General features: G+C 33.7%; 10 protein-coding genes and 1 pseudogene across 13 annotated transcripts; 7 read left to right on the top strand and 4 right to left on the bottom strand.

The window, feature by feature from the left end:
* Positions 1–589: 589 nt before the first annotated feature.
* LOC122583467 lies at positions 590–3,443 on the bottom strand. Its single transcript, XM_043755868.1, has 2 exons — positions 3,121–3,443; positions 590–2,105 (listed from the first exon to the last, which is right to left on the bottom strand). Exons 1-2 carry the CDS (start codon positions 3,441–3,443, stop codon positions 590–592), a joined length of 1,839 nt encoding a protein of 612 aa, XP_043611803.1.
* Positions 3,444–11,529: 8,086 nt separating this feature from the next.
* On the top strand, positions 11,530–13,142 carry LOC122583466 (annotated as a pseudogene).
* Positions 13,143–14,596: 1,454 nt separating this feature from the next.
* LOC122582024 (ion channel CASTOR-like) lies at positions 14,597–23,804 on the top strand (the record flags this gene model as incomplete). The annotated part of the gene is made up of 12 exons (XM_043754369.1): positions 14,597–14,836; positions 14,947–15,018; positions 15,655–16,263; positions 16,699–16,881; positions 17,641–17,700; positions 17,786–17,989; positions 18,391–18,639; positions 19,314–19,412; positions 20,092–20,286; positions 20,933–21,025; positions 21,530–21,796; positions 23,294–23,804. Coding segments are annotated over 12 exons (2,490 nt in total), but the record flags the coding sequence as incomplete, so codon positions are not given.
* A 91-nt stretch (positions 23,805–23,895) lies between these two features.
* On the top strand, positions 23,896–26,422 carry LOC122583465. Its single transcript, XM_043755867.1, has 3 exons — positions 23,896–23,956; positions 24,726–24,979; positions 25,022–26,422. The coding sequence occupies exons 1-3, from the start codon at positions 23,896–23,898 to the stop codon at positions 26,420–26,422; spliced, it is 1,716 nt and encodes a 571-aa protein (XP_043611802.1).
* A 7,065-nt stretch (positions 26,423–33,487) lies between these two features.
* Positions 33,488–47,256, top strand: LOC122581781 (probable phosphoinositide phosphatase SAC9). The gene is made up of 15 exons (XM_043754060.1): positions 33,488–33,650; positions 34,230–34,342; positions 34,434–34,514; positions 35,036–35,640; positions 36,424–36,556; positions 37,084–38,258; positions 38,605–38,712; positions 38,914–39,084; positions 40,015–40,248; positions 40,920–41,327; positions 41,603–42,334; positions 43,280–43,477; positions 43,999–44,460; positions 45,172–45,402; positions 46,740–47,256. Exons 3-15 carry the CDS (start codon positions 34,502–34,504, stop codon positions 47,010–47,012), a joined length of 4,743 nt encoding a protein of 1,580 aa, XP_043609995.1. The 5' UTR covers positions 33,488–33,650; positions 34,230–34,342; positions 34,434–34,501; the 3' UTR covers positions 47,013–47,256.
* Positions 47,257–50,977: 3,721 nt separating this feature from the next.
* On the top strand, positions 50,978–58,606 carry LOC122581142 (sphingoid long-chain bases kinase 1). Its single transcript, XM_043753306.1, has 9 exons — positions 50,978–51,095; positions 53,152–53,630; positions 53,710–54,066; positions 54,363–54,456; positions 54,552–54,589; positions 55,337–55,483; positions 55,823–55,922; positions 56,698–57,629; positions 58,163–58,606. The coding sequence occupies exons 2-9, from the start codon at positions 53,214–53,216 to the stop codon at positions 58,313–58,315; spliced, it is 2,238 nt and encodes a 745-aa protein (XP_043609241.1). The 5' UTR covers positions 50,978–51,095; positions 53,152–53,213; the 3' UTR covers positions 58,316–58,606.
* A 7,208-nt stretch (positions 58,607–65,814) lies between these two features.
* LOC122583062 (mitogen-activated protein kinase homolog NTF4) lies at positions 65,815–72,756 on the top strand. Its single transcript, XM_043755504.1, has 6 exons — positions 65,815–66,203; positions 66,302–66,431; positions 67,855–67,992; positions 71,249–71,581; positions 71,728–71,908; positions 72,345–72,756. The coding sequence occupies exons 1-6, from the start codon at positions 65,983–65,985 to the stop codon at positions 72,521–72,523; spliced, it is 1,182 nt and encodes a 393-aa protein (XP_043611439.1). The 5' UTR covers positions 65,815–65,982; the 3' UTR covers positions 72,524–72,756.
* An 877-nt stretch (positions 72,757–73,633) lies between these two features.
* LOC122583063 (APO protein 4, mitochondrial) lies at positions 73,634–76,576 on the bottom strand. The gene is made up of 2 exons (XM_043755505.1): positions 76,269–76,576; positions 73,634–74,651 (listed from the first exon to the last, which is right to left on the bottom strand). The coding sequence occupies exons 1-2, from the start codon at positions 76,514–76,516 to the stop codon at positions 73,937–73,939; spliced, it is 963 nt and encodes a 320-aa protein (XP_043611440.1). The 5' UTR covers positions 76,517–76,576; the 3' UTR covers positions 73,634–73,936.
* Positions 76,577–86,282: 9,706 nt separating this feature from the next.
* LOC122584041 (formin-like protein 15) lies at positions 86,283–90,405 on the top strand. The gene is made up of 5 exons (XM_043756398.1): positions 86,283–87,076; positions 87,959–88,150; positions 88,232–88,422; positions 88,830–89,074; positions 89,418–90,405. The coding sequence occupies exons 1-5, from the start codon at positions 86,313–86,315 to the stop codon at positions 90,186–90,188; spliced, it is 2,163 nt and encodes a 720-aa protein (XP_043612333.1). The 5' UTR covers positions 86,283–86,312; the 3' UTR covers positions 90,189–90,405.
* A 643-nt stretch (positions 90,406–91,048) lies between these two features.
* Positions 91,049–98,821, bottom strand: LOC122581804 (mitochondrial proton/calcium exchanger protein-like). Its single transcript, XM_043754087.1, has 16 exons — positions 98,637–98,821; positions 98,392–98,421; positions 96,873–97,490; positions 96,476–96,788; positions 96,105–96,251; positions 95,936–96,024; positions 95,720–95,812; positions 95,513–95,642; positions 94,416–94,480; positions 94,158–94,332; positions 93,268–93,456; positions 93,126–93,173; positions 92,540–92,677; positions 92,375–92,457; positions 92,036–92,151; positions 91,049–91,425 (listed from the first exon to the last, which is right to left on the bottom strand). The coding sequence occupies exons 3-16, from the start codon at positions 97,460–97,462 to the stop codon at positions 91,358–91,360; spliced, it is 2,244 nt and encodes a 747-aa protein (XP_043610022.1). The 5' UTR covers positions 97,463–97,490; positions 98,392–98,421; positions 98,637–98,821; the 3' UTR covers positions 91,049–91,357.
* Positions 98,822–101,565: 2,744 nt separating this feature from the next.
* On the bottom strand, positions 101,566–106,735 carry LOC122581736 (integrin-linked protein kinase 1-like). 4 transcript variants are annotated; one of them, XM_043754004.1, is made up of 12 exons: positions 106,151–106,729; positions 105,428–105,502; positions 105,220–105,345; positions 104,560–104,645; positions 103,809–103,929; positions 103,410–103,489; positions 103,054–103,116; positions 102,837–102,955; positions 102,602–102,687; positions 102,341–102,465; positions 102,027–102,158; positions 101,566–101,856 (listed from the first exon to the last, which is right to left on the bottom strand). In XM_043754004.1, exons 1-12 carry the CDS (start codon positions 106,568–106,570, stop codon positions 101,850–101,852), a joined length of 1,440 nt encoding a protein of 479 aa, XP_043609939.1. In that variant the 5' UTR covers positions 106,571–106,729; the 3' UTR covers positions 101,566–101,849. The 4 variants fall into 4 exon arrangements, with proteins under 4 accessions (XP_043609939.1, XP_043609941.1, XP_043609940.1 ...); XM_043754006.1 differs by having other exon boundaries at positions 105,241–105,345; XM_043754005.1 differs by lacking the exon at positions 101,566–101,856 and having other exon boundaries at positions 102,023–102,158; positions 106,151–106,735.
* Positions 106,736–110,304: the final 3,569 nt, after the last annotated feature.

The raw sequence follows: 110,304 nt of genomic DNA, 5'->3' as shown, positions 1-110,304 counted from the left end.
AACTTTAAAAAATTAAATACAAATACTTTTTGTAATTTTTTAACAAAAATTTTAAAGAAATCTCCTCAAGTTGATACCTAAAAATAAATATAAATTAAATATCCAGGGCTAAAAAGTGTATATTATTGATGGAAAACAAAAAAGTGTAAATTAATGAGACTTTTTCTATAAAATTAATATAAATAGTAATATAATACTCCCTCCGTCCCAATTTAAATGTCCATCTTTCCTTTTTTGGTTGTCCCAATTTAAATGTCCACTTCTAAAAATAGACTTGTACTTTCCAATTTTGCCCCTAATTATTTGCCACTATAATTATAGTGGAATACTCGTAAAACACAAAACAAAATTCCCAGTGATAAACATAACAGATTTTTCATTTCCAAATTAAGTGTACATCACTCCAAAACACACAATCTTACATAAGACAAAAGATTACAAAAGTTTCAAAAGACTACATACGCGTTTTTGGAGTACATGCTTACAATGAGTACAAAAGCTTCTTTACTTTCTTCTACCATAAAACCATGAAGCTCTGTTTTTCTTTCTAGTACTCTTTGCCACCAAAAAACAAAAACACAAGGAAGTTCTACTCCGTTTGCGGACCCAAATATGAAAGGACATCATTTATCAAGTTACCGTCACACTCGATTGTTAATGGTAACTTTCCTTGTCGTTCTAACTTACCTTTGCCAATATGTGGTGTTTGGTAATTATTGCCACCTCGAACTTTCATGATCTCTTTCATGCATGTTTGTAAAGTTAAAAACACATTGTTAAGCTCATTTGATGGCATTCTTTCAAAAGATGTTTTAACAGCGCTAACCAATTCATCGTTTGATCCTAAAACCTCTTGTTCTTGAAGAGACTGAATCACCCGAAAAAACCCGAGGTCCAACACGTTCAAATCTGGACTGTTTGGAGGTTGAAAACAAAGTCGGATATCAAACCCATCTTTTGAAGCCTCTTCATTAAACTCCGCATCATTGACATCGATATGGGGTTTTGCATTGTCTTGTTGAATAAAAATTGGACCAGTGTGATCTCGTGGCCATTTAGATCTAATAGCCGGTAGTACTTTTTCGTTTAACCAAGACCTTGTTACTTCTTTAGTAACTGATAAAATTGGTTTTGTTATTAACGTTCCAGCAACACGATTCTTACTCGACCGTTTTGCAGGTTCCAAAGTTGTGAATGGGAATATACCGATTTTTCCCGAAAAGACTTCATTACCCGATGCATCAAATCTTGGTCGTGCAACGGCGGCTAGGAACATTACTTTTGTGATAAACTTTTTTGATTTACATGTTCTTAATGGCTCAATTTCGTTGGGAACAAGATAGTAACGCTTTGATGGTTTTGACATATAAAACCATTTTTCATCTATGTGAATCACATTAAACATGTCATGAAATGTCAAAGATCGAGTAACGGTTGATAGACAGAACTCTAACCTTGCTTTCTTATTGTCGTCGGTTAAATCCGGCTTGATCGCATTTGTATGTGGTCTTAAAGCTCCTTCTTTGATTCTTCTATGCATTGTTGATTTTGAAACGTCTATTGCTTTTGCTATAGACCGAATATTTGTTCGACGACGTAATGGGATTTGTGAGACTTGAGCATAATCGATTTGTATTCTTTTTCTTCCAACTACATTAGCCATCTTCGAAGATACATCGACAAGTGATCCATGTTGAAGTTGAAGTTTAGCGTCATGCCAAATGCGACTTATAGTCCACTTAGATACAGAGAAGAGTGTCGCCACATGTTTAAGGGTTCCATGTTGCAACTTTCCATCAACGATTTGTTGCATTAACATTTTGTAGATGATTTGTCTTTGGTTATTGGTTAAGTTTTTTTTTCCCTGTGAATTTGTTAAATTGTCCATATTTATGGTAGATGAAATAGAGAAAGCTAACCGTAGTGAAAATGTGGAAGTTAAGAATTCTTTATTGTTGGTGTTGCAGTAGGCGGCAAATTTAAACAACTCCAAATATGCCCATAAAAGAATAGCGGGCAAAAAGTTAGCGGTAATCTTAAAAAGTTTAATTTTTGGTGTTTCATGTGAGTAAAAGACAAAGTAGTTGTAAGTTACAATTGGTACTCTACATCAAGATTGACAGGGAAAGTAAACGGAAGTGGAATTTCATCAGTAGTCAGTGAAGACAAATTGGTTTTCAAAGGAATTTTAATTTAAGGGTATGAATGTCTTTTTATGGCTAAAAAAAGCATATTAATCAAACATTTCTTAATCTTTGAACTTTGGGTCCCATGACAATTATTTAGGGACGAAGGGAGTAATATATTTGGATAATCATTATTATGATTTTTAATTTATAGTTAATCTAAATGATGACATAAGCGAGGGTCAATTAGATGAAATTGAGTGATTTGATTTGATTGGTTAAGAAGTCATTAGTTCAACTGTATTATAATATAGAGATAAAGGCATGAGAATGTACCCAACTATGACAAAAAAGGTATGTAATGTACCCTATTACTCGACTTGTTATTCAGTGTAACCAACTACGTTTTTTAGGTTATCCAACGCATGCAACCGGATACACAAGGTAATTCATCCGGTTAAAACTTTGTTTTGCCACGTGGAATTCCATTAAACCAAAAATCATTATTTATGGTATTTTGCCCCCATTTCTTTCTTTCCCTCTTTTTTTTCTTCCCCCTCCCGCTCGTTCCTCTTTCTCCCCATGGATTCAATTTCATCAAATTCAACAAATTCACGTTATATAAATTGTAACTGTGGAGCCAAAATGTACATTCTCATGTCATGGACAGCTAAAAATCATGGACGTCGATTTGTGAAGTGCCCTAATGTAAGTGATTTTCAATTTTGACCTAATCTTGCAGGAATTGGTTTAGGGGTCAAATTGGGTTAGGGTTTATGTGTTATTTGGCAATAAGTCTAAGTATTTAACTTTGATTTAGGTGAAAAGTGGTTATTGCACAAAATTCAGTTTCCTTGATGACCCACTCCCAAGTGATTATTACAAAAACCTTGTATATGAGCTTCATTCACAAACAAAGAAGAAGGAAATGGAGGAAGAAGTTGATTCACAAGGAAAGATGAAAGAAAAAACTGATTCACAATAAAAAAATGACCTGTCTTTCTTGATAAGTTCTAATTTGTTCCTAATTGCAGGACACACATCATGCTCCCAATTTTCACTTATTTCCCTCATGAACTCCAACCTAATCATGACAATAACCCTTAATGCTTCTAACAAAGTTATTATAGGCTTGTTCCTAATTTTCAACAACACACTGTTCCAACACTCACTAAAGCCATTTTCAACTACCTCATATCCTCTATGTATCTCAAAAAATGCCCTACACCAAGATTTGGGATTCCTTTCAATCAAATATTTATAGGCAGAAGGATTAGCCACCTGGATTTCTTGCATAACAGCCTCATACTGTGCCATATATGTGAACTTGACAGCTTTCTAAAAGAGGTTTCTGAACTCCACACCACTGTAAAGCTTCCTGAAATTTTCATAAATGTGCCTAGCACATTTCCTGTGTTCTGCTCTAGGCATAATATCCTTCACAGCCTCAATTAAGCCTTGCATTGTTAATTAAGTCATTTGCAATATATACAAATGTAAGTGGGCAATCAAAAATGTAACTGCAGAAACAAATTATACATTACCTTGTGTTGGTCTGATATTAGAGTTTAGCATGCCATAATGCTCCTCTAAGGTTTTCTCATATTCTATCAAGGAATATGTTCTGGCCCTTCTAGCCTGGTGATTTGAAATAGTACATTTATACTTCTGCATAACCAAGTTTTGAATCTCACACAACCTGGTTTCTGATTGTGATCTAATCCTTTCAGCAAAATGTTTTCTTATCTACTTGTAGTTAACCAAAGAACCATACTTGAAGTTTCTGGCACAGGTGTGTTCGTCAACCAAGGACATTATTTGGAATGACTTCTCATTATTCAATCTGGCAAAACATCTAAACTTGCACTTTTGTTGCTTAGCAGGGAACCTTATATGCTTTCTCTGTTTTACCTTTAGATGGGTCAGAGATGTTAGGGGGTCTAGTTCCACACTTAGCAATTAAATTGGTTTTACAAGATCTCTCAAACCATAAGGTGTATCCATTAGCAAGTGCATAATAGGATAAACATTCTCTCAATTGGTTATGGTCTGTATATAATTCACCTACCTGAGGTCTTCTCAATTTCCAATGTGTAGATGGATCATGAGTTGGGAATTTGGGCAATTCTGGTTCTAGTGGTTGCAATGGGTCATTGGGAGTCTCCCCATCCTTTGATTTAAGGGCAGCAATTAGTTCATTTAAGAAATTCTCATGCTCACTATGAACTGCTGTCTTAACACCTTCTTCATCTTCATGACCTTGGCTATTACCACCAAGCTCAGGAAGTTGTCTAGGGGTTGGGATCTTGGCAATAGGGTTTCCTTTCCTAACTTCCCTCATTTCATCTTCCCATTCCCTTAAATGGTCTAATGAGGCTACAGAATCCACATCAGAATCACTACTCTCATATGGTTCATCATCACTATCAAAAGGCTCCTCATTTGGTCTTTTACTACACTCACCATTCTCTGTTTTAGACACAAAATCATCCCCACCCTCATTCTTATCATCAATCTCACCCTCATTCTCATCAACAGTTCTCTTTTCAACATACTTAGATAAGTCTAATGAATAATAATCAACAAATACATGAACATCATACTCTGAAGCAATAATATCATAAAATGCAGTCAAATCACCTTCATCCCCCAAGCTTAACAACCCATGATTCAGCTCACTACTACCAGAATAATAAAGAGCACAAGACTGAGTACATGTTTCTTGCTCTATATGGTGCACAAACTCTTCATAATCTATTTTTTGGAGTCATAAGGCTGATGACTTTACCATCATCATAGCGTAGAGGATCAAACATGAATGCTCCGTCATAACAAACCTTAAATTTGTAAAAATATGTCATTTCTACAAAAAAAAAGACAAGAAGAAAATACAACATCGATCAGTAATTTAAAAGATTAAAAAATATAATAATAAAATTATAAAAATTCAACAAAACCCTAGAAATTTGGGGTTAATGTAATAGACTGAAATATAGAGAAATAGACAATGAATACCTTTATAAATTACAAAGCAGAATGCAAGTCGTATGTTTTTTGGCGGGAATTTGAATAGAAATTGATGGTGAAGGAGAAGAAGAAGAAAAACGGGCGGGTGATTTTGGGAAAGAAAAAGATGAAATGAAAATGAAAAGAAAGATATACAGATTGTGGGTATATATATACATTTATATTTAATACTCGTATATTAAATCTGTAACACGTGTCCCATTTTTTAATAAAAAATGCAGTGGTTACCTGCTATTTGTTGGGTATCCGGTTGCATGCGTTGGATAACCCAAAAAACATAGTTGGTCCCGTTTTTTAATAAAAAATGCAGTGGTTACCTGCTACTTGTTGGGTATCCGGTTGCATGCGTTGGATAACCCAAAAAACATAGTTGGTTACACTGAATAGCAAGTCGAGTAATAGGGTACATTACATAGTCTTTTTGCCATAGTTGGGTACATTCTCATGCCTTTATCCCTATAATATATTAAGATAATGTGTGATCCTCCTGTGTCATTCTCCATAACAATATATTTATATTTATCTATCTGCACAAGTATTTTTCTCCTCGGGAAGGGATTCCCTCAAGTTATCCAACTTGACACGTTGGGTAAATCTAAACCATTGATTTAAAATCAAGGGTTAAGATTAAAAAATGGTACCTTTAATCTTAACCCTTGGTTTTAAATCAAGGGTCAATATTGCTTTAACTTGACCAATCAAGTTATTTGTAACTTGAGGAATCCCTTTCCATTTTTCTCCTATGATAAAAAAAGGGAAAGAATTCCCTAAAGTTATCCCAACTTGACGAAGATGTTGACCCTTGAATAAAAATCAAGGGTCAATATTTAATGATAAGTTTTAAATCTTGACCCTTAATTTTCCTCCAATGGTTAAGATATTCTTAACTTGACTACTCAAGTTAGGATAACTTTACGGTAACAATACACTGATCTTAGCATATATTGGAAGTCAATGTTTTAATTCAACTCTGGTAAATCAATGTTTTAATTCAGTTACCACTTAATTCTGAGAAATAAATGCAACATTTACGGTAACCATTTTACTTTTGTTAGTCAATGTTTTAATTTTACAAAAGATTTACTTTTGTTAATTGGTTGATGTTTTGATTTTAGAAAAAACTAGATTTTAGACCCGTGTCCAACACTGGACATGGGGTTTATGATATTATCAATATTAGATCTTTATACATTTAAGTCATAAAAGTTTATAATTTTGAAGTTAAATGGTTCCAAGTGTTATATTTTGCAAGTTGTAGTACAATAATCACACGTTAGTCACTGTCATTGTTATCTGAGACATATTGATGGAATTGTTTGCCATAGTCATTCCACATGGCACATTCCATAATAATTTCTCATTTATACAATTTTTTTAAACCAGTTGTACTCATAATGTGATATTATCATGAAAGATAATTAATAATTAAAATATAAATATACTTGTGATAATGTACTTGACATTCAAGTATATGTATTTAATCATGAAGCGGACTCATAATACGAATAAGTTTGTTTTCAATCATCCGTCCTATGATAATTAGATAACAATTATGATTGTTTTTCATATTCTTTGATAACAATTAGGACTCTTGATTTGAGTGACAATTGTAACTTAAAACTAATATATAAAAAAAGAAAATTATATACTTTTTTTATTAAGATATAGAATAAATCTTGAATGAAGTTCATATTAATTTGGATTTAATATTCAGATAACCCTATGTTGTAGTTGAAATTATTTTAATTAATTAAATGATTATAAATTTTAAAAAATCTCTCAAGTTGATGGCTAAAAAATATATAAATTAAGTATTCAGAGCTAAAATTTGTAAATTATTGATGGAAAACAAAAAAGTATAAATTAATGAGAATTTTTCTACAAATTATTATAAATACTAATATAATAATATATTTAGATAATGATTATTAGGATTTTTAATTTATAGTTAATCTAAATGATAACATAAGCGAAAGTCAATTTGATTTAGACCCGTGTCCAGTGTCAATATTAGGTTTTCATATATTTAAGTCGTAAAAGCTTATAATTTTGAAAATATACGGTTTCAAGTGTTATATTTTGCATGTTGTAGTACCATTATCACAGGTTCGTCACTTTCATTATTAGCTAAGACATATTGATGTAATTGTTTGTCGTAGTTATTCCACAAGGCACATGCTATAATTATTTCTCTCTCATCGAATTTTTCGAAACCCGTTTTGCTCATAATATGATATTATTATGAAAGATAATTAAAAATTAAAATATAAACATACTTGTGATCCTGTAGTTGACATTTAAGTATATGTATTTGATCATGATGCGGGTCTATAACACGAATAGGTTTATTTCCAATCATCTGTTCTATGATAATTAGATTACAATTATGATTGTTTTCATATTCTTTGATAACAATTAGGACTCTTGATTTGAGTAACAATTGTAACTTTAATTAAACATTAATACACAAAGCTAATATATAAAAAAAGGATAAAATTATGAGCCTTCTTTTATTGAGAGATTATGTTTAAATTTTTTTAAATAATTATTAATTAAATGATTATAAATTTTAAATAATTCTCTTAAGTTGATGGCTAAAAGTAAATATAAATTAAGTATTCATGGATAAAAGTGTAAATTATTGATGGAAAACAAAAAAGTGTAAATAAATGAGACTTTTTTTTACAAATTAATATAAATAATAATATAATAATATATTTGGATAATGATTATTAGAATTTTTAATTTATAGTTTATCTACATAATGACATAAGCAAGAGTCAATTTGATAAAATCGAACGATTTGATTGGTTAATAATTCATTAGTTCAACTTTCTTATATATATTAATTAAGATTAAGATTTTGAAACCAATTTATATTTACAAAAACCATTTTAGTTTTGATACTCAATGTTTTATATTTACAAAAGATTTACTTTTGTTAGTCGATATTTTGATTTTAAGAAAAAAAATTTGAAACCAATTTATGTCTACAAAAACCATTTTGTGAATCGGTACAATATATATCTTCTTTGGGTAGAATCTTGCATATTGATACTTCAATTCAATATGTGTTCAATACAACATTTTTAATGATCGGAACAATTTTTATTTTGAAAAGTATACAATCATTACATTATAACATTATCAAAATAAGACTTTGCTCGAAAGACTATGACAATTACTATTTTAAAAACCATTAAACATTATCAACAATTTTTTTTAAAATATGCATATATTTTTTATAAGATAAGAAGTACTCTTGAACCTTGATATCAATCAATACATTACGGGTATGTTTGGCAAAAGTAGCTGTAACTTTTAGTTCGAGCTGTAAGCTGTAGCTTTTAGTTAGAGATGTAAGTTGTAACTTTTATTTTCTAAAAGTGTTTGGTATGATAGCTGTAACTGCAACTTCAAGAGGTATTTATGTAGTTTTAAAGAGTAAAAGCTCATTTGAAAAGCTAAAGCTCCTGAAACGCTACTTCAGGTAGCGTTTCATTTTGGAGCTTTTTCTTTCAAATAAAAGCTAAAGCTAGTTGCATCCAAACAAAGCTTTTAATATTTTAGGAGTTTTTAGTTGAAAATAAAAAGCTAAAGTTCCTAAAAAGCTCTCGAAAAGCTTGTGCCAAACATAGCCTACATATTGCGCGCACCGTAAAGTTACTTGATAAGTAATTATATATTCCGAAAATATAGTAACCACATATATAAAGTAATAGTAACAAGTCGTATATTGAAATAAAAAAAAAACCGTGAAATTGGTTAGCACAAGTCAATCTTTTATTCTCAAAAATCCCTTTGATATCGTGTAATCTCTAACTATATAAATGATACATTGCCAATGTATGTATATCACAACTCCATTTTTTTCTTCAAAAGCAACTTAATTAAAAAGTGTATTATATTCGAAAGAACACAGTTGGTTAATTAGGCTATAGTGGATTGGCGTGTAAACAATACCAAGAGGTTCGCAAATGGTACGTACGTAGCAAGACTGTTGAGGTAAACCTTAAATCAACAACTCTTGTAAATATATATATTTTGCCATTACGTTTTACATATATTAACAACTTTTTAAATTTTTACATATATAATACCTGGTGAAGGACTTGTGATTTGGCGTGAGTATGCATACAATTTCGAGGGATTCTACTTTGGATCTTCGTTTCAGATTCAACCTTCCACGTACAATGGCGTGGTGAAAGGTCGATCTCTTACTTATAATTTAGTAGTTTTCGTATTGAATCCATGGCGATTTAATTAAAGTTTTGTATTAAGATAGTTTTGGTTCTTATTACGTACACTTATTCGAATTATATGATATGATGATGAACATATTTTGCAATAAATGTTTTGTCAAATAAACCTCAACGACACAAAGGAAAACTATTTTTGTATTCGTGTTTCGGGAGTTCATTAATTAATTTAGGCTTAATCACTCATATGACCGGATACAATTATTATCTATACTATCTATATAAACAAACTACCCCCTAAAATTTAACACTCTACCTTTAAAATCTCTAATTTACCCTTTTAATTTATACTACCATCATTTCTTTATCCTTGAAATTCCAAAATATCCTTATAAAAAAACCTTACGCGTGTCCCTTCCCTTCCCTGAAGACTGAAGTTGCTCACATAGTATAACAAAAAAAACACACGTGTTACTGAATTTAATAATTGATCAACATAATTACGCTCACTCTAAAACAAATAATGGCGGTTTACACTTTCTACCGGACTAAGAAACACTTGAGTTGAATCGTACATTCATGTAATAACATGGTATCGCTACTTAACTGGTGCTTTATTCTTATCCCCCGCCGTATCGCGCGGGTACAAGGCTAGTATACTCATATCTATAACATATATCGCGCAATTGTTAAAACATTAATCACAAATTAATAGATATTGTACGTATATATTTGATTGCTTGTTTAATAACATTTACTCGTACTTGATAGCATAAACTTTTTTTATCCATTATTTAATTTTCTTCTCCCATTTAAATGATTAAATGGACGTTGGTCTAGACCCAGACGTAAATGTTGCGATTTGGGACAATGTGTATCACTTTCTGAAAATAATATACTCCGTAGTTAATAGGTAAAATCAAGCTAGACGATTTGAAAAGGTAATGATATAAAATTAATTGTATAAAAATATGAGGAAGATGCGAGGATTAGTGATTTGTTGATGTAACTAGATTAAACTTGTGTATTGTACCACTAAATAAAATAATAGTTGCGATAAAATTGTGACACTAAATTAACTTACAATTTGGATCATTACCACCATGTATCAAAATACGAAATCATGGAATTAATCTTAGGATACATTAACTGGAAATTTAATTTGATTACAGAAAATATGAACAAATGCATATAAAATCTAATAAATTTAACACGAAATATCGACTTGCTCATTAGGTAAATTAATTTCATGAATTTTTTTTTTATTGCAGAAAATATGAACAAATGCACATAAAACCTAATAAAACCAAACAAAACCGAAAACCGAACAAGAAAACCGAAAAACCGAACCGAACAAAAACCGAATCCAATAGTTTTTGGTTTTCAAAAACTGAAAGTTTCAGTTCGGGTTTCGGTTTTAGGTCAAAACCGACCCAATCTATCTCAACCCTATTACAAACCACAAATTCATGTATTTTTTTTATCTTTATCGATTTTTAAACAATTCGTTTTCATACTTGATCTAATTTCCAAACCATCTAACTAGATTTTCACATTAGCTACATTATTTAGCAAAAGTCTATCATTACCCTATAAGATTGCTAACTTTTTTCCAATTCTTTTCTATTAAAATGCAACGGCGATATGATGACGTCAATGAATGGTGATGGTGGTGGCGACATTAATTGTTGTAGATAATTGATGTAAAGGTCTTTGATTAAAGAGGATAATAGAGATATTTTATAATATAAGAGAGTGATTGTGTAATTTAATATTAAATGTTAGTGGTGATTTAACTCATTAAGGGTAATTTGGTCAATTTGCGTGTCTCATTTTTCTTAACTTTCAACATGGGGTTATAATTTTTATACTAGATTGGTGCTCGCACAATGCAGCGGCGGTGGCGGTGTGGTTATTAACGTAAAGGTAATTTCATTGCGGTCGGAGATGTGATGAATTTGCGGTGGGATGTGAAAGGGGGGGATAAGGGGGACGAATTGTGAGTTAGGGTTTTCGTTTTGTGTTTTAGAGAGATAGAGACTGAAATTTATTAAGGCATTTATAGAAATAAAGATGTATTAAGATGAAGTGTAAATTAGACCTATCAAGTTCTTAAATTTAAAGAGGGTTAAGTTTCTTTTATAAGGAATTATAGATAGTATTATAGAAGTATAGATATGATATTCTGGTACGAAATTACCTTTAATAAACACCTCGTATATAAAGACTTATTAGTCTCTAATGAACTAATTTATACCTTATATCATAATACAAACAATATACACTCTAAACCCTTATTTTCTAAGAATATTTTCACTATCACTTTTATATCAACATACACCACTCAATACCATCACAAAAAATTGTTTAGTGTATAAATACCCACTCCACAGCCAAACTTGTAACCTTCTGTCACATTTTAATACTCCGTAATTAACAACTTTTTTGTCATGTATATTCTCTCTCAAGCTAACATCGATACACACATAACAACTTTTTACATACTAACCTTAATTGGCTCAATTTAGGTCTTATCAGATAGTTACATTAGGATTCTATAATCATTGGTTATGTGGAATTGATTACATTGGGTGTGGTAAACAAGAGGAGTATCTTTAGTATCAACTACCAATTATAGTGGCCATAGTTTAGTTAGTGATGTATATATGAAGATGATTATGGTAATTCTGAGGATGTATTGCACACAGTTCAAGATGGTAATGATTTACTCGGCAAAAATGCAATATAAATGATCTAGTGATGACATTTGGTGATCTTGGGTTAAGAATTTCAAAGAGCAAAAAGTGCGAGTTAGAGTTATCAGAGGGTATCAATCTTAATCAAGTTATGTTGGTAAAGTGTATACATACGATAAACTATACAAGGTAGTCAATTGTTGGGTAAAATAACGGTTGTCTGGATACACTATTTACAAGTTTAAACTCAAGCGGATAGTGGGGCAGTCACCCCTTCCAACTTAACAGGTTTACTTTACTCGAAGGCGAATTCCAAATGAAGTTTCTGAATTACAAGAGCTGGTATCAAAGAATATTTGTGGAGGCCTTGAGAATATTTCGATTACATCAACCACTGTGGTCGACGATCTACCTGTTTTTTCCACTGTCTATACCTATATCAAATCAATGAAAGTTTCAAAAAATGTCACACTTCATCCAATTTCTACATGACGCAGGTGCAAGGTTAGTTGCACTAACCCAAAAAGTTGTGTATGTGTTAGGCTTAATGGGTTTATTTTCATTATGTACATCGTGGTGGTGGCAGACATATCAAGCTGAAGGTTGTCGTTTTTGAATGTGCCCACACTGTAGTTCTCGGTAAGGCTGTCAAAACCAAACATTCCATAGAGGGTTGAAGTATCAATTGGAGGTTTACAAGAACCAAAAAAAGGATTACACAACTCGGTCATGGAATTTTAATCTATATAGTGCTCCTGTCTGTTGTTAGCACATAGGTGTGCTAAAGAAAACTGAAGATGTAGAACTAAATCCAGAAAATAAGTATGTCTTTTATATTTATTCCCTTCAAACAATGGAACGTCTTAGAGAAAGAGACACTCGAGTTGGGGAAGTAGTTTTGCCATTGTTGTTGGGTAAAAGAGAAAAATATAAAAATAAAATTCTGCATTGATGCACAAACCACTAGAAACGTGGAACGTTACAGCAACCACAACTACCAACCAAATCTGTTTGTGCAATGTGTGTTTGCACAAACAAATTTGGTTGGCAGATATGATATGGTTGATGTAACGTTCCACGTTTCTGGTGGTTAATGCATCAATGGAGAATTCCGCTGTTATATTTTTCTCTTTACCCAACAACGATGGCAAGGCTACTTCCCTAACTCGAGTATCTCTTTATCTAAGACCTTCCATTGTTTCAAGGCAATAAATATAAAAAACATACTTATTTTCTGGATTTATCTCGACATCCTCAGTTTACTTTAGTACACATATGTACTAACAAACAAGAGCACTATAGGGATTAAAATCCTTGACTGAACTGTCCAGACCTTTTTTGACGTTTTGTAAACCTCCAATTGGTACTTCAACCCTCTTTGAGATGTTTGGTTTTGAAGGTCTGGCCCACAACCATAGTTTGAGATTTATTCAAAAACAATAGCGTTTGGTTGAGTATGCCTCCTTCCATCACGATGTACCTACCGAAAATCAAAGCCATTAAGATTAGCACATGCACAACTTCTTGGGTTAGTGCAACTGACCTTGCCCATCTGCATCCCGTACAATTGGATGAAGTGTGACATTTTTTAAAACTTTCATTGATTTGATATAGGTTTAGACAATAGGAAAATACAGTTGGATCATCAACCATAGTGGTTGATGGAATTGGAATATTCTCAAACCGTCTACAAATATTCTTGAATACCAGCTCTTGTAATTCAGAAACTTCATTTGGAATATGCCCTTGAGTAAAGTAAACCTATTTAGTTGGAAGGGGTGGTTGCCCCTCTATCAGCCTGAGTTTAAACTTGTAAATAATGTATTCAGACAATCTTTTCTCTACCCAATAATCAGCTACCTTGTACAGTCTATCATATGTGTACATTTTACCAACATAACTAGACTGATATTGATGCCCTCAGATGACTCTACGTCGCAATTTTTGCTTTATGGAGTTCTATAACCTAAAATGACCGCAATTCAATACTTGATCATTTATATAGCATTTGTTGTCGAGTAACTCTTTATCACCTTGACCCGTGTACACACCATCCTAAGAATTATCAACATCTTTTTCATAATTATATCTATATTATAAACAACTGAGCAATATTTTATTCCATAAAGTTTTTAAGAACTTTTAACAAATAAAAACTATCTTGATAAACTTTTTGTTTTTAAACATTTTATGGGAACTGACCAGTACCAGCTTTTGGATATAAATCACCAAATATGATTTATATATATAAAAAAAAAAAAAGTCCCCATCATGGACCGTTGACTTAAAAAAGAAGTATTGAGGAGTAATATATATAGCCGGCAATGAAACTGAAACCAAGTTGAGCTTTTTTACATCCATGGAGTCACCGGAACCATCACCGAGCCGTGACTGGTTCTTTCCGGCACCGTCTCCGTCCTTCATCCCACCACCTCACCGCCACCACCACCACAAACCACCCACCCGAAAATTCTCCACTTTTCCTCCTAGACCACCTTCCACCACTTCTTCTTCTTCCTCTTCTTTTCATAACAACAACAACAACAACAATAATAATAATAATAATAATAATAATAATAATAATAATGAAACAGACTTAGCTATCAAATATCCAATACGACGTCGTCGCACCAGTTTCTCTAGACAATACCAACGATCCTCTTCTCTAACACCTCAACAATCAACACCTGTTTCTTCAAATAATGATCAAATTCCAGATGATAAAAACCCCGATACGTTTACCGGTTTTCGGTTGAAGTTCCGCTGGCAATTGGCATTTTTACTCGCTGTAAGTTTCTTTTCCATATATATTTTTTTATATTTATGAGATGAAAATGAGCTGGATTGAAGTTAATTTTGAAAATGTAGTTATCTTTTTAAATTGTGAAATGTTTGTAGGTATTGATAACGACGTTTTCTTCGTTGTTGCATAAGAATATTTCATTGCATAATCAAGCTAATGATCTGCAGGTAAATTCACTTTTTTAATCTCAAATGTATATAATACTGTTTTTTATAAAATGACCATTTACCTTGAATTACAAGTATTATTTGATTACTCCGTTATAAATGGCCATTATATAATCTGATACAATAGCAAGGAACTGAAAGTTGGATACATAAAAGTAACAAAATGTGACGTTGTGTGCGTTTTTGGTGCGGTTATCACTTATATGGATACTCCCTCCGTCCCAAATTACTACTCTAACAGAGAGAAACGCATAGCTTAAGAAAACCATAATTGTTGTTGCTTTACTTTACCATGGTTGTAATAACTATTAGTTTGTCGAGTTCTTATTATTTTAACTATTAGATATAAATGCCTAAAAAGGGGCATGCTTGTGAGAAGGAGGTGAAATATTTTGGATTAAAAGGTGTAAACTGTAAACAACTGGTTTTACTTTATTGTCGGATAATTAATTTTATTGCAGGTCGTATGAAACTGATAACCCAAAACTGATTATATGATTCATATTATAATAAATAGTAAATTGAAACAATATATGTATATATGTAACACGTATAGAATGAGTTTCAAACTGTAATAGCTACAAGTTGTGTTCCTTTTATGGTCATACGGTGGACAATTCTTTCTACTATCTGTAGGCCCAGATTACAAAGCTCAATGGTAGATTACAAGTCTGCAATTTACTGGAACCCACGGACTTAAATGATCAAGATTCACAAGAAAGCGTAAATTTTTCCAATAACAAATTGAAAAATGTAGCATTGGTTCTCTCGATAATACTTCTTTCAATTCCCTTTATTTTTCTCAAGTATGTGGAATATATCTCAAACTCTAGATCACCAGACAATTTGAAGGAAGAGGCGTCCTTAAATAAGCAGCTCGCTTATAAAGTTGACGTGTTTTTATCAACACGCCCATATTCAAAGCCATTGGCGTTGTTGGTTGCAACTCTTTTACTTATTGGTGTTGGTGGTTTGGCACTTTTTGGTGTTACTGATGATGGCTTGGCTGATTGCCTTTGGTTATCGTGGACTTATGTTGCTGATTCCGGAAACCATGCCAACTCTGAGGGAGTTGGTCCACGGTTAGTTTCAGTTTCTATAAGTTTTGGTGGGATGCTTATATTTGCAATGATGCTTGGACTCGTTACTGATGCCATATCTGAAAAGTTTGACTCGCTGAGGAAAGGAAGAAGCGAGGTGGTTAAGAAAGACCACACACTAATTCTTGGATGGAGTGATAAATTGGTGAGTAATTTGCGTATTGGATTATCATGTTTACAGATCTTACTTGATTCTTTTTAGACATCAATGCTCAGTAGAAGTGGTAAGATGGGTGATTCTTGTGGGTTGGGTCATAGGGCAAAATGTATTTGCGGTGAAACGGGTCATCATTAAGTAACAGTGAAAATAAGCAGGGGATCTACAACCACTTTTTTTTCTTTCAGTTTTTAATAATTAGTTAATTGGTAAGTATGATTAAAAACAATATAATTACAATTAATTTGTGAACACAATCGATTTAAGAGATTGCAGGGATTAAAAATAATTTTTGGGTGATTTTAGCCTGTTTGACCCATTGCCTTATGTTGTGGGATTATATTTTTCTTTTTCCTTGCGTTTTAAAATTAAGCTAATTACAAATCTCAAATGGTTCTAACACCTAATGTTGGTATGACTCAGGGTTCGCTATTAAATCAACTTGCTATAGCTAATGAGAGTTTGGGTGGAGGGATTGTGGTAGTTATGGCTGAACGAGACAAAGAAGAGATGGAACTTGACATTGCTAATATGGAATTTGAGTTTAGACAAACATCTGTAATATGCAGAAGTGGAAGCCCATTAATATTGGCTGACCTAAAAAAGGTACAAAGATTAGTGTAGATTTTGTTTTTATTTGTACAACATTTAACAAGCTTTATAGTACATCATTTAGAAGAGAAAACAAAGGTTGCTTTTGCTTGCTAAACTATTTGCCAGAAGTTATTTGTATTCACCCTTTCTTGGAAAACAAGATGGGAAGTTCAGGATTCCAAGGAAATATATTTACATAAGAGTGATAAAATACTACAGCCTATGTAGTTGTATTCTTGTAGACCACTTGTAGCGTTCTTTTCACATGCTGGCAATTTGCTTCCTTTTTTTTTTGGTTTTAGTTGTAGAGTGCAAGCAAGAGATTTGTAGAAGTTCTTACCTGGGTTGGTATGTTCTGGCATTTCACTATGTTTCAAGTGTGCTGTTAGATAAGTTAATATTAGTCTCACACAGTGTTTCTTCCAAAATAATTTTATGAACAGTTACTGTTTCGAATAGGGTTGCAACTTTATATAAAGTGGTTATAATCATCTTAATTATTGATGAAAATGATACAGGAGGTTTTGATCGACTTTAACCCAGTTGACCTGTTTTGCGTGCTCTTCTCTTTTTGTTTTACCCGTTTGACCTGTTATAAATAGATGTTAAGCAATATCAACCCATTTATGAGTAGATGGGTCGAAGCGCTCTCCTCTGCTATCTTCCTTTCTCCCAGAAGTTACATTTTTGATTATTGATAAATTGATAATTGTTTCACATTATGCATTCTTTTGCACAATTTACTTGTTTAATGGTGGATGAACTGCATAGGTTTCTGTATCCAAGGCTCGTGCAATCATTGTCCTTGCGGAAGATGGAAATGCTGACCAGGTTATTAGTTGTCGACATATAGCATGTAGTTTCTACTTGTAAAGATTAATGCAAGCATAAAACCCAGAATGATGATCTAATGCAGAGTGATGCAAGAGCTTTGAGAACGGTTTTAAGCCTAACAGGTGTAAAGGAAGGACTTGGTGGACACATTGTGGTGGAACTTGGCGATCTTGACAATGAGGTGCTTGTTAAACTTGTAGGCGGGGATCTTGTTGAAACCGTTGTGGCTCATGATGTTATTGGTCGTTTGATGATTCAGTGTGCCAGACAACCTGGCCTTGCACAGGTAAACACTTCACGTTTCTTGTATATCTTTTATTTTATTAGTTTTATGATTTTATCAGCTAAAACTACGTTCATGAGAATGAAAATACCAGATGTTGCTTATGGAAGTTGCAGTTTCAACCCAATTTCTTTAACTAGGTTGGCCTTATGTTTAACTGGACATATGAATCTAGTTTGAAAACTTAAATGGGTTGAAAGTCGTCCAAATTGTTTTGGAACATTCTTCTAAATCTGTTTATTTGGAGCCACCCATTCTGCTATCTTTATCTCATACCAGTAGCATTATTTGTTGCTTGCAAAGTATTTTGAGCTCAATGAACAACAAATTATGTTGACATAATCTTATCGTGCTATCCATGTCATATCTGTAATACTTTTTCAACATCTGGATCAACATTGCAGGTGTGGGAAGATATTCTTGGATTTGAAAATTGTGAGTTTTACATTAAAAGATGGCCACAACTGGATGGTATGCAGTTTGAAGATGTCTTAATTAGCTTTCCGGATGCCATCCCTTGTGGAGTAAAATCAGTTTCCCGAGGGGGAAAAATCATCCTTAATCCTGATGAATCGTATGTTCTACAAGAAGGTGATGAGGTGCTTGTTATAGCAGAGGATGATGATACATATGCGCCAGTAACATTACCAACGGTGATTTTCTTTCTTTTAGAACAAGCTCATTTGCTTTCATTTTGTTTTATATTAACCCAGTTTTGAATGTGTTTGAATGCCCTCTCACTGATGGGAAGTCTAAAGGAAAATGATAATGTGGTTTTTGGATGCTTTGTGCAGCATATGCCCATAAGTCTGTCTTAGAATTCACTAACCTAAAAGAGAATTCATTTGCCTGACTTATAAGTTTGATCATTAAAGAGAAAATGCTATCCCAATAGACTAGTTCATAAGTAAAATAGGTCAAATTAAAACTCTGTTTGAGCTACCATTTTCTGGTTTATTAAGTAACCCCCCTCCCTTCACTTCTATGACTATGACTTGGTTTGGATCACCAGTCTTCCCTTATTTTATCCCTTTTCTTCTTGTTGTTAATAATTATATTAGAGAGTCGCTATATTATCTCAGTCGATTTACAATTCTATGAGATCATATTATCTCTGTGCGTCTCTTTTATATTAATGAAATATTTGACCGTTAAAAAGGAAATTTACCAACTTACAAATGGTCAAAAATGAATGCATCTACGGACAGATGATTTTTCAAAAGACTGTTATTACTTTATGAACGTTGAGGTGACTCGTACCATGGAATTTAAGGAGTGGGACATAACATAATAAAACTTACAAAACTATAATAAATTTGGTCATCAGGTGAAAGAAGCACCATTCATACACATTTCCCGACCAGCAAGAAAGCCCCAGAAGATTCTTCTTTGTGGATGGAGGCGGGACATTGATGATATGATTGTGGTGAGTTCTGTCAATCAAAGCCCTAATTTCTTCTTTTCTGCACCTTAATGCTGCAGGTGTGGAGAGGAAATCTACCTAAGGCATTATTTGTTCCAAATTCACTGGAAAAGATACTTCTGTGTGGTTGGCGGAGAGACATTGAAGATATGATTACGGTAAAGTCACAAGGAATATGACGTGTCCTTCCTATGTTGACCCATTAATTTATGAATGGGTTAATTTGGGTTATGGCTTAACCCGAAAGGATCAAATGAAAAAGCTGTATTGTGTAGGGAAACTAGTCGCAGGTTACCTGAAGGGTATTTTGATGGTTAAAACCTTGTAAATTCTTTCTATTAACAAGTTAAATTGTTATGGGAACAACATAGTTTTGGTGCTCATATCTAACTAATTAAATGTTCATAGATTATGGACAAAACATGTTTTCAGGTCAACCCATTTTGAGCTGTACTAAGCAACCTGTTTTTAACCATATTCGTGCAACATTTCAATCCAAAGCTATTTTGACCCATCACTAACCTGCCTTATCTACTTAGTCACATATGTCAGGATATCTCCTTGACCTTCACCAATGCCTACCTCTAAGCACTATTTTTTAGTCTTAATTTTCTGTATGCACCATTGATCATGTTTCTTATAAGTTTGCTTTGAATTCTTTTTCACACTGTATATATGATAGGTACTGGATGCCTTTTTAGCACCAGGTTCGGAGTTATGGATGTTTAATGAAGTTTTTGAAGGCGTGAGGGAACAGAAGCTCATTGAGGGTGGCTTAGACATTGAGCGGTTAATGAATATAACTCTGGTTCATCGTGAAGGGAATGCTGTCATACGTCGTCACTTGGAAAGCCTTCCCTTGGAATCTTTTGATTCAGTGAGTAAAAGTAGACTTGGAGATCAACATATCTAAAATGTAGAGGGGGCAATGTCAATTAATTCACATATAAATAGGTTGATCTGGCGTTATAAAATGTAGAGGGGGCAATGTCTAGTTCATCTAGCAATTTCAATTAGACATTGATCTGGCAATTTCAACGAATGATGATCATTTGAGTAAATTGAAATTTCAAATGCAGCGTAGTTTTCCATATCCATAAGTTTTAAGAAATGGTTAAAAAGTGTCTGTGAATCACCCAATCTGTGTCAGTAGATTAATATTAGTAATCCACTCAGATAATATACTCAATAACATTAATTATTTATTGTAAGTTAAGATCTTGTGGACAAAAAGTCTAGCAGTCAACCTGACCTGACCAAACCCAACTGTTACTAAACTACCGATACCTAACCCACTGTAACTTTTGCCACCTGTTTTAATGGATGATCCTTTCAGATCAATGAATTTTATTTATTGTAATGTTCTCAAACAATCGTCAAGTGTTCTCCATTTTTAATAAATTTGAGCCTAGGCATAGAATCTGCCATTTTGGGCAAAGGGATGCCTGATTTGAGCCTCATGTGGTAACCTATTGGTTGATTTTTTTTGCTTGAACTCTGATGTTTGATCATGATTCTCACAGATCTTGATTCTAGCTGACGAGTCGGTAGAAGATTCAGCAATACAGGCTGATTCCAGATCTCTTGCTACACTTCTATTAATACGTGATATCCAGGTACTTGGGTTTATGCAGTTACTTAATTGCGATTTGCAGTGTCAAGGTTATAGTAAAACATCACAAATGGTGAGGTATTAATAGTTATTAATGCCCCTTTCTATTTATTTACATAAGTCTTTGTTGATTATGAATTGGTTTATCTCTAATGGGTAGAATTTAAAGATAGCTAAAAAAGAAGTGCGAAGAAAGCCGCCCACAATGTACTTTTTTGATCAAACCCATATTTGTTTAATTTTAGACTTTAACTTTCTAATCTAAAATTAAGGAAAAAACAATATATTTTTGTATATCATATTTGGCAAAACGTATTGTTTATACATGTGTAAAGAAAAACTGGGCTAAAGGACAAAGATTGCTTCAGATCAACTTGACCATTATAACACCTGCAAAAAAAAGCCCCCAGTTTTGACTTGTTACCCAACCAGCCGGATATGACCATATTAAGTTGCCATGTTGTAAGCCACTAGACCTTAATTTTACCTGAATTTGTATACTTTGCAGGCTAAGCGTCTTCCATATAGAGAAGCCATGGCTTCACAAGGTCGCAAAGGTAGCTTTTCACAAGGTTCCTGGATAGGGGAAATGCAGCAGGCTTCAGATAAATCAGTTATCATTAGTGAAATCCTTGACCCTCGAACTAAAAATCTACTATCCATGTCAAGGATCAGCGATTATGTTCTATCAAATGAGCTTGTTAGCATGGCATTAGCAATGGTTGCAGAAGACCGCCAAATAAATGATGTACTTGAGGAACTTTTTGCTGAAGAGGTAATCCTAAGACTAGAATTTCCAATATAATCATGTTTTAGGAATGAGTAGAGAGCACTTCTAAATACCACTGATGCATTCAAATAAATAATCGAACAATATTATTTGAGTTCTAGTAGTCCTCATATCTAGAGCTTAGATGTACGTATACTTTTCTCATATTAGTTGAATAGGTAACCAAAGTAGTCAATTCTTTTACCTTCAGTAATTCTGTGTAAATCTTAGAGGGGACATAATGGGTGGGCTGGCGGTTAATACTTCAAAACAGGTTATTTTTGTAGCATGGGTCAGAAGAGTTGGGTTTAAGTTTACTCGGTTTCTTATTACATTTGGTCAGCTTTTGACTCTTTTCTTTTTAGGGAAATGATAATATTGTAGCCCCTGGGGCTATGGATACCAAATTATTACCAATTATTTTTAAAAAATTATAATTCAAAAACTAATTTTATCTCTCACTTTGCACATTATACGGAAAAAATAACGCTAATCTATCTCTCTCCAAATCTTTATCATATTCATCTTTTTCCATAAACCCTTTTAAAAAATGGCTACAATAATCTAAAAAATAAATCACTCTGCCACTTTCGTATCACTCCCAAAACACATAAAGGTATATAATTTCATTGTTATCAGTTTAAAATCACTGAGTTATGGCTTAAAAAGATGATGCAGCAATATCGCAAACGAAGGTCACCATTGGAAATTTGATTTTGTTAAAAAGATGTCCATTACTACTTAGTATATACTCCGTATTTTCTTTGTAGGCGTATTTTTTTCTTTTACTTTTTTCGTGAGATCATGTACAATTGTGCATTGTTAATATCGTTCGGTTTGAGTGCCCATGCATTGTCCTTTAAGCATCTTTTAATTTGATGAACCTGAAACTTATTATTATCGTATAGATTTTATACAGAGAGATAAATATAATATTGATATGGAAAGAGATGAATAACATTATTTGTTCCACATAATGTGGAAAGTGAAAATAGAATTTGACTCAGTTAAGAAATATGTGTTTTGCATAAATAAAAATTAGTTTTTGAATAATATTTTTTAAAAGATAATTAACTTGATATCCATAGCCCCAGGGGCTACAATTATCATTTCCCTTCTTTTTAAACTAAATATTTTATTTTAACCTTTCGTGATAAAACTTATCCCAAGTCAACCCATTTCCAATGTGATGGATCAAAGTTGCCACCTCTAGCAAATATGGAGCAAGCAAGGCAATGGAAACCACATTTTTCAGTCTGAAACCCTATTTTGAATTGAAGGACCAATAGTACATATCCATACAAAACACAAGATTTTCTGTAAGATGAGATTTCTGTTTTTATTATCTAAAATTAAAGTACTTTACTGGAAGGAGATATTATTTCTTTTGGGTCAAAATTTGACCTTATGCATTACTTACCGGGCTAAAAGCCTTTTACTCAAAAAAAAATTGAGCTTATGTAAAAAGGTTCATTGGATACTAAGCATGTCCTGGTGAAGCAGGGGAACGAGATGCACATAAGGCAAGCAGAACTGTATATTCAGGAAGGTGAAGAACTTAGTTTTTATGAAATTCTTCTGCGTGCTAGACAAAGGAGAGAAATTGTGATCGGGTACCGTTTAGGCAATGTAGAGAAAGCTGTGATCAACCCCCCTGGGAAGATGGAGAAACGGAGGTGGTCGCTTAAGGATGTTTTTGTAGTAATAGCTGAGAAGGAATGACAAGCTGTTAAAGAAAATGCGTCTTTCGTCTAGGCATCCAAGTCTGGTATTGTACAGTTGTCTAAGGGAAATAGAAATTGCTGAACACAAGCATCCCTGGATGCAACATGTTGTACAGTTTCATGTTACGGAAATAATTGTACATAGAAACAAAAAAGAAAATAGATAGCAGATCGGTTAGCATTTTGGGATTTTGGATAGATAGTCAAATGCCAAAATTCATTTTGTAATTGATTACTATTTACTTGATACTTAATTACTTGATACTTGATTATGCAAAGCATTTTATAAACTTATGCGGACCCTGTTTGTAATGTATGTATTGATTGACGTGAAGTCTTGTACATTTTAACTAATGTCGAGTAAATTTAATACTTAAGGAAATGGATGGGTTGACATCAATGTCGAGTAAAATGAAAGACTTAGAGGGAGGGAAATTGATAGGCAAGCAGACCACCTCAACTATCCACAACCAAAACCAAATAAGCAACACACATGGGTCACCAAATGAGCAACACACATGGGTCACTTTGATATAGCTGGAGAAATAATCATGTGAAAATATGGGGCTTTTCAACTTCACTCACATAGCTGCTTTTAGTTTGTTTGTTTTTATTTAATTATCACATGTTTTTTATGTTATTAATTAGTCTAGGCAGTTATTTCCATTTCCAAAAAAGTGTACTGCAAACGTGTGAAAGCAGTTGGTCTTTTTTCTCTTTTATGTAACATGCTCATATGAATGAAAAGGAGATTGGAAGTTAAACTTTAGTTTTATTCTCTGATTTAATTTCCGAGAATAAATTAATCAATGCTATCCTAATTGTGGCGAATTAGGAGGTGATCTTTGATAGCTAATTTGTTAAACGTGGTGAGTCTGTATCGTTTTATAAGTTAGTGATTTAGCCAAGCAAATATCTCAAGTGGTGAGGCTGTAACTTGAGATTAGAGTTTTCTGTTCGGGTTTCTTGCTGTCATTTGAAGGTCCTGGTTATTATCTGGTATCAGAGCGTGGGAACGGATACCTGAAGTAGTACTGAATTGAAGAAACTTTTGGAAACACTTGAAACAGATAAACGAGAGATGGCACAACAAATTAAGGCAATGCAGGATCAAATTTAGGAGTTGATTCTTTCTCAAAACCGTCGTACCGGTGATGATCAATACTCTGATAAGAGTGACGGGGCTTCCCATTTCAATATCAATCAATCAGGCACCAGGAACTGGCATCCAAATGATATAAAAGTCGACATACCCGAGTATGATGGAAAGTTGGATCTCGATGAGTTCGTGGAGTGGCTTCGAACAGTAGAGCGCGTTTTTGATTACAAGCAGGTCACAGATGAAAATAAAGTCAAAATTGTTGCTCTCAAACTTCGTAATTATGCATCCATATGGTGGGCTAATACATGTGCAAAGCGTGAAAAAGCCGGAAAAGAAAAGATTAGAGCATGGTCAAAAATGAAAGCAAAGTTGAAGTAGAAGTTCTTACCCTCTTATTATATTCAGGAAGGTTTTTCTCAATTGCAGTTTCTACAACAGGGTTCAGGAATCGCTGAGGAATATTCTCGAGAGTTCGAGTATCTTTTGATGAAATGTGACATTCCAGAAGATGATCCACAGACCCTAGTTCGCTACTTGGGTGGTTTGGAACCCAAAATTGCTAACGTAGTTGAATTACATACCTATCAAACCCTAGCAGAGCTAACTTTATTAGCCCACAAAGTTGACTCTCAATTTCACTCCAAGTCCAAACAGGATCCTAACCGATCTTTTAAAACTACAAATTACCAAAAATCCCCAATCAACCAAAAGACCAATCCATCGAAGCCATATAAACCTTCTACCAATTCCAATCCCAACCCAGAACCATCTAAGGCCCCTTGCCGTTGTTTTCGCTGTCAAGGGCTAGGTCATATTGCATCAGAATGCCCAAATAAGTGTATCATCTCATTAGCGGACTTTGAACTTGCAAATGGTTACGATTTTGAAACCGATTCTGGTTCCTCTAATGCAATTTCGGTTGAACAGGAAGAAGAAATCATTGGCCCCGATGAAGGTGAATGTCTAGTGATACGCCGTGCTTTAAATGTTATTCCAGTTCAGGAGGAGAACGGGCAACGAGAAGCCATTTTCCATACACGATGCACAATTGCCCAGAAAGTTTGCACACTAATTATTGATGGTGGAAGTTGTAAAAACGTTGCTTCTCAAACCTTAGTCACCAAATTGAACTTACCCACTGAAAACCACCCTTCACCCTACATGATTCATTGGCTCAATCAAGGAAAGGGTATTCGTGTATCCCAACGGGTTTTGCTATCTTTCAGTATTGGCAAAACTTATCGGGATGAGTTATGGTGTGATGTTATTCCAATGGATACCTGCCATGTGTTGTTGGGTCGACCCTGGCAGTTCGATTGCCGAGCAATACATGATGGATATCACAACACTTATTCGTTCACTCACAACAAACATAAGATTGTCCTCACACCTACCTCACCAACCAAACAATCTCCTCACCCCTCTCCTGTCCTTGCTACTTTACTACAATCCGAGCATCATGAGTTCCATCTTTTCAAGGAATTCATTCTGTTGGGATTTGATGAACATGGAGAACCTCACCAAGTCAGCCAGCATCCATATCTCCAAACACTCCTAAACTCTTACAGTCAGGTTTTCCCATCTGAGATACCCAAGGGTTTACCACCTGCTAGATCCATTCAACACAAAATTGACTTGATACCTGGATCCATCCTACCAAATAAGCCTGCCTATCGAACTAACCCTCATGAAACTAATGAGATACGCAAACAAGTTGATGTCTTATTAGACAAGGGGCTTATACGAGAATCTCTTAGTCCATGTGCAATTCCAACGTTACTTGTACCCAAAAAGATCGGTGAATAGCGTATGTGTATGGATAGTTGATCGATAAATAAGATTACCATAAAATATCGATTCCCTATCCCTCGTCTAAATGACCTGTTAGACGAGCTCCATGGTGCATCCGTGTTTTCCAAAGTTGATTTAAGGAGCGGATATCATTAGATACGGATATATGAAGGAGATGAATGGAAAACAACATTTAAAACGAAGGAAGGTTTGTATGAGTGGCTTGTTATGCCTTTTGGGTTGTCCAATGCTCCTAGCACATTTATGCGATTAATGAATCAGGTCCTAAAGCCATTTCTGAGCAGATTCATAGTTGTTTATTTTGACGACATCCTAGTGTACAGTAAGGATGAACAAGCACATCAGTCTCACTTACAGCAATTATTTGAAGTCCTGGCACATGAGAAATTATATGGTAATTTAGAGAAGTGTGAATTTTTTACTAAACAAGTCACATTTCTTGGTTATCTTATATCAGCACAGGGTATTCAAGTAGACAAAAAAAAGATTAAGGCCATCAAGGATTGGCCTACACCCCAAACAATTCAACAGGTTAGGACTTTTCATGGCCTCGCCTCTTTCTATCGCCGTTTTATCAAAGGTTTCAGCACCATTGTAACTCCAATGATTGAAGTCACAAAGTCCAAAAAATTTGAGTGGAATCCACAGGCTCAATTTGCCTTCGACGAGCTCAAACGACAGTTGTCATCGACTCCAGTTTTGGCCTTACCAAATTTTGATGATATTTTTGAGGTTGAGTGTGATGCATCTGGTGTTAGGATCGGAGCAGTTTTGTCTCAGCTGGGTCGACCAATCGCGTATTTCAGTGAGAAACTCAATGATGCCAAGCGGCGATATTCCACATATGACAAAGAGTTTTATGCCATCATCCGTGCCTTGGATCACTGGCAGCACTACCTCATATCTAAGGAGTTTATTTTGCATTCAGATCATGAGGCCCTGAAGTACATCCAAGGACAACATAAGTTTCAACCGAGACATGCCAAATGGGTGGAGTTTTTACAAGTTTTCAATTTTACCATCAAACACAAGTCGGGCAAATGTAATAAGAGTGCAGATGCTTTTTCCCGCAGGTACTCTCTTATCACTTATCTCCGACCAAAATTCATAGGTTTTGACCTTCTGAAGGATGAGTATCCCCATGACCCTGATTTTGGTGACATCTATCTCAAATGTCAAACACATGCTACTGGTGAATTTCATATTTTCCAAGGCTATCTTTTTAAACACCAGCAAATGTGTATTCCACGTCATGGCACCCGCATTGCATTAATCCAGGAGACCCACCAGGGGGGGTTAGCGGGTCACCTTGGGGTGGATAAAACTGTCCACCTTTTACGGACCCAGTTCTTTTGGCCCAAGCTGGCGCGAGACGTTGAACATTTTATACGTCGTTGTGTGCAATGCCATCGAGCAAAGAGCCATTCTTTTCCTCATGGCTTGTATATGCCATTGCCTGTACCAGTAAAACCTTGGGAGGATGTGAGTCTTGATTTTGTTACTGGGTTACCTCGCACTCAACGCCACAAAGACTCAGTAATGGTTGTCGTTGACCAACTCTCCAAAATGGCTCACTTTGTCGCATGTCATACCACTTTCGATGTTGTCCAAGTTGCTAACCTCTATTTTCAGGAAATCGTTCATCTTCATGGTGTGCCTAAAACGATGGTTAGTGATCGGGATGTTAAATTCCTCAGTCATTTTTTGTTGACCCTGTGGCGAAAACTAGGCACAAAACTCAAATTCAGTACCTCACACCACCCCCAAACCGATGGTCAAACGGAAGTCACCAACAGGACCCTTGGATCATTACTCCGGTCGCTCATTACTACTAATCTGAAACAGTGGGAAGATTTATTACCGCAAGCAGAATTTGCATATAACAGAGCTCCTAATAAAACCACAGGGCTCAGTCCTTTTATGGTTGTTTATGGTATGAACCCTCACACACCACTCGAACTTGCTGTTCTAGACACAAGTTCCAAATTCAACCAGCAAGCAAGTGACTTAGCCACTGATATTAAAGCCATTCATCAACAGGTGCATGACCGAATCACCAAAAATAATGAGCTTATCAAATATCGTCGAGACAAAGGAAGGAAACATATTCTCTTCCACCCCGGTGATCTCGTCTGGATTCACTTGAAAAAGGAGCGTTTTGCCACTAAACGGCGTTCCAAACTCAGTCCTTGCTAAGGTAAATGACAATGCATACAAGATTGAGTTACCTGGTTCATATGGGGTTGCAGCAACTTTCAATGTTGCAGACCTCCAGCCATATTTTGATCCAGAAGAACCCCTTCCAAGTTTGAGGACAAACTTTTCTGAAAAAGGGGAAGATGATAGGCAAGCAGACCACCTCAACGATCCACAACCAAAACCAAATGAGCAGCACACATGGGTCACTTTGATACAGCTGGAGAAATAATCATGTGAAAATATGGGGCTTTTCAACTTCACTCACATAGCTGCTTTTAGTTTGTTTGTTTTTATTTAATTATCACATGTTTTTATGTTATTAATTAGTTTAGGCAGTTATTTCCATTTCCAAAAAAGTGTACTGCAAACGTGTGAAAGCAGTTGGCCTTTTTTCTCTTTTATGTAACATGCTCATATGAATGAAATGGAGATTGGAAGTTAAACTTTAGTTTTATTCTCTGATTTAATTTCTGAGAATAAATTAATCAATGCTATCCTAATTGTGGCGAATTAGGAGGTGATCTTTGATAGCTAATTTGTTAAACGTGGTGAGTCTGTATCGTTTTATAAGTTAGTGATTTAGCCAAGCAAATATCTCAAGTGGTGAGGCTGTAACTTGAGATTAGAGTTTTCTGTTTGGGTTTCTTGCTGTCATTTGAAGGTCCTGGTTATTAGAAATATTTGAAATTTGTATTGAAAGTGGTTTTACTGGTAATTGTAAAAGTAGTGGTCTTGATAATTTTAAGAAATGAATGGGTTGAAATCAATTCTCAACTTAAATTTCAAGAATTAGTTTGTGTGAATAAGTTGTATCTATTTTATCCCTCCCAAAATCCCAATACTTAGAAGAGGCATGGATCCACGATGTAGGGTCATCTAGAATGTCACCTCAACGTTCATGATTTCATCAATTTTAAGTAGTTATGAATGCAGAACGCCTAGAAAGCATTAACACCATATCTTTCTTTTTTTATTTAAAATGTCTCATACATTAAATTTTTAACTATTAATAAAAAGGTATTAGTAATAAAAATTACAAGTCATTAGTAATAAAAAGTAGAATACATTAATAAGAAACTAAAAATATATGAACAATAATCCTAAAGATACATTGTTTCATGTATATATCTCATTGAGAGCATGCATCAAAGAAATAAAAGATCATATCCTTTCATTGAGAGCTTATTTTCAGAAAGTTTACTACAATGAGTCAAATAATAAATATAAATATAAGATTTAAAATTCATGTATATTTAATGTATGTAAAACAATCTGATCATCAAAATAATTGTAAAAATTCCATACGCAAGACTCAGTTTCTACTTTGGATATATTGGGGTTGTTGAAATTGATAGATATGATATATTAAACTTTGGGTTTATCAAAAAGAGTAAACAGAAAATCACTTTGATTAATAAGAAACAAAAGAAACAATCAAATAACTGGTATTACTTTGATTTCTACTAGATTAAAATAATCAATAACAAACAAAAAGTGTGCATGCCGAGCAACGAAAGGAATATCAAAAATGTTGATGAAGGCACAAAAATAGGTGGGGTGGGAAATGGAAGAGTGTCGGGTGCCACATAATCCATCGGGATCAGGGGTCATACTCTATACCATATGCTTTTAGGGTGGAAGGTGTCATGATACACCAAATCATATCAACCCATGTCATTCACCAATAGGATGTTGCAAATTAATTTTAACTCATTAACCTAACAACTCATCATTTTTACAAGGTGTCATGATAAATAGCTATCATTTATTTTTATTTATTTAGTCATAGTTATAATAAAAAATTATCTAAAACATAAAATTCTATTAATAATTAAAAAGTAGCTCATTGCATAACAACCAGGGAAAAAAGGAAAAGAAAGAAAGACAATTGATAATACAATTGTGGATAATACAGGGGGACTTGGATAAGAGGAACGAGTTGAGATTGAACGGGTCATCCACTACCTACTGATTGACTTGAAACTCCCTTTTATTTCCTTGGAAACATGATTGTTTTCTTGTTTAAAAAATGAATGAAAGAAATGTATATAATGTAAATTTGGAAGATGACCGAGCTAGGTGGTAATATATATATATATATATATAGTTAAAGATTAGAAGGATTATGTTATTAATGCTTGCAACGGTTCAATCCATTTATTCCTAGGCAAAGCAACAGTCAATTCATGTATTATCAAGCTTATTTTCTCAAACCGACTTCATCTAAACCAAATGGAAACCAAAAAGGCGGGGGGGGGGGGGGGGGAATTTTGATTTGGTTTCAAGCAAACCGTGTGAAAACCAAAGCCCACACTCCCCCCTTATCCAAAGTCTTGAAAAAAATTAAGATCAGAATTAGATATTTATATCAAACTAGAACCTCTAACCGATATATCTCTTTGTTAAGGGTCTTGCCCTCTTGGTCATTAAAAGAGACACGACCCTATCTTATCAACTATGAGAGTATCATCATTAAATATGTCATTGACTTAATAAATATACAAGTTGTTATTTAGACAAATTAATTGACTTAAAATGTTGATTATGTAGTGTTTGGACTAAGGATGCAAGTTTTTGATGATATGGAAGGGCTAAAAGAAGGCAATTGGATCATGTTTAAGGCTTTGGACCGAAGATGAAGACTTTCTGTGAAGATGGACGTTTTATGCTCAAGATAGAAGCTCAAGGGTGTAATGTGTAATTATTTTTTATATAAATACAAAGAGATGGTCACTGTTCCGACCACCACTTCTTGCAGCCATTTTGTTATCGTTTGAAACCCTAATCTTTTCCGATGTAATCTTCATCTATTTTCTGTTATGTTCTGTAAATTAAACTTATAATCAATCATATGGCTAGTTCTCTCAAGTATGCTGCTAAGATGTGTGTCTATTTCGTTCATATATCTCTACTTTTTTACACAAGCATAATACTCGCGCGTTGCGGCGGATTTTATAACCACCTTTTTGGATGAATACACGAATTTTAGAAGTGACAATTTGTTATAAGGGTATATATGGTATTTTAGTATTAGTGCAGTGTGTGCAGGGGCATTTTGAGAACCATAAATATAATAGTAATGGATTAAAGAAAGATAAAGATAAAGATATTTGTAATAATTATTGATTAATGTATTTTATTTTATTTATTTTGTAATTAAAATCAATAAATCAATTAGTAGAATTGGAATGTTTCAGAATTAGAAGGTAGAATAGTGCTTGGTCATGTATTTTGTCATTATATTTGCTTGTAAATATTTTTGTAGATAATACAAATTCACCTTTAAAATTATTTATCCCTACATTATATAAATCTCACTTCAAAATTTGTTAGTTATTACCTATGTGACATGCTTAAAAATGCAAGAAAGCCCAAAAATCATTACAATATTGCTCCTTGGAAGGTCTACGGATTAGTTATTTTTATAAGAAGTTCAAATTTTCGAAAACAGATTAGTTATGCTTTCAAGAAATTCAAACTTTCAAAAATTTGAATATGTAACCGTTCGTGTATTGCTTGTGGCGGTTACTTCCTTGCATGTATATGTCTATATAAGGTCACTTTCATTCAGTTTTAAGGCATTTCAAAACGTAAACACATAACAGATCAATTTTAGCATGACTTCACTAAACCATGTTTCAATCAGAAATTTGCGTCTAAATAATAAGGCCTGTATGATAACGGTTAGAATTTGCGGCTATAGAAGCAACCTCTATATGGAGATGTTAATAACATAGGTAGTATTGAGATGATCCTGATGGACGAACATGTAAGTATTCATTGTTTGTAAATTTTTCTTTTTTGATTAGATTACTTTTTAACATAACTTTCTTTCGAATTTATAACTAGCTTTTTAACATTCTAATGTATAAACATTTTCATTTTGACAGTTTGATAAAGTGGTTGTTGTTGCAACAATCGGTTTATTCCAACCGACCAGTTATGGTATTCAATGGAATGTGTGAACTGTTCTCAAGAAGTTAAGTTGACCGATCTCCACATGGATGCAGTCGACATTATTGATGCTTTAAGGGACAACAAAATGTGGATTTGTTGTTCATGTAACAAGGAAGGAGTTCTCATCAATCCTAGGTATATATTTATATTTCATATTAAAACTCTATAATCATTAAGTTGTGTGATAAAATTGTATCTCTGTTTTTTTTTTTTTGTAGGTTTAATGTGCAAGTTAGGATTGTAAATGCCACTGGTGCTATTGGAGTTAAAATGAATGATCAACAAATTTCAAATCTTATACAAAGAACAGCCATCAAATTTGTGATGAAAATTATGAGGTATATTTGGTTTATTTTAGTGCTAAATTAGACTTTTCTATGCATTTTAAGTCATTAATTTTTTTTTAAAATGGTCATTAGTTGTAATAGGAGTACATTTACTTCGCTACATGCATGCTTGAACTGGTGTTAAAGAAATTATTTAAGGTTATAGCGCATCCACATGGGTCTATATATCAAAGTGGGGGAAAATTCATAATACCTATCCCATCTAGGTAACCAACATAATCCTTCTTATATGCGTCTACTATGGGCAATTCATTTTATAATTTCTCTCCAGCGTGCAATGTACGCGTTTTAAGCTCTCGTGTATCATTAATAAATCCTAAGATATATCTAGCATTCTTCTTCTTTAAATTAATCATCTCATAAGAATATTTTTATTATGTCCAACTCTGTTATATTTATTCATTGATACAATCTTAAAATAAAGTTTAAGAAAAATTATTTAGGGTTGTCCGTGCATCGCACTGGGTCTAAGCACTAGTTTATTAATAAATCAATACATAGAAAACAGAAAAACAGGAAAACCTACCCCCTAAACAGACGCTGATCTGTGTTATCAGTTATTCTGGTTTCGTTAACATCATTTTTTCCCGTAAATTTATTATTGATATTTATAAATAAATAAGTAATTAAATAAAAACGCCCCCACTTAAATTAATTGTATATAATTACATATCATTCATCCAACAGCATCAATTAACCGTTGTTTTGATCGTTACATGGTAATTTTCCGGCACCTTTAATTAGGTCTTAATTCTTTATTAATTTTCTGTTATATATAGATATATGTATGTGTATATACATGTTTCAGATCAATTTATAATCAGTCTGATCTTATTCACTTATTATTTGTGTCTTTTTAAGGTATGCGAAATTAATATATAATGTAGTTGTACTAATGATGCATAACTTTTTGGAAATGTAGTCATATGATTGCATCACACTTGGGGATCAATCAAGAGTGTTCGTTAAGTTGAACCCGCGAAAAATTTTACGTCTTTAGAGTTATAGTGCGTAGTAAAGTATTGGTTATAATGTTAAGTTCGACCGTTGATTATGTACCAAAATCTTACTATATTTTGATATGAACCGGTTGGAACATTTTCTAACTCCGTCCTTGGTGACACTCGTTTTGAATTCATAGTTTATTAGATTATGATTTATAATTGTATATTGTATATATATAGGTATTCGTTTTGGTAGGAAGGGTTTTCAACGTAGAAAGTGTAGGAAGAACGATCACCTACTTTATCGTTTTTGTTTACCTGACTTTATTCTTGATGCGTCTGGAGTGTTATCAGGTGCGTTAAAGGGATTAAAGAGGAAATTGAGGTGCTTTAAAGTGTAAACAATACGCTCGTCGTCCTTCCTGCACTGTCTACATTCAGAACCTTTCGTACTGAAAACCTCACCTGTATGTGTGTTTGTATTTATATGTAAATTTTGATGAGTAGTTTTTAGATACTTTAGCTAACTTCTGTACTTGATGTTGTTTTATACTCCAGAATCTTACCTTTAGGAGTATGAACCGTAGTGATGTCATCAACAATTAGAGAAGCTTCATTACGACACAATGGATTCAACTGGTTAGGCCCTCCAACCCTTTATCATGTTTTAATATAACCTTTTTTAGCCTCATTAATCTTATTTCTTGTTCCCTCTTACTTTTAGCATGGGTATATTTTAAACCATTGAGTTCTGAGTGGGCCGGTTTTGGTTTATATCTAATAGGTTAAACGGGTAAAATCAAAATAGTTAGCTATATGGAAAAGGGTTTAATGTTGTCAGATTGTATATCTAATGTACAAAACCTCCTAAATTATGTATTAAAGAGAGAGAGAGAGAGAGAGAGAGAGAGAGATAACTATTGAGATAATACGTAGTTATTAAATAGACAATAAGGTTGACTCTGGCCAGTTTCACCCTGTACTACATGTAGCTGTTTTGATGCACTACAACTTACCCATTTTTTTTCACCTATAGGATATCTGTATTAACATATAGTGTATTTGAATTTATGGTAATTAAATAGACAATCAAGTCATGTGTACTTTGTTGTAATTTTTTGGTTCTCATACTTGGTTCCTTTTGTGCAAACCTACTCCAGGTACAGTCGAAGGATTGAGGAACACGTCTGTAGTTATCCTTACCCTTGAAACCAATGAGGTGTATATTGTTGTTAGCTTGTCTTCTAGGACAGATACTCAAGTCATTTTTATTGATCCAACAACTGGGTCCCTTCAGCATGACCGAAAGCCGGGTTATGACATATTTAACTCCCAAGATGAAGCACTAAACTACATAACAGATGGTTCAAAGTTGATTTGCAAGAGTACAACTTACGCCAAAGCTATATTGGGTTATGCAGTACTTGGGAGTTTTGCCTTGCTGCTTGTTGCTACAAAGTTGACTGCTAGCATTCCATATTTGCCAGGTGGCGGGTGTGTATACACCATTAATGAGAGCAAATGGATCAAGTTATTCCTTCATAACCCTCAACCGCAGGGTAAAGGAGAAGTAAAAAATATTCAAGAACTTACTGAACTTGAGATTGATGGAAAACACTACTTTTGTGAAACAAGAGACATCACCCGGCCATTTCCTAGTCGTGTTTCCCAAAAAAATCCTGATGATGAATTTGTTTGGAATGGGTGGTTCTCAATGGCTTTCAGAAGAATTGGGTTGCAGCAGCACTGTGTCATTTTGCTGCAGGTACGGTGCTTTATAGTTTGTGCGATTTTGAAATATTCATGTGCTATCTGACTGGCAAAACCCATATGTAATGTAGTTGCTTTTTTGGATCCCTGAATATTTGTAGAATTATGTATAACGAATAAATAATCATTCCACAAGGTAAATATGGACAAACGCCAATTAAGTACAGTCTACTGTCTAAGTTTGATAAATGTACTGTACTGTAACTTTAACCAACTACATTACCACATACTACCATATGTCATCGAAGTATACTATTTGTATATGAATTTTACTAAGAGTACATGTTAACATGGCACTAATTTTGAATGCATTTTGCCATGTCAGCCATCACCTTCACATCGAGAATGATGATGCGGATCATATAGTGGTTAAGCTTTTTCAAATAAAAACAATCCTAGATTGTTTGATGGGACGTAATATATGTGTAATCAATAAGCGTCCATTCTACAATTGTAAACAACCCAAACAACCCAAGATTATTATCGGAAATATTTTATTGTATATACATAACAAATAAGGACACCATTAAAACTCAACCCTAGATTGTTATTTTATTTTTCGTCGTCTAATCTCAAAGTTTATGCAACAAAGAAGTTGATACATGTCTAAATCTGTTAACTATTGTATTCTTGTGGTGTGTATATTGTTATCCATAAGAATCATTTTTTTCCAGAATCACAACCAACATGCTTGAACCGTCATCTGACCATGTAATATCCAAATGGCATCTGGGATCTAATAGGATTGCATGCTCAAGTAATCCATGTAAACTTACAGGGATTTGTAGAATATCGAACATTTGGAAGCTTAGGCCAGCAAGAAGGCATTGTTGCACTCATAGCTCGTCGCAGTAGGCTGCATCCAGGCACTCGATACATAGCAAGGGGGATGAACTCTTGTTACAGCACAGGTAGCTTGACATCTTAAAAATGGTACATTCATTTTTCTTTTCTGTAATGCTTGTTATTGTTTATAACTTGATGGGAATATTACATTTGTTGATAAAACCTCTTTTTTAATGGTTCAAGAGGCTCTTGATGGGAACATTGATGCTATACTCTTATAGCATCAATGTTCTGCATGATCAACTTCAGTGCTCCATTTTTTACTTCGACATCCGATCTTACAGTAACATCTCAAAACTATTTGTGTAATGGTAGCAAGAGAAGTCTAATCTACATTGGATTTCTTATACTAGTTAAATAGCTAAAACAAAAGCGGTTTACTTTCTGTCTATATATCTCTTAATCATATAGAAATGCATACCCTACATTAACCATTAGTTCATTGGTAATTGATGGAAAACATGTAAAAAAGTTCAATGTCTTTTGTAAATGTAAATGCTGTACGGATACTATGTTTCTGGTGTATGTCTTTTTTCTTTTGAATTTTTCTTATTGTTTCTTTATGATTCTAATTAGCATCTATTGGCCACAGGAAATGAAATTGAGTGTGAGCAGCTTGTATGGGTTCCAAAACGGGCTGGTCAAAGCGTGCCTTTCAATACTTACGTTTGGAGACGAGGCACTATTCCTATCTGGTGGGGTGCGGAACTAAAGATGACTGCTGCAGAAGCATCAATTTATGTTTCTGATCGTGATCCTTATAAAGGAAGTGAACGGTATTACCAGAGATTAAGCAAGAGATACGATACTCAGAATTTAGATGTTGGCGCAAATCAAAATAAAAATGGATCTGTTCCTATTGTGTGTGTCAATTTGCTTAGAAATGGAGAAGGGAAATCAGAATCCATTTTAGTTCAACATTTTGAGGAATCGTTGAATTTTATCCGCTCAACCAATAAACTTCCTAGTACCAGATTTCATTTGATACATTATGATTGGCATACAAGTGTCAGATTAAAAGGTGAACACCAGACCATTGAAGGACTTTGGTACCATTTGAAAGCACCCACGATATCCATAGGCATATCTGAAGGTGATTATCTACTTTCTCGTGAGCAATTGGAGGAGTGTGAAGGTGAAAAAATCTGTAATGATGACATCATTGGCTTCTTCTGCTTACGAGTACATCAAAATGGAGTAATTCGCTACAATTGTGCTGATTCTTTGGATCGCACAAACGCTGCTAGTTTTTTTGGTGCCCTTCAAGTTTTCACAGAGCAATGTAGGAGGCTTGGGATATTTCTTGACAATGAATTGGCAAATGGTCAGCAATCACCTCATAATCACAGTGGATTGGAAAAGCATTCTGACATGTTAACCGGAAACTCAAATGATATTAATAACAAGACTAGGACCACAAGCCGGAAAGATAAGCCATGGAAGCGATTTGACATGACATTTGAGGAGTTCAAACGGTCAACCCTTTTATCACCAGTATTTTTGTTAGCTGACCTTTTCTTGATTGCTGGTGATGTTCATGCAACACTGTACACGGGTTCTAAAGCAATGCACAGTCATATTCTCAACATATTTAGTGAGGATGCTGCAAAATCCAAACAATTTTCTGTGGCACAAAATGTGAAAATAACCCTTCAGAGAAGATATAATAACGCAGTTGTAGATAGCTATCGTCAGAAGCAGTTAGAGATGTTCCTTGGATTAAGGCTTTTCAAGCATCTCCCGTCAGTATCAATCCAGCCTTTGCATGTATGAAATTTTAAACCTTGTTAATTATTTTCTTATTTAAGTCACATGATCACGCATAGATCTGCGTGGATCAGCTTGACCCTGGAGTCGGAAACATCTAACCCGGATCTGATCCGATCAACTCAATGCTTAAGCTGTACTATGCAGATCTATGCTTGATCAGCACACATACATATTTCATCTAAGCACATTGTTCTGACTTCTTAATGCCAAATAAGAACAAATTGTCATACCTTCTATCTTGATTGCCTTGTCATACCATCTATCTCACTGATATAACTCTGTATATGTGTTGTGTTGAGATCTTCTATTAAAAATTACTTGATATTTCCTCTTTTCTTGGTAGGTCGTTACTAGACGATCTGGCTTCCTTCTTAAACCGGTTGCCAGCATTGACCAAAGATCTGACGATGGAAACTGTCTTCTCAATTTTAAGCAAAAAGATCTCCTCTGGGTAACAATAGTCTGTTTTCTTTATAGCTTTGTAAGAAACTGCTGTTACATATTACACGATCCTGAAAAAAGTTCAGTTCACGAACTAATTCTTCCCCATATTCTTCCTATATAAATATAAACTGTGATTCTCTATATAAACATTTTTTGTTTCTACATCAATTCTGAGTATATACTATAACGTGGCTTATTTATTGTACAGGTTTCGCAACAGGCAGCTGACATAATACAACTTTTTATTTACCTTGGAAAGCCTTGTCATGTTTGCCAACTTCTTCTCACAATTTCACATGGTGCAGATGATTCAACATACCCATCTACAGTTGATGTGAGAACAGGACGTGATCTAGATGTGCTTAAACTAGTTGTGGAGGTTTGACTTATCTCTTCACACGCTAGGCATGTTGAATTCGAAACCACACTTCCTATTCCTAATTTATTCGTACACATATGGCACATACAAGTATATTAAATAGTATCAAAATGAATTATTCACAAGGTTTCTTTGGAGATATCATTAATAATTTGACAGTACATCTGCAGTTACTAATAAAGACATATGATTTGGAATTGAGTCATACCTTCTAAAAAGATTTAACAAGTGCCACTAACTGGCTATGTTATGAGTAACCTATTCCTTTCCACGAAACAAAAGACCAATTACACAAATCCAAATCTCACGATTTGGATAGAATATCTGAAAGTAAGCCCGTGAATTGTAATAGCATGATTTTTTTGTTGAAGTGCCTGAACTAGACATATTGAGTCTGATTAAAAAACCATGTCAGTGCCTAACTGGCAAGTTTTTGTTGTAATACAACTTATACGCTATTTCAAAAAATAAGAAATGATTGAATTATCTATTGGTGAGTATTTTTGCCTTTCTGATAATGTATAGACAAAGAGGGCAGAAAAGGGATGTTAATTGTGTGAACCAAATCTTGAGTACATTAGGAGATTTGACCAACTATTTTTATAGCACTGATGGTTGACCATTAAAGAGACATTACGTACATAATATGGGTTTTGATCAATTATATTGAGGGGGGTAATAAATGATGTAAGAACTAACAATAATGAAAAAGTGGTTATACAATTTTGGATAAAACAGTGGAAATTTTTTTAGAATTGAGACTGTAAGGACTAAGGAGTTAGGGTTAATCATTATGGGTCATCTCAGTTAGCCCCGTCCTTTCTTTTTCCACCTTATATTCTATGTTTTAGTTGCTAAAAGTTGATAATTTGAGGGTATTATAATCATCTTGGTACAAATTTGTTATAAGCTATACCAATATGTTTACAGGGAGTCCCCATTCCCAGGTGTCCTAATGGTACAAATATGGTGATACCCTTACCAGGACCTATTAGTGACAAGGATATGGCTTTGAATGGAACAAGCCTACATGCCCCTAAAACCAACCTTCCATTTCTGTACGATTTCAGAGGACTGGAAGGCAAATTGGACTTTCTTACTCGTGTGGTGGTACTCACATTCTATCCGTCTGAATCAACCAATTCCCCCGTCACTCTTGGTGAGGTAGGTTGAACATTAAATATATGTATTTTCGCTTTCTATTGTTTCTTGTACTTCATCTAACTGTAATACTTCTCTTAAGTTCGGGTAATAATCTTATTCTGCTTCCTTGTCCATAAGATCTAGCTCTTAAGCTTCATACATTCAGTGTAAACTATATGGGACTATGGGAGTGAGATTATGTCAGCATTTATTAAATCATTAAATTTTCTGGCAAAAATCTCTTTTGATATGTTGAAAGTGGAGGAAAATTTGACAAGTTAGGCCTAAGAACAGATATTCATATAGATAATACTAACTGAAAGATGGCCATGTAAACTGATGATTGCATGTGATGTGGCTACAAATGAATGCATTTTGATAGTAGATGAAAGATTCTATTTTACATGTGAATTTATCTGTATATGTGTAAATGGTGTGTGTTTAATGTTCACATGTGACCAGATCAAATCACGTATAAATCAAAAGGTGAATTTGTGGCATTCAACTTTTTTAGTTCTCATTTGAACCTCCGCCAACATTCACATGTAGATGGACTTATGCCCATGTGAAATTAACACATAATTTGTTGGTTCTTGAATTTTATGTGTTTTTATTTGAAGCTGCCTCAATTAAGATAGTGGATGTGACTCCTGTTTCAATGTTTCATACATATTAACTAGAAATTGTTACAGGTAGAAATACTTGGAATTTCTCTTCCTTGGAGAGACATCTTTCATGCTGAAGGCCCTGGTGCTAAGTTATGGGAAGGTGTTGCTAATGTTAAAGATAAATTTAACTATCTCCCGTTTAAATCAGACAGCAAGCCTGATGTCGCTTCGATCAATACTGAATTCTCTCCTGGAAAATCTGATACACCCACTAGCCCTCAGGTAGACCTCTTGACGGGTGATGACATGATTTCAGGATTCGATTCGCATCCAATGACAGAGATTAGTCTGCAAGATCCATGTCTCAATCTAGATGATGTTCACAATGAAGAGAATGAATCTCGAAGAGTTTCAGTGCAAGATAACACACCAACTAAAACGTGTCCGCAGCAGTACCTAAACTCCTTTGAAATGTTGACTGCCTCACGTTGGGTATGCTAAGCTATTTTTATGTGGCATTGTTTTTGTTACTGGTATTGGTAGTAGTGTTATTCTAACCTATGTAAGCTAGCATAGGAGTTTTATGCCTCTTTAATATGCTTTGGGTTGACCCATTTGCTATTGAGTTTGTGTTTTGGTGATCAATCATAATATCCTTTTTTGGTAATTTTCTGTAGTCGTGCATGCCACAGTTGGTCCTTCCTTACTCTGCAGATTCTTTCATGCACCAATTAGATGAAACAATAACTGAATATGAGGTTTTGCAGGATAACAAATTAAGCTTTGTAGAAGCGATGAAACTTGAAATTGAACGTCTTCGTTTTGGTCTTTCTGCGGCTGAAAGGGATAGGGCTTTATCATCTATTGGCATAGATCCAGCTACTATAGATCCCAATGCACTGATAGAAGAATCTTACATAGGTTCATTATGCAAGGCGGCAGATGCCCTTGCAGTTCTTGGTCAAGCTTCTCTAGAGGACCGGATTACTGGTGCTATTGGTCTTGATCCTATAGATAATTATAATGATATTGATTTCTGGAATATTAGTAAAGTTGGTGAAGGTTGTTGTGGAGAACCATGCCAAGTTCGTGCGGAAACTTCAACTTTGGCTTCTTCTTCAGAATCAACATATTTGTGTTCTGTGTGTCAACAGAAGGTTTGCAGAGTTTGTTCTGCTGGTAAAGGAGCCATCCTTCTTCGAAACAATACTAGTAGATCAAGTTATAGCAACATGGATGGGGTTATTTGTAAGATGTGCTGTGATGATAGTGTTCTTGATGCATTAAGTTTGGACTATATTAGGGTTTTAATCAGTCACCGAAGAAGTAGTCATGCTGAAACTGCTACTTATAAAGCTTTGGGTAAAGTGGTAGGGAGTAACGATATCCCTGGAAAAAAGGAGTCAAGTGAAATGTATGGAGCTTTCACAGCCATTCAACAATTGCTCAATGGAGAGGAATCGTTAGCTGAATTCCCATTTGCAAGTTTTTTGCACTCGGTATTTTTCTTTCATTTAATTTACAAATGCTGAAAGTTAGATATGGCAATATCGTACCATTGACATAGAAGTGTGTATATTCTGATTACATTTCAAGGGTGAAAAGGAGTAGAGTTTAGAAAGGGAAAAAAGAGGCATGGGTCAACATTTCTATTCAGTGTATTTTTAATGCATAAAATTTTAAATAAAATTCAGTTTATAAGAACTTTTTGGACAAAAAATGTTTCCAGTCTCCTTGAACGATAGATGATTACCCATTTTGACCTGTTACCTAACGCGTTTGATCCACTCGTTTTGCCACCTATATCAAAATTATTAATGCTTACTAATGTTGGTTGATAAACTGAATATGGCTATTCACTGCTAACCATTTGAATTTTAGTTACTATAAGAAATTCCTTTGTAAACTGGATCACATCTCTAGACTATTTAGTGGAACAACATTACAAGGTTTTTTCCTGCTTAAACGTAATTCTGTCAGTGTATGGGGGCATGGATGTTCAGCTCTTCTACGAGAACATGACGCAAAATGGCCGGGTTAAGTGATAATTCAAAACGGGTAATTTATGATTGGCCTAAAAAAACTTGTTGTCTCGAATCTTTAAGTTTGTTGAATTTAATTAGTGTATCACATATGATATAAGTAAAGTTGTATTACTTCTATAAGAATGTGATTTTGCAATTTAAATTATTGCATTAAAATATATTTTAGGCGACTTTGAATCCCTTCAATCCATCTGAATTGTTTTTTAAGTTACAGATAACACATAACCTGTATCCACAAAATCACCACCTTTAAATGTCACCTGAAGTAAAATTAATCATTAGTTTTCACTGTTCATTGCTGTTATATGCACTTCTAGAAAGCTTATTGGATTTTGCTAGGAAAACTTGTCAAAGCTGTATAGTGTGATTCTAAAATAGTATTTCTTTTTGGTTACATAGATTGAATCAGCTTCGGGTTCAGCACCACCCTTGTCATTGCTTGCACCTTTAAATGCTGGATTACGCCAGTCATACTGGAAAGCTCCATCGACTACCTCGTCTGCTGAGCTTATTATTGTCCTTGGCAATCTTTCTGATGTATCCGGGGTCGTTCTTCTTGTTAGTCCTTGTGGCTATTCTATGTCTGATTCCCCAACAGTAAGTACAAAGACTAGCATGAACAAGATTTTTGCAATAAGTTATTTCCTGATTAATACTTCTAGTTTGGACTATTGAAAGCCAATGTCGGGTTAGCCTACTTGGTAGTGGCTCTTGCCGCTTGGGGTGAGGTCTAGGGTTCAATCCCTGGCATGTGGTAATTGAGGTAGTTTAGGAGTAGAGTAGATATGTCTTTCAAAAAATAAAAAGGTTTCGACGCTTCAAAATTTTCACAATCTTAATGAGCTATATGATTACCGAATAGAGGTGGAAAATTGGGTGGTTCAGACTGGTTAGGCAATGGGAGATTGGGATCAGCTAATAGGTAATATTAAATTACGTGTAAATATGGGTCGGTTTCCATAATACTTTACCCTGAAAATTATTTTCTTATATAGATTAGGTGTCAAATCTTATTGTAAAATAAAAGTTTTGATTGGAACACGTTCTCATAAAATTTTAACTATTGGTTTTTATAATGTATGAAATATGTGTTTCATGATATGTCCCATGTTATGTAGGTGCAAATCTGGGCTAGTAATAACCTACACAAGGAAGAAAGATCATGTGTTGGAAAATGGGATGTTAGATCACTTATCACATCTTCCCCAGAGCTTTGTGGTCCAGAAAAATCTGGTAAGGAGGGTCAAACTCCTCGCCACATCAGATTTGACTTTCGAAATCCCATCCTTTGCCGCATGATTTGGATCACACTAAGTATCCAAAAAGTTGTTTCTAGTTCTGTTAGTTTTGGGAAGAATTTCAATCTTTTATCCTTGGATGATGATTCTTCCTCTGGGCTCGGCAGGCGTGCCTCTATAGCAGGGACCTCTGAAAGCAATCCATGTATTCATGCAAAAAGAATTCTAGTAGTCGGATATCCGGTGAAAACAGATATAGGGCGGTTATCCTCCAGAAGTTCTGATCATGTTAGCAGCATAAGAAACTGGTTGGACAAAGCTCCATTATTAAATAGATACAAGGTATGGTCACAATAAAACCCCTTCCAATAACATAAATTTAGTAAACTGGACCAGGTTGGGTAACTAGTCAAAATGGATTCAGGTACAACTATGTATTCTAAACGCGGGTTTAAAGGGTTAGGTTCTGGCTAACCCTAAATAAGCTGTAAAGTATATTATTACAATGATTATCTGATTTGGAAGAAAATCAAATAACTTAGGTAACCAACTTAATTTGACCAGAAAAAATCAGCATTTTTTACACTCTTGGGAGGGGGCTTGAGACTTGGATGTCTTGGGTTCAAATCCTAGGATGAGCAAAATGCTCCTTGGACTGGAGACATGGGTTTTTCTATAATGGGTTTTCCCTTTATGAAGAGGCAATGCTGCTGAGGCTAAAATTTACTTTGTAAAAAATAAATGAAAAAAAATAAACTGGTTCTTGGGCACCATGTCATCTTTAATAAAAATAAAATCATTATTGGTAATTTAACCATTAAAAAAAAATTGACCAAATTTGGTTACTGTTTATGCAAATAGCCTCTTTGGATATGCTTTGGGTGACTTTCAACCCCTTTTGACCCACTTCACCAGTGCAACTCCTTTTTGTTTTAGCTATTTTAGAAAATAATCACCCTGTTAACCTTCAGTAGATCCGAACTTAACCCTTTCTCATCGAGATGCCACCTCTAATCTTATACAAGTATGGAACCATTTTTCTCTTTGTTGCAGGTTCCAATAGAGTCTGAGAAATTGATTGACAATGATCTGGTCTTGGAACAAAACATTTCTCCAGCTTCACCGCTGGTTGCAGGATTCCGCCTTGATGGTTTTAGTGCTATGAAACCTGAACTAACCCATTCACCCTCTTCAAATGTAAATGCATTGGACGTATCATCTATTGTCTTTCAACATAAATTCTTATATCCAGCGGTACTACATATTCAAGTATCGGCATCACAGGTACAGTGAGAACCAAAAGTCTCTTTATATGTAAGGTGTTGTGAGTGGTGATTGTGACAATATGTTACCAAATTTCATATCTCTTGAGGATAATTTAATTTAGGGTATGTAGGGGTTTTTGTGTCTAAGAATTCAAGTGGGTATGTAGGGGTTTTTGGCTTGCGGATGATGTCTAAGAAAGTAAGAATACAAGTGGTGTAATGTGATATCTTGTTACACATCACTTGTGCATCAATAACTTCCCATTAGAGGTGAAACATGGGCAGGCTGTGCATATTACAGAGGAGTCGAATTGTCGAAACATTCCGGGTTACAAGGGAAATTTTGTCCAATATCTACACTTTTTGTTAACAGTTAGTGTGTCAAATATGATTGCAGAAACTACATTTCAGTTAAGTACATGTTAATTTAGTGGGTTTTTTTTTCCTAAACGAAATATGCTTTAAACCTGTTTGTCCCGTTTCTTTTCTAGATAACTTCTATATTTACCCATCAGAGATAAGACATAGCTTGTATCAGCCCATTGGTAAATAATTCGCTATATGTGTACTTCACTACTTTGCAGTTCCCACCATGATTTTTTGTTGTTTAGGAATAGTTGGTACGGAAGTCATTCTTACTCGAATTCATCTTGTAGTTAATGTTTTGACCTGTTCCTTTATGCTGGGGTGTTGTGTTACAATATATTTATCCCCATTGTTTATGATAATAATAACTTCCCACCATAGTTTCAATTTATCTTAAAACTAGTGGACTAGTATGTTTTTATGAATGGTATCAAGACTACGCCCTTAAGGTGTAATGAGTTGGATGTATGCTTTAAGATAGCCCGTATGTTTATCATTCCACATTGCTGATGTGACAGATGCTCTGTTACTTACCTTTTAAAATAATGACTTTCTTGACTTGATTTTGACATGGCGCTGTTGTGGTTAATAACGTGTATATATATATATCATATCTAATGTGTGTGTGTGTGTGTGTGCTAACATTTCATTAAAGGTCTAAGGAATGTGTGAAACAGTTGGTAGCAACCGTTCGTGGCTAACTGTTCACGCAAAAGTACAATACCAAAAACATTATTTTATGCTTAGGCAAGCTTGAACAATACAATGGTGACTAATACAGATGTAAAGGGGTTGGGTGGGTTATTGGGCCTCTGCCAGTACTTGTGGATTCTTGGGCATTTAAGAAGTTACTATCATGCAATTCTTAAGTTAGATGTTATTCAGTCAGGCCGCTTCTTTAAATGTCGGGATATCCAAGAAACTCTCGTTATTCTTATCCAACACAATGTGAGTTTGTATGAGGACTAATGTTATGATATATGCTCACAGGGGTCAGCGGAGGAAGAGGTGGTGGTTGCAGAATTCCGGATTCCTGAGGTGAAGGACGGCACTGCCATGTATTTTGACTTCCCAAAAGTAATGAGAAGTCGAAGGATATGGTTTCGACTGGTCGGAGATGTTACCAGTTTCGCAAATGACCCTGAAGATGGTGATGCAGGGCGGGCATTGGCCGCAGGCTTAATTTTATTAAACCGGGTCAAGTTATATTACTATGCCCACCCTTCTGATCTTGGAAGATGGGCTAGCCTCTCTGTTATATGATTTTATCACGTCTATAGTAATTTTGTTATTATTATTCTTATTCTTTATATCATTTATTATTTGTATTTGTAGTTCAAAATAATCATTTCGCCTTATTTCAGGGTTGTTTGCTGATTTTGACAAATTGTGATAGTATTATAAAGGTCAAAATAATAAGCAAGGAAAAGCATGTAAATTGTAAAGCGTTGTTGAAACAAAACTAATTTTGAGGGAAATGTAAACCTGTTAATCATTGTGTTAGCAATGACATGTGTATTCCTAGGTGCCCCATTAATCACATTGCATTATAACTAGTCATAGGCCGCATGATACGGCGGTGTAGTGGCGGCGGGGTGGTGACGGCGACGAGTAATGTATGTTATTGATGTAAAAGAGGTAGTGTAGTTACCGTTTACGTAATAGGGTCTTACATTTGTTGAAGGGTCTTACATTTGTCGAATCGATCTGAAAAACATGAGGTAGCAAGAGGTTAACAAAGCTAATGTTTGCTTTAGTGGTTCAAGTGCATACATTTTTAACGGAGGTCTTGGTTTCAAGACTACCCACCAACACCATATTTAGTTTTTTCTTTTACACTTCTATTTTTGGCTTGTAATTTTAGTTTATAGTAATATTTTTTTTTTAAGTTTCCACTACATCAATAAATAGAGCATGACTTATATTTATATTTGTTAGCAAATATAACCCTTTACTAATTCTTTTTTATCATAGTTTACAATAAAATATATTATAGGTGTTAGTGTATTTAGATGCTAAATTACATGTTTATGTTTTTTGTGAGTACATGATTTATTATGAATTTGATTAACCAAAACGTTTTGTATTTATTTTTATTAGCATTACTAAGGTATTAAGATTAGTAATTTATATTAGTATGTATGTATGTATTATTATTTATTATTTTGTTATATTTTCACAAACTTTGATTATTATTATTATTGTAGTTGTGAATATATTATTAACTTTAATTAACGTTGTTGCTGTTTTAATTTGAATTATCTTAGGCGTTTAAATTTGTCGTCATTTTTTATTGAAAATTATTTTAGACAATACAATAAAATTAGAAAGTAATTTTTTATTATAACTTATTAATTTTAGTCAATGATCGGGTATAAAACTAGTTATTAATTTTAATGGGAACAATCCCCATGAAACTCAGCCCAGCTTTGTGTCCCAAATTGTGGGTATGTACTCGTATGACTCAACACTAGTCTCTAGGCAATTGCTATTGATTTAAGCTAAAAGTGATTGAAAAAACTAAACATATAAAAAAAAATACCATCCTTCATTAACCATAGTATCCACATAGTTCACGGTGGTGACAGGTTTTTCAAGTGATGGTGGTTAAGGCTTATGCTAATTCAGATTATGCATGCGGCAACGGATGACAATCGATATATCCAACCGTCTGTTTTGGATTTTTCTAAACACGCATGCATATAAAAATTGTGCTAGTTATCTGTGGACGAAATATATGTAGTAATGTAGATGGTACTCAACAAGTGAGGATAGATAAAATTTTGTTTCACAAATAATAGGTTTTTTTACGTATACATTAATGTCAGATATCTATACTATATTATAAATCAAATTCATTTTTATTTTCAACATTAAACTTAAAATTTCAATATTGATTTTTAAGTTTTAACAATGTACACATTCTATTGCATGATGTACCATACATCATCGGCACATTACATCAAGAATTTTCACTACTCACCGGCGCCATCACCACCACCACCACCAATCTCCGCCGTCACCTCTATCACCGCCGCAACGTGCGGGTACCGTTCTCATAAGGTTATATTGAGTCATGGAGATATTAGTTATACTTAAAAGTTTATATTGTAAGATCCATCTCAAATGCTGATGGAAGCTAATATTACATGATACATACTACAAGATAATCAAGAAATGCATTGAAAAATAAATACGATAAGTTAAACAAAAGCACCGCCATTTTAACTAGACAACTAGCAACTCAATCGTTATTAAATTCATCTATATATCCTGGCATTTCATATTTTCATCCTCTACGTTTTCTCCTAACCATGTTAATTTAAGTTTCTAATAAATATATTTTAGATTTATTTTAGTAAATAAGCATACATTATATATAACCAACTAATATCCGAAAATTATCAGATATATTATTTTTTTGTAACACATTTCTAAAAATCTTTTGTTTTTTCATCAAAATTGATACAAGTTTATCAAAATAGATACAACTTTTACTAATCAAGTAATTGACCATAATCCAATATGGTAGTTGACATTGGCCAACTCATAATTAATAACTAACTTAATAAAGGTTGAGCACCAACCGGAAGGTGGAATTATCTTTAACAACTCTAACCACAAAAGTCACCTTAATTATTTATATTATACATACATAATTATTCAATTCCCTTATCTCTAGTATTTTTTTTACATGCATACTTTATAATGACACTTAGCTAAAAATATTTATATCTTTCTAATTATGTTAGCGAGTGAGCCAAGGAATTTATTTCGATCCATGTTTATCATGTTGTTATGAATAAGTATGTAACTTAACATAGTTGTATAGTTGTTTACATGATCAAAAGAAATACTTTTTTGAGCATCTTTAGTCCTTTAAATAAGATAACATGTTATTCATTATAAATTTACTAAATTCTACATATATAATCTAAATTATAATTACTTTGTCTAGCATTTTCAAAAGTTTTACTACAAAAAAGTTATAAAAATATATTGATAAATATGTAAGTATTCAACACATAAATTTCACTAATTCTTTATTTTATATATTTATTTTTCAAAAGTTACTAGTGTTTTCATGTTTTTAGTATGACGTTGATTGTTAGAAAAATGTATTAAAAATAATCATCTAAAGCCAGTTTCATTAGATTGTGATTATCTATTGTATCAAGATATTAGAAAGTAAGAATAAGATGGAATATTTTTCTTCCCCAAATTTTATGAAACGACAAATCTTTGACGGATAAATTCGATTTTATAATCATTTTTATTTTTTTTTCCTCTATACAAAATCCTTTTAAAAACAACAACAACAACGGTACTAAATCCAAGTGAATACTCAGGTATGAGGGAGGTATGACGTAGACACTCTTACCCTTACAAAATCTTTTTAAAAGGGAAGTGATATTACTACAACAAAGTTTAACCATCTACAACAATTTCTGTTTAATACAGTTGTATGCTGCGAAATAAATGTTATACTTTTAATGTAGATGGTTAAAACTTGTTGTATGAATATCATACCCCTTTTAAAAATACATTAATATACTTGACCACTAGACCCTTTTACTTTAGTTTTATAAATTTTGACTAGCAAAATCCATCTTGAAAACATATGTCTGAAAGAACTTTTAAAAAAAACTTAATAGTTAAGAATCAAAAAGCAAACTTCTTTTTTCACTTTCCAAATCTTTATAATCACAATAAATGAAGAAAGGTAAAAGAAAGATACACCAATGAATGAATGAATGAAAATATAAATATAAATATAAATATAAATAAATAAACAAGTAGTATATCTTAAAGAAAAAAATTCCTTTCCCTTTTTAAAAGGAAGTGGTTTACGACACTGATAACAAAAAGACACACATAACGGAAATATAAAATTTACGGAAAAAGATATATAAAAAAAACTCTGAGTGGAAATATTTTCTGGATCATATATTTATATTATTATATCATTATTATTTTTAAATTATTATTATACACACTCATCACTATTCAATCCTTTCTTCTTCTTTATCATCATCATCATAACATAACAATAATAATTTCACTACTATTTCTTTTTTTCTCCGACGCCGTTTACCTACCGCCACCGCCGCCGCCGCCGTGTTTGTTGACAATCTCCGCCGACAATTCTAAACTTACTTTACTTACTTTTTTTATATAAAAAAATATTTAGTTTAACTTTATTAAACTATATACACTTTATATATACTCACACTGTATATATATATAACATATTTTGTATCTGTATATTGATTGGTGGCCACTGAGTGTTAATTCTGTATCTATACATCTATTTGAACAATTCAACTGGCGATCGCATCATTTTTGGTACTTTTTTTGACCTAATATATATGTTTTTTTATTTTATTTTATTTTCTGCTTGATCTGCTGCTTATATTGTTGTTATTAAATTGTTGCTTAATTATATGTTTTTTTAAATAAATAATTTAAATTTTTTGATTTGATGTTTATGTTTAGTAATTTTATTCAAAGTTTGTAGTGTTTGACTTATAGCTGATTGAATATTTGAACTCATTTCTGTTTCATATATATATATATATATATATAGGGGTTGGGTATCGTAAAACAAGTATTAAGGTAAAACAAATAAGACAAAATCTTGACCCTTAGATCATGGTTATATTGATGCACGACGATTCACAAAGCAATTGATGCACAATGATTTTCATGATGCACAGTGACTTTTAGTGAAAAGAAACCTATTGTTTTATTTGTTTTACTTTAATAGTTGTTTTATTTTACCTAAAACCTATATATAAAATATTGTGGATGATGATTTATATAATAGCTGTATGTATAAAGTTTCGAGTTATACGATGGAGCGGAATTAGTGTTGTTGGAGATAGTGAGTGTTATTAGTTCGATTAGTGTTATGTGAGTTTATTTGGATCTGTTTAGTTTTTGGAAGATGATTTTTAAGTGGTAATTAGGCTGTCGAATTTACGCTACGCCTTGTTAGTTTTTGTGAGAAATGCGATTGTATGTAGAGGGACTATGTAAAGAACGGGGGGTTGAACGTCGAGAGGAAAGCATGAGTTACGTTAAGTTGTATATGTAAGTGTGCGTGAAAACTTAGTAGAGATAGAGAAGAAACTATTTTAGTGTTAGTATCAAGTGTGGCTGTTAATGTCTTGCTGATCTTGTAAGTGATGCTAGACATTGGGACATGGTTTGTTGATCTTGAAGATAATATAAGCATATCACTTTGGAATTTTTCTTCTTGAACGTTTTAGAAGCAAGGCATGCATCAAGTTGGCTTCAACTATGGTATCAACAAGCCTTGAAAGCATCTAGTTATTCTCGTGATAATCATGCATAGTTGTATGTAATGGTTGTATGATCAGATGGAGGATAGTTTAAGTTTCTCAAAGAACAACTTTTGTCTTTTGGTTTGTGTTAGTGCCTTTTTCAGTTCATTTATTGGCCTATTGAAGTGCATATAGGAATATGTCCTGTCAGAAAACACCTAATATGAAAGGCATTTCATTTTAAGTTCAACCTAGAGGTCAGAAAGCTCCCACAAGTTGTATTTCGGTGTATACTTTTAATGACATTATGCAGCTGTTGTTGAGGCCGAAAAAGATACTGGCTGTTATTGTGGTTTTATCTCAGCTTTAAGTGAGTAATAATTATTTGGGAACCTATGCTAGTTTAACCAAATTTGATATCAATTGCTTTAGTCTTCTATTATCTTATTGTTCTGTTTCTTGTTCTTAAGTTCGGATTTAAAAATAAAATGAAATACCCCAGAGAGCGGAGGCATTGACTGGACGCACATTGAGTCGAGAGGCTTTCAATATGATTTTTTTGAAACACTCGACTTTAGACTAGATGTAAAAGGTCATCTTGCGCAATGCTTATAATATGTGTAAACCTTATATCCTGTAGTTCCTTTTAATTACTGCATCCAGTATTTCAGTAAATGTGCAAAGTAACATGTACTTAAAGGAAATTTTTGATTAACTATTTTTCAAATGCCCTTAAATAACGACAAATTTGTGGAATATTGTGGATTTAAACCAATGCCATCAATTTTGTGCAAATATGATGGTAAACTAAAAAAATTTTGGATCAAAAAGTTTACTGTTTAATAATCTTGAAAGAATAATGATTTGCAGTTTCAATGGGACCAACTACAGAGAAAGTAGCTGCTTTGTCTTAAAATTTATCTATTGATTTGTTGCTGTGCACTATCTTGAGATTTTTTGCCTTCTCTATATGAATTCCCATCTATCAACCATTGCACATTGCCACATTGGCTCTTTTTTGATCTTTGTATATGGTGATTGAGTCATATGCAGCTGCTTATATAATGCTAATTCTTAACTTCTCACACTTTGAGAACTTTTTTTTTACACTACAGCTAAGGCTACATATCGATTGCCACTGTCCTTTGCATTCCGTTCTTTTTGCGTTGTAAGCGGCATGCAGAACAGTGGCAGTCTTCCCAAGAGCAATTCTCTAAGAACCCCTCAACAGTCACTTCTCCGTCTCAACTTTTGCTCTCAGATAGCAACGGGTCAGCAAACATCCCCAGTTGTGTTTCCAGAAAAACGTACCAAGGGAAAGCTTTCAAAACGAACTGATGTCACTGCCAGCAGTGATGATTCCAAGAAATCAAAGAGGGAGGACCACAGGATTGATATTGGAGATGAGGAATCCGACTTGCTTGGATATGAAGTCATTTCTGGAAAGCTAGTTTTGGATAAGAGAAAGACCATAAAAGCTACTGATACACAAAGCTCAACAGAAACTGCACACTTGGATACCGTTGATGCTAAACTAACTAGCAGGGCATTGGTTTGGGGCTCTCATGTGTTAAGTCTTGATGATGTTATTTCAGTAAGTTTTTTCTAATCAAAAGTAGAAGATTCATAATATCATCTTCTGTATTGACGGTTATACTTCCCTGGCTTTGCAGGTGTCCTACAATTATGGTATGAGGCGTTTTATAGTGCATGCTTACCCTATAAAAAAGCCCACGTATTGCTTCTCGAAATCCAGCAGAAGCAGGAAGGATTTTTGCTTCTTGGCATCTACTCCAGAGGAAGCTACCCAATGGGTTACAGGGTTTGCAGATCAGCATTGTTTTGTGAATTGCTCTCCTCATCCTTTGCTCTCTTCAAAGAAGCAGGATTCTGAAATTCTTGCTCTTGATTTTTCATATACACACATTAAAAGCAAAAGTCCACCTCGAATGCTTGTCATCCTAAATCCCCGCTCTGGACGTGGTCGTTCAAGCAAGGTTTTCCATAATTTGGTTGAACCTATATTTAAGGTATTCTGTAACCTTTGATCTTTCGAAATAGCAACTCTAACAGGCACTTAGCTATTTGATATTCTAGATTTTAGGTGTTCCTGTTTCTATTTTTATTGGTGATACTTGTACTTTGAAATGGTCAATGAATGAGTAGATAATGATACAAAACTTTTGTTCTCTTATTGGTGTTTCTTTTTCTAATGTTATTGGTGATACTTGTGCTTTTTAGATGGTCAATGAATGAGTAGATAATTATACAAATTTTTTTGTCTCCAACCACAAGGATTATATTCTATATTTCTTTGTACTTTCAGCTTGCTGGGTTTAAGCTGGAGGTAGTTAAGACAACTTCTGCTGGCCATGCTAGAAAACTGGCTTTGAGTGTTGATTTTAGCACGTGTCCAGATGGTAGCTGTTCTGTATCTTTTGTTTTTACTTTTTGAATGTTTATCTATATGACAGTTTGTGAATCCTCTAGTAATTTCTTTTTGTGTATTGTATAGGGATTATATGTGTCGGAGGCGATGGAATTGTCAACGAGGTTGGTGTTTATTTTTGTTCACATAGTTATTATTGCCAGTACGATTATGTGATTTTAGTGATTATCATTTTCATATGTGTAGCACTTGTCAACATCTTTTCCTGAACCTCTTAACCTGTCATCGGAGCAAAGAGGTGACAGCTATATACATGTGTGAGATTTGAATGCATGAGCTCTAAGTTATCATAACAAATTTAACCATAAGCTAAGCTGTTTATCTTCTATGATCATTTTACACTGCTTACCATAATAACTGAATCTAGATTTTCTTAATTAATCTACAACTGAAACATGTTTTACTTGTTAAAGCTAAAAGTATCTCGTTTGATCCTAAAAACTAAAAAGTCAAATGTGGATTCATGTTTGAATCAAATGAGTTAAATTGGAAAAAGCAATGCCTAAGTTCAGGAATAGTTCAAAGAAGTAGAAGTGATCTTTAGTTTTCTATTCTATGCTTTCCTTCCGAAGTTGACCCTGGAGTCATATTAAGAATACTTGTAAGAAAGAAATTGATAAGCTACCAGTATTTATTCTTCCGATTTACTAGAGCTATAGTGGTAAAATGCAATAGGTGGGTTTCAGTTTTTTTAGGTTGAATTACTTGCAAGTGAAATGCTTTATGTTATAAATGGAGACACTAATATCATATTATTAATTTGAATTATTGTGAGTGTTGGGTTGGAAATATTTTATATTTAGACTGTGTTATTACATTTATTTCATTTAATGATGAAATTCACTGTGTAGGTTCTGAACGGTCTTCTTTGCAGAGACAACCAGAAAGAAGCAATTTCAGTCCCAATTGGTATTATACCTGCTGGCTCCGACAATTCTTTAGTCTGGACTGTTCTTGGGGTTAAGGATCCAGTTTCTGCTGCACTAGCTATAGTGAAGGTAATTGATGGTATTAGTACTGGTTTCAGATAAAAATAGAGTTAAAGTTTAAAAATGACCATAAAGTTGGTAGAACAATGATATAAGTGATTAACTCCAGTGTCTAGATTGGTTGTCAATGTAAATTTTGTTAATCTACCCACTCTGTTTTATCACCTTTAGTAGTAGAGTTTGATAAAGAAGACTTCTTATGTGGTCTAGTAAAGTAAACTGTGGTAATGGAGTAAATGATGTACATAGATGGTCAACAAGACGCTCGCTAAAACGAAAAATGAAAAATCCAAACAAAAGATAATGACTCCCGTTGAAGCTAATATGTCTTGTACCTCTATTTTCCAGGGAGGTCTGACAGCTACAGATGTATTTGCCGTTGAATGGATTCAAACAGGTGTTATTCATTTTGGAATGACAGTTTCATATTTCGGTTTTGTTAGTGACGGTAAGCTTTTGCTCTCTTACAATTGAGTTTAGGTATATCATTGGTGTTTATGGAGGCACACAGATTAGATTTCATTTTCTTTTATAAGAATATTTGGTAATTAATACTAGACCCTTGTTTCCATATGTGCTATGTTGTTAGTAATTATCAATTATCGTCATTCTGTTTGGCTCCGCTTCATGTTTTTGCTGGAGTAGTCAAGTTATAGTTTGTTTGGAACAAATACAACATCGACCATAATAATAGTTATTGGTATCTTCTTCAGTTCCTTCTCTCTATGTTTGTATTTATCAAATGTTTTGAGCCCATATGTTTTTAGATCCCGCATCATAAATATTTAGTAATTTAAATGAGGTTACTCTAACAAATTTCTTCAAGTGCTGAAATTAAAGGCAAGATATTTTATGAACTGAATTGCTCCCCCTTCTCCAATGTCTCTAGCCACAGAGATAAAAGGTGGCATAATGGGCAGGTTAGGTAATAGGTAGAAAAGGGTTTGGGCTAAGTTAGATTACATAATCTATATTGAGCAATTCTGGAGGTTTACACATTTGAATACACTGTTGATGAACTTTGACCCATTTGAGCATGTTGATGGTGTGGGCCTCTGTTGCACGTATAGCATGTTTCATTTGTGAGCCAAACATAATTTAACCCAAGACATCCTAGATTATGCAACATACACATCGTCTGTCTACTTTGATTTTATCATAGACTCGTAAATTACTGGGTATAAACTGGTAAATCAATAATTTTGTATTCATCTTTGTCACAGTGTTGGAACTTTCTGATAGATATCAGAAAAGGTTTGGTCCTCTTCGTTATTTTGTTGCCGGTGTCCTCAAATTCTTATGCTTACCAAAATATAGCTATGAACTCGAATATCTACCAGCATCCAAAGAAAAAAATGATCTAGAAAGACAAGCCTTGGCTGACAAAGATGTAGTCGATATGTCAGACTTGTATACAGATGTCATGAGGAGATCGGATGGCATTCCGAGAGCCTCTAGTTTATCAAGCATCGACTCTATAATGACTCCGGGCCGGTCTGCAGCTGAGATGGATAATACAACCTGTAGTAGCACCGAGCCATCAGATTACGTGCGGGCCATAGATCCAAAATCAAAACGTCTTTCGAGTGGAAGAAGCAATGTGACATCAGAACCAGAAGTTATCCATCCTCAACCACTTTCATCAACTTTAAATTGGCCAAGGACACGGTCCAAATCACGGACAGATAAAGGGTGGAGTGGCTTGACATCTTCACAGGATCCCACTAGATCTTCGTGGGGAAACTTGGGAGCAAATGATAAAGAGGATATATCATCAACAATGTCGGATCCGGGTCCAATCTGGGATGCAGAACCAAAGTGGGATTCAGAACCTAATTGGGAAATGGAAAATCCAATCGAGTTACCAGGCCCACCTGATGATGTTGAAAGTGGAGAGATGAAGGAAATCGGGGTTAGATTGGAAGAAAATTGGGTGGTTAAGAAAGGGAAGTTTCTTGGTATTTTGGTTTGTAACCATTCTTGTAAAACTGTTCAAAGTTTGAGTTCTCAAGTGGTGGCACCAAAAGCAGAACATGATGACAACACTATGGATTTGTTGTTGGTTCATGGAAGTGGAAGGCTAAGGCTGTTAAGATTCTTCTTGCTTCTACAGATGGGCCGACACCTTTCTCTTCCTTATGTTGAATATGTGAAGGTATATGACTTGCCTAATGTTATGAGTTAGGTATTATAGTTGCATTATACATAGCATATGGTATTGTTAGCTAATGCTAAAACTGAGGTTGTCATATTGCCCACTAATTACTTATGCATGGTGTGCTTTATCTTGAACTGGTGGGAAAGTTTAGCTAAAGGGGAAACGGGTCGAATGGAACGAAAATTTCTAGAGTCTTTTTTTAATATATTAACATTAGTCATTTTTTAAGTTACGATTAACACGAAATAATTTCTAGAAAAGAAAAAAAAAAGTTCAAAAAGGTATTTGTAGGTCAACTAACCCTTACCCAGTCTGTTTTGATTCATATTGATAATATGACCTGTTATAACCCACTAATCCGTCACCCAACTTTCCTAATTTGACCATCTTTTTACCCCTGTCCAAAACTTTGCAACCATATGAGCTTGGTAAACAAGTTTGTGTACCATTCCTTGTGATCAAGGTCAAAGCAGCAAAATTGATCAAGGTCAGCTGTCCTAAGCTGGTTTCAACCACATCTTGGTTTGCAGGTCAAATCAGTGAAGTTGAAGCCAGGAAAAAGCACACACAACGGATGTGGAATCGATGGTGAACTTTTTCGAGTATCTGGTCAAGTGGTCTCATCTTTACTTCCAGAACAATGCAGGCTCATTGGCCGCCCTCCAGGCAACAATGTGAAATAACCATCTAGCCCTCCATATCTGGATCTGGACGATTACCGTAATCACACCATATTACTGTTACATATCTGAGGACTGAGGTCATTGTATTATTTGATCCTTTTTCCCTGTCTCCGGCTTGATTTCTTGCTTTTTCTCGTTAATAGCGTTTCCGATCTTATATATATGCATATACTTTGTATCTATTAGAGCTTAGAGTGCAATCTTTTTATGGATGGAAACAGTATTTTGGAGTTGATTTGAATTAGTAGATGTGTATTGTGTAAAGTATACATTTCTGACTTCTTGTCTTCACTTGTTGGTTGCTCTTAAACTTTAATGGTTAATGGATTGTGGAGGAATGCCTTTTGATGTATTGTTTAGTAATAATAATAAATTATGTAAATAGGTACCTAATAATATGAGCCACATTGGTCACAGAAATGTCTACATAGGAGAATCAGCTTAGTAGGAGTAAACGCTAAAATGCGACGGTTCAAGCTGCAGTTGTGGGCTCGTCGTGTTCTGATTAACATTTGATCTACATAGTCTTTATTGTTAAAAGTGCTTTATGTCGTCGATATGATTTGAATGAGTGCAATCTTTAGAATACCCACTTAATACCATAATAGACTTTTACGCCTCTCCTTAAGGAGCTACTTCTAACTCATTTCTAACATTATTCATCACTTCTAAACACATCAAAAACACTCAATCCTTCTAACTCCTACTTCTAACGCTATTCATCCATTATTATATTATTTCATTTTTATTTTTCACAAAATTAAACAAACACAATCTATTATAAATAAAATACATTTTATTATTAGAAAAACAAATTACAACACTTAAAAATAACATAAAACACATTACATTTATTCAAAAACCTAAACATTAAACTAGAAAACATAAATTATGAAAAAACACATTACATTTATTCAAAAACCTAAACATTAAACTAAAAAACACATTACATTCATCAACGTTGGCGGCCGCGTTCCGGGAGGTTCCAAACATGTTCAACCAGAGCATTGCGGAGTTCATGGTAAGTCCTTCTATCGCGCAACTCCCCGTACATACGAAGCTGTGTTGAACACCTTTCAGACCACGTGCGAGTTGGGAGGACAGTATTAGCTATCAACTCTTCTTCAAACTCTGTAATTGCACGCCCGTTATCTTCAACGATCATGTTGTGCAGAATCACACAACATAACATGATACGTTTTATCTTGTTCACACTGTAGGCCCATGCTTGTTGCTCAACAATCTGCCAACGACCTTGAAGAACCCTGAATGCTCGCTCGACATCCTTCCTTGCAGCTTCTTAGTATCTCTTAAACTTGGTGGTTTTCGGCTCCATCGGGCACTTGAAAGACTTGACAAGAGTGACCCATTCAAGATAAATACCATATTCTAGATAATATCCCTTTCCAAACCGGTGGCCATTTACCGAAAACTCTACTTTAGGAGCCCTGTCCTGAAGCAAATCGTCGAACAAATCTGATTCGTTGAGGACATTGATGTCGTTGTTCGAACCAGCAGGGCCAAAGTAAGCATGCCAGATCCACAAATCATAGGAAGCAACCACTTCAAGCATGATTGTGGGATGCCCCTTGTCGCCTCGCGTGTACTGCCCTTGCCATGCCACCGGACAGTATGCATGCAATCTATGCTACCAAGCATACCCGAAAAACCATGAACCTCCTCATGTTTAGCAGTTATACGCTGGATATCTGCTTCTGTTGGCCTTCTCAAGTACTCGTGTTGATATAGGTGTATCACACATTTGCAGAAAGCATCTAAACATTGGTACCCCGTATCTTACGTTATTTGCAAGTACTCGTCCAAAGCATCAGCCTTATAGCTATAAGCTAACTGACGAATTGTAGAAGTGTATTTCTGGAAATTGTTAAAGTCGGGACGACCAGCAGCATCCGTCGGTGCTTTGTGGAAAAACTGAAAGTGCTTCGGTAGCGGTTGAACGCTGTTAAAGGAGTGTATATCCCAGGCTATGCGGAGGAACATTTCCTTTCGCATTCTAAACCTTCTACGAAACATGTCGGGTGGGTAGGTGCAGTTAGGCGCAAAGTAATGATCGTATAAAAGTTTTGCAGCACCAAGGTGATCTCGATGGATCACCCTTCTAGTCAGCTTGGGTGCTGAAGAACTTGAAGTTGCTTGGCTCTAGTTTTCTTCTTCGTCAAAGATAACGTTAAGACAAACGCTTATGGCCTCGGGATTGAAAACTGCATTCATCTGGGAAACAGCCCGATTGATGGATTCATATTCGGTTGATTCATAATCAGAGCTAGAAGAGGAGGATGCTGATGAATCAGACATTTTTTTGGGGTGGTATGTGCTTGAGAAAAAGATAGAAGTATGTATATGATAGTGTGAAATAAAATGGTAGTGTGATATAGTGGTATATATAGGAGAAGGAAAAGAAAAGAAAAAAAAAAAGTACAAGACTAACCGTTACCTTTTGAAAAAAATTGAAATCTTTTTTTTTTTAATGTTTGCAACGGAAACACTCATTTTGAGACCCACGACCACCACTAGATGTTGCGTTCGATTTTGGAAGCAATCACCAGACGCGCCCTTCAGACGCCTTGGTGCTAGTAACGTCTTCCGCTTTTTGCGCGTCGGACGCAAGGCAGACGCGGGCTAGAAGCCTTATAAGGTATAAGGAGAGGACTTATAAGAGCGTTTGTAATCGTATTTCAAACAACACCAAGATTGTCACATGTCTTGGCTCTACGTATGTTAAGCTCCTCCACGGCCAACCATGCCAGTTCTATAGTGGACTACCTTGAGATCCGGTGGAGAAACCAACATGTTGCTCAATCATGTTTGCTCTAAATATTGTCAAAGTATTTTCGAAAGGATATGACATTATATGACGCTGTGAACTTGTTATTGTCTAATTAAGTTGCGGTCTATTTTTTTTCTTTCTTTTCCCTTTTCTCAATCTTTGTTTTGAGTTGTTTTTTTTTTTTTTTTTTATTTCGGTTATATATTTCTTCTTTTGAAGTTTGTTTTTAGAAAAATCGCTTCATTTTTATATGTTATACTCTGTATAGATACAGAAATCCCTAAATACTTTCTCTATTATTCGAGGATTTTATGTTTGGGTTGCTAGAAGCCTGGAATGGTTGCCTTTGAAATCCCACTACTTCTATTGTTATTTATTTACACTGACCTTCACCATCCATTCTTTAGTTTTTATTACAATTATATCTAGATACAAAAATATGATTATAGTTCTTCTCTAAACTGTGGGTGAAAGGTTAATGAAAAAGTAAGAAGTAAGTAACTGCTCAGTGCCGCCTTCCGCGGGTTTTGAGCCCTAATATCTCGACGGTGTATGGGGGAGGTTAAGATGTAAGCAGACCTTACCTCTACCTAAGTAGAGAGGCTGCTTCCAGTTTCTACCTAAATAGTAGAAAAGACCCTTCAACCTTTACATGGGATGAGATCGAACCCATGACCTCTGTCTCCAGAGGCAAGGGTGTTTACCACTGATCCAAACATGCTGCTTTAGTGAAGGTTAATGAAGAAACACTCAAATCTGGTGGATTTTGTTGTATCCAATGTAGATGAAGATGTTATTGTATGTGTAGCTTGATTGTTATTGTTGCAAATGATTTTGGGTGTATAAGATATGGCTTTTGAATATTTCTCCTTTTTTTATGTGTAATTTTTAAAATTTGATGAAGATCATGTTGATAATGTGGTATCACCTCCAAACCTTCCATTTTTTAATTTTAAATACAACTCGTTTATACACAAATGTTGAAAACATATGTAAAGATATATCTTTAAAATGCTACTCTTACTCTAGTTTTTAACATTAAAAAAACACAATTTTTGTACTTTTTACAAATCCATAGCACGAACAATTTCTATGCTCTCAAATTCATAGATATATATTTTGACAATTTTTCTGACGACGCGAAATTAAATGATGTAATGTTTAGAGAATGGTTTAGGATGAGTAAACAATTATTGTGAAATTACATTTCATCTTTGTAACGAAAGAAATACTTAGTATAAATCTGACCAATAGTAGAATAGTAAACTTTAAAAAAATTGTTCCAAACTCAATAAATGAAGATGTACTAATTGGCCTAAAAAAGTTATTAAAAAAAAAAAAGATGTACTAAGCGACTAAAGGCAGAACCCGTTAGGTAGATCACCCATCACTAATCACCCCCTATGACCTATCACATTATGACCTATCACCTCTACCAGCTACCCTTTATGAATATCCTTAAGGGCGAAACTCGTTCTGAATCACAATTTCGTTCAACTTACACATTTGTAAGTATCAAAAAGAAAACAAAAATTAAAAAGTCGTCAAAAGTATATCAAATTGCATTTCTAATGAAAGACAACGAAATTTTAAAGACTACCCATAATTTTTGTTTCATCTAACGATTTACGGTTTGTGAGATAAAACATTTTGAATGATTTGGATAAATATTCTTATTTAATTGAAGAGAGAAAAGTGGGGAAATATGTACCCCAGAATTGTTCTCGCATTCTTTTTTATTTATGAGTTCTCAAAATAAATCGCCCCAACTAAATATTAATTATATATTTAGCTAGGCATTTAAGTTGATTTACTATTTAAGATTCATGCTGACATTTATCCCATTTAATAAGAAACAATGAATAAAACAAACAGATATAACCAGATGATTTGATAAACAAAATCTTTTGTCATCTTCTCCATTTACCATGTATAAAACAAGTAGCTTAAAGACAAACATGAAATTTTAGAATAAATGATGGAATGAGACAAGTAACGAATGCGATTGTTAGGATTTAGGATAGTAAAATTAATTATCCCGTTTAACATCTATAATTTACATTTTTTTAGTACTTTAAAAAAAATTAGTTTCATCTTACCTGAACTTCCTAAAATGCACATCACAAAGATCTTCTTTAACGACCCTATTAACCTTTTGTCAAATAAACCTCATACACACAACCTCATAATAAACTAAAAATTGAAAAGTATAGGAATATAACTTGGAGCGAATGGTGTAATTTCCCTTTCTTGTAAATACTTGTATATATTGGCCGCCGGCGATTTGCCAGGATGAATGTTAATAAAGGTTTACTTTTCAAAAAAATAAAAGTTATTTCCATACCATATTTTGTCAAGGAAATGAAATTTACACCAAACAATGTAAATTTAGTATGTGTCAAAATATATATTTTGGTGTGTTGTACAATCTGTTTTTTAAAAATTGGCATATTTGATCTAAGTAATAATTATAACTAAATACTTAAATAAATAAAGCTTTCTAAAATTCAAGTTATTTATGAAGAATAAATGTTGTACTCATTTTCATGTAACCTAATTAGAGTACCTTGTTTCAGTCTTAGAACTTTTATTCTTTCAACACTTTTAAGATATTCACTTAAAAAAATTGTACTAAATTTTATTAGATATCTTAACAATTCTGGCCTATTAAACGATTATAAGAAGCAAATTCTTTGACATAAATATAAAAATACCCTAAAAATTTGAAGTAATTTGCATACGCAATTAATTTATGAAAAAACATAATAGGCATGCCTTGAGGTTAAATTGTATTATGTACATATAGTTACGGTAGGATTGGGACGGTTACGATCATGTAACGATCCAGGTTGTAACATTTACCAAAAAACAAAAAAACATAGCACCGATCATGGTCCCGTATGGACCGGTATGATACCAGTATATTTGGTAATTTCCTTATTAGTCTTTACCATCATTATAGATCTTAGCATGTTTAGTAGTTTCCGTTTTGTAACCTTAGAGTTTTAAAGTAAAAAGTTATTGCACTCATACATTATCTGACACAAGTCATTCGTTTCTAGATTCAAGTATCTTCTACGCTTTTGGAACTGGATAGAGGCTGTGTTAGTGTCTTTGGTATTGTAATGGTAAAACATATGAGCTTCTAAAAAATAATAGTGATCATATTCGGTATATTTGGAACTTGAAGATGATACGGAGCTTGTTGAGAGAACTTTAAAAGGCATTACAAAATCGATCTAGTTATTCAAAAAGCAAGAAAGAAACAAGGTTTTAATTTTATAGAGCTTTTAGAGGAGTTTAGCGGTTTTGAAAGAATTAAAAATTAAGAAAATGATATTTCTACAAAATAATTTGATAATCTACAACAATATCTGCATTATGCAGTTGTACTATGTGCAATAAAATTTGTATCTTTGTTGTAGATAGCAAATTTATGTTGTAAAAATATCACTCCCCTAAAAATTATGACAATTATGGTCATGCCACATCTTTTCATGTCTTAGTCATGTTTTCTTGATCATTAAACCTCATAAAATTTTGGAATATGTTTTCATAAGAACACCTCGATCACATTTCAAGCTTTGTGAGACTTCACTTGTATGAAGTACAATGCAGGTTCGATTCATATTTTGTAGTTATCATTGTGTGAGAGTCTATTGATCCTTATGTGTTTTTTCATTTATATGAATACAAATGTGGAGTTTCAAAGGTTGCAATTCATAGATATATTGCAACATATTTGAACAAGCCTCATATTAATTAGGGGTTTGCTAAATACAACCCTTAGGACTGTGTTTAAGGGAATAAATTGTTTGTACATTTACCATAAAAATCAGGGGTAGACTTTTAATATGGAAGGTACAAATTTTTTTATACACGTTAAATACAACCCTATATTTAGCATTTCCCTATTAATAAATTGTTAGAGTACAGACATACTATTTGATATCCACAACAACAAAAATCCGAAAACGTAAATAATAAAAGTCCATACTCCACTTGGAGTATTCTGATCAAACATGCTTAATTTTTTTTGGAGTTTGTTAAATACAGCTCTTAGGGTTGTGCTTAAGATGCATAAATTGTTTGTACATTTACCATGAAAATCAGGAGTGGACTTTTAATATGGAAGATACAAATTTTTTTATGCACGTTAAATACAACCCTTAAGGCTGTATTTAGCATTTCCCATTTTATTTTGTTTTATCTCTCTCTGAATATAGAGTAAAATATCTATGTATACAAATCATCTTAAAAAGGAAAAGAAAATCTAAAATGAAACATAAGGATAGCCTTCGAAAGCTTCCAGCTAACGGTCAAACATCATCCATATAACTTGGCTAATAAGTAATTTTGTAACTCAAAAGCTTCCATCTTTGTTAAACGCTAAAGATAGTAGCGTTGAGAAAACTAGCTTTTTCATTGAATTTAAAAGCTTGAAACTCCTTTAAGCAATAGAGACTTTTTATTAACATAGAGCATTTTTCTAAAAGCTTAAAACTTGAAGTCCCTAAAAACTCCTAAAAGCTCCTTGTCAAACACCCGTAATGATAAATACAAACATGGAGTCATGGACCACTTGGTTAGGGGAAGTTAAATTTTAGGAGTTTGGCAAAAAGCAAAAAAAAAAAATAATAATAACAAAAAGAAAAGAAAAAACACACTCGAAGAAGCTGAAAACAGGAACAAAGAAATCTCTCTCTCTCTCTCTCTCTCTCTCTCTCTCTCCACTAAACTGTTTTCTCTTTTGATTTCTATTTCCATTCCATCATTTTTAGGGCTTGTAATATCATCGTCATATCTATATCTATCTATCTATCTATCTCTCTCTATAAATATTATATTATATTCCCTCATAAACAACAAATTATTTATTATGGATCCATCAACTCATCCATCCGACACCGAAATGTCCGACGCCACAGCCGCCGCACCTCCGCCGCCCTCGATGACCGGAATCGATAACAACATCCCGGCGACACTCAGCCACGGCGGCAGGTTCATTCAGTATAATATTTTTGGTAATATCTTTGAAGTTACTGCCAAGTATAAGCCTCCTATTATGCCTATCGGTAAAGGCGCTTACGGAATCGTCTGGTATATATATTTCTGTATCTATAGGTTGATTTTTTATTTTATCTTTTTTTATAAACTTTGAAAAAAATTTACAATTTTAATGATTTGTGTGGAATTAGTTCGGCGTTGAATTCGGAGACGAATGAGCATGTAGCGATTAAGAAGATTGCGAATGCTTTCGATAATAAAATCGATGCCAAGAGGACTTTACGAGAAATAAAGCTGCTTCGTCATATGGATCATGAAAATGTGAGTTTCTGAGTGAGTAGAGTGGCATTCATTATGTTATGTTTATTTTCCGTTGTGATTTTCGAATTGTGATTATTAGTTGTAGTTAAAATTTGGACCGTGAGCTTCAGTTAGTTACTCGAAGCTAAGTACGAATACCGAAAACCAATTATGTGACCCATATGTTAGTTTGCAGTTTAACTTTCTTTTAGTTGATGATGTAGAATATTTTAGTTGTGCTATGTTTGAAGCTGAATATATGTGGGTCAGTATCTTACTTTCTGCCGTCCAAGTTGGTTACTTTTACGGTTATTATTAGTTGGAAGGGTAGAAACTAGAAATGAGCACGTTCTTAACTTTGGTGATAAAATACTTTTTATGGTGATGTAAAAGCAAGATTGGTTCTTAAATCTTGATTACTGCTTGATTATATGAGCTGTAAAAGTTATGCAATTTATAGGTATTTTACGGTTATTATTAGTTGGAAGGGTAGAAACTAGAAATGAGTGTGTCCTCAACTTTGATGATAAGATACTTTTTATGGTGATGTACAAGCAAGAGTGGTTCTTGAATGTTGATTACTGCTTGATTATATGAGCTGTAAAAGTTATGCAATTTATCGGTATTGGTATTTATTTTTTCTTGACAATGATTAGAGGACTTTGTTAGCTGCCATATGATTAGCATACTTTATTGTCTGCACCTTTTTTTATTATTATAGTTAACTTCATGTACTTTCCTTATTTAAACACTTATCTGGTGAGTGTGGAGTTTCTGATTAGATGAGTGAAACAGGAAGTAGGGACTTCTTTAGATGTCCCGGTGAGGTATTGTGAAAACAATGGGCATCAGATAAATATGAAAACAAAGTAGACATATGATTTGCTGTTTGGATACATGATCGAATATGTTTGGTCCAATTTTTTAAGTTGGGGGATTTGAGTTTACTTGAACCTATGATGGGATTGAAATCCAGAGGGAGTTTAGTTATGTTTGGGACCTTAAGACTCGTTGAGAACACATATCGGTCTCTAAATTTAACTATGGAGATTGGCGTGGCGTTTATGGTAGATAATGACGTATAATGTCTAGCATAAATTTCTGCTTCCTTCCATTTTATTATGCTCTAAAGGACTTCTTGCCATTGGAGTTTTAGGTTGATCACGAAGCTTTGAGTGTTTGGGTGGATGGGTTTTTGACTGAACTTGTACTTAAATTCTTGCAATAGTCTTCTTATTCTTTATATCTTTTTTCTCGCTGATATACAATTATATGTACATTTTAATCTATACATACAATTATATTTTTCTATTATTCCATTACACCTACTTCTATTGTTTTTTGTTTGCCTACTTTTGTAAAATATTTTGAACAACTAAGCAGTTTTTAGTTCAAGTGTTGGTGTGAATATCTGTGACTGATTTCTATGTCTTCTTTCATGTAGGTTGTTGCAATTAGAGATATAATTCCACCTCCTGACAGGATGGCATTTAATGATGTCTACATTGCTTATGAGCTCATGGATACCGATCTTCATCAAATAATTCGTTCTAATCAATCATTGTCGGAAGAGCATTGCCAGGTATACTTTTTCTGATGTACTTCCTCTGTTGTTTTATCTTGATGTCTATTCTGTCTACAGATGCCCATGTTCTGAACTGTTTAGCATGCTTCCTGCAGACACGCATCTCTTCTGTTTTGATTAAACTGCTTATTGCACCTTGTTGAACCATACATTTATTTGCCCAATTCGTGTGTTTTTTCAGTTTAATCTTTATTTTTGATTCATAAATCTAGGTAAAACGTTGTTTGGGAATTTCATGCTTAATTGGTATTTCTGCTGTTTAGTAGTTGTGTATAGCGCTAGAGCTTATTCTGTTAGAACTTTCTTCTGGTTCTGTATTTTTTTAATCTGGCTTGGACCATTTATTGTGCTTTTGAACATCTTAACTTTTACTGATGCAATCCTTAAGTCTGTTACAGTCAAAGGGTGCTTGAAGTTATAATTGATGTTTTTTTGTAGGTTTCTAATAGTTACTCTTGAATCTTGATATATGTTTCCCTTGATATATGATGGCTGACACCCTAGGGATTTGGTTAGTCTCAATCACTTAATAGTTTAAACTGATGTTCTCTTAGGTGATTGCATTTGCATGTATGCTACCCCACAACTATGTTCTGAATAAATTCTTTAGAGATAATCAACGTGCTTTATGAAATTTGTTATCTCTCAATACTATTTACCATCCTTACAGCATATGAAGAGGGAACATGACATATATCCGTAAGTTTTAAGACCATATATGTTACAAATTTAAACAAAGGAACAAATAATTTCTTTTCATTTGTGATATTGATTCATTACAAGTTTCTGCGGTTTTTCTGTTAAGGTCACTTCAGGGATTGTGTTGCAATGATACATTACTAATTATATACTGGTAATTAGCATAACGCTAGTGTCATCAATAATCAATCTTGATATTCACATTAATAACAAGTTGCTGTCGTCTTTCCATTAAGGTTGCTCTAGGGATTGTGCTGCAATGCTTCGTTACCAATTACGAGTATATACCAGTAATTAGCATAACCCTAGTGCCACTAATAATCATTTTTGATATTTACATATAAGAGCAAAAGCATATGTGTTTTCGTTACAAAGACATGGTAGATCTGTCCTACAAGCTAAAAAGATAAGAGAAGGAATTCTCTTATCTTGTACTTTAACATTAACACTTAACATAAATCAAGCTTTGTGAAGAGAGAAGAGTGATATATTCCGCATTTTCTCATTCTTGCTGCATTATTTTAGTTGGATGTTATTTTTCCAGCTTCATGATAATTGCACAACATAGTGGTTTAGAGCTGTTTGAAAAAAAGCATAGGAAGTGCTTGGAGAAGATACTGAACAATGGCCCTTGGTAATGCTAGAATATAAATAGCAAGTTCTTTGGATATGTGAGTCTTTGAAGGTTGTTGATACCATTCTCTGTGATGTTATGCTTATTTAATATAGGAAGGTCATTTAAGACTAAATCTAAAACATCTGTTTTCTTCAATTGATGGAAGTCACTCTGTAGTTTCCTGACACGAGATTGGCATAGATATTGATGACTATGAGGTTCAGCTTCTGTATTCAATGCTCTAGCTCAAAAATTTGATGTTTTGCTATTAAGAATTCCTCTTTACTAACAAGTTGGCTTGAAGGATGGATAGAACAAAATAAGGATTTGAATGCTCTGGTAGTTCACATCCCCAGTTTTTGGATTGTACAATTCGATTGTAGAAGCAAACAATGTATTAAGCAAATTGCCAATCCAATTTTCAGTTGGTCTCCCTGTTTTACTTGTGGATGCTTGTTATCAATCTCAAGCTTCTTTCCATAAAGAGAATGATAAAAGTAGTGCCAGAGATATGGACAAATTACTATGACTCCCTGATAGAGTGATAGGGGAAAGACTATGGAGGATGCGAGAAACAAAACCAATAAAAGAATATATACACTCTAGATAGCATAGTTATATGACTATAGGAGATCCAGTTTTCTTGTACTTGAGATTTGTATGATTTTGCATTCTTTAAAGTACATTCTAACCTAATGATCCCGTAGTAGTAAAAATCAGGTCAAATAGACATCATCTTTTCTAGGATACAAGATGAATAGACATGTATCAGTTGTAAATTGACTACCTAGGTGTGTATCGTTGTCTGAGTTTAGGAGTTAAACTAATCACTAAACTGTAACCAAAAGAACAGCTTATGTTTTTTTTTTTTCCGGAAAAGGCAAACATTTGATCTCTGATCACAAAATCTAGGTGTGTGTGGCGACATAACATATGTGTGAAGAAGTGGAAAGGGGAGATGATGTAAGTCTTAAGGACCAATTGGTTGAAGATGATATAGAAGGAAGCTGTTGGTTTGAAATTTTACTGCACACACGAGAGACTTATATGCTAGCCGGGAATAACGGCCCCACTGGACTTCACCTGACCCATTCCCCGGTCTCTCGCAAGGCACACCATTATGATGTGGAGTGAGACAACGACATGCATATGAACTATGAAGTGCAATAATGTAGAGAACTTTGAAAGAAAATTGATTGCATAAAGCTTTTGACTGTATAGCTTACCCTTATACTTTAGCATTATATCAAACGTCAACCTTCATAACATTAGTAGCCCAAATTCTTCACCGTGTTTTATGTTATGGTTGAAGCCATGAGGTTTCATAATTGTTTACTAGAACTGCATGTTTGACTGAAGTCCCTTGTTAGAAACGAATCTGCCAAAAATGTGCCTTCTAAATAAGATCTGTCATAGACTGTCCCAAGCCTGCTTCATTCTCATTGGATAACTAAGATATTATATCATGGTTTTGGAATGATGCAAAAGTTTGCAAGAGGTTGATTGTCTACATTGTGTTGGAATTATGGAATCTGGAGAGTTTAGGTTAGGCTAAAGTAAAATGATGTGAAGAGTAACAGTTTCAACAGCATTGAGAGGGAAGTAAAAGGAGTGATCTTGATAACTAGACAAGAACTACTGAACTACCGATTAAGCATTTTCTTAATTAATTTTATACCAACCAGAGAGAGAGAAATCTTGTTGCACGATAATAAGGGGGTTGAACTGGTAAGAAGCACGATTAATAAGGTACACATAGGATACAGATCCAATCACTAACAAAGAATGCCCAACCATGTAACAATTTACACCTGTTAACACATTAGGAGCTCAACAATGTGAATAATTATGTCTATTGAATAGCTTGTGTTGACGTGCATACGCATAGTTGTCAATTAACGAGTTATTAGTCCATAACCATTCCTTTCTTTCTTGCAGTATTTTCTGTATCAGATCCTGCGTGGGCTAAAATATATACATTCTGCAAATGTGCTGCACAGGGATTTGAAGCCAAGCAATCTTCTTTTGAACGCCAATTGTGATCTGAAAATTTGTGATTTTGGATTAGCTCGTGTTACATCCGAAAATGATTTCATGACAGAGTATGTGGTTACAAGATGGTACCGTGCACCAGAGTTGCTGTTAAACTCATCTGATTATACTGCTGCAATTGACGTATGGTCCGTGGGTTGCATCTTCATGGAATTGATGGACCGCAAGCCCTTGTTTCCTGGTAGAGATCATGTACACCAGCTAAGATTGCTTATGGAGGTATATCTGATATGTGATTTTTTAGTTTTGTATACATGTAAAACAAAATGGGTGTTTCAACTTTGAGCTTTGGCCTTAACAAGGAAAGATTAATCAGTAGACAGTGGTAGTATTTATTAAACTTTAAAATTATTGTAACCCTGCAGCTAATCGGAACTCCATCAGAAGCTGAATTAGGGTTTTTGAATGAAAACGCCAAAAGATACATACGGCAATTGCAACATTATCAACGACAATCATTCAATGAAAAGTTTCCTCAAGTTCATCCTGCTGCTATTGATCTTATAGAAAAGATGTTGACGTTTGACCCCAGACAGAGAATTACAGGTGAGGGATTCACTTGGCTCCATTGACCATTGTTTGTTAGCATTCAAAGATTTTGATTTAGAATGGGCCATTTTTGTATCAGTGGATTGGGTTGACCTGAAACACTACCCCCAAAGTTATACTCCGTAACTGTTACATAAATAAATACTTTGACAGAGATCGTTTACACACACATTATTTAGGGAGTTTAAGTACTAAGGTTCCAGTTTGGGCTACTTTTGCACAAATGACTGTTTCTTCTAAACATAACCCTAATCCACTCATTCAGAAGTAAATGGGTCAAAGTTGCCATCTCTACTTCAAGAATTATTCTACTTAATTCTTCTTTTTTTTCTTGAACGGCACTTAAGAATTCTTTTCACATTATCTGAAGTTTCATTTATAAAATCCATCTATATCTATTATACAAACTAACTTGTTTACATGATGTTTTCAGTTGAAGATGCACTTGCACACCCATACCTAACATCACTGCACGACATCAGCGATGAGCCTGTGTGCATGACCCCTTTTAACTTCGACTTTGAGCATCATGCCCCTACTGAGGAGCAGATGAAGGAGATGATTTATAGGGAGGCTCTTGCTTTCAATCCCGAGTACCAGCAGCATCTGTGAGGAAGGAATACTATTCAGTGTTTGTTTGTTTGTTGTGTGGTTTTTTGTTTATTAGCGTGGTAATTGAAATTTGATGATTCTATGTGTTTGTTGTATATAAACATTCTCAGCTATAACCCGAAGTTGAATTGTTTGGTTAGGGCCTAACTTGGCAACCAATACAAATTAGATATTTGTGTCGTATGTTGTTCTATGATCATTTTTATTGAAACAGTTGACATTTCCTTTCCCCACTTCATTTCTAGCGTATGTTTTGCTTCAGCTTAAAATATCAGTGTGATTCATTCATAATATTGAAGCTAATGGTTTGTGTAGTCATGTATATCATCACGCATAATAACATTGTGATCACCGCCAGATTTTTCTCATATTCTGCTTAAATTTGAATAATTAGTATCAATTTTTACTCTATGGACTCTGATTATTACTTGTTCTTCAAGACCCCAAAAGTTGCTTATTCGATTTAATAAAACTTTACATAACTACCCGTTTTGTTACACCAGAGTATAGTTTAATAATAAGAATTGCATAATGCATAATTATTTCAAAACTTCAAGACATACCACTGGACCCAATGTTCCAACTTCCAACACATCAATATCCACAGCAACAGGTTTACACAAATTGAACTTTACTTTCACCATGATATAAGCCACACGAGCTCGTGTGCAAATGTTAAGACTCAAGACTATCCAAATGAGTTGTAAAGTGCCTTATGTGCAGCACACAACATCAAATTGTTTGCATCAAATTAGCCATGGTAAAATGGTAATTATATTCAAGCCGGGGCCTGATTGGTGTTAAGATGCCAAAATGCTCATAAAAGATTGTTATTGTTACTCGACGTCCTTCCAAAATCTGCTTCTAGTTATTATTCTTTCCAACAAACATAATGAATATCTATCTTATTGCTATGTCTAACAAGAATCGGAATCGTGGTTTCATACAGTATCTCAATCTAAAAAGCGAGGGACAAAATGTTAATGTCGAATAGCATAATCTTGAAGCCCTGTGCAACCTTTTTCTTACAAAAACAGCCAATCCATCACCAATTGGATTATCTAAACACCTGGCATCCATTGATCGCTATGCTTAAGCAGAAGGTTTGGAATGTACAAAGCCCGCCAGCATAACTATTCTCTATACTCGTGCTTCTGCTTCTATAAACATTTAACTTTTAAATTTGTGCATACTAATCTTTGGGAAGGTGCAATGCTCCATAAAACTAGTAGAAAACTGCAACTTAGAAAACGGGTCTTGTGTGCATACCATGAACTCAATGCTTCAATGAAGTTTACTCTAAGAAGTAATAGCACAAGCATGTTGTGACCCAATCCTGAAGCAACATCAATTAGCCACCAAATAACACCCAGAGCATGGAAAGAACGCTAAACTAGACCCCACAAATCAAGCTCAAGGCCTGAATGGAAGATCCGCCGGTAACCCCTGCAGTTTCATCATGCAATGGTACTTAGGTGGTGCTATAGCACCAGCCTTCGTGCACAAATCAATCACTGCAGGTGCATGTCCATAAAAAGACCGCCACTTGTCATCAAGAACCTTAGGATCTTGAGGCCTTCGGAACCACACAACCTTTGGAGGTATCAAATCATCAACTTGAGCTTTCTTCCAAAGATGGGCCCCACGCCAGCTCTCATACTTAAAAACGCCACATAAACGAGCTTTATGCCCTGATGGCCCAACATGAACCTCTGAACAATATTTACAAACTTTAGCTGAATAAACCATTAATAACTTCTGGACACCCGATCTAACCCCCTCCCATGACTTCAAAGTTCTGGCAGCTACAAATCTCAGATTATCAGGCGACAAAGATTCCGCAACTGGATATTCCAACTTGTCTGTCGATATATCTTTTTCATCAAGAGTTGCACCTGCTTGTAAACAGAGTTCTACAACTGCAGGCACACGGTTGTAATCAAATCGCTGATCGTGTTTTATTACCTCCTGAAACATGTTTTTTAAATGAAATGTATCCACTGGGACAATTATATCATTTATTCCCCCTACGACCCATTCATGAAGCTTATTCTTGGCATGTCGTTTGTAACCATGACAAGTCTTAATTGCATGACCCTTTTCCCCTATATATACTTCTGGACAGAATCTGCACACGAAAATATTACATGTCATGTAAATAGTGTCCATTCACAAATTGGATTGACAATGAAAGTCAGAGGAATAAACACCATGTTGTAAGATTTCAGCATAAATTTAACACATGTAGTCAATTTTGGTGGTATACCAGTGGTATACCGGTGGTATTTCGGTTTTCGGTCCTCCACTGGTATACCAGTAAAGATTTTTGTCTAAAATTTCGGTACCGAGATTTTCGGTGAAATTTACCGAAATCTCACCGAAATCGGTCAAATTTCGGTGGTATTTCGGTGGTATACCAGTTTTTCAGATTTTTTTTTATTTTTTATTAAATTATTTTTGTCTAAACTGACAAACAACATAAAAAACACTAAATTTTTCAAGCATTAACACTAATCTATCAAAAATTGACACTTTTAAGCTTGACTTTGATATTTAGATTGAGTATTAACTTAATATAATTGCTATTTGTGTGTATAATTGCAATCTTTTTGGTATATATATAATTATATATAATATTTTTCATAATATTATGATTACCGAAATACCACTGAAATAATCGATATTTCAAATACCAGTCCTTGACCGAAACACCGAAATTTTGGTCCTTAACTACTATTTTCATGATACTTGAAAAAATAAGTCAAATTTCAGAGAGGCTTGGCATTACAACATGCAAGTGTAATAAGCTGTAACAAAAACGGGCTGCAGAAGAAGTACTTTGGATGTGCTTTCTGTTGTTTGGAGTTGTAATAACTAAATAACTGGTTTGGTTTAACACAAAAAATAAAAAAATGAAAAAAACCCTAGAAAACTGGTAGCTTCGTGTTCGGCAGATTTTGATATGATAATTAAACAGTCCATTTGTCCCAAAATGACAGTCCACAAGACAAAAACACTAAGTTGAAGAAAAGTGAAATTATTGTCGCTTACTTTTTAATACACGATGGTTATACCATTATCATATATTTAATGCTTCTTTGATATTTTTGATACTAATTTCAAATGGGTGTAACATCCAAAACCTGATCATTTATACGTTACACCAAGGGTTAAGTGTTTGAAAATATATACAGCTATAGCCCGAACTCTTTAGTACATCCCAACTTTGAATCAATCCAATGTAGTGCACCTTGGGGTATTTTTGACGACACGACAACTTATATGGACGTCATGTCAACAGAAATACCATCCGACACATCAATCATACAATAGGAATATCTGAAAGTTGATTACACACAATACAAAGTTCCACGTTGACTACGTACATTCCAAACATCGTGAGTTAGATGCATATCGGGACTAAAGGTGAACACATTCTCAAACACTTATTTGTGAACCTATCATATAACTAGCCAGTAATTGTTTTGGGGCATTCTAAGAAACTAAAAAAGCGAATTATACTAATTACCCGACCCCTAAAAATCGAATCTTTTGCACATGGAAAACAAATTAACAAGGCACTAACATTTCCCAAAACACTCCTAAACTTACAAAACTAAGTCCAATATATAAATACGAAACAAAATTACCAAAAAAAAAAACAAGAAAACCATTTGGTGATTGATATATATACATATATAATATACATATATATATATATAGAGAGAGAGAGAGAGGGAATTACTTGCATGACCAAATGGGAATAACTTGAAGAAGGGTGGAAACATCTTGTAACAAACGTGTTCTAAGTTTTAAAACATCATAAGCAACAGGAACCATGGCTTTAATCGGGTAATCTTTGGCCCTGTTTTCGATCCGTTTAAGAATCATGGGTCTTAATTTTCTTAAATCTATTTTTGGTGGGTTTGATTTATAGTGTCTGATTATCATGTTGTGGTTGTATAATAATAACAGTCTTGTAAGGTTCTTCATAAATCTTGAATCAAGAATGAATGATTGAACTCACTTTGCAAAATGCAATGAGGGTTTTTTATTTTTATTTCTATTTTTTTATTGAAGAAAAGTTTGTTGAGATCAACATTCAGCAGAAGAAAGCAAAAGAAACGAGGGAAGAGAGATGGGCTTACTGTCATGGGCTTTGCCATTTGGACTTCAGATCTTCATACCTCAAATTTTTTTGACATTTGGGCTTTAACCTAGGCCATCATCAATTCATCACATGGCCCATGGTCATGTCTAAATCTTTTTGAATACGCACTACTAAATGTGTTTTATACTCTACGAGAGTAAGTACCCGCATGTTGTAGCGGTGAGATGGTAAGATTGATAGGTCATAGAGTGTAATAGCCAAATGTCTTAACTGTACGGGTTCTACCCTCGGATTTAAAAATACGTCGAAAGTATATAGAATGACATCTCTTATGAAAAAACATGAAATTTTAAGAACACCCATATAATTTTTATAATTTATCGATATATGATTTTTGAGATAAAAGATTTTGAATGAATTGGAGGAATAAATGATTTATGGAGGAGAGAGAAAAAAAATAATTGGTTGAGATTTGATGAGAGAGAAAGAGTAATATAGTTATTTTAAGTAAATATAAAATTGATAGGAGGATATTTTGAAAACATAAATGTTAAAACTTAAAAATTAGACATAGCATTTTTGCTTTATAATATAGTATAGATAGTGTTGGATTGTAAAGCATGTTTGGTTATATTATCAAAAACTAGCAGTGTACAAATCACTACTTTTTTTTAATGTGATTTAGTTGTCAATGCTATTAATATGGTAATAAAAACTGTTAATGAGTTTGGCTTTGTTTTTCTAAAAATCATGTGTTTAAATATGAATATTGACATTTAGTTATTGATTTGAAGATAACTAGCTACTAGGCTACTAGCTAGTTAATAATAACTGACACATTTGTGGTTAAAATATAGCATTCCATACATTCCAAGTCGATATTTTACATGGAGTCATAAACTCATAAATATTACCACACATTAAACAAAAGCATAAAAAGTAAAAAGGTGTAGGTAGTGGGCTGTGAGGATCGCACCCAATCAAGAATTGTTTGATTTGTAATGACCATTCTTGTCATTGTTATATATAGTGATTTATTTATATCATACATCACGTGAGTCTGGGGCTTAGTCATAGGACGAAGTAGACTAGTAGGTTGAGGTCCGATATTTTAAAGGGCCCAATTTTTTATTTTTTATGTATATATAATATGTTGTTAACTAAGCTCGTTACAAATTTTATCAATTATCCAAAAATTAAACAATAGTACTTAACAAAAAAAAACCACGTACCAATTTGCTATAACATTTATCATCGTTTTTATATCTTACTTTATATAATTATAAGGGTAATAATTGTTGAACTATCATCTGGACCCTTTTTTTTCGGTCGAGGTCAATAAATCCACAAAGATGGCACTGACGTGAGTATACAAACTTTTTAACAATGGCCCCCATTGCCAGGTTACATGAAACATTAGATTCTTTATGTTTACTACATTATAAAAATTATACCATGTTAGGCAAAAAGTTGGAAAGAAAAGAGTTTGAAAATGACTAATTTGCCCATAATGAACCCTTATTTATTAGTTATAAAAAATTACTTAATTGTCCTTAATGAACTAATTTTACACCTTAAACTTTCATCATCTAAAAGATTTTCACTACCACCTTTACATTAATTACATTTGCATCAATCTACACCATTTAACACACCCACCACCGTCACAGCCACCATCAGACCACCGTCGCTGCCACCGCCGCCGCATTCATGGACGAAGACAGTATGGGGAAAGTGGGGTCAACTGTCCCCACTTTAATTTTAGTACAGTGTAATTTTTTAAAATTTAAATGGTATATTTGTAACTTTTTCTAACAGTTTGAAAAAATAAGTAGGAAATAAGTACAAATGTCACATTCGTTGTCATAAGCTTATTGTTTAGAAGTCATTGGTAATCGAAATATTAAATTTGACATAGATCTCTCCATTGGAAGAATAAAAAACTTGAGCTATTTTGATTTTTAATAGAAATAATGAAAAAAGTTTAAAGAAATAAGTATTTCTGTTTGGGTATGTAAATGTATAGTATAACTGTTTGTGAAAAAATTTTCTTTCTAATTATTATATATGTTTATCTCAAACTATCTATAATAATTATAATAGTTATGTATGAAAGATATATACACAAACTAAATATTTTCTAAAAGTATATTTTTTGGATTTCATGCATCGTGATTGAATACGTTTTCATTTAATAAAACCTTATCCGACATGTGTGGTCTTTAATCTTTATTCATTAAAAGAAAGAACTGATATATTTAAATATGAGTGTTACCTCTGGTGTGAAGAATAAAATTCTTTTGAGGGTCCATTTTCTAGTATCGAGCCAAGGCCCTTTTTTTTATATTATTGGATACGACTCTTGTAAGTATGACAAACAACATTTAAAACTATCCTTTGCTAAAAAAATTTTGGCTCCGTCTCTGGCCGTATTGTATGGGTATTGTGCTGGTAAGTATGTATGAGTATATATAAAATAAAAAAAAAAGGTACTACTGCTATGAAACGAATTGACTTCAAATCATTTTCTAAGTAACCTGGCCATTATTTTGTTCTCTCGTAATTTATTGATGAGAAACATGCAAAATAAAATCGTGAGAAATTCAAATATCAATCCCATATTCATTTTAATCATTAACTCATTATTATATTATGTGGTGTACCTTTTTCATGTTAGTCATAAAACGGATCTTAATAATGAATCAATTATCTATGTTTTGTTCGTATATGCTTTTTTTATACTATTGACCCATTGTTACTACGTAAATAATGAGCAGGAAAATAATTTTTGACATATTTTTGTGTGGGTAAAAACCAATTAAGTAAAGTTACAACAAAATATGTGAAAACCAAAAGTTGTACTAATTTTCTAAAAAATAAAAAAAATGTACTAATTTAAAAGACAGTAGAGCATTATTTGGAAAAAGATGACAAAGAGTTGAATATCCCGTGCTGTTACTATTCACTGTCTCATGTCAGATTCTTTCTTCAATTATTTACTTTTTGGTTCATCTCCATACTGTAAAATCTAGTAGTATCTACTCGTATTATTTGTTTGAAAATAAGTTGCCACTACTAAAAAGAATATATACATACTCGTATTCTATACTTTTTCTGTTTTTCATAATATATAAAAAATTGGTCCATTTCATTTGTCATATTGTAATATATATATATAAATATATATATATAATATCATTAATGGTGCAAGTTATGAATAGTAGTCTTTTGTCTTTATCTGATCTTTTAATATAAATACTTTGAAACAACAAATACATAACCAAATTGTGAGATGGCTTAGTGGTTGAGGCTTTAGTCTTTGGGAGAGAGGTGTAACATCCTAGTATTTTAAGGTAATAGAAAAATCTTTACTTTAATATTTTTTTTGAGTGGTCTTTAACCCACCCTTTTGTCTCGTTTAAAATCTATTTTGATTCATTATTCGCAAGTTATGAACAGTAGCCTTTTGTCTTTATCTCATCTTTTAATATAAATACTTGAAACAGCAAATACATAACTAAATTGTGAGATGGCTTAGTGGTTGAGGCTTTAGTCTTTGGGAGAGAGGTGTAACATCCTAGTATATTAAGGTAATAGAAAATTAATTTTTTTTGTAGTTTTGACATTTAATTAATTTTCTAGTGTTTTGTTTTGAGTTAAGGGGTTAATTTAGTTGAAACTTTAGTGGCTAGCAGGTATTTTACCACAAAAATGGAGATAAGACGTGGCTAGCAGGGAGAAGAGCCAGCCACTTAGTTTTGTGACTCATGTTCTTCCACGCACTCTAATTCAACCACTTCTCATTATCTCATCTCAAATCCTTCAAAATTCATGCAATTGAAGCTTCAAAACTCAAAGTAAAGAATTGTAATTCTGAAACAATAACAATAATCATCTCCAATTGAATTAGAAATTTAAATGTGGGGCTTTTTTGAAGTGGTGGTGACCGAAATTTTTAAGGAAGAAAAGGGGGAAGATTTTCAATTTGAAAACCCTAATTCTTTGTCTCTCATTCTTGAGGTATTGATTTTCATAACCCTAGTTTTATTTGTTATTAAAATTTAGGGTTCTTAGCCTTAGAATTGAGGGTTTTTGCTATTGGAGATTTTCAAGTAAAACCCTAACTAAATTTGAATGATAAATGGATAATTGATTGAAAGAATTGTTGCTAATGAAAATCCCCCTTGGTAAGAATCTCATGGTGTTTGGCTAGTGATTATGAAATAAAGCTTTATTTTGAGAATTTAAAGTTTGTTGGAAAAGTGTTTAGTAGCCAAACACCATAATCTTAGAGTTGTTGAATGCAAGTAGATGTTTGTAAGTAGTTGAGTCATGAAACTCATAGATGATATGTGATTATTCTTGTATAGGTGTTGAAGAATAAATTGTTGAACTTGTAGCCTTATTGTGTCAAGTAGCCAAGTTTGAGTATGCATATAATCATGTTCTTGTTATTAGAGGTCATAGGTGGGTAAATTCATATGACCCATTTGTTGAATTATTTTGAGAACTAGTAGGTGGGTAAATTCCTACTAGTCATATTGTATGCAAGAGCTAGTAAGTGGGTAAATTCCTACTAGCCAAATTGTCCATGGCCATGTTGAAAATTGAATGTATGTTGTTTGATTTGTATGAAAAGGCTAGCTTGCTAGGCTTATATGGTGCTTGATGCACAAAGTGGAAATGAAATGATTATGATTATATGTGTATGCATTTACTAAGCGTAGCTCACGTTTTAGTTGTTTAACTCTTTTTATAGGAGTTGGTAGTAACAAGGGTAAAGAAGCGATCGAGTGAAGTTAGAATTGGAAGCTCTTGCCATTTGGAAGGTTGGCATTATGGATAATTTGGGTAGATGATCCCTTTGGTACATAATGGCTCTTGATACAAATCCCTTTTGGTTAACTCATTTTGGAAATTCTAGAAAACTGTACTTAAATGGGTAATGCAAGTCTTGAAAGATTTGATGAATTTTCCAAGTTGGGCATCCGACCCACTTGTTGAACAATGTGTTTGTAAAGTTTGTATATATGTCAAGTCTTTTGAAATGGTGTTTTATATGTCATGAACAAGTTTGGCTTAGTCCATGAAAGGTTTTGAAGGAAAATGACATTTTTGGTTGAAGCCATTTTTTGTTTTGGTGCATGAAAGTTGATTTTAAATGAAAGGGTTTTCTGCAGGTCGTCCCACTGCGCCGCAGTGGGAGTCATTCCCTGCTCACTGCGCCGCAGTGGGCATTTGAACATTTTATGCTGAGGTTTTTCACTGCGCCGGAGTGGAAGTGTTTTACCTCACTGCGCCGCAGTAGGTACTGACAAAAAAATAAATAAATAAATTTAAAAAATATAATTTAATCGATTTCTATTAAAAGGTTTGGGTTCTTACAAGAGGGCTCAGGTTTGAGCCTCCCCACCCCCAATAATTTTTTTTAGGTTTAAATGTATTATATTAAGATTTGCAATTTGTCCCCTCTACTTTTAATTATCCCTTTTTTTTGCCCTTTTTGTTTTCCTTTTGATTTTTTCTACCTCTAAATTTATATAGTATATGTTTTTTTTAACAATTTTTAATGCGAGTACTATATATCTTATTCAAATGTTATATATTTTGGTTTTTATCCTTTTTTTTTAATAGATATTCCTTTGTATTTTTCTATACGTTTGTTTTTTAAATCTTTTTTACATGTAACATTTGATCCTTTTATAACTTTTTCATTTCGTTTGTGTATTCCCTTTTGTTTTCTTTTGTGTTTTTTTTTATTATACTTTTTGGTTTTCTTTTTTGGTTTCAGTATATATACTTTTTATATATTTTTTTTCTTTATTATTTGGTTTTGAAAAACTATTTTAATTACTTTTATATTTTGAATTTTTGGTTTGAACCGGAAGTTGTAGAATATTATAAAAATGGTAATATGCAATTAAATACACACTTAGACAATGAACCAATTTTCTTAAACGCTAAAGACATGTATCTAAATAACACAAACACTTCAAACGCTATTGCCACCCGTTGCTAATGCCACCCAACAGGTGGCAACCGAACTTACTAGTAAGTTTGTAAAATTGTATTTGTAGATGATAGCATTTCTTGTATACATAGAAGTTTCAATTGTTTTGGAGTTCTAAAACCAATTTATAAAATGGTTTCTCTCGTCAATTCGAAGTCTTACTAATTCTTGGCCATACTAAAACTTAAATTAACTACGTTTTGGCTTAGTTTATACCATGTCTCAAAAGGAAAATAAGTAAACCTCAAAAATAGACTCATATTTGCCTTAGAAAATGAAAATCTATATATACATATACACACGAAAATAACAAATTGAGAATACATCAAATGGTACTCACAAGTCACAACCATCAAAACACGTTGGTCTTTTAGAAGGACTTTTTTGAGATAAGAAAGTCTCGGATTTAAAGTTTCAAACTCTTGACTCCAACGTGTCCCCTATGTTAGGAAAGTTATTCGAAGTTATTTTTTACAGAATGGACAATGACCGGTGTGTTAAAAAGAAACTTGAGGTCAAATGTATCCCTGTCAATCTACATTTGATTAAGAATTTACGCATAAAAAATCAGAAGGCATAAAACCATAGTTTTGGTAGTGTTACACTTGACCCATTATAACTATATAAGGGGTGACATATCTTTAACCTTCGTCTTTTTATGGGTTAGTCGTTTAGATTTAAGCCTTACGGTCAACATATAAAGTCAAATGTTTCAACTATCAAAGGTTAATCTTCAAATTTTTAATAACATACAATTGTTCACAAATACGAAAAAACCTAGAGATCAAAGTGACGGCTTTATCAATATAGTTTTAGATATGTGCATTTTACTTTGATTTTGACTCACAACGATGTATTTTTCATCAATTTCTCATTTCCAACAACATTTTTTTACTGTTTATACTACTTTATACACTACATAGGATACGTGCAACCTTACTTTATAAAAAGCTTACAAAGGTTACCCACTACTACTAGTCTACTAATCTATGTTCAAGTCATATATTGATTAGAATACAAGTGTCTTTTCAAAGTGACTTTTAATCACATCGTTTGTGTACACAAAAAAGGGTCAAGTTCTATCCGGATTCTGGTCTAAAAACATCTTCAGAACCAAGTCTTTTCGAAAAACGTTGTTCACTTGTTCTTAAAATCTTACATATCAAACGATTCTTCAGATATTATACTTGACTTTATGTTTGATCAAATAACTTTAAATCTTTAATATTTAGAAATAAATAAAGTCATTGGTAGTTAGCTAATTTATGACCTATGTAATGGTAAGAATTCCATCTTAAAATTTTTGGATGGAAATTTTTTTTTTTTAACTGCATATTATTCTTTACTTAAATTACATGAATACTTAAAATGAAACTCAAGGTTTATGTAAAAACCCTTATTTATCCACCCCAATAAATATGGTAAATGAGACTCAAACTTAGATGAGTCTTACCAAAATCAAAATCAAAGACCTTATCAGTAGGCAACTAATCTTATTGCCAATTTGGATGCAAACTATGCCAGGATTATTAAATTTACGATTGATGATGACTAGTCATAATTTACGGCCAATATATATTTCTTTTCTATCTTAACTTTAGTTTAAGCCCTTAATTTAACAGCCTTACAAATTGTATATACATTGAATATGAATATGTATTTGTATAGTAGAGGGTTCAAAACAGTATAATTTAGAATTTTACTTAGTTTTACAATCAGAATATAACCCTTTAGATGAAATAAAAAATACAATACTTAATTTGGACAACATTCGGATTCCAATGACAGATACAGATACAATAGCCAGTTAGCCACCGATTCATAATTACACAAATGATACAGGTGAGGTGGTGTTTTCATTCATTAAAAAAAAACCCAGCTACCCCAATCCCAACAAGTGACAAAATCCCCTTCCCTTCTTTCAAGCAGATATTATGCTCCTTTTGATCATTCCATCTAATTTAATTTAAGGATAAATATCTTGAAATATGATAAATTTTGAATAAATGTTTATTGTGTATTCATTGTATGTAATTATCTTTTAATTATGTTTATTGTATATAGAAAAATGTACTTGATTAATAAAAAACTAACAAATGACAATTATACATGGTTGTCATGTATGCTTTTTTACATACAATAAACATAATTTAAAAATGATTACTTACAACAAACAAAACTTTAGTTATTTCACACTATATATTTCAGAATATTTATACATGGTTGTCGTGCAAAGTTTATTATATTTCAGAATATTTATCGCTTTAATTAATTATTTAAGTCTTACTACTGTAGTGTTCAAGATATCATAAACTCATAATCATTTTTATCTATCAATAACAATTTTTAAATTATATAATTATATTATATTTTAGATACAGATATGATTATAGATGGATAAAAAAAATTGGTAAATTTCTCATTATTCTAACCATTGTTAGAGTATAGGGCATTTTGTATTTGATGTGTTGCACGTTAGTGCATGTACTTTGTAACCAAAATCAAACTACATATAGCCGATCGATCTTTATTTGTATCCTCTTAGGACCAAAATCAAGCTAGCGTTTTTCAACTTTGTTAATAATGGTAACATATGTCCATATGTAAATTGAGAATCATCATGGTTATAAATTAACTTAGTTATATACAATCTACTAGTGTAATGCGGCGGTGAATTGGCGGCCTTAGTGGTAACGGTGACGGTTGGAGACGGCGGTAGCAACGATAGCCGTGTGATTATTAATAAAAAGTATATGATGAGACTCTTTTAAAGCAACAAAACGATATATGGAAATGGATAGGAAGCAAAGACATCGAGTTCTCTGTCAAAAGAGTTAAAGAGTTTCTTAGAAGTGAGACGGGTCAAGGTAATAGTTATTGGCATTGAAAGTGAGACGGGTCAAGGTAGAGTTAAATAGTTTATTTTCAAATGGTCTTTAAGTGAAAAAGTGCAGCGTCTTCATGTGAAGAGTCTCTATGGATAAGGTACCGACATTATTGGCATTGAAAGCTATAATTTGCTACTTTGAAAGCCTGGTTTGTGGTTTGTGTCACGAAGAGGATGAATCCATCCAACTTATTTTATGTTCATGTGAGGTGGTTGTGGATGTGTGATATAGAATTAGTGTTTGGTGTAAAGTCAACCCCATTTTTATTTTCTTGGTTAAAGACTTATTCGACCGTTATAAACATATGGGGATAGGAAAGAAAACAAGAAAGGTGTTTAAAGGCTACGAGTGATTTTCGTTACTTGTTGGTGTATATGAAAGATGAGAAACGAGAAGAAATTCAAAGGCAATTATATCATTGTTGAAAAGATTATACACGAGACTAAAACCATGAGTTATTTATGATTCAATAAACGGTATCGTCTTTGCTGACTTAATTAGTAAAATTGGACTTCTTTTAATGTAAATTTGTAAGTAGTTGCTGTATACTTGTATGTATGATGGCCACTCCACATTTTGTATGAGTTTTGGCGAGTTTTGAACAAAAAGAAAACTTATTCAATTGTATTCTGAAGTCGTAATATAAAACTATCCAAGTAGTTTGCCATTTTTACTCTCATAGTAAATAAACCCCACACTTTTATTACAACAACCTAAACAGACCTACACTTATTACAAAACACACACACACTCAAATCAAAAACTATCTCTTCATTTCAAATGACTCCAATCATTTTCATCCTACTACTATTACTATTCATCCCCCATACCACTTGCCACCAACCCTTTTTTCCGGTCACCGACTCTCCACCACCACCCATAACCACCACACAACCACCCTCACCCTCACCATCTCCACAACCTCAACCCCAACCAAAACACCCTTTTTCTTCCTTACCACCACCATTCACCACCATTCACCACCACCATTTCTTCCCATTTTTCACCTCACCACCCTCTCCCACCACCACCCCATCAACCTCCCTCCCAACTTTTCCGGCCAACCTCTCCTCCATCACCATCCCACCACCTTCCACTAAATCACACACTTCCAAAAAACTCTTTTTCTTGTCACTCTCTCTTTCACTTCTTTCCATTATATTCATTACCACCATCATTGTCACCTTGTTATACAACCGTACACACCATCACAAACCACCACCACCACCACCACCTTCTTCCTCCGACGGCCACCGTCTTTTTCCGGCCAACCACCCTGTTTCCGACAAACCACCACCATCTTTGTCACCCAACTACTCAACTACTCATAGCTCTGAGTATCTTTATCTTGGTACTCTTATTAGTCCTTTACATGATTATGACCAACATAATAAAACATCCAATAATAATAATAATAATGTGATCAGTGGTGCATCCACTAGTAGTAGTCTTGGTTTTGACACAATGGGTTCACCGGAGCTCCACCCTCTTCCGCCGTTACCCCGCCATCATCATCAACACCACGACATTCTTCACAAAGATTTGTATGCAATTCTCTCTTTTTATAATACATTCTATTGTTGTGTGAAGAAATTGGGTATTTTTTCATGTTTAGGTTGACTTATCGCTTAATTAAATCTAGTCAATGGCTTCTTTAAAAAGACAAAACTTATTGTTTTTAATTAATTAATTAACAAGCCAAAAATAGAAGGTCTTTTTGCCTAGTGGTTTTAAATTTTGGTTTCACAACTAATTAAGAATGGCATAAGTTCTAATGATTAGCATCTACAAATAGGGTAGTTAAAAGTTAACCATTTTAACCATTGAATTAAAATCAATGTTTAAGATTCAAAGATTAAGTTTGAATCGTGATTCTTGATTTTAATCTAAATGTTAAAAAATTAGTTCAACTTTACCTATAAAGTTAATATCTTTATAGGACCTTCATCCTATAAATAATTGTTTGGTATCTAAGAACTTGTCTTGAAAAGCAAAACACAAATCTTGAAATAAGCCCAAGTCAAATACCCCATCTTTGACACACTTTTGGAAGAACTATTTTATTATTGTGAGGTTAGGACCACTATTTGTATTTGGTGTACAATACTAAAACAAGCTATATATATCTAAAAAAATGCAAGTATTTTGTTTTCTATTTGGTGTCAAGCTCTTTTCTTTCTTTCTTTTTGACTTGTTACATGAGCATGTTTTGCATGTGAAATGATACATATATCTAATATCTTTATACACATTAGTTTAAAGTTATAGTCACACTTTTTAAACATAAACCACACATTTAGAAGTGTGAAGATTTAATACTCGTATATAATTTGTTATAGTCATATCTATCATTTTTCTATGATTTTTGATGCACTTACCTGATCATTGACAAAATAAACAAGTGTGTTATTTTTTTGTTGTTGTAGCCACAAGACAGTGGTTCTGCCTACTCGACCGCCACCCCCCCCACCACCAATGCAGGCGGCACCTGGATTGTTTGATTCACGAACAAAAGAAGAGATCATAATGCCGAAATTAAAACCTTTACATTGGGATAAACTAAGAGCAAGTTCAGAGAAAGCAACGGCATGGGATCAGTTGAAATGTAGCTCTTTTCAGTGAGATTTTATCTTCATTTTAAAAATTTTTTCATTATTTGCCTTAAATTTCTACATTTAATTAAATGGAAATATTCGTAGGTTGAATGAAGAAATGATAGAGACGTTGTTCATGGCAAATTCATCAAAAGTGGAACCCAATTATAGCACCATGGCTTCAAATATGAACCAAAATAATCGGGTCCTTGACCCACATAAGTCCAGGAACATAGCCATACTTTTAAGGGCATTTAACTTGACCGTTGATGAAGTCTGTGAATGTATTCTTCAAGGTAGCTTCAAATCATTTTTTTTACTTGTCGTGTTTGTTTACTTATTATACTAATTTATTAACGTATACAAAAGCACGCAATTATCAAAGTATGATTGGTTTAGCCTTAAAAACTAGCACATTAACAAAAGTCACTTAATTCAGTTTTTATTTACCTGAGAAGCTAATATTCATAAAAAAAACTCAATTATTCAAATTCAAAAACTATGGAATTTATATAACTAGCTCAAACCTAGCCGAATTCTATATTAGATGGTGTAGCATAACATTTTATGCTTGCAAGGCTATGTAACTCTCTATATATTAAACTTAACGACACCTTTGAAGTTTGCAAGTTATTGTTATACTCTCGATTTTCTTGATATTTTAAGTAACGTATCTAACTGCCATAGCATCATGCATAAACAGGTTATGTCGATAACTTAGGTTCAGAGCTATTGGGGAGCTTGTTAAAGATGGCTCCAACCATGGAGGAAGAAGTTCAACTAAAGGAGTTGAAAGATTCATCACTGGCCGGGCTTGATCATTCTGAGAAGTTTCTCAAAGCTGTTATTGATATACCTTTTGCTTTCAAGAGGGTGGATGCTATGCTTTACATATCAAATTTTGATACTGAGATTGAGTTCCTTAAGGAGTCTCTTGAAACGATCCAGGTATGATTACAGCGCTTTTTGCGTCCATGGAAGTTAAAGGGTCCGAGTTTAACCTTTACTAATGCATGAGTCGATTTGGGTTTTTTTTATCTTTAGTAAGATAAGAAAATTCATAAAATTTGGCTAAAATGAATTGCGCCAAATGGCTTTTAGTTGCCAAAAGCATATTTTCGATGCATGAAGGGCTAAAGGCTCCTAAATCATTTTATCTTAAATGAAATGCCCCAAACGGTATAACTGTTGACGAACCGCGTTTTTCGTCATTCGTCAACCCAATCCGACCTGTTTTGACCTCTATATGCACCTCTACTGAACGTTTTTTGACTGGTGGTTGAATTTGTAGTCGGCTTGTCAACAACTTAGGAGCAACAGGATGTTGATTAAACTGCTGAAAGCTGTGCTCATGGCGGGAAACCGAATGAATATCGGAACTAACCGTGGGGATGCTCATGCCTTTAAGCTTGATACGCTCCTCAAGCTTATAGACATCAAGGGCACTGATGGAAAAACGACACTGTTACATTTTGTTGTACAAGAAATCACGAGAGCAGAAGGACGTCTTTCAGAGGTAAATCAACAATCTGAACTCTATGATGAGGTCGAGTCCAAGAAACGTGGTCTTGAAATGGTTTCAGGTCTTGGTGGGGAACTCTCGAGTGTTAAGAAAGCTGCAAGTATGGACTTTAGTTTACTTTCAAAAGAAGTAGAAAGGTTAGCCATGGGTTTAAGCAAGATTCGACAAGTGGTGGCTTTAAGTGAACAATTTGGATCAAATAAGAGATTCTTGGACTCCATGAATATGTTCTTAAAGAAAGCGGAAGATGATATTGTAAAGATTAAAGGTCAAGAACGAGTGTCGATTTCTATGGTTAAAGAAACTACAGAGTACTTCCATGGAAATTTGACCATTGAAGAAGGCCAACCATTGTGGATATTCATGGTGGTTCGAGACTTCCTGTTGGTTCTTGATCGGGTCTGCAAGGAAGTCGGAAAGATGAATGAAAGAACAACAATCGGAAATCAAAGTCAAAGTCTGCCGTCTTTTTTTCCAAGTTTTAACGGACGGCAGGGGATTGGTTCGTTTGATGGTGAAGACGAATCCACAATGGGCTAGATGGTTTCCAGCCTTTTGTTTTGTTATTCGATTGCAATGCTCGGAGACTAGGTCATCTACATATAATTTTTGGTAGAAGATTTTGGTGTAGTTTTTTATTCTGGCCAAAATCATGTGTTATGATAAGTTATATGTATTTCTATCTATTAAGTAGCAATTTGTACACTATAAACTATAAATCAGTTAGTGTAATTTTATGTAAGTTTTCCTTTATAAATTGTTTAAAAAGGTTGCATTAGTGATTGTATAGTCACTTTTTGCCACCAATAAGTAGAGCCATTTGTATGGGTTAGATACAGTTTGGGTCAAAACCAAATAAGGTATATAACGTTACGGGATATGACCTTAAAAAAGTTGAAATATAGTATTTGAAACACAAACGAAAAAAAATGTCAAAAAAACCAATAAGTAACTCATAATAGAAAGACCAAACGGGATGCGATATGACAAAATCCGAATAATGATAATAGTATGGGATATATAGGCATAAAAAAGTAGTGTGAAAAAACCAATATATAATATGTAATAAAAAATCAAACAGGATGTGATATGGTAAAATTTTACTGGACGTTACATGAACGAATAGTAATTCGCCTCGTAGGCGAGTTATTTTGATGCTTTCATTTCGCTTAATAGTATATATAATTATAATATTGAATAAGTTTTAGGTACGTATATACATTCACATAACTCATTTTCTTATGTTGGATTTCTTTACATGCCCGACACAAATTGATCTAATTTTACGAAGAAATTTGTTTATATATCATTAAATAAAATTCCCTTCAATACGTACAAGACTCCAAGAGTTTAGAATAATGCGGTACATGGCCAATGTGTATTCATTACACCCCATGAAGTTGATTTTAAGCAACGATTATTATATGTCAAGCACGAGCTATATAAAGACACTTGGTTCCAGTGTACATATTAGTTCAGGTTTTGCTTCTTAGCACTACTTTTTACAGTACTACGACAAAAATTGGTCGCTCGCAACGCATGACCGATAAGAATTGCCATGGTTAAACTTAAAGGCCTACAAAGTGGGTGGATAAGCATATACTCGACTTTGGGCTCTACAATAAGCAAAAATTCAAAAATGACGTATGTTGGTTCCAACTAATAACGGAACACTACCACCCCACCAGACCCACCAGGTTTTGCTTAGCTTAAATTGAATCGGCATCTTCTACTCGACTCCCCAACTTCACTATGTCTTCCACAAGAATCTTCCCCTCTGTAAGAAACCAACATTATAGTCCAAATACATATTGCTAGCTTTTCTTTAAAAACACTAATATTGAGAAAAAAATGAACGGGTTGGTTAATGGGTCAATTGGTCAAATAGGCCTGGCCAGCCCACAAACAGCTTTCTAGTCCATTATTTTTAAATTTAGCATGACTGGTTTCCTATAAAGCTGTAGCTTTTAAAAAATCCTTGTTGACCAGATAACTATAAAGCATAACTCAAATCGACTCATTTATAGGTAACTTACAATTGCCAGAGCCAACCGCAATTCAAAGAATGAAGTGATGATCCGTTTAATATATATTGTTATATCAAAGTAAATATGATTACAAAACGTTATATTATAAAAATAACCCTAACTTTTAATTAAGTGATTGAGAGGATTTTATGCATTTGCATGGAATTTAAACATCTTTTGACATATGTAAACGGTTTATTTTTTTAGTTATAACTCTTTTAGCTTAACCCATTGACCTGTTAGAGATGAAACATATCTCAAATTAACCAATTGATATGTAAATGGGTCAAAATTGCCAACACTCGGCTGCTATAGAGAAGATGCAACTGTTGAAAATATTTGTATGAGCAGATTACTAACCCTTGTCTTTTGAAAGGTTGCTGATAAGCTCTTGTACACCTTCCTTGCCCAAGGTATCTTTCAAGTAAATGGCTGCGGATGCAACTTCCTCAGGAGTAACTTTTCCATCATAATCTCTGCAATTATGAACACCACAGTAAAGCTACCATTAAAAAAAATCCATAAATAAACACAAAATATCACCTAAGCTTAAAATACGGAAACAGTGAAAGAATCATTTGAGCAACTTCATGGTGCATTCACGTCTGACTAGTCATCTCAATACACTCGAATCAATAGAAGTTACTTGACTTATGGGTATCAAAAGAAAATTGTGTTGCATAAATAGAAGTTATTGACCTATCAAGTACTCGCCAACGATCGCCAATCTTTGCATCTACATCATCGATTTCTTTCTCAAGTTTTTGTAGCATAGCATCGACCTAAGACATGGAGCATAATGTGAGTCAGTTAGAGTTAGCAAATAAATCCAAGAGACAAAAGGGAGACATTTGAACATCTTACCCTATTTATAAGTGCTGAAGAGACCTCATCAGCTACATGTTCATCAGCAGGTTCTTCATGGGCAGCTCTATATGCCTTCCTGATATCTTGTGCACCATCAGTACCTTCTTTGTCCACCATGCTATGATACAAATTTATCTGCAAAACAATGATAAAAGAAAGCTATGAATTGTTGTGTCCTGGCAGTTGGCTAACACTAACAAATTCTAACTTTTCCCTTTCCCAGCAGAAATAATCAGCTTCTAACTATCAAGAACTACGAGGACCTTAAAGCATAGGGTGCATCATTTACTTATAAATGGTCAATTTGGTTCGTGTATAGCTCAAATCGGTAAAAGGTCACCTTGAGTGAACTTTTTAACCCATACAGGTTCCTAAAGAACTTAAAGTCATTGTAACAAGGGCATAGTTCTTGTAATCATAATCGACACATCAGTCAATTTATAAAGAAGCATACTCTGTAGAAAAAACATTGGGGACAAAATAGTTGCAGGCTAGTCCAAACTGAACCTACTAAAAATTTACCCAACCCAACCATTTTACCACTACTATGCTAAAGAAAGCTAGAGTCATGATGCAGATATACCTCCTTGTTGACAAGCCTCAAAAACTCTTCACGCTCCCTACTCACAGACTGCACAAAATAATGACAAGGATATTTATATTCAGAAAATACTATCAACTCACTAAAATATTAATGTTTAAAGTGTCGCATAATTAATACTTACAGAGGCAGAAGCTAGAACAGCCAAAGCTTCACTGACTTTACAAAGCTGCTCTTGCTTATCTAGTGCTCTTGCTCTAGCTTGTTCTTGCACTTCTGAAGCTGTCGCACTAACCATCTCTTCTAATGCAACATCATTGCTACCAGTGGACTGCTTCATTTTAGCTTCCTCTTCCTTGTCCTCTTCTTCCTCCTGTCATGAATAAGTACTTAATGTTTAAGCAAATGAAATGACAGTATAAAGCAATAAGAAAGGTAATGGAATGGGTCATTACGTATCTTTATCGTTGGCATGTAGGAAAGGAATGACTTTCTTAGGAAAAAAAAAATTAGCAAAGGTGACAATTTAATCTCTTAACTGTATTATCAAATAGTAAAAATATTTGGAATATTTATATTGATAAAAAACTGAAAGTAACTGAACATAAGAAAATTTTATTAAAATGTCAGGTATGATTACTTTAGAAAAAGTACGAATCAAGTTACTTTTATAGAATATAAATTGGTTCAGTTATAATTCTGAATAACCCTATACACACTTGTATTATTGAAAGTCACACACACAATGATACATGTGGGTGCGTGTGTAGGTGTTATATTTTAGACTTTTATTGTAGTCCACCATGGAATGGCAATCATCCAAATAGAGGAAATTAGATTACTTCATGAATGGTCCATTCTATTTAACAAAACGAACACCATTTATTCCGTTCCATCCTTTCCCTGACTTCGTCCTACCAAACAATATACAACATTCCCCCTAGTAGGGCAAAAGTTGTCTAACAGTAGCTGATCTAAGATAGAAGGTAGCTGAACGTCAGAATGAAAAACACCACAAATGGTCATGCAAATGAGGTAGAGAAAAAATAACTTTAAGTTGGAAGAAATTTGAACCTTGATGAGTTCCTCTTGCATTTCAAGGAACTCCAACTTTCGCCTCCTCTCAGATACAGAATCCTCGGATGACAAGGCGGTAACACCAACAGTGTCGACAACTTCGTCTGGCAACGAAGACAATGTGGCCCTTACAACTTCCTCGGGCTTTAACTTTCCAGACACGGTGAATGCTCTGGCAGCAGTCAGAACAAGACAGCATAAGAGTTCCATTAAAAGAGGAAAATATAATTGTCAGATCATTCATTGTAGGGTTACCTGGACAGAATTAAGAGTGAAGATGGGACAGAGTGATTAAGAGACAAATCCAACCAATCACGGAGCTGCAGAAAAGGTTGACTGAATTAAATTGAAATTTGATAATAAAGCTTACAAGCTAGTAGCAACACATTAAACATTCCATACTATATCTGTGTTATTAAGGTCCAATGTGAATGAAGGCATACATGTGAAGTACACAGCACATGATTTATAAAGAATTCATAGAGAAGGTCTACACAGATATACACACACACATTAGAAGAACAAACACTAGACGGGGCAAAATAGTATGTTTAACTTAAACATTGTGTTTATTCAGGTATCATTAGCACGAGCAAGCAACAAAGGTAATCAACAAAGATAAAAGAAGGAAAATGGAAGTGTCCCTAAGATACAAAAAAAACAAGGGCTTCAAGAAGAGACATGACAAAGATGAATTGTGTAAATATACATTTCTAGAATAGAAGTGCATATAAAAGCATGCATGTGTTTCCTCTTACTCTTTCCTCTCTGTTTCACATTAGCATTGCATAGTGAATTTTAAACCGTAAAATACATAAATGCACACTCTAATCAAAGCAATATTTTTTAAAATCAAGTCAACCACTCCACCAAACTCTGCATAGCAAATGATCAGATGTTGACTCTAAAAAACATCTACTATAGACATCATTCACACCTTATGGAGTTAAATTATTTATTTCTTGGTCATCTCAAGCTTACTAATAATGTTTGGAATATTGTCTAAACATGAAATATATTTCCTTGAATTCAACATTGACAAAGTTTACATCTTTCAACTGGTGAAGGGCAAGAGTTGAATATATCTTATCCAACTTAAATATCCATGAGCTCAATAAGAAAGTAAGAATAGCCATAGAATTGCCCAAGCTGGCTATAACATTATGTAACTTCAAGGTGTTCTATGTTTTATATGTCATATGTACACAGCACTACCTTGTGAGTTGAACACCTTATGCACACAGCACACTCTAATTATTACTTGTAAGTAAACGCTAAATATATGCTTAACTTACAGTTTGGTCCACTAATTATTGCCAAATAAAGTTTCATAGGTGAAATTAAAGAGAAACCTGCTGACGCATTTCCTCCACTGAGCGTAATCCAAGCATGCCTCGCTCTCTGCAATCTTCACGAAGTTCTTCTTCAGAAAGGGCATCCACGCCACCCTCTGCTTGAATCATTTTATCATCATTCTTAATCCTACAAAGAAAACATAAGGATTAAATGGAAGGACAGCCAACATTTCAATAGTTATTTAAATGATCAAATAAATATACCATTGCAATCTTTTGCGCAGCATGTATCTCAAGTATGTGTCAGTTCCATAAGGTTGGATTCCCATATACTTGCACATGTTCACCAACCGAGGCCTAATAGGAGCAACACATTTGTAGAACAATACAACTTCAACAGGTTAGCGCCAACAATGATAAGATTGATATCATATACTCTATTAATACTGCTAGTCTGCTACACAAATGACTGAAGCTGACCTGCTGATATTATCGAGGGTAAGTTCGTCATTGAACAACTTAGCAAATCCCAAAATTTCATCATTAGCAACTAAACCACCTGTTCTGACCTGCATATCAATTTGTAAATGAAACAAAGTTCGCAAGAGAATAAAAGTAACGGTTATCAAACTGTCAACTACAAACTTGCCTTGCTCAAGAAGTCATCAAGATCTTCTGCTGTTTTCTTTATTTCTCCACTCCTAGTATTTTGGACCTCTTTGGCCATCTCTTTAACTGTATCCTGAAGAAACTTCGCATACTCTATTCTTGCATTTAGCTTCCTTTTCAATGCTTCCTGCAGGTAAAAATAGCAAGAAAAATCAATCATTGTGTTTGCTTATACAAGTGAATCATATTTTTATAATAATAGTCCCAACAATTTCCTACAAAGTTACAACTTAAAGAATGTAAACCATTTCTTCATATCTAAGTTTCTTAATTGGTAGCATTCTAACAATCAATAAATGAGCTTAACATAATGTGATAAACTCATATTTAGGAAACCATCTGAATGAGTACCTGCTCTTTCATCTTGTCCTGAAAGGTAGAAGGTAACATATTGGGGAATAGTTTCAAGAATACAGGCAGCAAAAATTCCATGAAGGGGACTATAATGAAAACAGCAACAGGAACTAGCCGAAAGATATCTGCAGTGGTTCGTGTCAGTTGTTGTCTCTCTCTCCTTGAGAGACTCTTCCCACCAGCAAGCTTAAGAAGCAACCTGGAACTGATCTTCACGTCAACACCAAGGAGCTTGATACCCAGCCAATAATGCTTCAAGGTATCAACGAACTCATTTTTCCAATGAACAAGTTTGTTAGCCCAATCTTTCCTGTATTAAACATATCATAAAATAAATGGAAATCAGATATTTGTTTGATTAAGATTACTTAAAATTTGCATAAGTATATCAAACCTGCTCATAGAAGCCACCATTTTTAGAGCTGGACCAATTCCCAATAGCATTGCCCAAGTTTTTTTCAAAATAGATTTAACAATTCCAGTCTTCTGAGATTCAACCTGTTTTGCTTTGGCTTTGGCCTTTGCACTGGTCAAGCCTTCAACAGCTTGATCACACTCCTCTGGAGAAGCTTCCTTCCTCTTTTTAGCAACTTGTTCTTTATCCTCCTCATCGCCACCTAACTGTGGTTTAGGTGCCGTCGCTACTGTAGCAAAATTTAAAGATTGCGATATCGTATTAACCCTCATTGGCAACATACGTCCCATTGTTCCATGTCCTGTAATTCCATAACACTTTTGCATTCTAAATAACCCCAGTGCAGATAAGGTTTTAACATCCTCATGCCTTTTAATGGTTGCATGACTGGCATCAACAGATTTCGTTCTCCCCGAGTCTTTAAAAGTGTTATCAAGACTAGGGGTCGAATCACGGGAATCTGAGCACGCAGTGGAGAACCCATGACTCAGACTTTGGATCGAACGACCAGGAGTATGTATGTAATCAGTGAAAAGCCGCCTCCTTCTCAATAAAGCTCTAGAAGCCATTATAGAAAATCCTAAACGTAGTTACAACCTGTTCAGACATAAAAACAAAAATAAATCGAAATGCCAGTCACTTGAATTAAAAACCACTTAAATGCAGCAAAAAAATTACTAAGATAATGCAATAGTAAACACTCATCAGCAACCGCAAACACACTCATACATTCAAAATTTCAAATAAAGTAATAAGCTATTCAGACATCAAAACAGTAATAAATTAAAGTCATAACACACATCTATCAAAAAAAAAAAAAACAAACTGAAAACTAGACACTCAGCAAAACCTGCAAAGACAATGATACATTTAAACCTATCAACAATTTGTTATCAATCAAAACAATCACACACTCGAATTAACAACTTACCTATATAAAACCTATTAAAAAAACTAGACATTCATCATCAGCTTCAAATGCAAATTATATACTTTAACCTAGTGACTAGTTCTGTCTGGATTCCGGGTCCTCATTTTAGAGCTGCAAATGCTATATATAGTTAAACCTAAACTTACCTAATAACAATCCGTCCCACATCATAACACTAGTCAATTTAAACTAAAACACATTTGAGCTAATAGAAAATAACTAGAAACTAGACACTTATAACTAACAACAACCGCAACTACACGCCTAACGACTCTCTGTCCGAGATTAGAAAACTTATCGGCCAAAATAAGCACAAACTTGCACTAAAAACCGAATACTAAACACGCATCAGCTTAGGAAACCGGCAATTATACATTTAGACCTAGGGTTCATTCATACATTTAAAAAGGAAATAACAACATGTAAAAGTAGACACTCGTCACCAACTACATATGCATCTACATCTATATCTATCTATATATATACAAAATTATGTATCTATATAATATAAATAAACCTAATTAGAAACATAAAAAATAGATGAAGAAAAAAGAACAGCAATCTTACCTCACAAAACTATTTCGTCTAATTGATCACCTGCAAAATATATTATATATATACAACATTATCTGTTAGGTTAACAAAATGACAACAAAAAAGTTATATAAATAAATATACTTATATATATATACATACATATATTAATAAGCATATAAATATTGTGGAAAACCTAATTATGAAGAACGTGTGCTGAATTAAATAGTAATATGATGTTAATTAATTAATTAATTAACAGGTTATAAAAAGCTTACCGTGTTGTTGTTATGTAGCGAAAGTGAGTTTGTTTGTGTGTGTGTGAGTGAGAGAGAGAGATTGCATATGTATGTATAATTGTATATATATATATGTGTGTGTGTGTGTGTGTGTGTGGAATGAAAATGGAGATGGTGAGGGTAAAGTTTTTATAACTATTTCTTTTGGGTTGAACTTCTTGTTGGTCAAGCCATCATTCCGAACACGACGAAGGAGTAATTTTAATTTTTTAATTTTAAATACTATTTGGATTGGATTGGATTTGTGTCAAAATTGAAGATACTTGGACAAGTCTCGCTTTATTATTTTGTTAATTGTTACTAAGGTGTGCGGGAGTGCGGGTGTGTACGTATTGGTCAATTGGATGTCGACGAATGAAAATGCCTACTTTAAAATAACGATGATTATTTTTCTTTAGTATGTGTTTGACTATGGTCAATTGATAGATGTTATTAGGTCTTGCATTGGTTCGGTTACAAACACTAACATATGAATTAAAAAAAGATGAAAAAGTTGTCACCACGTTGATACACTTGCGATAAATACCAATATTGGTTTAAAGAAAAAAAAAATGAAACAAACTACTTAATTAATGACCAAATCAAGAAGCATAGTTGGTTCCCTTCCTTTCGTGGAAAATAGTAAAAAGATAATTTACAACTCATTGATTTAGGTTAATTTTACGCTTGTTGGTATCATAAAAATCGTTTAGTGACCCAAAAGAAAATTTTGGATCCGATAGTGCCTCTGGTAGAGGTAAGATGACTTACATTTCACCTCCCTATATCCCGTGTTATTGTTGTTCTTGTTGGTTGGATGTATTAACATAATAACGTAATCATCTCCATTGTATTATGAGATTTTCATGAGAAGTATTGTGCTTAAATTCTGAATGAATATAATTGTAGGGGTTTCTCGGGAAAATCAAGGTGCTTTCAGAATTTGACATAAAAGTTTGTATGTTAGGTTTCATTGTAAAATTTACATCAATAAATTATCGACTCAAACTCAAAATATTAAACCACACGGGTCCATTGGGCCCATGTGATAGTCTCGTCGCCCTTTCATTTTCACATACAATCTTAAACTTGCTAAACAAAATGCTAGAATATCCAAATGAAGATACCCTTGTGGCTTTGTGTATCTTAAACAATGTCATACTTATAATTTGAACAAAACAACGAGCTTACACACGTAATGTAGCGGTGGCGGTGATGATGACAGCGGCGATTGATGGTGATTGCAATATCGAGTTGAGTACAATGATGTAAATGTAATTGACATAAAAGTGTTATCGGATATAATGGTGTAAATTAATTTATTAAAAAGTAACATGTCATTTCACATCTTCCTATTTTATAATTCTTTTGACATGAAGAAGTTTTTTTTATAAGGTAATAAAATAATAATTGCTATTTGAAAGGGAAAAAAAAAAGAAATTATGATAACTATTATGGTGGACTCTTTCATAATTTATTATACATATGCTCGTACAATATGAAGGCGATGGTGGTAGCGGCGGCGGTGTGATGATGGCGACAGTGGTGTTGAAGATGAGCGGCGACACCGGTGGCGGTAAATGTAAAACTAATTAGTGTATAATGAGTTAGTATAATGATTTAACGTTTGGAGGATTTTTGACTTTTTGTCGTAAGTTAATTCATTAAGGGTATTATAGGTATATTACATAAAAATATTTAAATTGGTAAATAAAGAAAATGGGTAATATGATGATTTCAAAGTATGAATTCTTTAAAGGAGAAACTAGTGAACAAGTATTTTTGTTTAATTGATTTTGTTATCGATTTGGTATTTCTTTGGTTAGATAATAAACCTAATGTGCCGATAATATAACATGGTTTATGTTAGGTCCAGAAATGGACTTACGATTTAATTAGTTAAAAACATTATCAATTTTATTTTATGATTAGGAATAAGTATCATTAAGTATTAATAAAAAGGTACAGTCAGCTAAAATCGAAGAAAGAAACAGATAAAAAGGACCTGAAATTTGTAGAATATATCTTTAAGTCTAATTGACAACTTAAAGATACAACAAATGAGTTATCAACTGATGATGAAAGTAACAAAAGACTTATAAGAATCTGAGCAATCAACATTCAGTGGTTGCTGATGAATACAAACAAATACGAATATGTATTGTCTTTTAAGTTAAGATAAAAAAAGACATGAAGTATGAAAAAACATACTGACGAATTTGGGCCAAAGCCTTTCGTTAACCATCCTTCCGATGGCTTCCATGCCTTTCATTAACCATCCTTTCAAAGCCTTTTGTTAACCAATCATTCTAATAATTTTCCCTCCATGCCTTTTGTTAACCATCCTTGCGATGGCTTTTTGTCCCACGTTCGTCCTTGTGTTTTCAAATATACATAAACATATACATATTTGCTAAATTTTTCATGTCAATGAATCAAAACTTACTTCATATACATACACATAAAACACACACATAAAATTTGAAAGCAAAGACTGGAAATTTGATAACATACGGACGAATTTGGGCCAAAGCCACCATAACTCTATAAGAATGGTTAACGGAAGGCGTGAGGTTGAGGAGACAAATATAACTCCGCAGCACATTACGTTCAAAAGGTTTTAACTACAAAAATAGCTACAAAAAAATTACGCTCAAAAGGTTCCAACTACAAAAATAGCTAACTACAAAAAAAGTAACATGATTTACTGCTGATTATTCAGTTTTAAGTACCTAAAGGCCCAAACATACAATGATACATCCAAACACACCCAATATACCAAACCTCTCAATTGAACAGTTTGTCCTTCATTTAGAATCTGAAGTACTAGAATCTTCTACTTTGTAACATATTTTCAAATTTCATCGAGTCCAAAGCCAGCAGATTTTGTAACCGAGTCTAAGAGAAAAACGAGTAACAACATTGCAAGTGCTCGTACAAATATATCACATTTCATATCAACTTTGGATACACAAAAACAATTTTCACAAAAATGTAAACAAAGAAAACATAAAGCCTAGTTATTGTGACGATTCCACTTTATTATTCCAGCTTTTGTAACTCAGATTATGCTTACACACCCTCATTACCAGTTATCCGTCCTCCAGGTATACCCTATACGAAAGTATAATGACCACGACACAAAGTTCCCTGTACATGGAGTCTCTCGCCAACTAAATCACTTCATGTTCATCATTTTACCGATCATAACCATTATAACCTGCAACAAAGATTCCTAATATTATTATTTATTAACACAAACTATACTTTTTGTTATATTATATTTAAATACATACTTGACAAACAATTATTCATAAATTTAGAAGACCTCCCAACAGGTCAATACTAAGAATAATCAAGGGCGATATAGTATAGAGTTAGAAAGCCTACCATGGGAGCTTAAAAGCGTCTTTCCACCGTCCATTTTTAGAGCAATTCCCAACAATTTTATCAAGTCGTACGATGATCTCAGAAAAACATGGCCTTATACTCAAATCTGGACACCAACACTCCTCGATTAATCTAGAAAATATTAGTAAACAAGCAAAAGATTCACAAGGTGTTATAAAAGTGAGCTTGTAAGAATATCGGGTGATAGAAAGAAATGATGATTTTGAAATCTGCTTTGCAACCTTAAGGATTGATCAGAAAAGGCATATGTATATAGATTCAAGAGGTTATATGAAAGAAAAATAAAGACTTACTCTTTTAGATCCGGAGGGTAATATTTGGATTTTATCTTGAATGAAGGTCTTTTGACATCAACACACATTAGCTTAACAGCCTCCTCGGGAACCTTGGGATGAAATGGTTGGATACCCTCCATCATCTGACCTCATTGTTAACAATTTCAAGATGCAAGTTTTTAGATAAATGCTTACACAATATCATTGAATGCATTGAAAAAGGCATACAAAATTACAAATATATAAGATTGAAAATATGCATTTGTGTAAATACGTTACCTCGTATAGAATAAGGCCAAAAGAGTACGCATCCACACCTCTATCGAATAGTTCATCTTTAAAAATTTCTGGTGCAATATATAAGTCTAGAAACAACAAAAAGATTCAGTTAGGGAGATGGATAATATTCAAACGCATTTTTTAAATTGATAATGCACGATGTTGTGTTTCTTTTCATATTTCAGATATCAGTATGCTGTAATATGTAATGCTGCATGTCTTTTCCATAACTTACTTGTTTGATCAATGGTAACGGGCCGTGCTAATCTTGCTTTATTAGGCGATATTTTGGATAATCTGATCAACCCAAATCCTGCAACCTTCAACTGGCCCCCACTATCCAGCAAAATATTTCTGGCACCTTACCAAAATGTCAATTATTAAAAAAATCTCAAAAGAGAAACTCATACAAATTACATAATAGCAAAGTCAACTTATTTTAGTTGCCTTACTTTGGCCTTAAATCGCAGTGGATGATTGGGTCTGGCTTACATTCATGAAGATAGTTTATGCCCCTGAAAAATCACCGTCAATCAAAAAGTATAAAGTGTCAAATAGGTATATTGAAAAATTGACTTGCTCATATGCTAGGCAAAATGGATGGGTTGGGTATTGGGTCAAAATGGGTATTAGCCCAGTTTACAACAGGTTCTGTCAAAATGGGATTACAGGTAATGATCCAACTTTTTGAATAAAACAACTCGTTACGTCTGTAGCTAAGAATTCATAACTTCCACCAAATTGAGCCATTATGAATAATATATAACCCGAAATTGATCCATTTTCACATAAATTACTTAAAACTTACCTGGCAATATCAAGAGCAAATCTTAGAGCTTTCGATGGCGACAAACGTCCTTTCTTTTGGAGATAAGAACTAAGGTCACCCTGAAAATTCATAACATTACAGTGCTATGTTATACGGCTATGGTACCGATGATATACTAAATGAAGAATCAATATATATGCTAGTCAAATAATTAAATGTATGCAAGACCTTCCCCTGCCCCTTATGCATTTCTTACCCTTACTAAAGTTGGACATTTTAATGGAGATACATCCTTGAGTTCTGAAAAATGACTATGGTATGCAGTATGCACTACCATAAGTCGAAAACGATTATTTTGTCAAAGATTTTTTGTTTATTACCACAACATGTTAACGTTACCAATTATTTTTCAGGGTTTCCATGTGAGGTAGAACATACTCTGGGATGATATTCGGAAACGATCATCATGGGTACATTTTGGGTGACAGCTCCAACAAACTGAACCACATTAGGATGCCGAACCTTCTCCAATAAGGTCAACTCATGTTTGAAAGCATTTCTGCATTAATAACAGAAGAAAAGAGTTCAATAGTAGTTATATGGAGTGTCGTCTGAAGTTATAGGTGGTTGGGCGGGTCTGGAAATGAATCAAGAAGGTTTAGGATGAAAAAAAATAACCTTTAATATGGGTCAAATCAAAACAGGATGGGCCAGGTTCACTAGTCTGACACTTTTTTGTCATTTTAAAGTTCTTACATAATTTCGATATAATCACAAAAAGATGTTGCAATAGTACTCCAGCTTCCAGCCTTCTAGTGATTTAGAATGCTGTAAGCATTAAGTATCAATTTAGGCGACTTTGACCCGTTTGACCGGTTCATATCTTTTGACCTGTTCTATCTAAACTAATTCTTTTGATTTTGACATTTGACTACAGTGAGATAAACCAACTCAAGTTGACCAACTCAAAACTATATGAGTAGAAATTGTCACTACTAACTAATGTTCAGAAGTCAACCCATGCCAACAGAGATCAATTATTAATGTATGGAGCTTAAGGACTAAATAGGTAAGACTTTAAAAATAGCTATAATGACCGTCAATTACAGAAAAGTGGCAGTATAAAACCAACATTTTATTCCGTTGAGAAAAACGTTAGCCAATGTAAAAAAGATATCCCAGCACTTACATGCTTTCAGGGTCAGAATAGCTATCTTTGTCTAGTATTTTTACAGATACTTTTGTGCCGTTCCATTTTGCAACCTGATAAGTTCCCTGTCAATATATCCAAAAGTTGATTACACGAGTAGATATTGATACGAATATTAGCATTGATCTGTGATCAGGAATCAAAAAGAAAGTAAAGAAAGTCTAGGGTGGTTAAGTGTCAAGTTACAATAGTTATTTAATTATATTAGGTAATTACTTTGGGTACAAGTTAGGGCGACATGTTAGCCTGCTTAAATAAGGCCATTAGGCCACCGTGTATAGTATGGAGATTATTATTATTGTTCTTAGAAACTTAGGGCTGCTGGGGCTACTAGAGCCTATCCAGATTATCTTTGAATTGTTAAAGCCGACTTCTGTTGGTTTTGTTCTTGCTATTCAATTGTCTTTTGCTGTTTAGCTTGTTGTTTGTATCAATCTGACAAAAAGAAATAAGTTTTGAGACCGTAAACCAAACTATTTGCCAAGACCGTAAATAAGTTTTAACTTGACTAAAGGGACTTTTGCAGTTTTCATTTATTGGACCTTCGGAGGGTATTTTCTGATTATAACCAAAACACCCCTTATTGTCATTAAATCGATGAATCTGAAAAGAAGATGAATGCTAACAAGCACTTTTTACCAAGCTTGAAAGTAGTCTTGCCTTTGAGATCCCATCACTTTTGCGGATCTGAAGCTCAAGAGGATTGAGCTCGTACTCAGGAACCTCTCGAGGATTTGCAACAGACATCGGCGTCTTTCTGGTTTTCTGGAGAAATCATAATATACGCATTACAACATCATTAACCAGAATTTCAAAACATATCACAGAGCATTATTCTTCAACTTACCGGAACTTTGGCCCCACGAGCCTTCAATATATTATATGTTTCTACATTACCATAGTACTTGGCATCTGCACATGCCTGTCACGATAACCATATATAGTAATAAATACGCGTTGTTTAAATATAGATACACCAAGAATAAGAAATTTATTTAAATAAAGGAACTTCATGAGCAGCAATAACTCCAAGCTGACAAAAAAATTCAAATAACATCAATATCTTCATTACTTCTATATATCTTAAATACTTGTTAGTTACCTAATGTTACTACTGACAATACATAACTGATAACCCGAATACATAATCATCAAACGAGAAAACAGTTTAATCTCAAAAATAATTATCAATGAAATAGACGATGAACCTATTCCCAAACAAGATATGTATGCAAAATATTGCCTCTCTAAACTTAAATTTGGAAGAAATTTGTCAGAACAATCATTCTAGCCCCGACCTCATCGCCCGCCGCATAAGACCAACTGGGTTCCTTTTTTTACCAATCTTTCTTATCTTTAGAATTTAACTTTACCTGTTCTCACCTCACAAATTCCACATGATTTGGTAAAACAAAACTAAAAGTACTAAATGTTAAGAAAGGTAAAAAGTAAAAACAGGAGCATCAACTCTGCAATCAACTGAACATATGATCCAAGTATCCTAGCTATCATATCTTAACACATATATATAAATACATATATAGATACTAATACAAATATATAGATATACCGTGCTGCCCCAACGATCACGGGCATCAATGTTAGCCTTTCTACTCAACAAAAACTGAACAACATCAACATGTCCTTCACAAGCAGCAATATGCAAAGCCGTACGGCCGTCAAGATCAATACTATTCACATCCACACCTTCATCAAGCAAATCTTTAACCCCTTGAACATCTCCCTTACACGCCACAAACAACAATTGCATTGTGGAATCAAGGTTTCCTGGCAAGCTCAACTCGTCTTTCGTATTCGGGTTCCTTCTTATCGGGTCTAACGACGACTGCCTCCCTAAACTAAACCGTACGTTATTACTACGTGGATCCAATGAGTTTTGTCGTTTGAAACTAAATTTCGCGCTTAGTTTCATTGATCCTGTTGAGAATTGTCTCGATATTCCACGTTTCAATTGTGCTGCCCTGTCCATTTTTTATATATCTATATTTCTAGCTAGGACAATATATGAATGAGCTAAAATGGGCTAATAAGGTTAGCTCGATATCGGGCTAAAATCGATATCGAGCTGATCATGTATATATATTTGTATATAACAAAATATATATATATATATATGAAAGATTGAAGAAGAAAATGAGATGAGAGACAATAATAATAATTGAATGAAATGAGATTATGAAAATGAGGAGGATTCATGAACACACAAAGTGGTTTGTGTAGGAAATGAAAGTCTCTTTCAATGTTTGGTTTCTTTTTATTAATTATTTTTCTGGAATTTTTTATTCTGTGCCACTCGGTTTATCCGAAAAAGTCGTTCAAGTTTTTCTGTTTATCTTATATTTTAATTTAATTAATTTAATCTTAATTATTTTTCGCAGCTCGTATCCCTACCATTATTTTTTTTTATTTCGACCACAACTACTATTTACAACGATAGTCGTTGCAAATAGTGTAGGCCCCATGTGTGTAATGTCGAATCTGACGAAGTAATAGCGGGCCCCTGTTAATAATCGCTGTAAATAGTTGGATATGAACAAAACACCACTATTTACAGCGATAATCATTACAAATAGTATGATTAAATTACCAAAAGTCTGGTCTAGATATCAAACGTCTTTTTCTTATTTTTTTTGTTTACTTATATATATGTTTTACATTAAAAACGTTAGGGTCAATCATCTTTTTTGATTTTTGTCCTTAATTACCTACACACTACACGTAGGTTGTAGAAAAGTGGCACATGTCAAGTTATTGTTAGCGGATTGTTGGATTTTATTTTTCTGAATTAATTAATATCGACTGACCTAACTACGGAAACCAAAATCGCTAAAGATGTTAACATTTTACAACCTCGATCGATGAAAATAATTTTTTAGAACGATGGAGTTTCGAAATACCTTCAACTTACATACATACAAAGTAAACTACATTATTGTAACTATGTATGCGCTATTTTATTTATTTATTTATTTTTTTAAGATGTGGATCATTTGCTTGTAACAGGGTGTCTAGTTTAAGTTGTCTTAACCGAGTCTGTGTTAGAGAGCTCATTCACTCTCAATACCTGGTGGGAGGTAAAATCCCACTAAACCGCTCGCAGAACTCGTACCTGTTTCACTAGAATACTTTATTTGTGAAATTCCTTAAAATATATTTATCATGTTTCGAACGTGAAACCTCTAATATGTAAAGTTGGTGTTCAACCACCAAGTTATAATGAAAATAAGATTTTAAACAAAAACCTCACAATCTCACATGCATGTTTTATTTAATCAAAATAAAATCGTATTATTCAATGTTGTAATGGATTGTATTATTTATGTATTTTTGACTTTGCCTATTAAGTACTCCGTATGTTTTATTTAATTTACCTAATGGCATGAAATTCTTTAACCAGAAGTATGTTTTAATATGAAACTATATAAAAATTTGAATTAAATGATAACATATTTTCGAAAGAATGTAATAGTAATATTTTCCAGGCCTTCTATCCAAAAATATATATATATATATACTTATATTATATTCAAAAGTTATATATTCAAAACAATATTGGAGGCTTGGAGCAACATTTCTACTTGTCAAATACTACAACGGATTCAAAAGTTATATATTCAAAACAAATATTGGAGGCTTGGAGCAACATTTCTACTTACAAGTTACAACTCAAATACTCACTCAATTGGAGAGGGCCATGAGCCCATGACTAAGTTCTCTCGTTACAACTTGTCAAATAAGTTCATTATATTGATTGTTTTGCCTTTAAAATAATAAAATCAAAATACAGATCTATCCGTTCATCTTATTGGTGTATCCAAATCCAAAGACCCATCATATGCATTTATGGAGACCTTATTCTTACAAAGCAAATTACATTTTTTATTAATATTTATAGACTAATAAAATGATTTTGAAATATGTTTTAAATATTAAACATAATATAAAGTTGAGTTAAATTAGTAAAATGATTTTGAAGGATTGAAATAGCAATACGACAATTTACGAAGAATATTCAACCTAGTTTAAAGGTTAAATTCTAAACAAAGATTAAAGCAACACTTTAAAACTCAAATAAGTTAACTATTAATTGTTTTACGTCAACATTTTTTTTTTACTATAAAGACAATTGATCTAATATGGGTAAATTATCGCCCAATATATGCATTTCAAACCAAGTTTCAATCTGTGTTACACAAACCTGTTTGTGCTTGGGGCTTCACCTACAAAGCTTAAGGTTATGAGATGAATCATTCTTACATTTTGTTGGCTCATTTTGAAAGTTAAATATGAATATGACAAAACAATAAGATTACCAACACAAGAAGGATATTTGAAGAAATAAAGCACTTAACGCATCTATGGTTAATTGCAAGATCAAAATACACGAATTTGGAATGAAATAAATAGTGCCTCTTCTCATTATAACTTTTGAGCTTTATGCGTTAATGTAATGCACACCTCTAACCTCTTACTTGTTTATTAATAGTAAAGAATGTATTGCTGTTAAAAAAATAAATAAGAAAAACTAATTTTATGCAACTACAACTGTAGAGCATTTTCACCGACATGACATAACGTCCCATATCTATCCAACGTTTTATTAATCAAACCACTTGCATATATTTATTGATTCCAAACCCATCCGCGTTGACCAGATCAAACTAAATATAGTATAATAAAATAAAAATAAAATAGAACAATAATAATAATAATAATAATAATAATAATAATAATAATCTATATCTATAATTTATATCTATACCCCTTATAATATAACTAGAAATCTATTTTAAAAAATTCAAACAATCTTTTCAATATCCTCATATTGTCCCTAATTCACACATTATCTCTAACTTTATATCTTTAAATACAATCAGACAAACACCATACCAATATCAAACAAACAGTCACTTATTTCTCTTCTTCATATTTATACACACACATATCAATTCCCCCCTGTTTTATATTATCATTATCGTTTAGCCGCTGCAAAGCGTGGGCACGTACCCTCGTCCTTATAAAGCAAAGTGCATTAAGAAGTTAAGTATTTTTTCATTATCCCCAAGATATTCATAATTACTTTTTTCAACACTTTTCACACTTTCTCTTTTCATAATCCTAACTATATGTGTATCCATCCCTAAAATATATCTTAAATCTTAACCTTTAAATACCTCCTCCTTGAGTCACCGCCTTCTCTCGCTATCTCAGACACTACCGCCACCAAACGGTCGGTGTTAACACCATCATCGTCGTATCGTGCGGACATAAATCTAGTAATAATAATAATATTGATTTTATGATTGGTTGTGCAATAATTGAAGTCGCGCAACATAAGCGTGTTAAGTATAAAGCTAAGTGTACTGACATTGGATATGAGTTTTTCTCCCTTTTTTTTTCTCTTCATTCGGAGAACTTGAGAAGGATGCGGTAGCTTTACTGAAACGGATCTGAAAGTTCTCTGTGACTCAAGACATTGGAGCACGTGTTTCTACTCATATTTTTCATAGGATTAGCTTTGCTATAGCTAGAAGTGTGAGAACCTAGATAGTATGCATTGATTTGATGGGGTCATCGCCTTTGACGTAGACTGGTATGGTTGACTTTGTGTCTAGTCGTGCAGTGATTGAGGCTGCACAATGTAAACGAGACAAGTATAAGGGTAAGTGTGCATGTATTGGATATGGTTTTATCCCCTTCTCG

Source organism: Erigeron canadensis, chromosome 9 (genome assembly GCF_010389155.1).
Source record: "Erigeron canadensis isolate Cc75 chromosome 9, C_canadensis_v1, whole genome shotgun sequence".
Classification (NCBI taxonomy): Eukaryota; Viridiplantae; Streptophyta; class Magnoliopsida; order Asterales; family Asteraceae; genus Erigeron; species Erigeron canadensis.
The sequence above is the reverse complement of the archived record's forward strand: the minus strand, read 5'-3'. Positions and strand labels throughout refer to the sequence as shown.

Coding starts and splice junctions, on each gene's coding strand:
- LOC122581804 (XM_043754087.1), bottom strand. CDS start 97,462: ATGGCTTCTAGAGCTTTATTGAGAAGGAGGCGGCTTTTCACTGATTAC. Junction 93,174..93,267: donor CTGTTCTAGCTTCTGCCTCT/GTAAGTATTAAT, acceptor TATTTTGTGCAG/TCTGTGAGTAGGGAGCGTGA. Junction 91,426..92,035: donor CAACCTTTCAAAAGACAAGG/GTTAGTAATCTG, acceptor GGTTTCTTACAG/AGGGGAAGATTCTTGTGGAA.
- LOC122583063 (XM_043755505.1), bottom strand. CDS start 76,516: ATGAAGAACCTTACAAGACTGTTATTATTATACAACCACAACATGATA. Junction 74,652..76,268: donor ATTCCCATTTGGTCATGCAA/GTAATTCCCTCT, acceptor TTTCGTGTGCAG/ATTCTGTCCAGAAGTATATA.
- LOC122581781 (XM_043754060.1), top strand. Junction 42,335..43,279: donor TTGCAAGTTTTTTGCACTCG/GTATTTTTCTTT, acceptor TTGGTTACATAG/ATTGAATCAGCTTCGGGTTC. Junction 45,403..46,739: donor TTCAAGTATCGGCATCACAG/GTACAGTGAGAA, acceptor ATATGCTCACAG/GGGTCAGCGGAGGAAGAGGT.
- LOC122583062 (XM_043755504.1), top strand. CDS start 65,983: ATGGATCCATCAACTCATCCATCCGACACCGAAATGTCCGACGCCACA. Junction 66,432..67,854: donor GTCATATGGATCATGAAAAT/GTGAGTTTCTGA, acceptor TCTTTCATGTAG/GTTGTTGCAATTAGAGATAT. Junction 67,993..71,248: donor TGTCGGAAGAGCATTGCCAG/GTATACTTTTTC, acceptor TCTTTCTTGCAG/TATTTTCTGTATCAGATCCT.
- LOC122581736 (XM_043754004.1), bottom strand. CDS start 106,570: ATGGACAGGGCAGCACAATTGAAACGTGGAATATCGAGACAATTCTCA. Junction 104,646..105,219: donor CAAGACTACTTTCAAGCTTG/GTAAAAAGTGCT, acceptor ATATATTGACAG/GGAACTTATCAGGTTGCAAA. Junction 103,117..103,409: donor TTTGCTCTTGATATTGCCAG/GTAAGTTTTAAG, acceptor GTGATTTTTCAG/GGGCATAAACTATCTTCATG.
- LOC122583465 (XM_043755867.1), top strand. CDS start 23,896: ATGGATGGGTTGACATCAATGTCGAGTAAAATGAAAGACTTAGAGGGA. Junction 23,957..24,725: donor AGAGGGAGGGAAATTGATAG/GCAAGCAGACCA, acceptor TCAATCAATCAG/GCACCAGGAACTGGCATCCA. Junction 24,980..25,021: donor GAGCATGGTCAAAAATGAAA/GCAAAGTTGAAG, acceptor TATTATATTCAG/GAAGGTTTTTCTCAATTGCA.
- LOC122584041 (XM_043756398.1), top strand. CDS start 86,313: ATGACTCCAATCATTTTCATCCTACTACTATTACTATTCATCCCCCAT. Junction 87,077..87,958: donor GACATTCTTCACAAAGATTT/GTATGCAATTCT, acceptor TTGTTGTTGTAG/CCACAAGACAGTGGTTCTGC. Junction 89,075..89,417: donor AGTCTCTTGAAACGATCCAG/GTATGATTACAG, acceptor TTGAATTTGTAG/TCGGCTTGTCAACAACTTAG.
- LOC122581142 (XM_043753306.1), top strand. CDS start 53,214: ATGCAGAACAGTGGCAGTCTTCCCAAGAGCAATTCTCTAAGAACCCCT. Junction 55,484..55,822: donor CTGCACTAGCTATAGTGAAG/GTAATTGATGGT, acceptor TCTATTTTCCAG/GGAGGTCTGACAGCTACAGA. Junction 57,630..58,162: donor CTTATGTTGAATATGTGAAG/GTATATGACTTG, acceptor CTTGGTTTGCAG/GTCAAATCAGTGAAGTTGAA.
- LOC122583467 (XM_043755868.1), bottom strand. CDS start 3,443: ATGGCACAGTATGAGGCTGTTATGCAAGAAATCCAGGTGGCTAATCCT. Junction 2,106..3,120: donor GAACTTATCAAGAAAGACAG/GTCATTTTTTTA, acceptor ATCTTGATGTAG/AGTACCAATTGTAACTTACA.